Source organism: Miniopterus schreibersii (assembly GCF_964146895.1).
Source record: "Miniopterus schreibersii genome assembly, chromosome: 11".
Classification (NCBI taxonomy): Eukaryota; Metazoa; Chordata; class Mammalia; order Chiroptera; family Miniopteridae; genus Miniopterus; species Miniopterus schreibersii.
The window spans coordinates 10,622,661-10,764,521 of NC_138111.1; the positions used below are offsets into that span (position 1 = coordinate 10,622,661).

The 141,861-nt window shown below is 48.9% G+C and overlaps 3 protein-coding genes across 11 annotated transcripts; 2 read left to right on the forward strand and 1 right to left on the reverse strand.

Annotated features, from left to right (window-relative positions):
• Nucleotides 1–2,017: 2,017 nt before the first annotated feature.
• WHRN (whirlin) lies at nt 2,018–65,579 on the reverse strand. Of its 3 annotated transcripts, none has more exons than XM_081151368.1 (12): nt 64,136–65,579; nt 40,150–40,368; nt 34,220–34,345; nt 21,887–22,089; nt 20,825–20,861; nt 19,414–19,626; nt 18,404–18,613; nt 7,043–7,114; nt 5,243–5,756; nt 3,832–4,010; nt 3,195–3,317; nt 2,018–2,902 (listed from the first exon to the last, which is right to left on the reverse strand). In XM_081151368.1, the coding sequence occupies exons 1-12, from the start codon at nt 64,751–64,753 to the stop codon at nt 2,720–2,722; spliced, it is 2,697 nt and encodes an 898-aa protein (XP_081007494.1). In that variant the 5' UTR covers nt 64,754–65,579; the 3' UTR covers nt 2,018–2,719. The 3 variants fall into 3 exon arrangements, with proteins under 3 accessions (XP_081007494.1, XP_081007493.1, XP_081007495.1); XM_081151367.1 differs by having other exon boundaries at nt 3,832–4,013; XM_081151369.1 differs by lacking the exon at nt 34,220–34,345 and having other exon boundaries at nt 2,024–2,902; nt 3,832–4,013; nt 64,136–64,840.
• A 27,166-nt stretch (nt 65,580–92,745) lies between these two features.
• On the forward strand, nt 92,746–99,965 carry ATP6V1G1 (ATPase H+ transporting V1 subunit G1). The gene is made up of 3 exons (XM_081150971.1): nt 92,746–92,967; nt 96,747–96,847; nt 99,160–99,965. The coding sequence occupies exons 1-3, from the start codon at nt 92,886–92,888 to the stop codon at nt 99,331–99,333; spliced, it is 357 nt and encodes a 118-aa protein (XP_081007097.1). The 5' UTR covers nt 92,746–92,885; the 3' UTR covers nt 99,334–99,965.
• Nucleotides 99,966–103,916: 3,951 nt separating this feature from the next.
• Nucleotides 103,917–126,668, forward strand: TMEM268 (transmembrane protein 268). 7 transcript variants are annotated; one of them, XM_081150958.1, is made up of 10 exons: nt 103,917–104,934; nt 106,171–106,301; nt 110,179–110,361; nt 112,069–112,178; nt 114,179–114,286; nt 115,313–115,462; nt 119,779–119,889; nt 121,724–121,804; nt 122,631–122,819; nt 125,502–126,668. In XM_081150958.1, exons 3-10 carry the CDS (start codon nt 110,259–110,261, stop codon nt 125,679–125,681), a joined length of 1,032 nt encoding a protein of 343 aa, XP_081007084.1. In that variant the 5' UTR covers nt 103,917–104,934; nt 106,171–106,301; nt 110,179–110,258; the 3' UTR covers nt 125,682–126,668. The 7 variants fall into 7 exon arrangements, with proteins under 7 accessions (XP_081007084.1, XP_081007080.1, XP_081007082.1 ...); XM_081150954.1 differs by lacking the exons at nt 103,917–104,934; nt 106,171–106,301 and adding exons at nt 107,515–107,630; nt 108,526–108,632; XM_081150955.1 differs by lacking the exons at nt 103,917–104,934; nt 106,171–106,301 and adding exons at nt 107,714–107,774; nt 108,526–108,632.
• The last annotated feature ends 15,193 nt before the right edge of the window (nt 126,669–141,861 follow it).

The window sequence follows — 141,861 nt, forward strand, 5'->3', positions numbered from 1 at the left end:
AGAGGTTGAGCATTGACCTAAGATCCAGGAGACCGAAGTTTGATTCCTGGTCAGGGCACGTGCCGGGGGTTGCGGGCTTGATCCCCAGTGGGGGGCGTGCAGGGGGCAGCCAATCAGTGACTCTCATCATTGATGTTTCTATCTCTCTCTCCTTCCCTCTCCCTCTTTCTGAAATCAATAAAGATACATTTAAAAAAAAATAAAATTCCATAGCCCCAGAGTCAGGCCTAGTAATTTCAGAAGCAACAGTTCTAGAAACTCACTCTTGTCTTACTTTTTTCAGAGTACAAACTTGGGGCTGTGGGCAGCAGCTGCTGTGGGCTCTCTGTCCCCTGGAAAAAGTGTGGCATTTATAAGATCAGAGAGCCCCTTTCTTCGTTCACCATCATCCTGACTGCAGTTATCTCCCTGGGGCTGACTCTGAGCCTGATACCATGGTCCACACACAGCATCCCAACCTCTGTCACAGTCAAGCAGCAGTATCCCATGCATTGGTTTCCTGTGGCTGCTATTACCACCAGTTCATGGCTTAAAACAACACTAATTTGTTCTCTTACAAAAAGAAGTCAGCAGTCCAAAATCAGACAAGGTGTCACCAGGGCAGGTTCTTTCTGAGGCCTCTGAGGGAGAATCTATTTCCTGGCTTTTTTCAGCTTCCAATGGCCACCTGTATTCCTGGGCTCATGGTCCCTTCTTCCATCTTCAAAGTGCATCACTCCAACTTCTACTTCCATCATCACAACACCTTTTCTTCTTTGGTGTCAAATCTCCCTCTGCCTCCCTTTTTCAAAGACTTTGTGATTAGATTGGGCCACCCAAATAGTCCAGGATAACCTTCCCATCTGAATGCCTGAATCACATCTGCAAAGTCCCTTTGCCATATAAGGTAACAATTCACAGGTTCCAGGAATCTGAATACCTTTAGGGGCCATTATTCAGCCTACCACACCCATTTCCCAGATGGGAAACTGCGCTCAGAAAGGTGTAATCACTTGCCCTTGACCACACAGGATTTAGGAGATCTGGGGCCAGGAGATCTGGGCCTGACAAAGCTCTCCTGCAGTCAGGTAAGGGTTCTTCCTGCAGGGGTGTTAGGACTGGGGAGGGGCTAGGACCTTCAGGGATAGGCTGCTTCAGAGGTCAAGTGGAATCCAGGGTTCTGGTCTCAGGTGATCTCCTTGGCCCTGGGGAGAGGACAGGGGCAGCTAAGAGCAGAAGCTGGTGCTGGTCTCTGGTATCAACTGCCCCTAATCCATTCTGGCAGACTGCTGGATACAGGGCTGGACAAAGCAGAACTTCTCAACCTCTTCTTGCCCCAGAGGAACCCTGGGGATGAAGGAAATGGTCACTGGAGCTGGGGAGCCCCACTCTCCCCTCCTTGCCCTCAATATATTTTTACTTCTAACACCCACTGCCCCTGGCTTCTGGAACAGCGTGTGGCCTGCACAGGTAGAGGGTGAGATATGATTGGGAATTTACTGTCTCCCCCAGGCCCTGTCCAAAGACCGAGGGTGTGAAAGCCCTCTCCCCTGGCTCTGAGTGGTGAGAACTTACACTCTGGTGTCCCCTGTGGGATCAGGCTGCAGCCACCCTCCCAAGACTACACCTGAAATCCCACCCTGCTTGGCTTCCTCCTCTTCCCCTCCTGACCCCCTACTTCTTTACTGCCCCACCCTTTCTTAATGAATCACTTCATACAAGCCCTCATCTCAGAGTCAGTTTCTGGGACCCACCATAAGGTGGGCCACCTCTCTGTTAAAACATCCACGCACATTGTGTACTCTGCCCCATGACATACCTGTGCCTTTTAATCTAAAAGTATTATCTGTAAGTAACCTTCAGGCAGGTGTTCCAAGATGCGGGTGTGGTTCAAGGCCCTTGCACTTCCAATGGGGGGGAAGGGGAGAGGGTGGTGAGGTCCGGTGCTCTGGGTGCCTCCATTTATCCTACCCCCCTTTCCATATTGAGCAATTAAGACCCCAGCCACACAGGCAGGTCACACAGCACACTGGACCCTAACCTTGTTCAGATTTCTTTATTGAAAAATTAAAGTCATAAGCTCTGTATATAAATACACTGACGTCGCTGGTCACCGGCAAGGCCTCTGGGATAGGCTGGGGTGCAGTGGAAAGCTGGGGTATTGGGTCCCCAGGAATGTGCAGAGGGAAATAAATAATAAATACCATGGGGGACAAGGAACTAGGAGGAATGGGGGTATAAATGGGGTGGGGGGTGCTTTATGCTTATTTGTGGCACTAAAGGTCCTGCAAGATGCCCCTCTGGCTGGGGGCCGTGTCCATCAATTTTCATGTGACCTCACTCTAGAGACCAAGGCCGAGGCATCTGGGGATGGGCCAGGTCCTAGCTGGCCAGGGGGCACAGTGCCCCCCCCAGTCAACCCAGAGGAACAGGCCCTGGCAGACCTCAGGTGGACTGCCAGGACACAGGCACTCTCCCCTTCCTCTTCCTGAAACCCACACTTGTAGAGAGTGCCAACTGTGTACCGGGCATGGCACCAGATCCCGACCTGGCCTTCTGTTTGCTTTGCCTGGCTCTCTTCTCCCGCTTCTGGTTCAGTGGGCCAGGAAGGAGTAGGGGGTGTCTTCCTGCTACCCCGGCCATGCAGCCCTGGCCCCACTAGGAGCTTAACAGTGCCAGGGGGGAAGAGGGACCTGGGCCACGGGCTGGACAGCGGTGGGAGGCCCTCAGGCCTCGGCCCCTAGAGCATCACATTGAACTCGGTGACCAGAAAGTCGATGTAGTCACACTCCTTGGTCTTGAAGGCCTCTGCGATGATGCGCGCAGCTTCCCGATGCTCCTTGCCCCTAAGTGTCAGCCCGTTCACTTCCAGGATCACGTGGCCCACCTTGAGCTGCCCACAGTTGTGGGCTGAGCCGCCTCGCTGCAGGGGCAAGACACAGGGCAGAGGCACGTAGGGCATCTGAGGACTGGGCTGGCCTGGCTTTGACCACCCACTGGGTCAGGCCTGACCTTGCCAACTAGGCAGCTACAATCTGGGTGTCCGCTGCCTTGATTAGGAAACTGAGGCTCAGGGACAGCAAAGGCCGTATGAGCCTGGGTCTGCCCTTGGGTGTCAGATCACCTCTGGGGTGGTGAGAAACAACCCTGGGATGCTGGGAAACAACCTTCCAGGGGCAGAGAGAGATAGTCAAGCAGGGCCCCTGGGGAATTACCTGAATTGTGACAATCCTAGGCAGGGGCTGGCGGGTATTGGCGCCACCCTCGATGGCGATGCCCAGGGTGGCCGCGCTTTTCTTCACTCGGACCAGGGTGGATGTGGGCTCCAGGAGTCCAGGCTGCAGATATGAAGGAGACGAATGACAAGGCCTTCTCAGTGGATAGGCCTGGGCACGGCATACCTTTAGGTCAGCCGGGCTCAGATGCCAGCCCATGTTGGGAGCCTCCAGTATGCCAGGCAGTAATCTAAGCACTTGGTGTTCTCAACTCCTAATTGCTACAAAAATCCCTGAGGCTCGGGAAGTTAAGGGGCAGCCCAAGGCTGCCTGGTGGTGGCACCAGGACTTGAATCCAGGCCAGACTGCCTCAGCCACCATGGCATGTCAGAACTGAGCTTTTAGATTTTCAAGACCAACCTTCTGTGCTCAGCTTGTCAGTGTCACAATGAAGGCAAGACTTGAACTGGACCTCCAGCCTGATACCCTTTCCGGTACCCACATCCCTCCAGTGAGGGGCTCTCTCAGTCCCCTGTGGTCACTCATCAAGCTGAACCCTGGTCAGGGACTTCTTGTCCTTCACCTGGGGCCTGCCCTCCCCTCGAGGACCCTCTGTGATCCCCTCTTCCTCACTCACTGGTTTGTTGGCCCCCTCTGTGCTCCTCTCATTCCGAGGTGGCTCCTTGCTGCTTCTGCTCTTGGTGGACGCCATCTGTCTGCCTCGGCCAGGGGCGCTGGCCTCTACCTCGCCGGCATCCACACCACTGTCCTCGCTCAGAGTCTGCCCACTATCCGAGAGCTGTGACAGTGTGGAGGCTGCTGGGAGGGGGGACAGGAGAGTATGATTTATACAGCTGGGGTCAGGGAGGGCTTCCTGGAGGAGGCTCCCCAATTACGTTCTGTGCCTCTTCATCTATAAAATAGGGATAATAACAGTACCAGCCTCAGTACCAAGACTGTTGTGGGGGATTAGGTGAGCTGCTAATATAGGCATCATCCCCAGAACAATGTCCATCCAGCACACAGACAGTGCTGTATAATGCACTGTTAACTCTTATTATCATGTGTGTCAGCTCAGTGCCAGGTCTGGAGCAGCAGTGATCCATCTGACAGCTCGGGTTTCTCACCACCTCCCACCTGCTCTCCGTTAGCTGTCTTCCCTCTCGGAGCCACGGAGCGCGGGGACTCTGCATTCTGCATCCATCCTAGTCTGCCCACTGCACGGCACACAGCAGACACTCAGTACTTGTCCTCTGACCATCTGCCACCTTCCCTGGCCACAGTGGGGCCCCACATATCACTTTAGCCACAAGATGGCAGCAGAATCCAACAAAATGCACCCCACTCAGCTGGGAGGAGATCCAGAGCCTGCCCAGGGCTCAGGCTTCCCAGAGTGAAAGCAGGCTCTGCCGTTCCCTCCACCTCTTCAGCTGGATGCCCCCTGGAAACTCCGGGACTGCAGCCTTGGCCTGTCTTCCTGGGTTCCTGGTAGGTCTATTCTGCACCTGACCCTGCAGCCCCAAGTCAGGAGACCCCCAGGGGCCCACCTTTCCCCCAGTTCCTTCTCTGTACCAAGCCCTGGTGGACAGAGATCACAGAAGCCACCCCTGCCCTCAACAAGCTCAGTCTTATTGGGAAGACTGGTAAGTGAATGCAAGGGGACTGGGGCTGGGCGCTCAGGAGGAGCCAACCCTCACAGCAGCCTGGCGGGGCTGTCACTGTCACCTCCATTCTAGGATGGAAAGGCAGCTCAGAGAGGTACAACAGCCAGCCCACAGTCACACAGTGAATACACACAGAGGCAAAGCCAGGACTCACACTCGAGTCTCTGACTCCCAAATCCCCTCAATGTGGGCTCAGGACCCTGTTGCCCAGCCACCCTGACCCTGAAGGGGGAACACCTGGGCTAGAAGACCCCCTTGCTGGGTGAGCACCTGTTTCCACCTTCACTGTGCTGGTGGGCAGATCAACCCAGAGAGGACGCCCCACCCCCCACAGATCACACAGGAGCACCCGGGCCCAGCCCCCCCATGTCTGCTGGTACTCACTGCGTGTCTGGGGCAGCGCCCTCACTTCATTCACGTCAGGCTCGCTGTCTGGGCGGTGCACCTCCACCATGACAAAGTGCTGGTTTGTGCCTGTCTGGTCTGGGCGCCCAGAGGGGGAAGGTGGTGGGAGGCAGCCCCCAGCAAGCATGGCCTCAGCAGGGGGACTTTTTAGGTGCGGGGGTGACTGGACCCGTGGGAAGGGGCCAATGGGGTGCTGGTTGACCAGGGCCAGGTGGGCATCCAGTGGCCTCTTGGCGCCGGGGTTGGCAGGGGAAACGGAGGCGTAGATGGGGGAGGAGGGTGCATCCTGTGCTGAGGGGGCCTGTGGGGCTGGTGCGGTGCCTGCCGGAGGGCTGCGGTTCTGCGGAGCTGAGAAGACGATGCCCGAGCGGGAAGATGCCGAGGAAGCTGGCTTTTGGTCCTGGCTTCCAGGCTTCCTCGGCTGGGCCAGAGGTGGTGGGGGAGGAGGCGGCTTGTAGCTAGGCAGCCCCTCGGCTGTGGATTTGACATCATCCTGCCAAAAGACCCAACAGGAGTAGAAGGAGTCAGAGCCCATCGTGGCTGGAAGAGCGGAGATCTGACAGCCGAGTGGGCCAGGCCCAGCTGGAATTCCGTCCCAGCTCTATCAGCTCTTGGCCACACTGCCCTGAATAATGCAACACCGAGTGGAAAACTTCTCCCAGCATCTCGGCAGCTGATAAGCATAGGGATCCTGGCTGCGTCTCTGGGGACAGCACTGCTACCTTTGGGAATTGAAGTCCTTGGCATCGGCCAGGGCTTGTCACAGGGAACAAGACATAATTAGAGCTGGGATGCGGAGAATGGAAAAAGAATAAAGGCATTTCTTTGGCTTTTCGTTTTAGGAGATTATGTTAGCTACTAGAGACGGAAGGTGTGACGGAACTGGAGGCAGAGAACGTGGATAGAAGGAGGACAAACACGTGGGCTGGGGTGCTGTGTGGCCCTGGGCAAGGCACAGCACCTCTCTGAGTGCACCTCTGGGCAATGGGGGAAACTGCACTGACCAGCAGAATTGTGGGATGTGAGGAGCAAGCTGTATAATGGGTTAGCAAGGTGCCTGCAACCCAGTAGGTGCTGGGTGACTGGCAGCTATGGATACTGTCATTACTATTCCCCCTCTGCCTGTGCCAATATCCAACACTATAGCTCTACAGCAGCACAGGCACTATTCCAAAGGCTTTACTTAAATTAACTAATTTACCCCTTGCCACAAACTTATGGGTTAGGTACACTCTTCTTATCCCTGACAGACGGGAAAACTGAGGCACTGTGAGGTTAAGTAACTTGCCCGTTAAGTCACACAGTCAGTGGCAGAGGTGGTATTTGAACCCAGGTAGTCTGGTTCTAGAGCCCAAGCCATTCAAAAGTTATTTGGGTCAGAATCACAAAGTGATACTGCCTAGATTACTGATGTGTATACATGGGCATAAAGTCATATTTAACTTCCGTTTCCAGCCCAGTCATATTACCTCTTCAGGGAGCTCTCTCTCCATGCGCTCTATGTTTCAGTATTTGCTGTGACTGTTCAGATAACATATCAAAAGCAACACCAACTGGGCAAACAAACAGCCTGACAGCCCCACCTAAAACGCCAAGAAGGAGCGGTCCTGGTTACGCTAGAGATAGCAGAGGGACACACTGTGCACAGGCCTGCATTTGAGAGCTCACAGCCCCGTCCTCTGTCTCCTCCCAATGGCTCTCACCAAGAAGAGAGCCCCCCGGGTCACAAACAGACCACCGAGGGCAAAACACAAGGAAAGGGCCAGGCAGCCTTTTTACCAGGGATACATCTGGGAGGGTGTTCACATTGCTTTGGACAGCCTGGCCAGTCTCCTCCAGGTCCAGAGTGTTCTAGAAACGGAGAAGAAAACAATGTGAGCAAATAGAAACCAAGAGGGAAAAACCAGTTTCCTCTCTAGACTCCCAAAATCTATGGACCCTATGCCACCTTCACGTGGTTTATGTGACTCCTGATATGCCCCACTCCATTGGAATTTATTTTATGTATTAAAATGAATGTCGATTTCCTTGCTGGTCATTTTGAAATCAGTTTTTCTTTGAGACTTGCTCATTTCCAGGCCTCCCTGGAACAACCTGGAGATGTTTTCGGGTGACTCTGACCTTTACTGGGAAGCTTGGTGCTGCTCAACACGCTCAACACCTCCAAACCCAAGGCTTCTCTCTACTGCTCCCTCACAGGATCCCAGGCAGATGTGCAATGGCAAGACGCAAATAAGAGGTGGATGGGGAAAGTCCCCCTATCTCTTTCTCCCTCTTCTAATTTTAATGGGTTTAATAGTGGGGGCGGGGGGGGGGGGGTTAAGGTTTAAATGGATCTTACTTTGCAAAAATGCCCATTTCCTCCTTCCTTCTCTAACTCACCAGGAGAAGCCTATTGCTATCTCAAGTGACATTGAACTGCAGAAAGGCCATCTCTAGGTCCTTCCTGAGATGTGGAGCAGCGCTCCTCTCTCAATTGGGCTCTCCTGAGGGCTCAGGGGAGCCATTTCTCCACCCCACAGAACCCAGGATGGCAAAGCCTCCACGACCAACACCTAGCTCAAGTCTCAAGTGCAGAAATCAATACTGACTGAGCAGTCTCAATGCTCCAGACTGACAGGGCCTGGGACACAGAGGAGGTGAGACATGACCCCTGCCTTCAGTAGCTTAAAGACAGTGAGGTTGACACAAAGCACAGAGGACTGTGCACAGAGTGAAGAAACACAGGCATATAACACAGTTGGGGAGGGCTTATCAAGGAAGGCTTCCTGGAGGAAGAAGCATGGCTGAAAGCTGAGTCTTGTGGGTAGGCTGGGCAAAGGAGGGAAAGATGGGTGTTTCAAAGGGAAGGTCGTGCATAAAGCAGGAAGGATAGAGGATGTTTGAGAATCTTCCAGCGGTTCCACACGAGTCAAGCACGGAGCTGCTTGGACCTGAAGGCAGTGGGTTGCCATGGAGACATGGTCAAGTTTGCCTTCTGTGAAGTTCCCACACTAGAACAATGCAGGCATACTGGGGCCTCCACATGGCCTGTTCCCCCTGCCTGGAACATTCTTCCCCTCAGCTATCCACAAAGCACGCTCAACTTACTTACCTCTTTCAAGACCTTACTCAAATATGACCTCCTGAAGAGGTCTACCCTCACAACACACCTAAAGTCACAATTCCCATCCCCCTGCCCTGCTTTGTTTTTCTCCTTGGCACTGATCACTATTCTTCACCCAGTGGCCAAGATGTAATCCTTGAAACACAAGTCAGATAATGTCTCTCTCCAGCTCATAACCCTTCAGGCCTTTCCTTCTTACTTAGAGGAAATTCCAAACTCTTCACTCATCCTGCTACTCCTCCAACCAACTGGATGAATGGTCCTGCCTCAGGGCCTTTGCACTCACTCTGCCCAAGGGCTCCGGGTGCACTCCCTCACTTCATTTAGTTCTGACTCAACGAGGCCTTCCTGGATCAGCCCTGTCTAACACAGCACCCCTCCCACACCCCACTCTAACCCCTGACCTTGCTTCGCCTTCCTATATAAGACTTCTCACCACCTGATCTTAGGCTATTAATTTGCTTATTGTTTGTCAGTAGGATAAAAACTCCTAAGAGGCAGGACCTGTAACTACCTGGTCCCTCCTCTGTCCTCAGTGTTGAGGATACTGGCTGCTTGATAAATATTTACTAAACAAATTAATGAATCCACAAACAAACTAAGGAGTAAATGAATCAACCAAACACTGTGGCTGTCACGGGGAGAAGGCTGAAGCAGGCAGAGAATGGAGGGAGGTAGCTACTGCGATCATCATGGGGAGAATTCATAGTGGCTTGGATTAAGGTGAGGGTAGTGGGTGGGGGTGGAAGGCGCCCGACTCCACACCTCCTAGGGCAGAGGCGGCCGGGTCATCCACACTGATCCCCACCTCCAGGGATCCTCCCAAAGCCTTGAGCATTCTGGGTGGTCCAAGGGCACACGATCGTGATCAGGGGCCCATCACGGGAATCGACCGATTTACAAGATGCTCAGTCCTCCTGGCTCTGAGCCTCCCACTCCCAGGGCTCCTCTGGTCCCATGATGCCTCTGGCACAAAGTCAGGCTGGGACAACTGCCCCGTTTACCAACAAAGCTGAGGCTCACATGCAAACCTCAGCCTCCTGACGGGCTCCTGCTCTCTCCAGCCAGGTCTCCCCCATCCCGCCTCACAGAAAACGCTGCCGACAGCCTCAGTGGTTCGAGGATAGGTGGAGATCCCTAGGGAGGTGGACTGATGAGGTTGCTCTCTCACCCACTCACGAGTGACACTGTTCTGGCTTCTCTGCGATCACACCCAGCTCTGCCGCTTACAGATGACCGATGGTGTGCAAATCACTGAATTGCTCTGTGTCTCACTTTCCTTGTCTGTAAAATGGGGTAACAGCAGCTCCTCCCTAATAGGGTTGATGTATTAACACCTAAAAAATGCTCAGAACAGAGCTTGATACAATGTAAAAGGGAAGGCGACTGCTACACACACCAGAAGCCTGACACCTTGCAAATGTGGCTCAGCAATCAAATAAGCTACAGCACAGTGTGCCCTGGCCCCATGTGAACCCCTGACGGAAAGGAAACTGCAGCCCTCCCATACGACCCCTCCAAACTCCAAAATGTAAAGCGTCCAGTGTTCCCTGGAAATAGCCCGGGTGGGCAGCACAGGCCACCCGCAGTGAAGGTGAATGGCAAGGCGGGGTTGGGTACATGCAGTGACTTCCCAAGAGCTGGCAATCACAGTTCTGATCTCAGCAGGAGACACGAAGAGGGTCAGAAGCATGGGAAATGCTTACAGCAAAGACAAGAGGGGCCCTCACCACAGCCTAATGCAGCACTGTCACCTGGCCCCAGAATTCAACTGGCAGCCGCCCTGGGGACTCAGATGACAGTCCTGGTGGGACCCAAGACGGGATTCTGTCCCACTGTGACACATTAGGAGCTTCCAGCAGTTATTTAGTCACTCAACAAGCATTTATCCAGTAGCCTTGACTTATGAGGAAAGCTCATGTCCCCAACCCCAAGCTGAGGACCACACACAGTAGCTGCTGCCAAGCTCTTGTCCAGGATCACTGATGGGGCTGGCAGTTGTAAAAGGGCCCATGAGAGGGGAAAGGAAGGATCCAGAGCCTGACAACACAAGCATGTGTTTGCTGAGCACTACAGGGAGGGCGTGACTTTCTCTTAGCAGGAAGGAGATCCGAGAACTACAAACTGGAGGACCTACTGTGTGCCAGGCCCTCTACTGGGCATTTCGCTTAAATGATCTCATTTGATTCCCAGTGTGAGACAGGCACTATGGTTCTCCCCGGCTCACATCTTTTATACATAAGGTCAGAGAGGGGGGTGACTTGTCCAAGGTCACACAGCCATTTTATAGCAGATCAGGTTTCTAACCCAGGTTAGGGTGACCCCCAAAGCACACACAGTCCTACCGGACCCTAGAATTGGATGGAGCCCTGATACTGTAGGAACTAGAGGGCCCCAGGAGTGACTCTCTCTGGACCAAGAGAAAACAGTCATGGTTGGCCCTTGGCCTCAGCCATTCTCTGCTATTAATGGAATTCTGGAGCCAAGACTGAAGGCAGGGATGGAAGGGGGGAAGGAGAGGGAAGAGCGGGACAAATGGCCAGCCCTGGGAGGGAGACCTGAAATGGAGCAAATGGCAGACGGGTCGGAGCCCAGCCCAGTCAGACTCCATCTGCCAAATCCAGACGCTCAGGAGCCCCGAGTCCCCAAGCCATGTTTCTTGTGCATCTGAAATAGCTGCAGACAGCAGGCTAGGAACCCAGGGGATGCGTCAGCAGAAACACTCGCGGAACAGGCTTCCAGAGCAGGATCAAGGTCAGAGCTCACACAGGGTCGCCTGAGCATCCTGGGCCCCCCCACCCCCAGCTTCTTGGGGTCCCTTTTCTCCTGCACCCACTGAGGCCAGAACCCAGCTGAAGGACTAAACCCAGTGGGATCCTTCACCCATTCCACAGCTGAGGTGCCTGAGGTTCAGCGAGGGAAGGCCACCTGCCCAAGGTCACACAGCAAGGATGGGGCAGGAAGCTGAATCTAAATAAAGTCTGACTGTTACCCAGACTGCTTCCCACAAGGGTCAGGATGCCTTCAGCACCTGCTGCTCCATCTCTTCCACCCTTCAATCTGTGTTGGTTCCAAAAAGTCCCTTCCTTTCAGAGAGAAAAAAATCTCTTTGTGTCTGAGTTGGCCCAACCAAGGCCCGGATATCCCAAGAGTCTGGTTTGGGGACAAAATGAAATGAAGTGATGAGGGGTGATCACCTGTGCCAAAGTCTTCCAGGTGGACTCCTGGTCCTGAAAGTGGAGGTGTGCGTGGCCCAGGTGCCGCCTCAGCAAAGTGAGGTCCTCCTTTCCCTTCCCTCCCCGGCCTTCCCTCCCCTCCAGCCCAATTTCCCGGTCTCCAGGTCTCCTTCCCCTCCTTACGATGGGAGGGCTCTTACATAAAGGTGCTATTTTCAGCCCTTTGTTCTTCTTGCTGCTATACTTTGATGTCAGGACCACAGGCTTCCCCCACGTCTGCCCCAAGATGCACAAGGAGAGGCCCGAAACTGGGTGGCTCTCCCCCTTCTGTATGTGGAAAAGTTGAGCACTGAGTCACAGAGGCGCCTGGAAGGTCACAGGACACAGCAAGAGACAAGGAGGGACACCAGAGAGGGAGGAGTGAGAATAAGAGAGGAACGAGAGGAAGGAGAGAACCTGAGAGAAAAGGCCTGGAAGGGACAGGAAAGGGAAATAGGACAGATGAGAGAAAAGCGGGGCACGGTGGGACAGCCAGAGCTGGAGCTGAGGAGAAGCTTGTCTCCCAGGAAAGATTGGGGGGTGGGGGGGGGGCAGGACAGCTGTGTGAGCCGGGTACAGCTAGAAAGTCCTGGTGTTTCTGGGGTGCAGTGGGGCTGCCCAGAGGGCAGGGGACAGGTCTGAGCGTCCTAAAGGGTCATGGGGCCAGACACTGGGGTGACGGCCATGCTAGGGACACAGAACATCCTGCTCCTAACCTCTTCAAGCACGGAGTGGGGTGGAAGTCTGGAGGCTGGTGGGGAAGGTCAGAGTGGACTGGGACAGAAAAGTCCCTGGGAAGCCTGTGCACGAAGACCTCCAGAGGCGAGGGGTCACGGCCTTGACCCAAGGGAGCCTGTTCAGTGTGGACAGACAGTGCTTCCTTCTGGCCCATTTCATCTCCCTGCCAATGGAGCGTGAGCCAGGGGATTCGGGCAAAATGGAAACTGGCCCCATTTGGGGCAACAGTCTGGGGCATCTGGGTCACTGATAGCCAGCTGCCTGCCACCTTGCCTCTCTAAGTGCCAGGCAAAGGACATTTTCCTATGACAAGGGAGGCGAATGTTTAGAAGGCCGAAACATTAGAAGAGAATCCTGAGTGGCTGGGAGTGCGGTTCCATTTCAGTTTCTGCTCCACATTTGCCGGGCCCCCACGCTGTTCCAGGCCATGGGCTGGCAGTGGGGACACAGACAGGAGAAAGGTGTGGTCCCTGCCCACACCCCACCACCTCTCCCTGCTTACTAGGGGAGACAAACTCTGGAAGAGGCTGAAGCACCGCGACAGGCATTTTAATGGAGGTATGGAAAGCACGTGAGCTCCATGATGTCAGGAATTTGGGCCATGAGAAAGAAATGTTTTAGGTAGTTGTCCATCCACACCATCCACATTGGGGGTTGTTACGCAGCGTGACTGAAGCCGAAGCTCACTCATACACAGTGTTGTTACAGACCAGAACCTGGCGCTTACTTAGTGAACACATGTTATTTTGCAGGTTCAGTCTCTGGAGTAATTTTGCAGCCCTTGTCCGAATGCACAGAGGAGTGGTGGGAATACAGAGTTGCCATTCCTTTCTGTGCCTCTCCTCAAGTATTTCCCAGCATCTCTCTCCCAACAGAGAGAGGAATCTGAGTTAGAGGCGTGGTGGGTTGGGTGGGTCTGCCTTGGTCATACAGATAAACTGAGGCCAACGGTGGGTGAAGGACTTTCCTGAAGGTACACTGCACGGTAGGGACAGAGCAGAGGAAAGCTGTGGGTCTCCCGACACCCAGGATGGGGCCTGGAGCCCTGCATTCCTGCAGGGGGGACTTCTAGGAGGAGGAGTTTCTGTCCTGTGGCTCCAAACACAGGCAGCATGAGGTGTCCAGTCTGCTTTGTGTGTGGAAGGAGGGGGTTCCCAGGAGACACCAAGGCCACAACTAACCAGAGGAGCTGGTGTCTGCAAAGCTCATCACATCTCTTAGCAGCTCAGGCTGCACAACCTCCCAGGCCCTTCTTGGGACTGAACCTGTTCCTGGTTCAAACCCACCCTCGTCTAGTCTCAACGATCAGAGGCATCTTGTTCAAACCAAGTCAGACCATGTCAGCCTGGCTCTAACCTGCCAATGGCGCCCATCTCACTTACAGTCAAAGTCAAGGTCCTCAGCACCATTCTGCCACTGCCCTTCCCTGCTCCAGCCTCACAGCCCCCTGGACTTGGCTCAGACACTCTAGGCTCGCTCCACCTCAGGGGGCACTTGCTGCTCCCTCTGTCTGAAGCGCTCTTCCCGGGGGTGGGCCTGGGCATCCCCCTCACCTCTTCCCACCGGGGGTGGGCCTGGGCATCCCCCTCACCTCTTCCCACCGGGGGTGGGCCTGGGCAGCCCCCTCACCTCTTCCCACCGGGGGTGGGCCTGGGCATCCCCCTCACTTCTTCCCACCGGGGGTGGGCCTGGGCAGTCCCCTCACTTCTTCCCATCGGGGGTGGGCCTGGGCATCCCCCTCACCTCTTCCCGTCTATACTCAGGTGTCACTTCCCGACCACCCCAACCCTCCCCAGACCCCCGCCCGCTTTGTTTCTCCTCAGCACTTCTCACCACTTACACTGTATTTCAGTTATTTATCTCACACCCCGGCGTGGCCCTAGTTCCGCAACAGAAAGGATTTCTTCGTGCTCACTACCGTATTCCAGCGCCCAGAGCTGTGCACGGCACACAGCGAGCACTCAGGCAGCATCGTTAACAGAACAGAAGGAAGAGGAGGGAGGGAGACAGATGGACAGGCAGGCAGACAGATAACGTTAACAAGCAGCTGGTGGGCTCCTCCAGGGAGGCATCACAACCAGACGGCAGGGTTAACAGCAGCAGGCCCGGGGTGGATCCTGACTACCACTCACTGGCTGAGCGACCTTGAGCAAGTCGCTTCTCCTCTCTGAGCTTGTTTTCTATAAAGTGGAATATCAGAGCAGCACTTGGCACTCCTAGTTACTGGGAAGGTCAAAGATATGACTGGAAAGCATTATCCCAGTGCCATCGAGAACTCTAGCAAATGCCAGCTACTGTTAGGAAAGGCCTCAATTATGGGCCAGACTCTGTGCTGAGCACCAGGGATTCAGTGGTGACTCCAGACATAGTCGCTGCCTTCCAGCAGCCTGTGGTCAAGGTGGGTAACTGGCTGGGCTGGTACAGATGATTAGAATATACTGAGAAAAGAGCCATGACAAAGAGAAGTCGAGGGGGCTGGTGGAGCCAGAGGCTAAAAGTCATCCCCATCGAGAGAATCAGGGAAATCTACTCGGAAGAGGTGGCATGTGAGCTGAGGGCCAAAGCACACACAGAAGACGGCCAGGCCATGTAAAGAGGGAAGGAGAACATCCAGACAGACAGAGTTCTGACATATGAAAGGCCAAGAGACCTCTCAACAGCTGCACAGCACAGAGATGACCATTTTCATTTTACATTTCCTAAACCTGAGCTCAGAGAGGTGAAACCACTTCCTGAGGTCACACAACAAGGAAATGGCAGAGCTAGGATTTGAATGGAGGCCGTTTTTACTCCAGAGCCTGAGAAAACCTGGGGAGAGAGTGAGCACCTAGAAGAACCCCAGGTCCCCTCTGGGCCTGAGTGCATATGTAAGGAGGTGCCACAGCCCTCTACCTCAGCCCCAACTAAGGGACTCCCAGAGCCCCACCCGGCCAAATGGACGGTACCTCCATCAGGTCTATAAGCCACAGCAGCCGCTCCTGGGGAGAAAGGATGGGCACAAGGCAAAAAGCAAAATACAGCAAATAAATATTAGGGATGGGATGGGCACAGCAACCCCCACACGTGCATGCATAGACACACGTGCACATGCACACACACGGAGGCGAAATAAACACTATTCTCTTCACTTTGCATGCTTTGGGCAGAGATAACGGAGGGATGGGGAAAAGGCCCTGTTGCTACAACCAGCACTGCTTCATTCTAACTGCCTCCTTGAAGGAAACCAGGGGTCCTCACTGCTCTGCAAAAATGACACTTGTCCTTGAAAAGGGCCTTCAGGAGATGGGCATTCACCTTGGTGCAACCCTGGGACTTTCCAGCAGGTGGCGCCGGGGGGTCATTATTGCCATTTGGCAGATGGAAAAACTGAGGCTTGAGGAAGGGAAGTGACTTGTCCAAGGTCACACCTGCTAATGAAAGGAAGAGCCTGAAGAAGCAGGACCCTGTTCAGAAGACTTGATCAGAGAAGACCTGGATTTTCAGGAGGCCCAAGCCCTGTGGTGATAGAAAAGCTCAGAGTCTGAGAAAAAGAGCCCTGGCTGTGCATGTGAAAGGCCCCTGGGGAGGGATGAAGATTGGAGTGGGGACGGCAAATCCTCACCCAGTGCTTTCCAGAAGCCACCAAGTGTCTGCAAGGACCTGGATGCAAATCCTCAGGATAGTTTTCCCAGTCAGGTTGGGAAAGGACAGAAAGGACAGAGGCTTCACCTGCCCTCGGGCTCTGGGTGGCATCTCTGAGGCACTGAAACTAGTAGGGAGGTGCTCATCACTGAATCCTCCCAACAGCTGGGGAAAGCAGTAGCACCACCCTAATGCCAGAGGGGAAACCAAGGCACTGAGGGGAGAAGTGACCTTTCCACACTGCCTCCCCCGCCTGCACTACTTTCCCTTAGATTCCACCTCTGAGAGCTCACCCGGTCTTGGTTAGTCCTAATCTGACATGGGCGTGCTGATTGGTGGGTCACAGACTCCTGTAGCTATTCACATCTCAGAAGCTTGGGGACCCCTTCCATCTGTCCCCCAAAAATTCCACTCAAAGTCCCATGGCCTTTCTGAAGTCTGCCTTCCCCAGGGTGCCCCAATCTGAAGGGTCTCTCTGGCAGGGCAGAGTCAACTGCTACACCTGTGGCCTAGACTGGCCAGGACAGCACTTCTCAGGGGTGGGAGAGACCCCTGGGCTGGGACAAGGTCACTGCAGGACAAAGCTGAGCTGGGGCTGGGACCCTTGCCCAGAGCTCTTCCCAGGCATAGTAGTCACCTGGACTCTTCCTAGCTCTGCAGCCTAACCTGCCCTCAGGACCTCAGGCCACTTTACCCATGGGAAACTGAGGTCCAGAGAAGCCTAGGTTAAACCTAAATCTTCTGACTCCCAGGCTAGAACACACCCCACCCCACCCACTGAACCTCTGATCCCTGATCCTAAAGGGCCCATCCCGGAATTAGAGCCTGGAGCTCCCCCCCCACCACCACCTCGAGTTTGAGCAGTGACTCATGGCTCCTGTAGCCCTGTGTGGACATCATCGAGGCACATCAGAGAGTGTATACAGAGCCAAACATGCAGCCCCAGGTGGGGGGAAACCTCCTCCCTGCCCCAGAAGTGATCTGCTTGTCCCAAAGCATGACATCACCTCTCCTGCAGCCACATCCAGAGCCTACAGGGAATGCACAGCAGCTTCCTGGGTAAAGGACAAGGGCCCCAGGAAGGGACAAGGACTCCTGGGGATAAAGGTGACTCAGAATGGTAGGGGTAGGAGGCAGAGTAGTAGAAGTTCCCCCAGAAACTCAGGTCCCCAGAGCTTAAAAAACAGCCATGCTGGGAGCTGGGATCTGCAAAGGAAAGGAATGCCCACTGCAGGGCTGCTTCCTGGTGGCTGCACGCCCCTCTGTGCCCACTAACCACCTATGTCTGCAGCCCTGCACATCACTGTGCCCTCGGAGCTCCCGCTCCTGCAACAGGACAACTAACTGTCCCAAGTCTAACTGAGACTCTACCTGTAAGAGCTCCCATTTCGGGGTCTGGGAGTAACAGAGCTTAAGAAACTCGACTATCCCCCGCCTTTCCATGGAGAGTGGTGAGGAATGATCCAGACAGGAAAAGAGAGTATGGAGCCCAGTCAGGTCTCCTAACCTCCCACCGGGCTCCTCTGCTCACCCCTAACAGGGACTGTAATGACTGTTTTTTCCCCATGATGGACAGCAAGGCATTTCCTCTGCCCCTTCCTTGCAAGACCTCCTGGGATTAATTTGCCTCTGAGTACCCTGGGGGCAGAACCATGCCCTGAGATGGACAAGATGCTTTTGGGGAAGAGGGGTGGCGGGCAGGGGGCGGGCGTGTGTGTGTGTGTGTGTGTGTGTGTTAGAGATTGTAGGAGAAAGCCAGGCTGGGCACAGGGCTTCATGAAGAGCGTGTCTTGGGGAAGCCCCAAATCACTACGGCCCCTGCTATGAGTGCACCACTCAGTCTCTCACGGGAGCCTCCCACGGATTATCCTTATTTTTTCTATTTGTCTCATTACCTGTGATTTTTACCTTTCTCCCCCAGCCCAACCCCCCAGACTGTGAGCCCCGTGAGCCAGGGCCATATCTGTTTTCTCCTGGAGCCTGTGCCCGGCACGCAGCAGGCACTGGACTACTATGAGGTTTTTCAGGTGAAGAAACCGAGGCTCAGAAAGGCAGGCAGAGAGGTGGTAAGTGCTGGTGCTAGGATCTGAACCCAATGGATCTCACTCCAAAGCCAGTACAGTTGCCCCTCAGTATCAGGACCCCACATGGATACCAAAGTCCTTGGATGCTCAAGTCCCTTATATGAAATGTATGATATGTGCCTATAATCTGTATTTGCATATAGGCCTCAGCAGAGTAGGCCCACACATCACTTCATTCACATGAATTCAGCCTAGTGCTCGGTGCATGGCAGATTGAAGTATTGCTTTTTGGAACCTAGGATTTTTTTTTTTTTTTCCCAATTTGTTTTCGATCCTTGGTTGAATCCATGGATGTGAAACCCATGGATACGGAGGGCCAACTGTATCTTTACTTCCCCGCTGGCCACTTTGCCAGGGACAGGGCAGGGACACTCACCCTGGCTGAGCTGACGGTGGTGGAGGTGCCATGGCTGCCTGTGGATGAGCCTGTGTCACTGTAGGAGACCATGGAGTAGGTGTCACCGGTCCCAGGGCCAGGGGGCTGCCGCGCCTTCATTGACTCGATCTCCCGCCTCAGCACCAGGTGATCAAAGCGGTCCAGGTCTTGGGGGGAAATGGTACCTCTCACCTCAGAGAGGAGTGAGAACTGGAGAAAGAGACAAGTGGGGCACTCAGCAGGGAGCTCCACCAGCTGGTGGGACAGCCCCCTGCTACTCCAAATGACCTGCATGCAAACTTAACCACTGGCCTCCCCTCCCTAACCCTCAGTGGCTCCCCACTGCCCTCAGAAGAAAGTCTTGGCCTGGATGCTGGGCAGCATCCCCCTCCTCCTCCTCCTCGGCATCTTAGCATGCACGACTGCAGCAACCAGAACACACCAGAAGTCCCTGGCAGTCCCTTCCCCCAACTTCTCTCCAAAGTGCATCGCCCCTGTGAAGTCTTCCCAAATGCAACCACTCCCAGTGGATGTCATCACTTCTCCCTTTGTGCAGCTTCAGAGCCTCAAACTTCCACTAGAGCAGGGTTCTCAAAGCCGGCAGCATGGCAGCTACCTGGGGCCTTGTAAAAGCTGCCAGTGGCCTACGCTTACCCACCGATGTGCAGAGCTGACCAGGCCAGGGTGGGGCCCAGGCATTGCTTTTTAGGAGCAATCCAGATGGTTCCAAATGCGCACTCAGCACCGAAAGCCACTGTGTTAGGGTCTCGATCCCAGGAGACTCTAACTGACTGTCTCCCCAGGAGTCTGTGGGTTTCCCTGGGGCAGGGGGCTGTCCTGGCCACCAGTCTCTGCCCAGGGTTCAGTTTAGGCCTGACTCCTCGTGGGTTCTTAGTAAAGCAGTGGGGGACCAAGGGAGGCAGGGAGGGATGCAGAGCCCTGGAGAGCTGCAGCCAGGCCCCACCAGCCCCCTGCCAGCCTCTGCCTTGCCCAAAGGGGGCGTGGGTCACCTTGGCATGGGTGTTGAGAAGCTCGAACAGTGCCATTACGAGGGCCTCCACGGAGACGCTGCCGCTGCGGTACTCCTCCAGGTAGTAGGCCATGGTGGCGCGCTCCTGCTCGTTCAGCAGGTGCCGCGCCTGCTCCTCCAGCAGCACGCGTGTCTGGTTCCCCAGGCTGCTCAGGGTCACCTGGGAGCCAGCTGGCCCCTTGTAAAATCCCAGCTGAAAGACAGGAAGACAGAGCTGCTCTGCTTGGGAGCCAACTGGCCAGGCCAAGCCAGCGACCACACTGACGAGGGATGAGGTCGGTCCCTCCGTGGTCTGCCCCCCTCAACCCCCGCCCCACAAACCTGCAGGACACACTACCTATGTGTTCTGAGCTTATGTGGCCTCGTGCAGTTGCAAAGCGTTTTATGGCTTACTCAGCACTTTTACGCATGTTATCAGATCCTCATGCGTTCAGAGGGGAACAGTATTATTAAGGTTCCCATTTTATTCTCTAGGTTTTAACATCTCCCTTGGTAAATTGGGGGTGATGGTAACTTTATTTCCAAAATATAGCTTCGATCAGCACACACACACTCCACCGTCTCCCGTCACTGTCTCTACCATCCTCAGCTGTGTCTAAGGCGCCATCGGTCTCCCCTCTGCCTCTTCCTGTCCCCTACACACAGCTGCTGAAATAGTCGCGTAAAAACACAGATCTTCTCTCTCTCCCCGCTGAAGCCCTTCAATGAAGCCCTTCAAGGTATTCCATCATCTTAGGTGAGAAGCTAAATCTCTTAAGTGGCCCACAAAGCCCTGTGTGATCTGGCCACCACCCTCCCTTGTCATCCTGGTCCCAACTCCCCCTTGCTCACTGCACCCCCCCCAGACTCTCCCTTCTTCCAACGAGCCAAGCCCTCCGCCTGCCTCGGGGCTCTGGCTGGGTCAGTGCCCTCTCGCTCCTGCACCAGACTTCAATCTCGCCAACTTCTATCTGACATTCAGTTCACAGCCCAAATATCATGTCACTACTTCAGACAGCCTTTGCCCTGTCTAAATTGGGCGTCTCATCTGTTGTAACACCCAGCATCTTGTCCTCATGGCAGCGAATATCTTTTGTGATTAGATATGTGCGTAGTTTTTTGTTTTTAAGTGTGTCTCCTCCATTGGGGGTGACCTCCTTGAGGGCAGGGGCCTGATCTCTTCTGTTCATGGCCAGTAACCCCAGTGTCCGGAATGGTGTCCGGGGGTGCCCAGAAGCTGGTGGCACTCACAGACATGTGTGGAATGGAAGATGGACAGGCAGACAGTCAGTGGGCTGCCCAAATGAATGAGGTCATGTATGTTAGTCACTCGCACACATGCCAGGTCCAGAGCTCCCCCCCATGGGAGCTTAAAAGAAGCCGAGCATGCCTGTGGACCGAGAGCACCCTACCTTGTCTGTCCCTTCTGTGCTGAGGTCCCCAGGAAACCTATCAAGAAAGACAAGCATGTTCAGCTGCACATATGAGCAGTTCAGTCGGGCACAGGCAAGGAAAGGGTTAATCTGGGGGTGGGGGGGGAGCTTTGAGAGAACCTGGCCTCCTGGGAGCTGGGGTTACTCAAGGGTACATGAACTGCTGGAGACATGGGTGGCTCCTGGCCTCCTGGTCAACCCGCGTGGACAGCAATTCTAAAACCAGGCCAGGGGACTCCTGAGTTGTTTCCATCCCACAGGGCCAGGCAATGCAAGGAGAGGGAGAGTAAGGGGCTACGGACTCGTGGTCTCGGGGTCAGGCCAGTCCTGGGAAGGGGGTATGGGGTGAACTGGAGCACTGGAGATGCAACTCTCAGCTGAAGCTCAGTTCTAGCACATTTTCATTAAAAAAAAAAAAAGTGGGATCAAGCTGCCAGAATTACAGATTTTTAAGCAGCAGCCAGAAATCCAGGTTTTTAAAAATGGGAAAACTGGGATTTTTTAAATATTGGCAACAATTTCTTTAAAAATTACAATACTGTGTGTAGGTGAAAAGGGAGAGAGAGAAAGGAGAGAGATGCTCTGGGGTGTACTTGGCCTAGAGGGACACCACCCAGTCTGAGACTTCTGATGGAAATACGAAGGTGACACATTCCAATATTAGCAATATTCAGCCATTCAGCAACTAAATCTCACTTTGAGACTTCCAAGACCCTTTCACCCAGGTAACTCCTGAGATTCTTATTCAAGATCTGGGAGAGGGGCAGGGTTAAGAGACTTGCCAGAGGTGGCAAACAGAGAACAAGAGAGCTGCATCCCGCAGTTCAGCTTCCCACAGGAAACTGAGGCCCGGAGTGGAGAAGGGGTGTGCCCAAGGTCATGCACGGAGATGAAAGCGCCCCTAATGTTGGGACTCAGGGCTCTGAGAACTGGTGTAGTCTTTACAGGTCAAGACGTGGTGAAGGGGTGAGAGGGGGACATAACTGGCTTTCAGAAATAGCCCTGGGCTCCTGAGGCTCAGAGTAAGCAGTGTGACCTGACCCTGCTGAGCTTGTGGCCGTGTCCCCAATCCGGGAACTGGCGATCCACTTGGTCTCATCCACGGTCGTGCGGGCGTGGGGCAGCCTTCCGACGTCCTTCACCGTGAGGATGAGGTGCTGGGATGACTTGAGCAGCTTGACTGCCTCATCATGCAGGATGTTGAGAAAGCTCCGCCCATTCACCTCCAGAATCTGGTCCCCAACCTGCCAAGACCACAACACAACACAACACAACACAGTCATCTGGGCTGTTTGCAGACACCGACTCGTGCCAGGGGCTTCAGAGCCCTGATCCCATTTCTCCTCCTGGCCAGCCTGCCCACGAGGTCACCGAGGCTCAGAGAGGTTGTGCGGATGCCTGAGGGATACTCAGCAAGGCAATGGCAGAGACACCCTTCCCATTCTGATCCTGAGCCCATGCTCCTGTCACTAGAAAGGGACACCTTCTCTTGACATAGCAGTGGTTTGCGAGGTGGGTAAGGGTCCCCTTATCCAGAAAACAGCAGTCAGTCATCTCAGGAGCTGGGGTGAGGGTGGAATTGGGGTAGAATGAAGCGAGAGGCGTGAAGGCACACTTCCATTATTTCCTTCTGTGCCTCTCCATTGCTGAGAGCTTCACCTCAAGCATGCATTCTTATATTACCTTAAGATGTAAACAACATTTTAATTTACTCCAGAAAACAGGCAGTAAATGAGAAAACCAGCCTCCCGTTAAAGCAATAACATACTGCTTGGGTTCTTACAACAAGCAGGGAGTTTGATTTTGTAATGTAAAAGCACACTTTTTTAATGAAAGGATTAAAACAAAAGCCTAGCCATCCAATAAAAATAAATATGTGACAAAAACAGTAGAGGCTGATGGGAAGATGCTGTGGTGCGAGACGGGCACGTCTGAAAGACTTGCGCCTCGTTTAAACTCGGAGGGTCTGGCCCTGGCTGGTGTGGCTCAGTGGTTAGAGTGTCAGCCAGTGCACGGAAGGGTCACAGGTTTGATTCCCCGTCAAGGGCACATACCTGGGTTGCAGGTTAGATCCCCAGCGTGGGTCGGGGTGCATGTGGGAGGCAATCAATCAACGTGTCTCTCTCACATTGATGTTTCTCTCTCTCTCTCCCTCCCTCCCTCCATCCCTTCCTCCCTTCCACTCTCTCTAAAAATCAATGGAAAAAATATCCTCAGGTGAGGATTGACAAAAAAATAAAATAAACTCAGAGGGCCTGGCGCTCCTCTTCCGGTCACAGATGGGGGGACTGTGGCCCATGGCCGAGGAGGGGCTGCCCAGGGTCACCCACCTTGGCCTTGAAGGGCAGCCTCAGAATGCCAGCGTCCCTGCCTGCTGATGGCTCACGCTCAACCCCCAGGGGATTTTCCCAGCATTTTTCTAAGCGAGATCTAAATCTTAGAAAAGGTGAGCCAAATGGGAATTTGGAAGAAAAGGCGAGAGAAGATGTGATGACGAATCTGACAACCAAAACCCCGGTTCCGTGTCCTGTCTTTAACACCTCTGCTGCAGTCAGGGAGTTTCCAGTAAGGGGGGGTTACAAATTCAGACTCCCCGAGTCCCCTGTGCCCAGCATCGGTGCGCCCAGCCTCCACAACCCCACCCTGCAACACCCTGCACAGCTCGGAGGCGCCAGGCCGTGCTGGGATGCCCGCTCCTGCTGCCTAGTGGGCGTGGGCTCAGTTTTCTGCTGTCATTCATTGGGTTTTTCCATCAGCCTCTCCGCACTGTATCCCCAGGACCCAGCACACAGTAGGAATTCAACAAAAATGCACCAGATGAATGAAAAGCCAGACACCCACTCCCCTCCACTCCTAGTTCCAAGACCGTTTCTGCCGGAGCCCAGGGGGGACCAGCACATTACACCACCTGGAGCCCCACATTTCAAACCGCTGTTGACCAGATGCGGGCTGTGTACCAGGCCCCTGCTGTCCCTTCACACCTTTTCCTCATTTAGCATCCTCAACATCCTGAAGAGTCCGTATCACTGCTCTCCACCTCGCCAGAGAGCAAACGAGGCTCCGAGGGGTTAGTGAACAGCGTGGCCACAGAGCTAGAAGAGGGCAGAGAGGACGCAGATCTAGGTCAGGCTGGCCCCAAGGCCCCGATGCTTCCTCCTACCGGGCTGCTGTCAGGAGCGCTGCCTGGGGACACGCCGCACAGTGTCCCTTCAAATCCAGCATGTCCAAAGCCATGAATCTGCCAGCACTCCCTAGCCCTGCCCACAGCACCCAGATCTGAAAAACCACCCCCATCATGGACCCTGCCTTTATTCCCGAGTAGATCCTTCAGGACGTCCCACCCAATCCTCACCTTCCTCCACCCCTCCGGCCCCCTAACCTGGGGGCCCCTTTCTTCTCACACATGGCTTCTGAGCCAGCATCCCTCCCCCAGGCATTTACATCCAAACTGGCCTCAGACCACGCACCAGGTTAATTTTTCCTCAACTTTTTACTTTCATGACAGACCTCCTTGCTTAAAAACCTCCAATGACCCACCACAGTCCAGGAGGCAGCAAAGCATTAAGGTTAAGGGTTTCAAAGACCATCAGACTGGGGTTCAAATCCTGACTCTGCTACTTCCATGCCGTGTGAGCTCAAGCAAACCCCCCAATAACTATTGTGCGTCCTTAGGTGTTTCCTTGGGTGTAAAAAAGGGGTGCTCGTCCAGGACTGTCCTCCAATTTTCTACAATCATCAGCATCTGTTTCTGCTGCCACCAGCAATATCACAATTCTCTCTCTTTCTGCCTCATTGAGCTCCCTAGTTGAGAACCCCCGGGCTCTGAGAATTTAGGCAGCCCCAGTTGGACTCCTTGGAAAAGGCTTGGTACACAGCAAGTGCTCAATAAGTGCTTATGCATGAAGGTATGGGTTTTGCCATTTCCCACCTTGCCTGGGCAACCCCCTCCCGCCCTCTCTCTCGGAGACTGTTGAGGGTGGAGGGGGAGCTCGCTTCCTGCTGGGCCCACTTACACTCAGGTCATTACCATCCTTGCCTTCCCTCCCTCCTGAGTAGCAGAGGCTCCACCTCTCCCCTCTCTGTCCAGCTGCTCCCACAGCCGGGAGCTCAGGCTGCACTTTTCATGAGCTGAAGTGCTCTGTTTTCCTAAGGATCCCTCTCAACAGCTTTGGCTTTTGTTAAGCGAAGGGAATCAATTTTAATCTTCCCCACATATGTGACTTCATCCCAGTTTAATTAAAGGAAGTAGCATCCAAGAGACTGGACAGGAGTGGGCAGCCTTTTGTGTGCAAGCCTCGCCCTATGGGTCCAGGCCTGGGAAGGGGGGCGGAACAAAGAAAAGGGCAACTGAACCCCATCAGCATCTACCTGGCCCTCCCCCAAGGCTGGAGGGGGAGGGGAAAAGTCCCAAATACTGCCTGGCACATATGCATGCTAAAAAACAGCATTCGCTGTTTTTCTGGAACTCCAGCTTAAATGGGTGTCCTGGATTTTCACTAGCTAAATCTGGCAACCCTGGAGTGGGGGTGTCAGTAACCATGGTGCAATGGTTTTGGGGGTGGGGGCTGAGTTCCAGCCATGGTTACCAAACTTCAGTGAGAGGCCCTGGCCCTGAGCCTGGCGCTGTCCTGTATGCAGTCCCCTGAATGTCCAGCACACCGCCCGCTTCCACCTCATTCTAAGCATTAATGCCTGAGAAATCACAGCTTTGCTGGCGAGTCACACTCCCCCTCGAGCCTAGTAGATAAGTACAGATTTGCGAGAGGCAGCGTGGGGGTCACGTGCGACCCACCTGGGGGACAGGTGTGAAACAGGAGTCATACTCGGGAAACCCCAACGAAATGGGGGTACGTGAGCCCACTTCCTCATTTCTTTCGGGTCCTCTCCTGTCTTTCTTCTTCCTTCGGGGCCTGTTTTAACACCAGCGTTCTAGAGGACGCGGGTCTCGGGGTCCCCACGCAGCCTTCTACAGCATCTGGGTTGGTCTGAGTTACTCCCATTTCTACACGTCCGGTTCTCTCTCATATTCTCTACTTGTTGGAGAGGTTCCTGAGGTCCAGGAGCACTGTCAGAACAGGTGTCTTCATGTTCACTGGCATTTAGAGCCCACAAATTGGTTTCAAAAAAAGCCAGTGTCCCCCTGCTGCTCACAGCAGCCCCGTGGGGCCAGCAGGCTATGAAGTCCCTCCCGACAGAAAGATGCCCCTAGTTCTGAAACCAGGCAACTGAACAAAGTAGCCGTGTGGTCCTGCACAGCTCTCAGTACAGTCCGAGTCTCAGTGTTCCCATCTGTAAAGTGGGCATGACACTACCCACACTCCCTTTTTGTGGCTGTAAGAATCAAATGGGACCACTGGGTACAGAGCCTGACACCACAGAAGAGCTCTCAATAGCTTTTCACTGGCTTCCCTTCCAAATGGAGGGGAGAGGTTGAGATGTCAACTGATTTGCTCAGGGTCACTGGTAAAGCAGGAACTGAACAAGGAGCCAGCACTGCAGCCCACATTTCCACATCCTTCCTCCCACCCCCCACCCGCCACCCTCACCCCAGCATGTGCCTGGCACGCAGGAGGGCTCAGTAACTGGTGAAGGGACAAGAGAGATCGCTGGCCTTCCTCCTCTCCAGTCGCACTTCCATTCCCTTTCACTTCCCCTTTTCCTTTGGTTGGTGTGGCGTGAACTTGGACGTGGTATGTTTAATGGTCTTGATCTGGCTGTTCTCTCCCCCAAACTGAGAGCTCTATGCGTTCATTCATTGAAATGTTACTTTTTCTTACCAATCGAAGCCAGCTTTGAGTTGGATGACATGGATCAATAAGGCAAAAAGTAAAGAGGCAAAATGCTGGGACCACCAGGCCTGCAGATGGGGACACCAAGGCCCAGAAAGCACAGGAACCTGTCTGAGGCCAAAGCCCAGACCCTCAGGAAAATAAGCAAAAAACCCACCCACACCGCCCAGAACTCACTGGGCTCGACAGCCTGGAGAAAGGAGACAGGTGCAAAGAGTGATGGAGTGTCCAATATTGCTCAGCCTGCCATCGGGGCGCCGATGGGAAGGACGTGGAAGGATAAACGAATAAAGGTGGCTTTATTTTATTTGTCACCATGGCCTCCTATTTATCACCAGTGATGGAGGAACGGACGGAGGGCGGACCATGGGAATGCCCTTCATTTCAAGGCAGAGGAAAGACTCCTCCATCATTCACAGCCCATCGAGTGACAGGCTCGGGTTTGGGATGCTCTGAGGAGAGCATGTGGGGACATCAACAAGGGCAGGAGGCTGACTTCCCCTAAAACTGGCCAACCTCGAGAAGGAACCCATTTCCTCTGGGTCTGAGGTGGCATGGGAGCGCTGAGGAGGCCCGTGGAGCCACAGAAAGTGCTCAGCAGGCTTGGGAGTGAGCCCACTCAGTGAAGGATCCCCTCTTACTCCCTGAGACCCGGGGATAATAGTTCTCTCTAAGCCTTCTCTCCCGCAAAACGCAGGAATGAGACCACCAACTGTCACACAGACTGAGTGGCCATCTGGTGTGTGGTTGTGAGCACAGACCCAGGAGGCAGACTCCTGGGTCTAAACCCAGACTCTGCCACTTACTAGTTGTGTGACCTTGGGGAATTTCCTTAACCTCTCTGTGCCTCAGTTACCTTCTCTGGAAAATGAGAATAGCATCAGTGCCTACCTCATAGGTCTCAGGATTAAATGAGTTAACAAACTCTCCACTGTATCCCCAGTACCTAAAACAGTATCTGGCCCATAATAGGTACCTGATGAATACTTTTGAATGGATACCTATAAAGCAGGTAAAACAGTATCTAGCATCCGTAGGTGCTCAATAAATGTTAGTGCACTTTTGAAACACCATGCTCACCCTTAAAGTGACGCCTCAGTCACTCACCAACCAAACCTTGTGAATGTGCCTCCTGAGTCTCTTAAAGCTACTACCCCGCCCCCCCACACACACACCTTTCCACTCGCCTTCCCCCTGGGCCCTGCCTTCAGCATCAACAGACTCACATGTTGACCACACCCATGAGGCACATACTGTCATTCCCATTTTACAGATGAGGACACTGAGGCTGGAGGTGAAGTGACAAGCGCTGGGATTTGGCCTTCGTTCTTCCATCCTGCAAGGCCCCTGCTTGGACCAGTATCAACCCATTTCTTAAGAAAAATCAGCCTATCCTTCTTCCATCTCTTATGTGACCTCTCAGCTCTGGGCTTCCTGCCATGCACACAGTAGGAGCTCTATTCATGCCAGGTAAAAGGAACTGAAAACAAATGAGCCAAAAGGGCCTGTGGGAGGATGGCAATAGCTCTGAGCTCCCTCACCAGCAGTACTCGGGAAAGAAAGCTGCTGACAACCCCGTCTGTGTGCTGAGTGGGGTGACAGGAACCTGTCCTCTCAGGATGAGCACCAGCTGGGCCAGGAGTCTGCAAGGAGCTGGTTCGGGGCCGGCTTCACCACCTCCTCAAGGCTTGATTGAAATAGACTTTGTGGCTTCAAATCAGGACCCCACTGACTGTAGCATTAGCACAATGGAAATTCAAATTCTATTACAGAGTTTTATTGCAATTATAAATCTTTAATAGTCTTCCATGTCAGATATGACATTTCAATGGGCTTTTTTTTTTTTGGCCTGGGGGTGGAGGGTGGGGGTGTAAGGGTGTTTACAGTTGAACAATGCAGCTTTAATGAGACACTAGTTTTCCCCAACAGTTCAGAAGTTAGTAAATCTTGTCTATATACTTTTTAAAGAAGGGATTGCGGTAAAAGCTAGAAGGCTCCTGGAGCAAGCTAGGGTCAAGGGCAGGGTCTGGGTGAGCGCTTCATACAACCCTCTCTAGTTTAGTGCCCTCACTTGGCAGAACCCAATCAGAAAGCCAAGGATGGAGATGGCAAAGCCGATGCATGCCGGCTTCCGCTACAACTCCTGCTGCCTTCTGGTTCCTTCTGACGCCAGCACGCCAGCTTACTCTCTATCCTGGACATGGGCAGCCCTCAATGAAGGCCTGCTCCCACTCCCACGTCATCAATGGAGAAACTGAGGCCCAAAGAGGGGAAAGGACTTGCTCAAGGTTGAGTCAAGGTGAGAGCTTGAGCAGAGAAGCCACTCCTGAGTTCTTCCCACAGGAGAGTCCAGCTTCCAGGTAAACACGTCAGAGCCATTACAAAAGTCAAGCCCAGCAGGAACGACAGCCATCGGGTCCCATACAATTTACCTTTAAACTAAACAAGCACCACACAACGCATGGAGTGGTGTCCTGTTTTACAGGTGAGGGTAGGGAAACTCAGAGAGGTGAAGTTACTTGCCCAAAGACAGCCATATAACCCAGGTAGGATTTGAATCCAGCCCAACTTCTCTTCTGAGCCCCAGACTTATAATTGCCCACTCAACACTTCAGCTCAGATGACTCAGAGCCACTCTAAACCAGCTCTTTCTGTAATAACGGAAATATTCTATATCTGCACTGTCCGATACAGCACCCACTGCTATTTAAGTTTAAAGTAATTAAAATGAAATAAAACGAAAAATTCATTTCCACAGTCACACTAGCTCCACTTCGATAGCGCATGAGATTAGTTGCTGCCATACTGAGCTGGTGCCTCAGAACGAAGCCTGGACCTCCTCCCATCCCTCCTCTAAGCTGTGCTTCTCTAGGGCTTCCGATCTTAGTGTTCAAGACCCAAACTCCCAAACCTTCTGGGTCCATCATCAAGCCCACCGAATTTTATCTTCCCCTCCAAAGGATCTCTATTCACTCCTCTCCGTCTCCACTAATCCACTCTGATCCGGGCCACCAAGACCTCTCACCTGGACCACTGCCATGGCCTCTTCATTTCCGCCCTTGTCACCCCTCCAACACTCTCCTCTGATGCTTAATTTTATGTGCCAACTCATCTGGGCTCAGGGATGCCCAGATAACTGGGAAATTGCTAGTTCTGGCTGTATGTCTGAGGGTGTCTCTGGAAGAGGGGAGCATTTGGATTGGTAGGCCAAATAAAGGTGGCCCTCCCCAATGTGGGCGTCTAAGGGCTTGAACTGCACAAAAGGCACAGGAAGGGGAATCCACACCCTGCCGGTGCTGAGACATCTTCTTTATTAGCCAGCTCCGAGGTTCAGGGCTCGAAGCCCCTCCCCAGGAGTGCAAGGTGGCCACTGTCCCTCTGGGAGAGGCAGCAAGCCCGCCCTCTAAGATGGAGCTCAGCGATCACATGAAAGTTATTATCCCACCTCTTGCTTAAAGAGCCAGGGGATTTTCAAGTCCCCAAAGCAATCAGGGGCTGCTGTGCCATGATTCCTCCCAAGCGGGCTGTGTGGGGCCGGGGCTGGCGTGCCAGTGAGGAACTGGAAGAAAGAGCCTGGGGTTTATTCCATCCCAGAGGGCAACAGGAGACTGCCCTTCACCTTCGCCAGGGAGGCAGGCTCCACAGTGGAAAGTGCTCGGCTGGGTGTTAGAGGAGCCAGGCCAGCGACCCTGACATGTGACCTTGGGCAAAACCAGAAGCCAGGGCCTTGGATCCTGAGCAAGTTACTGCACCTCTCTGAGCCTCAACCGCTTCGTCTATTAAATGGCACTAATGCCCACCATAGGGCCGTGGGGAGGAATAAATATGAGCGTACCTAAAGCATTTAGCACAGCGCTTGATCCATAATAGCTGGTGCATAAAGAGCAACTGCTATCATCGTTATTATTTTTAAGTGCTAGTCAATCTTGGCTGTCCTTAAAGGAACAAACAAGGTTTTATGGCCTTTTCTTTGGTGGGGTTCGAAGCTGTAGGGGAAGGTGCACAGGAATAAGAGAGGTTGAGGAATAAGTGCTGAAGGGGGAGTCAGCCCCTACCGGGAGGGTGGGAGAGTTCCCAGTTCCACCAGACTGCGCCCAGGGAAAATGCTGGGAGGTACCTGACTCCCTCGGAGCAGCTTTTCTTCCCAGCAGTTGACTTGCCCTTTTGCTGGACCCACACGAGCCCTCCAGAGCTAAGCGAACGCTAGGAGCCAGGCACAAGGCAGTACTTTCTCCCCAGGAAAGCTCTGCAGAGCAGCAAGGAGCCCTGTTTACAAATAGAGCCTGTTCTTGGCTCCACCACCCACACAGCCGAGCCCCTTTATTCCACTTCAATATGCCTAATTCTACTGAAAATGCATTGGCAATAAACAGAATTAATCGGCCCTGGGTGCCGGAGTGAGCGTAGGCAGGCGTTTGCATGTCCCAGGGGCCCTGGAGGGGAAAGTAAAATAGTGGCAGCGAATACAAAGTGCTTTACTGTGGTGGACACTGAAGATGGAAAGGACTTGACGGAAGGCAGGCATTTTATGAGCAAATAAAGCCTCTGACAGCCTGCAACTGAGAAGCAACTGACGTGACCGGAAGACTCGTATGGAATACTTTTCCTCTGCCTTGTTTCAAAATGGGAATCGCCTTACTGTCGCTGTTCCTATGATTATAAAAGTAATACTCGCTCAGTTCGGACACTGTACAAGGACATAAAGAAGAGGGGGAATCGTCCATAATCTCGGCGTGGCCAGATCACCACTGTTGACATTTGCACAGAGCTCGGTGTAGCTGTTTCTCTGCGCATTTTTACATCCGAATTCCTTACGGATGAGGGCCTGTTAGACATGCGATTTTGTAGCCTGTGCTTCCCACTTAGTAACAGACCATGGGCATCCCTGCGACATGCACAGTCCTCAGCGAGAACCTAGCACGTCCTCTCTCCTGCACACCCCCTCCCCCTCTTCCCTAACATGGATTCGACCAGAACGTTTTCATCACAGGCAAAGTATGGACCCATTCGTGGGTTTCTGGACACTGAGGACACTGCTTATGCCATCACACAACATCCTCTCTAGGAGGGACCGGGGAAAACTGCTCTCAGGCCTCAGGAAGAGGAACAACCAGACTTCTCAAGCACAGCTGGTTTATTTTCATCTTACAAGTGTCTCTCCCCTGCTTCCCTCTTTGTGTTGGCTGCCAGGCAGCTCAGGGTCAGATCTGCGTCCTGCCTGTAGCTGGATTTGCAGCCCACATAGCAAGTGCTCAGGAAGGACTCTCACCCCAGCTTTATCTCTCTCTGGTCCCATTTTTCTTCCTCCCAAATTTCTCACTCTTTAAAAAAAAAAAGAATCTTTACTCTCTATTTTGAAACTACCTTCAGTCTGTTTTGTGTGTAGTTTTGGAGGAAAATAAATGGAATTAAAACCGCATACAAGCTAAATGCAACATGGTGCGCTAGACTGGACTGTATCCTAGAACAGAAAAAAGGCATTAGTGGGAAAACTGTGAATGAAGTCTGTAGTCGGTTTAGCAGTATGTATTAATAATGTTAGCTTCTGAGACTTGACAAATGCACCCTGCTTATATAAGGTGTTGATATCAGGGGAAGCTAGATGAAGGAAAAAGGGGAACAGTCTTTGCAACTTTTCAGTAAATCTAAAATTATTCCAACATAACAAATTTATTAAACACAAACTGCATACAGAATACTAGGAGACTGTTTCCTCTTGGAGTCCCAACAAGGTATCATCCTAACTAGCTGAGAGCATAGCAAGCCCTCAGACCCAGGGCACTTCAGAACCAACTAGACCCAGCCAACCTCTGTGGAGCACCTACTACCCACCCAGCTGGCCTGGCTACGGGCACAGTTCTAAAACCAAGCAAAAGCAGCAAGCTGGGATTTGAACCCAATCTTCCTGGCTCCAATTGCAGAGCTCTGATTTCTGAATGGGAATCCCGGCTTTCCCTTTACTAGCTGTGCAACTCTCTGCGTCTCAGACACTGTGCCTGGAAAATGGGCTAACAAAAGACGGTATTTCATTGGGGTGTTGGGAGGCTTAAAGCACTTGGGAAATAACAGACTGTCTCAGTCAGTCCCAGCTGTATAACAAAGCAACTGGGTAGCTAAGAAGCAACAGACATTTATTTCTCTTGGAGGCTGCAAGTCCAAGATCAGCGTGCCAGCCTGGTTGGGTTCTGGTGAGAATTCTCTTCCACAATGCACACTATAAACTTCTCCTATGTCCTCACATAGTGGAAAGAGGGCTAGAGAGTTCTCTGGGGTCCCTTTTACAAGGGCACTAATCCCATTCACGAGGCTCTACCCTCATGACCTGAGCACCTCCCAAAGGCCCCACCTCCTAACACCATCACATGAACTGGGGGTTAGAGTTGACATATACGAATTTGGGGGGAACATAAAATTCAGTCCATAACTTAGACACTCAATAAATTTAACCTTTATTATTGATGGTAGTGTTAGTCCATTCCTCCTTTCATCTTTTCAGTAATCCTGAGAAAGACATGTTCTTTTTTATGATTCCCTGGGGGAAAGGAAGGGAAAGCTCAGAGGTGAGGGATTCTCCAAGGTCACACAGCTATTAAAGCAAAAGCAGAAAGCTGGGATTTGAACCCAATTTTCTTGGCTCCAAACACAGAGCTCTTCCCACTACACCGTATTTCCTAAGAGAACCTGTCAGAGGCCCTCTCTCTGCACCACTCCAGCCGTACACCACAGCATGGCTCGGGAGGATGCCCTGAACACCACTCTCACCCTCCATGACCTTCTTCTTGCACCTGTGTAGAGGATCAGGTTCCCCCACATTGGTGGGGCATTCAGGTCCTTTGTTACAAAGACAAGTCTCATCTCGTGCTGCGTTCCACGGCCTCACACGTGGAATCAAGGCTGCTGGGCTCATATCCTGCTCTGCGTCCCATCAGCTGTGTGACCTTGGGTGAGTCTGTTTAACCTCTCTATGCCTCAGTTTCCCCAGCTGGAAAATGTGGGTAATAATGATCTGCCCCACAGGACAGCATGAAGGCTCAATGAGAGGATACCTGTGAAGTCAATTATGAATGCTGGGCACACAGTTAACCTTCTTTAAGACGTGAGTTAATAATATTACTTCAATAATAGCTGTTTGCCCTGGATCAAATGCCAGCCCTGAAGCTGCCCTAGTACAACCCCAGCTCGCAGCTCTCTCTCTTCTTCCCTCTCCAAGCAATATAATGAATCCTGAAGTCAGGGCCATCACAGTCCCTCAGCAGTGTTTGCAAAACAGCAGCCACGAAGAGCTTGGGCTGGCCTGATGCCCAGCGCCACGTAGGAAGGCACCCTGCACTGAGGACAGCTGGGAGAACTCGGGGCGTGGGAGACGGGGGCACGGCTCCTGCTGCTCCTGCTGAGCTGTGAATGGGAGGCGAGCAGCCAGCAAAGGGCTCCGGCTGGGACCGGTCCTTAAGGCGGGCACTGACTGCTCTGCTGGAGGTCTGGCTGAAATCAGCCTCAAAGAGCTCCATGCACAGGTGGTTCCCTCCCTCACCCCACGCATGCAGCCCAGGCCCCGTCCCCTCCATGGGAGTCAGGAGCCTCTCACCTTGAGCCCGCTGCTTTCTGCTTCAGAGCCCGGATCTACGCCGGTGACATAAATGCCGAGGCCGTACTCTGCTCCCCCGCGGATGGTGAGGCCCAGGGACCGGCCGTCCCCCAGCACCAGGTTCACCTGCCCGAGGGATAGGAGACAGCATTGGAGGGCCTGAAGGGCGCCATGAACTTTGGGGGGGCAGCCGGCTGCAGGGTCACTCCTAAACCCTGAAGGGCACACTGATTCAGGTCTGAATTCCCTGGAACATTCCAGTTTCTGCCAGGCTCTGCCTCTGACTCACTGAGTGACCTTGGGGAAGTCCCTCTTCTTTCCTGGGCTGCAGTTACAAGAACAGGAAAAGGGAGGCACCGAAGGAGATGCCCTCTAGGGTGCCCTGATGCTCATCCTAGAGTTCAACACTTCAGTGTCACCCGTTCTCCATACCATGGGGCCACCGACTCTCTCTGCCTTGGCCGGCTGCCCTTCAACACACACTTCTGTCAGGGCGCACCTGCTCGGGCCCTGGGTCTCCACCCAGACTCCCTCGCCTTCCAGCCTCCCTCCTCAGGGTCAGAATGGAAATATGACCTGGGAATCCTGAAGGCTGAGGGGTCAGCCAGGGCAAGGGGAGCGCAAAGGCTCTGAACCTGGACAGCACAGCCCCCTGGGGTGACTGCAGGATTCTGTTTGTACCGGGCACAGCAGGGAGGGAGAGGGAGAGATAAGATTAGCCTAAGTGGGGGCTGTGAGCCAGGCCAAGAAGCCTGGGCTTTAAACAGGGGAGACAGAGGCTCAGATTGGGATTTTAGGAAGACTACTGGGGAGGGGAATAGCAGAGAGGGCCACTTTCTGGAGATCCTTCAGGAGAGGGTATGCACCTAAAGACAGAGGTGGGCTGAGAGAGGCAGGACTCAGACCAGTGAGGCAGGCTGAGGACAGAGCAGGCAGGTCCTATCTAGAACCCTCATCCTGCTCAGTAGAACAAACTCCCTTTCCCATACTGTGCCTTCAGGGCCTGGAACAAGCTAAACTCCAACCTTGCTCTCCGGTGACTTGGGGTCTGTCTGTTCTCCTTTCCCCCACCTGGCCCCACCCCCACCTGGCCCGTCCAACTCCAGGACATGAAGGTTCTGGGGGAGATCCCAGAGGAGCCCGGGAACACACAGATGGCAGCAGTCATCTGTAGCAGTCCCCCTGAATATTAAGGATGGAAACACACCTCCCGGCCCCCACCTCCCCATAAACCCTTTCCAGGGACTAAACCAAGTCTTTGTCGCAGAACTGGAATAAGAGTCCATCAACCACAGAGTAATTTGCCCCAATCACTTGCTGATAATTAAACGGCGCATGGTAGGAAACAAAATTCACAGATGGGAAAGGACACTAAGGAGAGCAGCCTTGCGCCATGAAAACAACACGGCTCCCGCCAAGAATATGAATGGAGTAATAATAACTCACAGAATTAACTGGCCACTACATGTATTCTCTAAATCCCAGCCACTTCACATGCGCTAATTACCTCATTTAACCCTCTCCTCCTCTACGGCTTTATTCTTATTACCCCCATTTTCCAGATGAGAAAACTGAGATCAGAAGGATGAAAAGATGTGGCCAAGGTCACAGGGCCAACAGCTAGCAGAGGCCAGGCCTTTAACCAGAGCATCGTGCTGACTCCCGAAGACCTGAGTTCAAATCTTGCTTCTGCCTTTTAATGCTGAGCAACCATGGGGCAAGGCCCATCACTTCTCTGACCTTCACTTTCCCCATCAGTGAAATTCTTGCATGCAACCTACAAGGAGCAGGCCCTGACATCCCCCTTCCTGTCTTGCCCTAGAGCCCCGGCCAGGAGATGACGTCAATAAGCGTTTTGGGGCAAAAAGATATGAAAGGTACCTAGCGCCCAGTTGGCATTCGATAAATGATGGTTGTCACTGGAATTAATTACTATGTCCCAGGCACTGTGCTCTGTGCGTAAGCACAATTATTAATCCTTGAAACAGCCCCACACGGCTGCCGTGACCATCCCCAAATCAAGGAGAGGGAAGCTTAAATGGCTCACCCAAGGTTAAGTGACTCTCTCAAGGTCACAGACAGGAAGTTCTAAAACCAGGTATGATATTGTGACTTATAACAAGAAATATATATATATGGCCTTCATCCCCATTCCTAGCACTGAGCTCCTGAAACCCTTGTAAATTCCTAAGTGATAAGAGCAGTGGAAGCATCTTTTGTTCTAATGAGGGGACTCTGGGTGGGCTCCTGGGTGGCTCCTTCAGGGGGCCTGGCCACCAGAAAGATCAAGCTATGATGATTAGAAGTGTGGAGTTTTCAGCCCCAACACAATTCTCCAAAGAAAGGAGAGGGGCTGGAAATAGAGTTAATAATTGATCATGCCTACGTGAGGAAGCCTCCATAAAATCCTAATAGTATGGGGTTCAGAGAGTTTCTGGGTTGGTGGACACATGAAGGTAAAGGAAGAGAGGCTGATCTGGAGAGAGCATGGGAGCTCTGCTCCCCTCCCCACATACCTTGCCCTGAGCATCTCTTCCATCTGGATGTTCATCTGTATCCTTCATCATGTCCTTTTATAACAAACTGATAAACAGTAAGTGAACTGCTTCCCTGAGTTCTCTGAGTTGCTCTAGCAGATTAATGGAACCCAAGGAGGGGGTCATGAGAACCTCCCAGTTATATCCTCTGTAATTCTGCAAAGAACAGTGTGTCTTATCAAACAGGACTTAGAGTCAAACCCAGCAAACGTTTACTGAGCCTCTGGCATGTACCGGCCAGTCGGCAAGGTGTTTTATCTTCATTCATTCATTCATTCATTCATTCATTCCACACTTACTGAGCGCCTATGCTGTGCCAGGCACTGATCCAGGCACTAAGGTGTACCAGGGCACAGAACCAAGATCCTTACTGCCATAGAGCTTACACAGTGGTGGGGAGAATAGGCCTTATCACTGTCTCCATTTTACAGAGGATGAGATCGAAGCTCAGAGAGGTTATATAACTTGTACAAGGTCACACAGCTAGTAAGTGGCAGAGCCAGGATTTGAACCTAGGCAGCCTGGCTCCTGTGTCTTATCCTTCTCTCTGCCACACTGACACTGTCCCATTTAACCCCCAACAGCAATTCTGTCCTGGTTTATTGCAGCTATAGAGGCTGAGCATTAGCACAGGATGGACGCTGGAACGAGCCACTCGGCACCCTGCCCCAGTCGCCTCTGAGGACATGACAGCATCTTGAGAGCAGACAGGTCTGATTCACAGAGAAATATATATGTTCTTCCTTCTCTGTGCCTTCCTGCCACCTCATGGGTGGTGCTCACACTTCAGTGTGGAGTAGAGCATCACCAGAAGGGCTGCAAAATCAGAACCAACTTCAGAGGATAGCTGGGGAGTGGGGGGTTCAAGGGGAATTTTGTTACATGTGTGACTTCTACGTCACTATTGCCCTGAGAACTCATTTCCCTAGACAGTGCGTCTCCACTGGGGCTGTGTTAGGATTTTTGAAGTTTGGCGTGGGGAGTCCATCCGGTAGTCTGGTCACAGCTATTTGAATATTAGAAGATGAGGGCAGGCCACTAGACAGAAGAGAATCAGGCCCAGGAAGCCAGAGTGAGGGCTTCGGAGACATTTCCCCATGACCCTTCCCAAGGGGGAAATGGGGGGGGGGGGGGTTCCATGCTGTTCCAGCAAGAGGAGAGGAGAAAGGGGAGTGGGGGGCAGGGAGAAGCTTCAGTCTGGAGCTGTAAGATCTGTAAAGGCCTCCCTGATATGGTCTAAGGTATTTTTTGCCTTCTGAGGTATGTGGGCCCTCCCAGGAACACAATTCTCTTAGCCTCTGCCTTCTGCATTCTTATATGTCCCTCCAAGGCTCCCAGAGGTCACCTTATCTCCTCCCAACCCTCCCATTCACTCAATTCCAGGGAAACGATCCTTCTCTCTAAACCTCGAAGATGCCATGCTTGTTCCCACCTCAGGGCCTTTGCACATGCTGTCCTTGCTGCCTGTGATTTTCAGCCCTCAGATGGTACATGGTGGCTTTTTCTTCCTTTCTAGGCCTCAGCTCAGGGGTCATCTCCTCGGAGAGGCCCTCCCTGACCACCTCACCCGAAGCAGTGCCTCCCTCCCTGTCGCTCTCTAGTGCCTCTCCTGATTTTACTTCTTCCATCAGTCTTTACCACGTTAATGATCTTGCTCACTTAGGTTCATTTCTGGATTACTGTCTCACTCCTCCCATGACCTCCGAACTCAATGGAAGCTTCCCCAGAACAGGGTCTCACCTTTTTTGTCCCGATCTCTATTCCCACTTCCCATAACAGCATCAAGCACACTAGCTCACTAAGTTCAGGGAGCCTCGCTGAATGGGTCCCAGCTGCCGAGTGCGCTCTGAGTCTCGAGTCCCTCATCTGTAAAATGTGGATAAAGACACCTTCGCTACAGGGCGGCCTGAGAATCAGTAAGATGCTGTAAGCACAGAGCCCAGCACTCAGCCAGCTCTCCACCAGCAATAATTCCTATGCTGCCCAACCCTGGAAGGTCGGCCTTGGAAATGAGTCAAGGCCACAGGCACTGCTGCTTTTTCAAGACTGCCACTGAGCAAGGTCATCTGCGGGGCGAGGGGTACAAACCTCCACCCAGCCCTGCCTACCCTGAAGAAGCCCAGGCGGATCCAGTGGTGCCTACCAACTGGCTACCCCGCTGCCTCTCGCCTGGCACAGAGCTGCTGCCATCTCTGCCTCGCCCTGCATATCCACGTTTGAGCACGAAGAACACAGAACACATTAAATAAATGTCACGGTCTGATCAACAGGGAAGGAAAGCTGAGACATTCTCCAGGGGAAAGGCGCTTAGCCCAGAGCCCCAAGCTCTGTGGCCTCCAGGCTCTTGGTGTCAAAGTCCTTTGAAAGACCGGAGAGCTGCCTGCAGGAATGAGTTCTTAGTCCCAGGAGTGACCAGGGGGCACAAAAGCAAACAGCCCCTAGAGTGAAATTTAAGACATCAGGGGGACCATCTCTCAGTCCCTTTCACAGTATTTTAAAAAACAGTCGTGTCTGGGGAGAGGAGGGCTCTGTAGGGGACATCTGTTGATGCCCCGTCCCTCTTCTTCAGGTTACAACATCTCACGGTGCACTGGACAACACCTCCTGCCCCACCAGCTACAGTCTTGCTGGTTCTGCCAATCAAAGTACCAGCCCTCCCGCCAGCCAATCAGGTGACCTCCCTGGAATAGGACTTGGAGGGAAGGATGCAGAGAACTGAAGGAGAGGAGGTCCTTTTCTTTGGGAGGCTGCACCCTCAGTTTGTCGGCTTCAATTCTGGGACTGCCACACCCTGCCAGTAAATTATTCTTTTGTGGAGGTGACCAGGACCAGTTTCTGTTCCTTACAACCCGAGACCAGCACTGCAAAAGGTTCCCTACAGAGCATGAAGTCCTGGCAGCTGAGTGTGGCTAAGCGCCTGGGTCTGGACCGCTGACAAGTTCAACCATTTATAGTTTCAAGAGACGCTCTGGGCTTTCTCTCTTCCCCTTTCTACTCCAGGGACGAGATGAGGACCCGGCGTGGCCCAGCTTCGGTCATCAGAAGGGGCAACCTCCTAGAGGATGGTAGTGGAGGGCAGCTGGGTCTGAGAATAAGATGAGGAACAGGGCTGCCCACCAGCCCGCACTGTCCCCTCTACTCTGCCATGGCAGGGGGAGATAACTGATCTCATTTAAATCACAGTCTTTGGACTCTTTGCACAGGTCAAGAAGAAAGAACAGAGCCCCGAAAGGCCCAAGCCCCGTCTTCCAGCCTCTAAGAAGCTTCCCTGTTCTGGGTTTGGAAAGAAGAGTGAGGTGTCAGGGGCCAGCCTCCCTGCCAGCCTCCCTGCCAGCCTCCCTGCCAGCCCTCTGCCTGCCGAGGCCGAGGCCGAGGCCGAGGCGGGCGGCTCACCTTTTTCTCATCGCCGCCCTGCAGAAGGTGCAGGCTGCTCCGCCGGTCCCCCTCGCGCTGCCTCAGGGCGCTGCCGGGGGGCTGGGGCAGGCTGGAGGGCGGAGAGATGCTGCGGCCCTGCGGGTCCACCCAGGTGTAGATGTGGTTGGTGACGTATCCCCCGGGGATGCGCCCCGTCGAGTACACCGACAGCACCAGCTTCTTGGAGCCCTTGAGAGCCTAGAGAGAGGGGGGCACAGGGTTAGCAGGGTGGGGGCAGTGAGGGGCACCCCCCCGTTTCTCATTCTCGGAGGACAAGGCCAGTTCCTGAATCCCTTTCTGGCCCTCAGTTTTGTTCTATGGGAACAAGGACACCTATCCCACCCTTATCCTTAAGTGGTCCAAACACAAGAAATATGGTCTCTTAGCAGACCTGAGCAGAAAAGAGCTAACAGAGCAGGCCTGCGCCTGCATCAGGAGGAAGGCCCGCTTGGCCGGCACCTGGGCACTTGCATTCCAAGTGTTCCCATCAGTCCCTACCTGACAAGGGCTCACTGTACCCAGGCTGCTGGTGTAATCATGTGGTTTATGCCAGTCACTTACTTCCCTTCTGGAGATCTGGAATGTGGGTACAGGCAGAGGGTGCCTATGTGACCAGCCCCCAGTAAACACCCTTGGCATGAGTCTCTCATGAGCGCCTCTGGCAGACAGCATTTCATAGCTGTTGCCACAGTTCCGTGCTGGGGGAACGAAGCTCGTCCCCGTGACGGCACAGAGAGGGGACTGGAAAGCTTGCGCCTGGTTTCCTGCAGCCTCTGCGCGCACTCCTGTCCCCTGTGCTCACTTTGCTGTGCATCCCTGCACTGTGATAAATCTCAGCCACAAGTACAACTGTATGCTGGACCTGCGAGTCCTTCTAGTGCTGCAGAACCCGGAGCAGTCTTGGCGACCCCGATAAAATACCAGACAAGAGAGTCAAGAGATAAAAATACTGATAATAACAATAGCTTAACATTGACAAAGGGCTATATGTGTCAGGCAGTCTGCGTCTGGCAGGCCTTATCTCCTGAAATCCTCAAGGAATCCAATCTTGTGGGGAAGGAGATCCCATTATCCAAGTGAAGAAATGGAGGGACATCGCCTGTCCACACAGCTAGTAAGTTCTTTCCCACAGTGACTAATCTTGAGTGTAGATACCACCTTTATTCTATATTCTCTAGTCTGGAGATGCACTAACCACAAGGGAAGGGAAGCCCAGACCCTGTGGCCTGGGTGGAAGCTGAGAGGGGCCATGCTGCTTTCTCGAGATGCACCTGTAGCTGAAACAACGCAGTTCCCACCACCCCCAGAAAGTCATTCAGCACCAGGATTAACAGCAACCCCCCCCCCCCCAAATTGGGGACCATTTGAGTAAATGATGGTCCCTACACATGTGAAAGTTCATGCTGCCATTAAAATCACATTTTAAAATCATTACAAAACTCTGTGATGCCAAGGATACGTGATCTATTTTAATGTTAAGTGGGGTCAAAAGGAAATAAATCATGTCTCACAGTATGGTGTCAGTTCCGGTAGAAGAAAACGCACACGGGGGAAAAACAAAACAAAACTGAGGGGTGATGTGCTGAGAAGCCCGCAGCGCTTCTCGCCGGGTGGCAGGATTATGGGTGATTATATTTTGTTCTTCCTGTTTCTCAATATTTCCCAAATGTTCCAGAATGAGGGTACACTGCTTTCAGAAAACAACACTATGTCTAAAAGGGGGAGGGGAGCCCTCAGCTGTCTGGTCCCTCCCAGCTTGCCTGAATCCGGAGCATGCATCATTCTATGGACTCCCCAATACTCTTGAGGCGGCGCTTTCAAGGACAGGGGGGACCCCTGGCTGGCCGGGCCTGGAGGGGGACACTCCGACATCCAAACCTCTCCTGGAGGAGGAGTGAGCAGGGCGGCGCCAGGTCCCTCAACTGCACAGCTAACTGCGAGTCCCCAGTCGGGGACTAATGAGAGGATGGCGGCGCTCCAAAATTCTGCTTTAAAAAAGATTTCTGAGAATATGAGCAGGGAAAGATTTTGTGTTCTTTTAGCATTCCCTGGGACTCCCCTGACAGAACGGCTGAGAAAATCAAAATCTGTTCAAATTTGAGATGCAGGATGGAGGAGGCCGGAGACCCGGGGGGTCCCGCTGGAGCAAAGTGGGAAGCGGGTCTCAGGGCACAGGGGCACCAGCAGCCGCCTCTGAGGCCACCAGCCCTCCGCACGTCTTCCTGCCCCTTCTTCCCTGCCCACTGCTCCCTCCTCCGTGAGGACACCTCTGGCTGCTCAGTGCTGTTCCCACTGGCCTGCCTCTTCTCTGCTTCCTACCTGGACAGCGAGTCTGAGCCCCATCACTCATCTGGTGAGGGCTGACTGAGGGCCTACTGTGTGCCAGGCCTGGAGAGAACACAGTGCGCATATCCTTGTGGCCCTTAATAGCCTGGTGAGAGACGAGGCTTCCCCTGGCACACAGCAGGTCCTCAGAAAAGTCTGGTTGACCTGACTGGGTGAGAAAGTACATAAATGATCCCAAAAGAAACCCCAACATCCGGAGGCATCACCGCGCAGCCCCCTCAGGCATCTGGCCTGGAAGGCTGCTCTAGAATTAGGAACGGGGCGTGCAGGCGGAAGGAACACAGACTGCAGATTCAGGCGGAACTGGGTGAACTGGCTTCTGTCACTTGTTAGTGCAGAGTCCTTGGGCCAGCCACCCCTTCTCTCAAAGCAGCGCATGTGAAAGGAGGACAACTCCCACTTCCCAGGGCCCTGTGGATGAAACGAGACCACGGGAGAGGTCCAGAGCCTGCGCACACAGTAGGAGCTGAGCAGGTGGCAGAGCCACTCCCGGCTCTTCCCTGGCCTGTCTGCATCGGGAGGGAAACCAGGTGTAGAAGACCTTTGTCCCAGGAGTTAAAGAGGGAGGCGGTGAAAGATTGTAACCGATGCGCAGAGCATGATTTGTATTCTGTATCGCTGGCAATAGTGGAATTCTCTTGGTCAGTTCTATAAATAGGCAGGCAACGACCTTGAGAACGAGAAGAGGTTAATGCCTTTTATGAGAACACCACAGAGGGCTGGCGCCGGAGAGGGCCTGGGAGGTCACCACCGAGTCTCCCACGTGCTGCCCCCCCCCCAGTATTTTACAGATGGGGACCCTGGAAACCCGAAGTGGGAAGGACACAGAAGGTACAGTGATGAGAGGCACAGCCAAGGACACAGGAGGTCAGCCCTGGGCCAGTCCTTCCCCTCTGCACCTCAGTTTCCCCATCACAAGCCTATGGGATAAGAAAATCGGATGTTCACTCAGACTTGGACCTTCCAGACCCTGCTGTAGGGCTTGGGGGGTAATGTGGGCTTTCCGTGGGCCTTGAAGAGCAAGCATCCCATCACCCACTGCCACCTTCTTTATCTTCCTGGGAAAAAGGAAGAAAACGAGATCCTAGGACAGGCTCTCAGAAGGCCGCGGGGGGACTCCATGCCCCCTAAATCGTGTGTGTCACACAGGGAAAGCGAGGAGGTGGGGGATGGTCCAAGAAGTCAGTTTATACCTTTTGATTGCCCGCTTGTCTCCGTATTTGCAAACAACCATTTGCTTATTTTAAAGGGTGACACTGAACGGAGAAGACAATTCCTAAAAAGAGCTGACTAATGCATTCTCCCCGATAACCCTTCCAGCTTTCCATGCCCACTCCCATGGCCACCTTGATCCCTGCGGCTCAGGCCATCTGGGGACCATGCAGTCCTCGCTCACGGTCAGGTGCACCAGGCCATTTGTTTTCAGGACTTGAGGCTTCTCTCACCAGACGGAGCCTCCGCAGCAAGCAGCCTGGAGGCAGCAGGGCAACTAGAGAGAACCCTGGCTGACACACTGCAGCTCAGGCATGTCCCCATTGAGCCACTGGTTTGCGAGGTGACCTGAGGCAATAGCTTCCTCTCCCTGGGACTTGGTTTTGCCAACTGGCGGGACTCAATAGTTGCTGAGGTCCTGCCCCAAGTTAAACTTCAGTGTCTTCTGGTTTGCGGTTGCATTTAGAAGGAAAGGCTTTACTGTCCTGCATGGTGGTCACTGTCATAGTAGCAAAGAGATCAGGGGCTTTGTCACGTGCAGGGACAGACCCCAGGCATGCCTGAGGGCTGCACCTGGAGACCCTCCCCAGTCTCCCCCATTTAGGGAGTGAGCTCTCAGAACTGCTGGCTGGGCTGCTACAAGGTCTTTCAACCAGATCTTGAGCCTGGGGGCTCTGAGGTTCCATTTCAATCAGGAGGGGCCAAGAGGGTTTAAGGAAAAACAGAAGGGCAGATGGAGCATGTCAGGTGTGGCAGGACGCACACCCCAACGAGGCACAGCCATCGGCAATGGAGGACCCTTTAAGGGACCCGAGGGCCGGGGAGATGCCCTCCAATGGGATTATGCTGAGGGGCCCTGCTCTTTGCAAGCAGCTGCCACCCACCTCACAGCAACTTGCACACTCTCCCTGTGCATGTTGGTGACTTCCTGTCACCCGTGCCCCCTCCGGATGTGGTGACCTGCAACAGCATCCCGTCTCCTGAATCCATTGCTTATTAGCAGTGCCGCCTCACGCAAGTTTCTGTTTCTCTCCTGTAAGACGAAGATCATAATTCCTCTCTCTCTTCAGGTAGAGAAGCCGTATTAGCCCAGTGCCTCTCATTTAAGAATTCAATGAGCTGTGGCTAAAAAGAAAAAACATGAGCTCCAGGGAGAAGCCACGGCAGGCAGAGCAGTCATCAGAGCACTGTGCTCTTGTGCTTTTGTCATGTGTTTACCGGTGAAACTCGACCTAGGGACTTGCGGGCATGCCACCAAGTCAGAGCAGAGCAATCCCCACCTACCCGGCAGATGGCATGGCTAAGACACTATCCATCACCAGATGACTACTCAGGCAGAGCATTATGATTACGAAATGTAAATTAAATGCATATGTCTTGGAACTTAACAACTTGCTACTTGGATTAATGCTCTCAGGGGGCAAATCTGCCTTACTCAGCTCCTCAGAGCTAACTCTGAATCCCAGAAATCACAGACCAGGTTGACATGATCCTCTGCTTAGCAGAGGACTGAGAACTAGACTGGAGAGGGCCACCGTGTAAGGGGACTAGAGGGTGTGTGTTAACCCATATGTTCAAAAACATGCACCCAAGTGCAAGCACAAAGTGGACCACAGGGTTGTGAGATGACCAGACTACTGTTCTGAGGGGCATGTGCAAAAAAAGTGTTCTGGAAAAGTCCCGATTAAGGACACTATGGTGAGTCATCCAGCTTATCTCAGGGCACAGACCTAGAGGAGCAAGCTTTTCTCTCCCTGGAAACACAGATGCTCAACCTTAGGAAGGGGAGCTGGTGTGAGACCCAAGTTAGTGACTGGGAAGAGAGGAAAGAATGACACATGCCCGCTCTTCCTGCCTTGCTTCACTTGGGGGCTTTGGGTCCAGACACACTGGACACCAATCCTGGCTCTGCTGTTTACTTGCTGTGTGACACAGAACAAATAATCTAATCTCTCTATGCCTATTTCTGCAATTAAAATGCAGCTGCTGTGCATTATTTACAAGAGCCAAGATATGGAAGCAACCTAGGTGTCCATCAATAGATAAATGGATAAAGAAGAAGTGACACATATATCCATTGAAATATTACTTGGCCATAAAAAAAAAAAAAAAGAAATCTTGTCATTTGCGACAACATGGATGGACCTAGAGAGTATTATGCTAAGCAAAATATGTCAGACAAAGACAAATACCATATGATTTCCCTTGTATGTGGAATCTAAAAATAAATAAATAAACAAAAAAGCAAACCAGAAACAAACACATAGATACAGAGAACAAACTAATGGTTGCCAAATGGGAGGAGTATTGTATGGATGGGCAAAAAGGGGATTAAGAAGTACAAATTGCCAGTATAAGAACAGTCGTGGGGATGTAAAGTACAACATAGGGAATACAGTCAATAATCCTGTAATAACTATGCACGGTGCCAATGTGTATAGACTTACTGTAGCGATCACTTCACAATGTATATAAATATCTGATTATGTTGTACACCTGAAATTAATATTGTATGTCAACTCTAACTGAAAAAACATTTTTTTTTTCATGCAACTGCTATGAGGATGATTAAGATCAAGTAAACTGCCTATATACTCCCTGGCACATAGTAGGTACTAAATGCCTGTGAATTCCTTTCCTGAGTCTGCCAGCTCCTTCTCCCAAGCACAAGCACTAGAGATTCTCTAAACCTCTAATCCACACAGACACAAACGCATGGACAACTCTAGCTTCTCTCTCCCAACTTTCCTCATCTTCATAAACACCCTTTTCTTTAGTCCGTATTTCCTCATATCTGCCCTACCTGTGACATTCAGCCCCTCTCCCACCACCTCCAGGAAGCCTTCCTAGATTGTGACCAACTCTCCTTCTCCACGAGCACCCAACACACTTACATGTTTTCACTGCCATCTGTACTACAGGCTCTGCATCAATGTCACGCATCCCGTCTCTAAGACTACAAGGTCCTCGAGGCATTTGCATGCTGTTTTCTATATAACCTCTCCCTGCTCCTTCTCATTCATTCAACAAGATAGTTACTGAGCTTTCTATATGCCAGGCAGCGCCCAGGAATCTGTCCAGATGAAGCCGCAGAAAGAGCAGTGCACTAGCCCAGGGCTCGCCGTCCCATGCTAGGTCACCACCCCATGCTTCCCCACACTGATGTGAACATACACACCTCAGACACACGTGGAATTTGGAGAGAGAACCAGAAAAGGGAGTGGTTACAGGCTACAGCTCTGGAGCCAGGCTGCAGGGATTCGCATCCCAGCTCTGCCCCCTGCCAACCCAACGCAACCTTAGGCACATTACCTAACCAGTCTGTGCCCCAGTTTCCTAGGGATAAGATGGAGAATAGTGTCGCTATCTCACAGGGAGGCTGCGAGGATTAAGTTGGTTACTAAACATTAAATGTTTAGGGCCAGAACATAGGTAAGAGCTACAGGGGTTGGGTATTATCATTACTGAGAACCCAGAGTGGGAGCCCCAACCCGCCATCCACGGGAACCACTGCCACGTTCTGGCACTTGTCCTTCTTCATTTGTTCTGAGAATGTACATATACGAAGTTATTGTTGTCTGATGTTTACAGAAATGGACTCAGACTTAACATTTTCATCGCTTTTTTTTTTCCAGCTGAAAAATGTATTTTGAGGATCTTTTCTCACCAGTTCAACAACATTAAGCTCATTTCTTTCTGTATCACATCACAGCCCCTGGCAGAGATGAACCGCCACTGAATTCCCACTGCCCTTCTGCTGGACATCGAGGCTGTTCCTCGTTTTCCCAGCACAAACAGAGCGTCTCGGAGCACACGTGCACCTAATTCTCTAGATCAGTGAATTTCAGCCTTTTTCATCCATGGCACACATAAACCAATCACCAAAATTCTGTGGCACACCAAAAATATATATATTTTTGCTGATCTGACAAAAATAGGTATAGTTTTGATTAATTCACACTCGACGGCTATTGTTGTGTTGGCTGTTGTGATTTTTTTTTTTAACCCTCACCTAAGGGTATTTTTTCCATTGCTTTTTCGGAGAGTGGAAGGGGGAGAGAGAGAGAAACATCAATGTGAGAGACACATCGATTGGTTGCCTCCCGAACGCACAGGGCCAGGGGCCAGGGATCAAGCCTGCAACTGAGGTACACGCCCTTGTCTGGAATCGAACCCGGGACCCTTCAGTCCATGGGCTGATGCTCTAACCACTGAGCCAAACCGGTTAGGGCGGCTGTTGTCATTTTTTATTTGACAGTCTAAGGGAAAAGAAGTCAGTGCCCCTGACTAAATAGCCAGATATTGCATGCTTTAAAAATTCTTGCTACACACCAGTTGAAAACCGCAGCTCGAGATCAGAGAAAGGTGGGATTCCTGAGGCGGTGGGCAGCGGGCAGCGGGCAGCGGGCAGCGGGCAGTGTGCGTTTGTTCATATGCAGCCATGGCCCTCCCTGTTGTAGTTCCTACAGCCACCTGAAGGGGGCAGCACTGTGCCACCTGGGACTATAGGAGGCCTGAATTCCCCCAACTAGAGGCTGTGGGTGGGGCTTTCCAATAACTTTTTCCCAAAGCAGAGTTGCTCTGGGGCAGGTATACACCCCCTTCATGCTTTCTTCCACAAGCTCCAGAAATATCCCAGTTTAGGCAAATCTTCGCTCTATATTCCGACTTCATCTAGGGACTAAAGTGCTGCAAAGCACCAAAATAAAAAGGGGTCTTAGGGTGAGGACCCCCTGAGAGTTTTTCAGTGGAAGGGATACTCACTAGAAAGCCATTCCAAACGAATTTCCACCTCTTCCCAGCTATGAGACTTAAGACAAGTTACTTAAGTCATCTGGGCCTCCTCAGCTGTCTCACCTGTTAAATGGGTGCTACTAATGCCTACTCTTACGGAATTGTCATGCTGAGGAGGACTGGTTCAACAATTTGCACAAAGCATCTTGCACTGGGCATGGCACATTGTAAATGACGGTTAATATTATTGGTAAGAGCAATACAACAGTGACGACACATGGTTTATTCTTCCCATAAAGGGAAGGACAGGTGGTTGGTGTGAAGTTTCTGTGCAAGGTCACAAAGAGGATGACAAGAGGCAGGGCTTGGACTCTCCAAACTTGTGCCAGCGGTTCAAGGAGATTCAGATAACACAAGGCCAACCCTAAATCTTGGGCTCACAAGATGGGCAAGGAGAGGGTCTGAAGAGGGATGTGGGACTGTAAACAAACAAAAACCTCTGGACTCTTGAACTCTGAGCTGGTGTCATGTGGAGCTCCATGGGCTGGAAAGACCCTCCTCATCCAGCCCCACTTTTTTTTAAATAAAAATTGTTAACGTTGACATTATTACAGACTTCCCCCACCCCCCCTTTGCCCACCTCCATCTCCCCCCACCTCCCCCTCTTTTGGCCTTCACCACACTGTTGTCTGAGTCTATGGGATCTGCATATATGTTCTTCAGCTAATCTTTTCATCAGTCCCACTTTGGGGGAAGACAGAAATTAGTGATGTAGACTCTCTGTCCCAGTGGCATATTTTAACGTCATGAGAAAGTAAAGCCCTAGTTAATCCTTTGTCTTCAGAGCTCCTTCCTTCTGCACCACATTTTTGTCTGTGTTAATTACCTTTTAGAGGGACCACAAATTGCAACAGCTTTCAGCCTCCAGAATCAGTCTCTGCAAGGCAGCCAGAGTGTCCTTCTAAAATGCAAGTGGGCCTTGTCCCCTCCCTGCCCCATTGCTTCTGATGTCAAATGCAGACTTCTCAAAGTGCATCTCAGCCTACACAGCTTGCCCTGCCGCCAGGCCGGCCTCATCTCCTGCCCGTCACCCGGCCTTTCTTACAGTACCAAGTGCTCCGAGCTATTTGCATGCACTGCACCCTGTCCCTGAAAGAACACATCTCAACATACTTACACAAGGATTATTTTATTTACATCTTTCTCAGTAGACAGAGACGGCAGAGCATTCTTCTGATTTGGTAACAGATGTATCAATTATTAGGAGATCATGGATGATTCCACATAAAATGAGAGACAATGAAGAAATGCAATTGAAATAGCCTTCCTCCTGAAATTCACTGCCTTCCACAGGATGCCAATGAAGAATTTTACCTCTTCTGAAGTACCAAAGGGTCTCTAGCAGAATCTAATAATGTATTGATTTCCCTTTTTGCCTTGGTTGCTAAGAAGCTCACAGTTCCATTGAAACATAAATTAATTATAAACATATTAACAATAGATAAATAGAATATGTAGAGCTTAAAGGGGGTGTTAAATCATACCAATCACAAAGGAGATGCTCAATAAAACAATTGCCAAGTGGATGAATGAATGCTAAAGTGCATCTCACGGATTAGACACCTTGTACCAGGAGCTGGAGGTAGAGACACTTTTCCGATGCTTGGGCAACAACTCTGCTTTCTCACTCTACCTCTCACCCTTCACTCCCCAGAAATCCTTTGCCGCTGTTAACTTTGCTGTAAGAACACGTCATTTATAAACATTTCCTTAAACAAAAGTCCACAAATTGTTAGTCTCTATGCTTCTGGAATGTTGACACAAGCAGGTAGTGGTGTGGTAAGAACTCAATATATCCCAAAGTACCACTCTTTGTGGTCACCTCACTTCCTTGAGCTGCTGCACCCCAAGGAATATCGACTGGACTGCAGAGCAGCTGTGTGAGCCCATTCAAAGCCCCCTCCCCGAAATGCAGCTCAGCAGAGGATCGTGAAACAACACGCAGCAAAGGTGAACGGAAGCAGGTGATGAAATTGAGGAAATGTGAGTGCACAGGGAAAAAGGCCGGGGAGGTGGCGGAGAAATGACAACTAGTTAGGAAGGTGGCAGATCAGGATCTTCTCTTCCTCGTTTCAGTTTCCTTCAATGCTGCTTAAATTTGCCTTTAATTTGGCCCTTCCAATGTCAATTTTTAAAAAATCAACTGTTCATTTCCTCTGCTCTCTTTCCTTTATGAGCTTGACCTTCTCCAAAGGCTCCGCGTGAAGAGACGGAGGGAAACGTTTGCCCGCTGCTGGCCGCGCCAGGCTTCCCGAGGCTGGCTCGGGGACCTGACATTTGAAAGCCCCCGCTCTGCAGCCTCTGTGCTCCTAACCGTCTCCGTGAGTCAAGGCCGCGCTTACAGGAAAAACAAGGAGGATCCCAGCGAGGGGGAAATGCTGTCCTCGGGGATAACGCCAAGAGGAATTTGCAAGGTAGCGATGGAGTGACCATCCTTCTGCAAAGCAACACACAAGGTGAGCACAAAGCAAATTCCAGAAAGATATTGATCCCTTTTTAGCGCAATTCTTCAATTACCCACTGAGCTTGGCTTTCAGTCTCTTATAATTTAAGTAAGTTTCTTTACAAATGTTCTAAATGTCGTCTCTCCTTTTCTTCCTTTCTTTGGAGAAAAGCGAACAAGATTCTAGGAGTCATGAATATAATCATGCAAGATGAGCTTCAATGGGTTTGCGATGGAGTGTTTCGCTGGCTGGAATCAATGTCTGCAGCGCAAACATCCATCAGGAAAATCGGTGCCTATCAGCATCGTCTTCTCTGCTCCGCGTGGATACACGGGCACGGTGTTTCTCCCCACCGACCCTACAGTCCTGTCCCTTGTCACCTCCTGGGCCTTCTCAGCTAACAAGGGGATAGGCCTGCAGGTTAACTCACCCTCAGGCTGAAGAATCCAAATTCAAGGTGCACGAATCAACTGTCTCTTAAAAGATTGATATTTTGGATGACAGGGAAATGTAAGACTCGTGACGGAATGGGCGAAGGACATCAATAGGTTATACACCAAAAATAAGTGAATCTGTTATAGATATCATATACATGATTACACATGTTACAATGATGTCTATAATATACAATATTATATATGCTATAAATTTTATACAGCATATGTAGGTCTACACAGCTATACAAACCTGTAAAGGAGTTCTACTTCCCTATTTAAATTAGACAAATTAAAACAGGATTTTTTTTGTCTATCAGATTGGCAAAAATGTAAAAGAAATACAACATCCAGTGTTGCCAAGGCTGGGGAAAAATGAGGCATCTCATCCACTGCTAATGTTGGTAGGAGGACTGTAATAAACAAACTTTTTCCCCAAGAGCAATTTGGCAACGTTTACCAAAGCCTTAAAAACCCCGTCTCTCCCCTGAGCCAATGGCACCTGGCGAGAGACAGCCCAAGGACTGATTAGAGACGAGCTTAAAGATCTGCGCGCAAGGATGTTTCAGGCAGCAATATGCATACTGTTAAAAAAACAAGCACTTCAGGAAGACGAAATGAGTTCAAGAAATTGTGTACCTTTTTGGATGACATATTACGCAACCATTAAAAGTCACGTTCTAGGAACATTTATTAACGTGGGAAGGTAGCTGTGATACACGGCTTGGTGAGAGAAGCAGGCTCCACATCTATGTTCAGAATGGCCGAGAAAATTCCCAGCACAAACGTACACCCACAGGCACCCGGGGAATTGAAAGATAGCAGTCAAATTGTCCAACAGTGATTATGTCTGCGTGGAGGAGATTATCAGTGATTTTAGGTTTTCTTCCTTTGTGTTTTTCTGGGGTTTCTAAATTTTCTAAGTTGAACTGATTATATCTTAGTCATTAAAACACACACACACACACACGTACGTGCATGCACACACACATTTTATTTTAAAAGTCCAGGCTGCCTCCTCTACTCCTCATGGTTCCTACGAACCAGACAAAATGGCCCTTTATCTGTCCGGTCTGTGAAGGGTTGACAACCACCGGCCTTTTACAGGAGGCCCAGGAGATCCTGTCCTCCTCCTGTCCCCGAGGCAGACGGCGTGGACAGATTGAGAGACTCCACCGTCCAATGACACGATTTCATAAGTACGGGTCTATCCTAATGGGGGGAGATGAGGTCACAGTTATCTACTTAGCGAATTTGCACAGACAACAGACAAAATAAAATCCTGACAAAGGTCAGGGCGTGATGAGAGAGATGAAAGAGAGGAAAAAGGAAAACAAGGCAAAGCGCGCCCAGGGCCGTTCCGCACCTAAAGCCTAGTCGATAAAATGCACGGAGCCTGCCCGGGAAGGCGGGGGCGGCCGCGGCCTCGGCCTCGGCTCTCTCTCAGTGGCTCTTCTCATCAAGTGGCTGCAGAACCATTTCCAAGGGAAAAAAATCAAGGAAGACAGTGGGTTTACTGAAGGCCGGCTCTGCCAGCACCTCGCTGGGCTGCACAGCCAGCTCCTCGGCGAGAAGCCGTCGAGAGCAGCGGCAACGAGAGCACGGTTAGGAGGCAGGGAGCCCTGGGTACAGATCTGATCCTGCCACCCCCACATGTGTGCCGGTGGCTGGTCACTGCCCTTCCCCATGCTCGGTTTCCACTTCCTCTCCCGGGGGCGGGGGGGAGACTCGGTGGGGGAGTCACAAGAAGCCCTCGCGGAGCTCCGGGTGGCACACAGAAGACCCTCCCCGGTGGCCGTATTTGTTAGTGTGCCCAGCGTCAGAAGCTTGTAAGCATCTTGTATGTTGTGCATTTTAGAACCAGGAACAGCACCGTCCGGTAGGAAAACAGGCCCCAACACGGTGGTTTGAACACAGTGGTAATTATTCAATGTTCAGATTAACAGATGCGCCCAGGGCTTCAACACATGACCTGTGTGGCCGTTGGTGTTCCCATTTTAGAGATGAGGAAATTAAGTAACTTGCCTGTCACATGACCGCTCTTCTCTTTACAATTTTATTGAAGAGGAATCTGAGAACGAGAGACGTTAAGAAGCTTGTTCAAGGTCCCACAGGTGCCAAGGGGCAGAGAAGGCTTCTCGAACCCAGAGCGTCTGGCTCCAGGGCCCGGCCTCTAGCATTGTGGGATGTTACCTCTCTCTGGTGATGGGGTGATGGACACATTCCCTCAAGTCAGCAAAACCTCTGCCACTTTCCATTTTTCTGACAACAGGCAAGTGACAAACTCTTTGCAATTCTGTGAAATGAAGTGGTAAAAGCGGCACCTCCCTCAAACCCGGTAGGGCTGGGGTGAGGCTTTAATGAGCGTACGCATAGAGAGCACTGAAAACAGCGTCTGCCTCATCGCAAGCCCTCAGTTCCAAGGTTATTACCATCCAGGGAGCAGCCCAAGAAAGTACGAGGACGTATATTATCTGTGTCATGAAAGGGGTGAGGCCGGCCACCAGGTTGAGGGGGCCGAGGGGGAGCAGAGAAGGCTTCCGGCTGTCCCCGTCGCGGGTACAAGGGAATGTCTGCTGGGAGGCTGCACTGGGGCCAGGCCCACCGGGCTGTAGGCATCTACAGGTGGAGAGAAATAAAGCCCATTTCAGAGGAGGCTGTGTTGCTTGTCTGGTCAAGTGTGGACAGAAAAGGACCATCAGTGGGTAAACAGGGATCAGATCATGGGCAGCCTGACCATCAGGTTAAGGGGCTCAGCCTCTGCCCCCCAGGCGCCCAGCTCCAGTGCCAGGCACCAGGCAGGGCATGGTTTGATCACACACAAATTTAGGAAGTCAGCCCTGCCTCCACGATGTTGAGTGCACCGGTGAGCAGAGGAGCAAGACGGGAGACAGAGAGACAGTGAGGAGGGCCGACAGTGGGGAAGACGGGAGTGTGGTCTGAGAAGTGCTGGGGGGACGTCAGGCTTCAAGCCTGGAAGGTCGAGCCTCGCCAAATCCCCGGTAGGGAGACCGCCAAGAGGAGCAGGCCAAGGATGCCAACCTGGGAAACGTCCATGGCTGGAGGTTGAAAGGAGAGGTGCCACCAGAGGGTCAGCCTCGAGCCAGGGCTTCCAAGGCAAATAAAGTTCGTTCCTGATACTGGACAACAGTTGAAAATAGAAATTAAAAACAAAATAAAGACACCAAAAGGAGGCCCAGATCCTGTTCAGAGATAAAACAGCTAGAAGATAGGTGACGATGGGCACTTGGGGCGGAAGGGATTTGAGGGCCATCTGTACGCTGACCTTCCCAGCAGAGGATTGGGAGGACTCTTGGAAGCGTGAGAAGGTTCAGGAGAGTTGGGAGAAATCTGGGAAAGGCTTGGAGCCCCTGAGAAGAAAGGAGGGAGGCAACAGGAGAGGAATGCAGAACAGGATAAAGGTCAGGCTGGGTCCAGACACAACAGGGGACGCCACACCCCTCCTCCCCAGGGACTTCACGGGGAAGCTTCCCTACATGGGAGGGGGATTTCTGAAAGCGACCTCTTTTCTTTTCTTTATCAGAAACCTCTTAATGAATCCTAGAACATCATTTCCAGTGTGATTACAGGGCTTTTTTAAGTGCCGGTGCCCATGTTGTCAAATCACCATTTCCACCTGCATTAATTGCTTTGATGGGTTCTGGAAACAGCCTCCTCCTCTCTCTTGTCATCAGAGCCCCTGGGGAGCCCATCAGGGAAGGACGCTGGAAACAAGGTTGGGGATGCGTGGGGAGGACAGTGCTGTCACACACTGGCCTCTAGGCCATGCATCTGTCTTGCCTCCCCACATTTTTAAGGACGGTAAGGACACACAATTCCATCCCACCGCTGGACTTGATTACTGCTGTGAAACGAAAACGCAGATACTAAAATCCAGATAGGAAACCTTTTTAAAGAAACTCTGTCTACATGGGAATATCAACTACATTAGGTAAATGACTCTGCAATTCAAACGGCTGTGACGGATCACGGTCCCAGTATTTTCTTCCAATGGCACTTATTTTTTTCAACTAAGCAGACACAACAGAAGACTTTCAAAGCCAAGCGAAGGCAGTTGGTAACACTTTCATTACAGTGCTTGCAGCGGGACCAACGTGGCCACAGTTTTTTAAACTTTGGATGTGCAGCAGCAACAAGGACTATTTGCGAGGACCACAAGGCAGGTTCGAGGATGGAGAGTCACACCGAGAGAAAAGGAGCTGCTCAAGGTCAGGGCCAAGTACACTTGCAGATGAACCTAGGTCCATCTCCAAAAGCATCTCTAACCTCTTGGGTACAGACCTCCCTTCCCTTGATTTCCCAATAGGTCAGCTGACCCTGCACATCTGGACTCGTGTTCCAAAACAGCCAAGGGTCCAGTCTATGTGGATACATGGGGGAGGGGGAGCGATCCTAAAGGAAGGCAGTGCTTCCCAGACCTCAGTGTGGTTAAGACTTGCCAGGGGTCCTGTTAATTTTCAGTTAAGCTGCATTTGTGAATCACCCCCTCCAAGGCCCCAACACCTAGGCCTTTGATGTCACTTCACTATGCTCCTCCCCTGTAGCCTGCGGCTTTGGAATCCGGTAGGGAGGACATCTGGGGACTAGTTTATGGAGGCTGATACACCGCTTTGCATTCAAAGTGGGGAGGGTGCTGATATTCCAAAAACTCAGGTAGAGAGGAAACATAACTACGGAACTGGCTGCCAGCCGACGCAAAGCCACAGCCAATTCAGCAGACGGAGCACAAATTCTCTAAGGGGGAAGGAGGCAAGGGGGCTGGGGCTGGGAACGAAGGAGAAATAAACCCTGTGTGTGCGTAGAGAGAAAGCAGCCTTCAACACAGAGTGCTTAGCAGGGACTTGGCCTTCACCTGAAACGCTGCGGTCTCTTGAAACCTGAACAGTGTTGCTGTTGATGCATTTAAAAACAAAAAGCCAGAAGATTTACCTCGCCCCAAATTGGCTCACTGATTGCTACAGAATGCATAAATGATGCTATTTTGGAACCACAGGCACAGTTGGGCTTTGTAAATAACCTGGAAATATGGCTGTAAAATTAACAGCAAAGTGACACATGAAATAACCAAAGGGGTCTTGTAGGGTGGAGCTGAGCCACAGAGGATGAAAAAAGCTGTAGCCCACCAGGCCCAGACAACAGGTCACATTTTTTCCCAACAATTCTTTTTAGTTATTGGTTGATTTTAGAGAGAGAGGAAGGGAGAAAGAAATATCTATTTGTTGTTCCACTTATTTATGCATTCATTGGTTGATTCTTGTAAGTGCCCTGGCCAGGGATTGAACCTGCAACCTTGGTGTATCTGGTCGATGCTCTATAGACCACATTTTTTTAAAGGCCTTTCACTAAAACACAGCTGGCCCTTGAACAACATGAGGTTAGGGACAGTGGTACCTGCGCAGTCAAAAATCCAAGTGTACCTTAAGTTGGCCTCTGCATACTCGGATTCCCAGCCACCAGCTAACCCTGGAACAATGTGTGTTTGAACTGTGTGGGTCAACTGAAGAAATACATGTATAAGTGGACCTGGGAGGTTCAAACCACGTTGTTCAAGAGTCAACTGTAGTAGCAGAGGGTTTCCTAGTTACCAAATTGTTTACACCTATTACCATCATTTGATCACCACAGCCATCCCAGGAAAGAGGCAGGTGGGAGGCGGCTATGCCCATTTCACAGTTCCAAAGACTGAGTTCAGAGATGTCCTGTGATGAGCCCACAGCCACACAGCCAGCTTCATGGTAAAGCATGTACTCGATCCTATGTCTTTCCTCAATTTTCCTATCCGGCACCCACTATGTTGCAACACATGGACTTTCTTCAGAAATCACACTCAGGAACCAAGGCATCCTGAACTCACCAGCACTGCACTGGAGCAAGATCATTCCATTCATTCAGCAAGTATTTATTTAGTTATTAGAGTACCTACCATGTGCTAGGCACTATGGAAGTACAGGGGTGTGTCAGTGAGCAATGCAGAACAGATCTCTGTTCTCAGAGCTTACTCGTAGCGGGGGAGGCAGATGACAAACATAGTGAACCTTCCTAGGAAACTGAAGGAGGGCAAGGGGATGGGGGAATGGAGGGGTGGGGTGGGGTGGGAGTGAAGGGTGCTGCTTTGAAGAGGGAGGCAGGGCTGTGGAGGTATGCAGACATCACAGCACTTAAAACACTGGATGACCTGTGGCCATTAGTGGGTCCAAGTACCTCTCCTCCCTGCCCCCCATCCCCTACATGGCTTCCCAAGGGCAAGGGCCTGTACCGTGGGAAGTGCTGCTCAGACAAATGGTTCTGCATGACCACGAGCTGGCTAACACATGCCACTTTCCCTTGATGTGTGAGCATCCGACTCCCCACTTAGTAAACCGAAGCCTTTGGATAGTTCTTAAAAGGCCCCGAAATGTCAGGCACAAATAGTGATGCCTGCCTGCCTGCCTGCCTTCCAGCAGGGGGTTGTCATTGTCTTCCTGGAGGCTGGCTACAAAACCTTAGGGCTGGGTTCCCACAGGGAGGTAAGGCAGAAGGGCCACCTAGTTCCTAATCCCAATTGTGCACCTGGGCTAGTCAATGTTACCTCCTTGAGCATGACCCTCCTCACCTTCCTGCCTCCCCACCCAGGGAAAAAGCACCAGGCACATAGTAGGCACTCACTAACATCAGCCTCCTCTCTTCCCAGTAGAGTTCCAGTAAAGCAAAGTTCAAACACGAGTTCATTTGCTCCCGGTGCTGCCTCCTGCAGCTGGCACTGGGGGTGCGCGGGAAACAAGTGGACAGTCTGACCTCTGCTCCTTGCACCCTTTCCACCTGCCGTGCTCTCAAAGTAAAATGGGAACGTCTGCAGCACAGGAATCTAAACGCAGCCCCAGCCCTGGAGCACAATTAGAAGCCCATGGGGGCTCCGTGTTAATATCAGCTTCTTGCTTGGGGGTGGGGGGGGTTACAAAAAGGATCGGTTTTGCAAGATTTGTATTTCAGCCTCCAGCTACCTCCAGCCATGAACTGCCGTCCCTTCTCCTCAGTGTCTGATCCTGGCCCGGCACCAGTCTGGGGTCCCTGAGCAGTGGACTCCCAGGTCATCAAAGAACCTTGCTGGAAAGCCAGCTGGAGTGTAACCCCCATGGACGCAGGTCAGAGGGGGGATTATGACTCAGAGGAGGTGCACGTGTGCTGTGAGCATCAGCAAACAGGCACGAGAGGGGCTGTGTGCACTCGACGGGCACGTATGGACTGTGATGGGTGTGGCTGAAGGCAGGCGGAGGTGGGAAGCAATAACACTCGAAATCCAACTGGTAGGGGGTTAAAGGATCATGCTTATTTTTGCAGCTCCATCCAAATGATGACCCCATGGCAGGTAATAAATAACACTGCGTTTGTGGGAAGAAGGGGGAGGGGGTGACAGAAAAACCAGAAGCTAGCGCTGGAATCATTATTTTTTTCATGCCCATCTTTAAGTCAGGAGGCAGGAATATTCTACTATAAAAATATCAATTCTTAAACAATAAAGGCATTCTCTTCCACCCTACAGAATGCTTCTCTGACCTGAACAGGAAATAACCAACTAAAAGCATTTTTGTCCTACACAGGCACCAGCCTTTTCTAAAACCTTGAGGATCAGCCTGAGCCAAACAGATAAGGCAAATTTAAGGAAATGGACCCTCTCAATGTACTGTGTCACACTCTGGATCCAGCACCCAACATCTTCAAGAAAGGGTTTATTAATAGTAAGCTTTCAACCTGTCACTGCTGGCAGGACCCACAGGACCCAAGACAGAGTGCAGAGCCAGAGGAAAAGTCCATGCATGCCCATGAGCCTATTACCCATGGTTTCCAGAGCGGAATGCAGGAATGGCACCAGGGGGAGGAGCTGCATTTCAGATACAAAGTTGGAAGCGGTTAATAATGTGTAATGGCTTCCGCTAACCATGTACAATGGGAAGATGACAAATGTGTCATTTAGAGCATGCTGGACCAGATACAAAGACATATTAATATGGAGAGATTCTTCCCGGGTTATTATGCAAAAGAAGGGAGGGTAATGATAACTCTTAATTAAGTGAAAGGGCCAGCCACTGTTTCAAATTCTAATATGCTCCTTGGATGTACCCAGGGGGATGCAGAGACTGTAATGAAGCTGTTTAATTTTTATCAAGATGAAACACACACAAACATACGCATATCCCAGCAGCACCTGGATACCCTCTCCCTGTGCTGCTTACCTGCTACCTGCAGAATGAGGGACTCAGAAAGCAAGTGGGTAAGTGAATTTGACTTTGAGTGCTCCCAGGGAGGTACATGCATAATCTTATTATCATTTTCTCATTTACTTTGGAATGGCATCAGGGTTGGTGTTCTTGGGTCGAGGGACCGAAGTCAAGTTCTCATCAGTACAGTGTGTAACCCATCAATTTCCTGACTTAGTAGGAAGCGACACAGAGTGCCAAGATCCTCCTCTCCCAGGCCTTAGCCAACTTTCTTTACTCTGCCTTAAACGAAAGCAATTCCAAAAGAACATGAAAACATCGCATTAGACATTCTAAATGCCTTCTGTGTCACACTTATGGAGCAAATCACCAACTGTCCCAGCTGGAAGGGGCCTTGGGCAGCCTCTGGCCCACCCTCCCTAGGACACAGAGAGGGTCAGTGACCGGCCCAAGGTCACGCAGCGTGTGCGGCAGAGTCCAATGCAGCATCCCTGATCCGTGGACTCCTTGGCCAATTTATCAAGCATTTTTGGCTGAAAGCCTCTGAAAGATCTCCTTTTTTATTATTATTAGCTTGGCTCCTGTTCATTTGAGATAGATTTTTCAAAAATCAAACGTTTCAACATAATTACAAATAGTAACTGGCTTGCCTTATCTGCACCTGTCACTGCTGATTTAGCAAATGGGCTTCAAGAGAGAGATGGGAGCCCCATTGGACACAGGATAAAATCCTACTGAACTGCTCTGGGTAACAATAGATGCTCAACTTGTCAGAGAGAGCAGTGGAAAACACTGTGTATTTCAGTCCTCTGTTCACCAGGAGGAGCTGACCCTCTCTGACTCATAAACTCTTAAAAGTTATTTTTCTTTTTATTATACATACACAATTAATCTCTCCTTTGGGAAGCTCAGAGGATCTTTTCTCCCCTCTTTCTACCAGCAGGAGAAAAACAAAGATTTTAAGATGGAAAACACAACTCCTTAATAGCTAAAACATGGAAATAACCTAAGTATCTATTGACAGATGAGTGGAGAAAGTAACTGTGATAAATATGTATATAACAATGGAATATTAGTCAGCCATAAAAAAAGAAGGAAATTCCATCATTTGTGACAACATGGATGAACCTGGACAACACTGTGCTAAGTTAAATAAGCCAGATACAGAAAAACAAATACTGCATGATCTCACTTATATGTGGAATCTAAAAATGTCAAACTCATGGAAGCAGAGAATAGAATAGTGGTTGCCAGGGGCCAGGGGGTGGGGGAAATGGGGAGATGTTGGCCAAAGGGTACAAACTTTCAGTTATAAGATGAATAAGTTCTAATGCACAGTTAACTAATGACAATAGCTAACAATTCTATAGTGTATACTTGGAAATTTGCTAAGAGAGTACATCTTAAGTGTTCTTAGCACAAAAATAAAATAACTATGCAAGGTGATGGATATGTAAGTTAGCTTGATTATGGTAATCACTTTACGATGTATAGGTATATCAAATCCTCACATTGTACACCTTAAATATATACAATTTTTATTTTTCTGGTATACCCAATAAAGCTGGGGAAAGAAGCAAAATAAACAAACACGCAGTCAGCCCTCCATATCCACAGATATGGAGCCCAAAGATAAGAAAACAAACTCAGAGAGACCAAAGGGATAGTTACCAGAAGGGTAGGGGTGGGAAGTGGATGAAATAGGTGAGGGGGAATATAGTCAATAATATTGTAATACGTTTGCTAGATGATTACTAGAATTAGGGAGGTGATCACATTGTATACCAACTTTCTGTGGGTATACAGGGGAAAGTCATATAAGATTGTATACCAACTATACTTAAATTAAAAAAAAATTTTTTTAAAGATTGACTAACAGACTTGAGCATCCTCAGATTTTGGTATATGTTGGAGGTCCTAGTACCAATCCCCCGTGGATATAGAAGACAACCAAAAAAAAGAAAATTGAAGAAGAAAACCCATCTTCTACTAAATGCACTATGGTGTCCTGGAGCATAAAAAAGATTTAAGCAGAAAATCCTGTGACATTTGAATGAAGTCTGAAGTCCAGTGAACAGGAAGGTGCCTTCACCATAAACCCTGACCTGGTGGCCTCCTGCCCTGCAGCTTACAGAGAGGGGCTGGAGTGCAAGTCCTGGTTAGGGGCAGTCTGTACCTCGTAGAGAGAAGCCAGGCTTTCCGTGAAGGGACTGAATGCCCTTAATTCTGTGGAAATGTGTCAAGAGCTCCAGGTGTTCTTCTAAACTGTCCCTGGAACTGCCCGCCCATCCTGCAACCCCGAGGCGGAGGCGCTCACAGAGGCCACAGAGACAGGTTCCGCCTCCTCCGTTTTAAATTCCACCCACGGAAAGTCTGTTCCCCTTTCTCCCTGGAGTTAAGGTGACACAAAGCAGCAGTCATTTTGCCTGTTGCTTCTGGAGGGTCCACCTGGGTACATTCCAGGCAGGTTATATGTCTGCGCGGGCAGGAAGGGGGGCACCCCTGAGACAGGAGCTCATTCTGCCTTAGCAGGTGCCTCCCAGGAAAAATGACAGGAACCAAGGGGCTGCGCGGCTCCCGCAGGCTCCCACCCAAGGACAGTTCTGCTCCTATCAACGTCTCCCTCTGGCAAGAATTAGTTCTGGGGTTTCAAAAACTATGCCACAGAGAGTTTAGGTTTTACTCTGGAAGCAACTAGAGTAAACAAAGGAGGCGAGGCCTGCTGCTGCTGTGAGGCAGAGTAGCAGCACCTTGGCGTACAGTCTGGGAGGTTCAGACAGAAGGTGCAGGGTGTAATCCACGAAATGCAGGAGGGCCGAACTGAAACTCAGCCAAGCAGCTCCAGCCTTATAGGCATGGCTGAGCCTGGGTGTCAATGAAAGGGGCAGTCTGTGTTTTTAATGTCCAGGTTACCTGAGGCCTTCCCAAAGTCTATCACCTTGTGATGATTAAGTTACTCAGGTCTTTTTTTTAATTCCCACTAAAATTGAATCCATATTTATAAATGACCATTTGGATCAAGTCTCTTTCCAGCATAAATTTATCATCTGGGAACTCCAGACCTTTTAAGGCCAAAGGCTAATGGATTATTTCTTTATAAATATATGGAATGTCAGCTTAAGGGAAAAGATTAATGTGGGGGGAGGAGACCGAGGGGAGGACGGATGCATGGAAATCCACAAGGAGCTTTGTCTACAGCACCCACACCCCCAATATAAACCGATCAGCCTTTTGCCAGAAGCAGCAAGTAAGTTTCCAAAATCCTCAGGGGCCTCCCCAAGGGGCAGATGGGTTGGGAAGCAAATAAGGGAAGGTCAAGGTCAGAGATGAGATGGTCATGTCCCAGGTGAATGAAAACTCGGTCACTGAACAGCACACAGGAAGCAGCCCTGGCCCTCCGCTGCCTAAGTGTTTCCCAGCAGCCAGCAGGCCCTTGGCTAGAGTTCAAAACACCTGCGCTGAGGAAGACCAGAGGCAGGGGCAAGGGACAGCGTGGTGAGAAGGTGGGTCACAGGCCAGCCCAAACTCCTAGGAAACATTGTCCCTGCAAAAGCAGAGTGTGTCACCGTTCCTTTTCCCCAAAACTCTTCACTTCTTGCACACACAGGTGTGTGTGCATGGGGGGGGGGGGGGAGTGACTGCAGGGCATCCTTGAATCCACACATACACCAACACTATCTCATACTCCAACTGGTTTTCAAAAGCCCTGGGAATGAGATTAGCAAACACTCGCATTCCTTTAAACAGCATGATTAACCCTAGGAGCTTGTCATAAGGTTGTATTTCCCAGTTAACAAACACAAAAGGTACAACTACAGTTCTCTTAAGGGAGTGGGGGATATGTCTTTGATATTCAGGCAGGGGCTTCATTTTCAACAAGGTTAGAGACTCTTATCTGGTCCTGGTGCCCCATTTTCAAGTGGACAACTAGAGGTTCTGATGGACAAATGACTTGTCCTGGAATACACATGCTGGTCCACAAACAGCAGGCTCAGGCCAGAGCTCTGCAGATCACCAGGACAGCCTCCTCGGGGCCACTTGGAGCTAAGGAAACTTTCTTTCAGGGCGGGGCAAAAGCCTACAGAATGAGAAGACACCCACTGATGACCCCTCATATCCAGTGGAGACCTTATCTCTTTTAATGCAGGTGCTTCTGTAGAAAAAGTGACAGGAAAAGAACCCACAACCCATTCCACACTTTGTGATCAGACATTTACCCAAGTATTTGATAAGGTCTGTAGTGTCCCATTGTCATCCCCCCAACCCCGCCCCCAACACACACAAGCCTTCATGCCCAAGAAAGGCAGGGTCCAGATCTGCTTTGCCCGTCACTATATCCCAGTGCCTGGCATCTACTTGCTCAATAAACTAGATGTTCCCCTTTTAAAGAAACATGTTTAAGAAAAACGGAGCCCAGAAAAGTCAAGTGATTTGCCTAAGGACACACAGCATGGAGCTACTGTCACCACGAGCAGCGGCGCCAGTCTGCCCTGAACTCATTTCCAAACCAGAACCCTACCTTGACGGCCTCAGCGTGGGTCACCCGGGACAGGGATTTGTCGTTGACACGCAGAATCTGGTCCCCGACTCTCAGCCCTTCCTTCTCAGCCAGAGAGCCTGGCTCCACCAGCGACACATAGATGCCCACGCCATGCTCCGAGCCCCCGCGGATGCTGAAGCCCAAGCCCTCGTGGGGCTTGGCGCGCCGCAGGCTCACCAGGCGCACCTCCCCCGGCCCCGCGCCGTCGGGGCCGCCCCAGGCGGGGAGCCTGTAGGGGGCGGTGGCGGGCAGGTAGAGGCCCTCGGCGGTGTACTGGTCGAAGAGCAGCTGGTCCGAGCGCGGGATGACCAGACGCAGCATGGGCAGCAGGCGCCGCTTGACCGGGCTGTCCAGCAGCACGCGCAGGGTGCTCACCAGGTCGAAGACATTGCGGCGCGCGTGGTACGCGTTCAGGCAGTGCGTGAACTGCTCCCGCTCCGCCTCGCTCAGCAGCGCGGTCAGCGCCTGGTGCAGCTGCCGCACGTTCGCAGACAGCAGTCGCAGCCCCGAGGTCCCTCCGCCGCCCGCCCGGGCCGCCGAGCCCAGCGAGACGGTGGAGGACGAGCTCACCGACAGGCCGTCCAGCTGCGCGTTCATCTCCCCGCCAAGGCCGGGCAGGCTCGGGGCGCGCGGTGGGACAGCTGCTGCGCTCGCCGGCACGGGTGCGACAGCTGGATCCCGGGAGCGCGGAGGTCGCAGCTGGAGTCTGGGTTTGGGGGCGGGGCGGAGGGCACGAAGACGGCGCGTGGAGTCCGGGTTTGGGGGTGCAGAAACAGTGTCTGAATCCTGGGGGGATCGAGGAGACCGCTGCCAGAGTCCCAGGCGCGCGTAGACGGAGCGGTTCGAAAAACTGGAGTCCGCGGGGCGCAGAGACGGCGGCGGGAGTCCGGAGGACACGGAGACCGCGACCGGAATCCCGGCGAGGCGGAGACGGCGACGAGATCCTGGGTGACAAGGTGTTGGCGGCTGGAGCCGGGAGGTCGCGGAGACTGCGGCTGGAGTCCGGGGCGGGGCGGGGGTGGGGGAGCAAAGAGCAATTACATTCTGCAGGACACCGAGACGACGTGTGGCTGGAGTGGGGGGCGCAGCAAAGCGGACCGCCCCGTCACACCACGCCCGGGGCTCCCCCAGCCAGGCCGCCCGTTCTTCTCGGGCTGGGGGACCCCAAAATCATAAGTTGGGATGGAGGTGCTCTAGTCCCAGAGCCCCCCCGAATCGCAGCCGGTGGAGCCGCGCGGGCGTCCGGCAGGGGGTGCGGGGCATGTCCGGGGCAGCCCCGGGATGCAGCAGCCCGGGGACCCCCGCACCCCTGCACCGCCCGGGCACAGACGGAGCCGCGTGGCCGCGACCCCGGACTTTGCGAACTGTCGAGCGCCCAGGGCCGATCTTCCAGCGAGTTCCGACGCCGCCGCCGTCGCCAGCCCGGCCTTGGCCCCGCCCCCTGCCCCTCCCCCTCCCCACCTCCCTCTCCCCGCGGGCTTTTCAGGAAATGACGTCCCGCCTTGCGCCGGGCGGTTGCCTGGAGACGGGGTGAAACAGTCCAGCTCCTGCGAGGAGAGGGGTGAAAGTGGGGGTAGGGGTGGGAGGAGCTCCGGGGGGCACTCTGAGCCCCCTCCACTTTTCCAGCTGGGAGTGAGGAGTGAACCTCAAAACTGCTCCTCCGCGATCGAGGCATGTGCACCAGGATCGCTTTGGAGCAATTAGCCAGCTAGTTCACAATTGCGGCGGAAAATAGCCAACTTTTCTCTCTAAAATACCAAATGCATCAGGCTCAGTTTTCTACCCTAAAACGTTGGGCTCCCCTCTTGCACACACTGACATACAAGTTCAGTTGTTTATATGGACGACTGTTGGACACCTACTGGATTCAAAAGATATATACAAGCATATATTTGTGCCTGCGGGAGCCAACTCCTCTGCAGGAATGGATCAGACTGGACCCCTGCCCAGTCTCCAGTAGGCAAGATAGCAGGTTTTGGAAATATAAAGGGCGCACAACACCTCCCCCCCCCCCACACACACACACACAATGTCAATGTTCAGGTTGTGATCTTGTCAACATTGGGGTAAACGGGGTGAAGGGTAATGGAATGTCTATGTATTATTTCTTACAACTGCATGTAAATATACAATTATCTCAAAACAATTTTAAATATATATGAAATGAGTTGGGGAAAAATATTCTATGCCTTCCCATCCCATAACAAAATAGAAAGATACTTTAAGGTGTGGCATATAGTTTCTCACCTCCCATCCCACTCCCCTAAACACAATCTAAGTGAAAGCCTGTGCTTTTACCCAAAGGTAACTTTCTAAGGAGCCAGGAGTGCCTCCCCGCCCGCCCCCCACATACCTCACACACCTCTCCAACCCCAACTCCCTCTCCTAAGCTATTTTCCTATGGAAAGCTGTATTTTCCCTAAAAACATTCTGGAATTGCCATTGCAGAACCATCTGACTTCTGTGTGGGGAAGGAGAGATGGAGTGCCACTGGAAAAAGTAGGTTTGAGGTTGGCCCAGAAGGATGCAGCATCGTCCTTTCATTCATTCATTCACTCATTTCATCACTCTTCATTCAACATTTTACAGGCACCAAGATTCTGTGCTGGATCGTGTGCTGGGCGTTGGAGACCCCAATTAAGAAGGTATAATTTCTGACCTCAAGGAGGTTACAGTCTAGCAGGGGAGAAAGACCACACAAATAAATAAAGTTAAAAACCACTATGATAAGTGTTGTAATGCCTGAGAGAGCCCAGGTTTAGGGGAAGAGAAAGTGGTAAGGACTTTAGGAATCAAAGAAGTGACATCTGGCCCGGCTGGGTGTGGCTCAGCGGTTGAGCGTCTACCTAGGATCCAGGCAATCAAGGTTCGATTCCTGGTCAGGGCACATGCCCAGTTGCGGGCCTGATCAGTGACTCTCTCATCATTGATGTTTCTATCTCTCTCTCTCTCCCTCTTCTTTCCTCTCTCTGAAATCAATAAAGATATATTTAAAAAAAGAAAAAAAAAAAAAAAGAAGTGACATCTGAATGGAGGCCTCCAAGGGGAAAGGGCTTTCTTTTTTACACAACGGGAAACCACGGAAGGATTTTCAACACTGTTAGCTTAGTGCTTTCCCAAAACTGAGGGTAGGAATTGAAGGTATATTATTGCCCCCAAATCCTCAGTTCTCTTCCTCACTTCCCTAAAACAGACCCAGGTTAAATTAAAGCCCAGTGAGCATATTTGACAAGATGTCTTAAATAGCCAATTAGGCTACCTTTAGACATCTGTCTTTCAGCTCTAAGCTTAGCAGTTAATAATGTGTATCTTTCTTCCTCCTTCTTAACTGCTGTTGAAGCCTTCAGTGCAACCTGCAAAAGATATTTAAGAAAAAATCAATCTCCCCACCTCCAAAATATATTAACGGCACACCTCAAAATGCCATCCAGTGGGGCTTAATTGCATGCAGTTCAGGATTACTGCAAATGTATTTCATGCTTAGCTTTCACTTAGTTTGTGTTCTAATTATAATTACTGTGATTGGCTTGATAAATGCATCCAGGAGCTGAGATCCCCATTCCCAATATTTTATTCTGTGCAAAAGATGTTTTCGAGAAGGTATTTTGCTTTAGGCAGCAGAAACTCCCTTGCACAGGGGTCTTAGTAGAAAAAGAAACACTTTCCTGTGCAGACATCAGAGACCATCTGGAGTGCCCTGCTATTGTTTCATTTCATAGAGCCAATTTGGGAGGGTGGACAAGTACAAGAACATGGAAAAAAGACTCGGGGTTTCTTCCATCCATCTTGTATAACCACCTTCGGATCAGTTTGCAGTGTGTCCCCTCGATGAGAGGTAGCGTGTAACCGTGCTCAAACCTCAAGAATCCTATTTCATGTCTGAAGATGTGCTTGTGGTTCAGAAATAAGCTCTTGGAAATCCAAGATGCCTGGGCTCCTGAGGGCTGCGCTGTCTCGGTCGTGGGGCCCTGCTGCAAGAGCAGACCTGGCCTTGGTTGCATACTGCCCTCTCCAGGAGGAAAATACTATTCTCCCGTGCATGCTGCAGGCTTCCCTTGCTGTCTTCGCCAAAGCCACTTCTATTAGTTCATAACTGTTCCCCAGCTCTGGCAAATCAATGCCCTTCTCCTATGAATATCCCTGGAAAAGTTCAAACACCCTGCAACAGTTGAAAAGACAGAGTGCTCTGTGGTGAGCTGGATTTTTGCTCGTTTGTTTATTATGTGTTTGTTTTCATCAAGAAACAACATATCGAGGTGCACTCCGGATAGCAGGCAAAAAAGCACTATTCCACTCTCAGAACATCGCTTATCTAGTCGAATGACACACAGCAGTGGCTTCCCTTCTCATCTGTAAAATGGACTTCCTCCACCTCCCACCTCCCCCGAGGCAGCTGCAAGGGCCAGGTCCTTTGCAGTAAATGAAAGCGCTCTGCGACTCAGAGGGTGTTGTACAGTTGTTCATTCTTTCCTTTGGTATGGCAACCTTAAAAAGGCTTTTTCTATCCCATAGCCATTTGGAGCTTCCCCCCTTCCCTCTTATGTACTGTGACTATCCTTAGAAGGCAATAGAGATTAATTTAATTTGAGATGTATCTCCCCTGGGACATATAAAAAAGTATAGTTAATGTTTACTGAGTGCCAGACACTGTTTTAAACACTTGCATTTTAACTCACTGCATCCTTCCAACTACTTTGTAAAGAGAGATACCACCACCACTTCCACCACCATCACCATCATAATCATCCTGGAAAAACAGCCAGGAGACTGAGACATGGGGACTTAACGACCCCCAAGGTTACAGGATAGTTAATCAAAGAGCTGGGATTTTTTAACCCCGGCAGTCTGGCTCCAGAGTTCTTACTCAGCCACGATGCTGTGCAGCCTCCCAAATGCTTAGTTCAAATGCTGAAAGGTCCCAGAGGGAATGGTATAAAGACCACATTTTCTTGAAAGTTGGGCTGGGAATGCCTGAGGTTAAAAATCATTAGCCTCCCACTAATGACTCCTGCTTGGTAAACTGACAGTTTGTGGTGGGGAGAAATGAGCAGGGATTTAACAAGGGAGGCGGCTCAAAGTTATCTGATGTAGGGTGTCGTGGGGAAGCATTTCCAGCTCTGATCCTTAGAGAAAGCAGATTAGCAACTGGAGTTATCATTTCTGCTCCGGGACCACAGCTTGTCTCTTCCCTGCAATGCCGGTGGGGATGGTATCAGCAGAGAAAATGGAAATGTTCACCTCTGCGACTGGTAGATGATGCAGAAAACATTGATGAAAGTGCAGAGAGATAAGAGAGAGGCGAGGGAAAGAGAAAGCACAAAAACATCGGAAGAGGGGATACAGGTGTCTATCTTGGCCTCGGTGGAATCTCGAGTTTGTCTCTGGTCACGGAGAATCACATCATGTTTGTGCCAGAAGGGCATTGGAGCAGAGCTGATCTCCTGGTTCAAATTCCATCTCTGATATTCGCTACCTGTGTGGCCTTGGGCAAGTCATGGAGGGCTTTTGCGCCAGAGTGCCCTTACCTATAAAATGGGGACAGCGACACTGTCATCAGCATTATTAGGAGTATTGATTGAGCTCGTGTATGCAAGGTGCTTATCAGTTGGCCTGGCATGAGCCAGGCTCTCCCACAATGCTTAGCATCGATGCTGGTCAAAGCTCTTCCCACCTGGGAGGCCCCCAAGAGCAGGGCCAGAGCTCCTTTATCTCTGTGTCCAGTCCTCTGCCCCAGGACGGCCGCATAGTGTGTGCTCAGTAATTATTTGTTGAACAAATCTTCAGTTTCCTCTCTCTCCCATTGTGTTACAGACAGGACAACCCAGGGCCAGAGAAGGTCACTGTCTTGTCCACAGTCCCACTGGGAACCAGTGAGACCTGTCCCAGGCTGTCTCATTAGTAGCATCAAGGAAAATGTATAGAGCTAAGCACTTTATAGTCATTGATTCTTTTAATCCTCACAACCATCCCATGAAACGGATACATATTACCCCCACTTTACATATGAGGAAACAGTGTCTGGACTGTGAGGTGGTTCCCCAGAGTCTGTACTGTTAACCACCCACATTACTAACCCACTATACACTCTCATTGTATCTTGTATTAAGACAGATGGGAATGAAGCTGACTTCTCTCACACAGCTTTGGGGGAAAGAGCAAACTGTAACAATTGCTAAAACAAATATCAGGGAGCCAATGTGTGGTCTGGAAAGAGAGCAGTGGAAGTGACCTTATCAGGCCGGCTGTGTTGTAATCCGATTGCCAGGAAGTCTGGAAGAGCTATTTTAATCAGGGGATTACATATTGGTTACACTGGAACACTCCACACACACACACATCACCTTGGATCACATTAGAGAAGCTCCCAGTGAAAATATCCTCGCGGTGCACACATCAGCGCGGTTAATGGGGCGCCCATTCATGCTTTCACTCCCTCCGATCATGCCATCATTCATCATTCACACTTTCCGTAGCTCCTCCTTCGTCTGCCAGGGGATGTTCTGGGGATTCAGCAGGAACAAGATGACTGTGGTTCCTGCCCTCCTGGAGCCAACAGTCGGGAGCTATTCTGTTGTGTGTATCAAATGTGCTAATGGGTGGCTGATGGGAGCACCCTGATCTCTGATGTGAGGGTCCCAGCCAAGGCTCCTCAGCTGGCATCTCCATCTCTGAGCCCCACTCCCCACTCCTTTAGGCATCACAGTAAAGTGATCAATACTGCAGACTTGGTTAAATAACTCCTGGGTATGTAAACCTGGAGGAATTGTGTCACTTCTCTGAGCCTCAGTTTCTTCATTCATTAAAAAAAAAAAGAGAGAGAGCTGTAAAATGGGCTATAAAAAAGGAATGGTTGGAAGGCTAATAAAAGGAACGCATATAAAGCACATAGCACTGTCCCTGGGACGAGGGCTGCTCTGGCTGCTGTAAGAATTGCTTTGAGAAATAACTCCTTAGCTTTGCTTATCTGTGTAGACTCTGTAAAACCTTTTGTTTTAAAAGTGAGGTGCTTGAATTTCTGATTAATTTCCCCATTTGCTCACTGATTCTCAAGGAAGCTTTTTGTTTTGTTTTGTTTTGTTTTTGTTTTTAACTTTAGTTTTCAGGGGATTCTGAAGAATGCTGTTCTCAGGACTTGTATCTGCTGGCGAAGTCCTTTCTCTCCAGCCTCAGTCTTCCCACCTGTACAATGAGGGCCCTGGAGGCAATGATCTGTAGGCCTTTCAGCTCTGAGAATTATGTATTGGTTTCTATGGCAGGCGAGGAGGGAAGGGAGGGGAAGACAAAGATGAGCGGAGGCACAAAGCATTTTCTGGGTGTTCTGGGCAAATTGAGATTTAGAATTCTGCCCCTGGCTCCAGGTTTGACTGATGGCTCTTCCTCTGACTGGTTTGAGGCTTTTAATGTCTCTTTGCCTCCCGGTTTCAAATAGCAGCTAATGGTCCTAGCTGCCTTTCAGCAGGTTTTAGGATTTTGCCTTTGCCTTTGACCATTTTCAAAGACATTCAGCAGACATTGTTATTACATTTATGGGGCCAGTGCCCAGTGTGCCCAAATGCTTGGCAAATTGTGTCAAAGAATCTATAACTGTTACAGAAGAATGCTTGCTCTCTGAAGTCTTCTTTATTCCCTGGAAATTTAATATTCTCATTGACCTTCCCTGAAGGTAAGAGTAAATGGAGTTTGAACATCCTAGAGTTGAAACTAGATTTAGAGTGTGTGTGTTTTTTAAAGTCAGGTGGAACCTAAAGATCATAGTCATTTATTCATTCAACAAACAGGTATCAAAGGCCTACTATGTGCCAGTCACTGTGTGGGGACCTAAAGAGCTGAATTCTAGTCCCTGTTCTCATGTCTCCCCGCTAGTTGGGAATATCATATGAAGAATAATACTGACTACGTGTTGAAACAGAGTGTATTAGTTATTGATTGCTGTGTAACAAATTACTACAAACCTGATGGCTTAACCAACACACATTTATTATCTCACAGTTTCCATGGGTAAGGAGTCCCAGCCCGGTTTAGCCGGCTCCTCTGCTCAGTATCTCACAAGACTACAATCAAGGTGTTGGCAGGACTGTGTTTTCATTTGAAGGCTTCACTAGGGAAGGATCCATTTCTAAGCTCATTCAGTTAGTGGCAGAGTTTATCTGTTGTGACATAGCGACTGGAAGCCTCACATTCTTGCTGGCTCTTGGCTGGGGGCCTCTCTCTGATCCTAGAAGCTGCTCACAGTTTTATGCTGTGTGGCTCACATGTGACGAAGCCAGCAAGGGAGTCTCTCTCTGCAGTCTGCTCAAATGGAGCCGTATAGCACAAAGCAATCTTAGAAGGGCCATCTTATCATCTTAGCCATATAAGAAAGCTTATCAAGCGAGTACTAGTCCATCGCCTTTGCCATACACTGTTGGTTAGAAGCAAGTCACTGGTTCTGCCCAAACTGAAGGGGAGGGGATTATACAAGGATGTGACTCCTTGCAGGGGTCACTTTAGGGTGTGTCTGTCACATAGAAGATAAAGTATAGCAAGTGCCCACAGGAGGAAGTCCCTGATTCTTTCAGGTGAAGTCAAAAAAGGCTTGCTGAAAGAAGGGACATTTGAAGGGTGACACTTGAAGGATGAGTAGGGGTTCACCAGGTGGACCAGATGGGAAGGACCATCTAGGCAAAAGGAACAACAAGAACGAAGACATGGAGGCAGGGAAGAGTGTGAATTGTTCAGGGAACAGCAAGGAACGTCTGCATTGTTGGATTCAGCAGGTATGTGGCCAGAGACTTAGCTGGAGAGGAGGTGGGCAGGGGCAAATCGTGACAGACATGGAAGGCTGGGCTAAGCAATTCTGAGTATTCTAAAAGCAACAGAGGCACCAATTTGCAGGTGTGGATTGTGATTCTTCCTGGAGGAGCATCAGGCATCTTCTCTAACAGCTCTCAACGATTTATAGATGCGCTTGCACTCCATAAAGTATCCTCCGTGACGGTGGCACTCTTTCAAGAGTGTAATAGACAACACGCCTTGCTCAAAATATGTCTGAGCCTCCACCATATACCAAACCCTAGACAGTTTATGTTGGAAGGGATTTTCAAAATTCACACAGGCCACTGGCTGCCTTTTCTCCTCAGTTTTTGATGCAGCTTGGCAATGTGTGGCACGCATCAGAGCCAGAGGGACTTGGGTTCAAATTCTGGTTCTGTCACTTACCAGCTGGTAAGACCTTGAGCGAGTGACTACAGTGAAGATCAAATGCAATTATATATGCTGAGCACTCAACTGGCATATAGTGTATCAGTTTGCTCAGGCTGCTGTAACAGAGTACCACCGACTGGGTGGCTTAAGCAACTGAAATTTATTTTCTCACAGTTCTGAAGGCTGGAAGTCTGAGATCAAGGTTTCAGCAGGGTTGATTTCTTCTGAGGCCTCTCTGCTTGGCTTGTAGACGGCCGTCTTCTCCCTGTGTCTTCACATGGTCTTTCTTCTGTTTCTGTATGCATGTCTCTGCATGCAAATTTCCTTTTCTTATGAAGACACAAGTCATAGTGGATTAAGGCTCACCCTAAAGATCTTATTTTAACTTAATTACCACTTAAAAGACCTTATCTCCAATTATGGTTACATTCTAAGGGACTGGGGTTAAGAATTCAATATATGAATTTTGTGGGGGACACAATTCAGCCCATAATAGTATAGTCTCAACTAATGTTAGATACTTCTCCCTTCACCTCCAGTTGGTGAGTGTCCTATGTCCCAATTCTAGGCATGATTTCTCAGCCTCTTTTATTCTAGCCATTCCACGAGAACTAGTTTGTCCCATCAATAACCTTCCAGAAGGACGTGCACTCGCTCCTTGCTCTGTAAATAACAATAACAGTAACGATGGTCATGATGCCATGCCAACACCATTGAAATATGCCTAACGAATCAGCTGAATGGCCCTTCTTTAATTTAATCAGATGGCAGTAATTTTCTGGAACACACCATTACACGGGAGCACTATGATCTCCAGGGCTTTTGATGCCTAATTAAAAGTCACTGTAGCAAGAAGGGTATTGCAGTTACATCTCAGAATCACACTGTTCTGACGTTGGAGAAGGAGGAGATGAGTTCTTACTGAACTGTGAGGAGGTTGGGCAGAGTGGCCCCAGAAGACTGTGGGGGCCTCTGCTGGTCACAGGGAGAAGGCGTTGTGCCTCTGCTCTTGCCGGTCGGAAAAAGCCAAGGTCGTTCCTCTTTCCTTACAGGTGATGGCTCAGAAAGGCCTGACCATGGGCAAGACGGTCATTGGCCAAAGAATTTCAGGGATAGGTGATCCATTTTCATGTTAATTCATTCACTGGCACCTTCTTATGGAACATTTATTAGGTTTATTAGGTGCTGCTGATGGTAGTCATATTAATAAAAATTAACTGGCATTTATAACTATCTCTAAAGTATGGGTTCTTAACTCGGGGCTCTTGCTTCAGTGCATTGGTGAAGTCCCTGGAATTGTGCACAACATTTTGTGCATGCTTGTACCAATGTTTTATTTTTTAAAATTCTGTGGTCCCTGGCCCAGAAATACTGACTTCCCTATTCTAAATAATACTTGAGTTTGTGTCCTGAGAGCTTACTATGTATCAAGTACACTGTGCTCCTTACTTCATTTAACACTCATGCCAACTCCCCCAGGTCTCTGTATCATCCCATTTAATAGGTAAGAAAACTGAGGCTGGGAGGCAAAGTCTTTAAGAGGCAGAGCCTGGATTTCACCCATTTATACAACAAACATTTATTAAATCCACACTAAGAGCCACACATTATCCTAAGAACTGGGGGATGCAGTGGAACTTACATTCTAGGTAGATTTGAATACTCTACTGAGATTACAACCACTCAATTAAAACATGCTGTTATACTATTTTACTTTTATTAATAGGATAATATGTAATAGCTTCAGTTGCCACAGTGATGCTTCATAACCACAACATTTCAGTGGCATATGACAATAAACACTTATTTGGGGGTCAGCTGGGGGGTTCTGCTGATCCGAGCCTGCTTGGCTGATCTTGGCTAGGCTCCCACACGTGCCTGTGGCCGCAGGCAGATGGGCTGGAGAAGTGCTGGCTGTGCGGCCTCAGCTGGGACACCTCTTCTCCACTCCTTGTGGTCCCTCACCCTCCTGTAGGCTCACTGGGCCTGGCTCTATGCTGGAGGCAACAGTCCAAGAGGGTGAGAGCAGAACCACTCTTGATGCCTAAGCTCAGACCTGAAACTCTGATCATTCTGTCACACTCCGTTGGGAAAGCAAGTCGCTACTTGTCGATTGTTGCCTCCCACAAGGGCCCCAACCGGGGCGGGGAATGATCCAGCAACCCAGGTACATGCCTTTGACCAGAAATCGTACCAGCAACTCTTAGGTGCTCGGGCCAACGCTCTAACCACTGAGCCACACCAGCCAGGACCACAGATTATTTTTGAGTTTCCCTACTATCAGAAAAAAACTATAGAAATACAACTGCTGAAAAACAAGGCATTTTTTTTTCAGTCTTAAAAAATAAGAAATGTATTTTTAAAAGTACAAAGCATTAACATTGTCTAATACAAAACCATAATAAATATACCTAAAACACTGTGTCTGATGTTAGTCACTCTGTGCCAAAGAACCAGAAATAGAAATGTTCAGAAAAATTAAAGGGGAGATAAAATAAAATTACCTAAGAAATAAAGACTACCATAAAAAAATCTTTCATGGTAGAAAAATACAGTGAGTGAAAATAAAACAAATATTTATTACACTTTATGAGTTTATGATTTAGGTGAACATATCCTATTAGAACTGAGAACTTGAAAGGTATAGTTTTAAGACTCTTTTTTTACCAGAGATTGAACATGTTGTTCTTTGTTATTGTTGTTCATGTTTTTTCCTTTTTATTGAATTTATTGGGGGTAATACTGGTTAACAAAATTATACAGGTTTCAGGTGCACAATTCCACAACACATCATCTGTACACTGTATTGTATGTGTTCACCACCCCAAGCCAAATCTCCTTCCATCACAAAAGGTATATACTTTTTTTAAGGCTGTTATTGATATATTTTGCCAATTCACCCAACAAAAAAAACCCTGTACAAGTACAGCCTTCCATCAGCGGTGCATACGAGTGCCTGTTACTCACCCTTCCCGAACATTCTGCTAAACCCTGGGGAATTTATTATTTTTCTTCTTTTCCAATGTGAAAAGTAAAAAATGGCTTTATTAGTTTCCTAGGGTTGTTCTTACAAAAAACCAACAACGAAAAAGGCTATGTGGCTGAAAATAATGAAAATTTATTGTCTCACAGTTCTGGAGGCTAATGGCCAAAATCAAGGTGTCAGCAGGGCCACACTCCCTCTGAAATCTGCAGGAAACTCTGCCTCCTGTTTCTAGCTTCTGGTGACTTGCTGGCAGTCTTAAGTGTTCCCGGGTTTGCAACTGCATAACTCCAGCCTCTGCCCTCATCATCACAGGGCTTTCTCCCTATGTCTCTGTCTTACATGGCCATCTTATTATAAGGGCACCAGTCATATTGGATTAGGGACCCATCCTACTCCAGTATGACCTCATCTTAACTAACTACACCTATTTCCAAATATGATCACATTCAGAAATACTGGGGAGTAGGATTTAAACATACCCCCCTTTTTTGAAGTGGGGGGACACCACTCAACCCATAACAATGGTATTATATACTTTAATTTTTGTTTTTTGATTACTGGTAAAATTGGGCATTTCCCCATATGTACCTTAGGCCATTTTTCTAAAGGGGCATTTGACTTTTCCTTGTTTATTTATAAAACTCCATATAATAAAAATAAAACTCCAGGCTTTCCTCCTTTACTCAATTTCAAACGAGCATTATCTGCCCAGACTTTGGGGTGTTTGTAAAATTGCTAGTGTGTGTAGGCCACCCTGGGCGCAGCCCTCTGCCCGTGGCACAGTGAGAAAACCCTCTCCTGATAGCCCAGCTGTGATGTCCATGGCTTCTGTATTAGTCAAGATAGGCTAAATTGGGCCACATCAAAGAATGACCCGAGAAATCTTGGCAACTCACAGCACAAAAGTTTGTTTCTTGCTCAGCCCATATATCTACCTCATGGCCTAATCTAACCCTAATTATCTCCCAAAGGCTCCACCTCCAAATATCATCTCTTTGGGGTTTAGGGTTTCAACATATGAGTTTTGGGGAAAGAAACATTCAATCCATAGCAATGGCAAAACCAAAGGGAACTACTTGCAAAGGTGCCCCAGCATTAAAATCCTGTCAATCAACCAGCTCCGAGTTCCCACCCTACTCTGCCTGTGGGCTTCATGGAGCTAATGCCTATTTAAAGCTGAGGAGCAAGTGTAATGAGGATGTTCATATAGTAATGCCCATCTCTCCCTCACCAGGACATTTCCCAATACTGGTGGATATGCAGGATGCCCACTGCCACCATCCAAACGCTGATGGGCAGAGCCGTCAAAAAGAGAGCAGGGCCGAGTGTCCTTCCCTCCCTGGGAGCATGCCCTGGGAGGGAGAAGGGGAGGGAGGAAAGAAGAGGAAGGAGGAACAGAGTCCCTGGCTTATTAGCGCCCTGGCTGGCGGGCCCTCGCCCTCCCAACCCCTCCATCCCGCTCATTAACCAGGGCTCCCGAAAGCTAGGCTGCCCAGCATATGGTATCATCGTTTAAATCCCATCCCATCTCCCTCCTGACTCTCAGGCCAAAATACCCATTTGACGGTTCAGAATAATCGCCTTAGTCCCCAGTCTCCTAGACTGGCGGGGCCTGGCTGCCCTGTGGCCAGGGGAGACGTGGTGTACCCCTCACTCCTTGGGGGCAACTCAGGCTCTCAGGCACTCAGCCCAGCACAGCCCCTTCACCCAGCACCGCCTTTCCTGTCACACACTCCCTTTCCGTCAGGGGCATAACCACTGTCCTGGTGGCCCAGGCTAAAGACTCTGCGTCTTCTACTAATTCATTCCCATACTTCCTGAGCACCTATTTTGGGCCAAGCTTTGTGTCCTTTAGCTCTGGGGTAGATCACCTGTACCTAAGTGCCTGTATAGTGCCAAGTATGGAAAAAACTCTAAAAAATTCTTGTTAGGTGGACAGATGGGTGGCTAGAAGGATGGCTGGTGGGTGGACAGACGGATAAATGAATGGATGAGCAGAGGAAGGGAGAGAGGGAGGGGTGGGTGGCATGGTGAAAGCTGTCAGGCATGTCTCTCAGTGTCCTGTACGCGTTCCCCATGATTACTCGGGGCTGAACTTGACCCCGCACAGCCTCCACCCTCACCAGGTGTCCCCAGCCTAGCTAACCTGACTATCCCAAACTCCTGGCCTCAGAAATTGGTTTCAGTCAAGGACGGGTAACAGAAGCCAGATCACAGTCCTGGGGGCTTTCTGGTTGGGCGCCAGGGTAGACAACCTCTCTTCCCCGGGTGCTCAGCTGCTAGGATGCTTATTTAAGGACAGGGAGAGAGCCTGGCTGCAGGGTGGGAAGATGAGAGGCGGGACCAGGGAGAAAGAAGAGAGAAGTAGGAGGAGGAGCGAAGAGGGAAAGGGGAAGGAAGACACGCTTGGGGACATAATTGAAGGCCCCAGTGAGGGGCGCCAGTAGAACTCTGGACTTCCCGGTACATGAACCAACGAATTTTGCTTCTCTGACTTAAGACAGCATGAGCTGTGTTTGTTTTACTTGTAACCAAGAGAATCTTGTCAGTGCAGAGGGAGGGAATGGATAAATGAGTGAATGCATGGTTGAAAGAATGAATGAGCTCCATAAATACCAAACTCATCAATGTTGTTTCCTCCCTTGAGAGCTAGACATGCAAATATAAGGATTTAATTAGACGTTCCTGGTTTCTACTGGGGCCTATCTGATTGCTTCTATTTTGCCCAGTGTTGATTTTAACTCTTGAAGTGTAACTGAAAAGTGGGAGGGAGAAGACGGCCCACTAAAATGAATGAGTTTCTGAGGCAGGCATCCAGCTCTGACTGCGGAGTCCAGTCCTTAGGAGTTATTATGAAAGGACTGAAGCTAAAATGAATAACATTTAAAATTCCCCCACGGGCTTCTTCCCCACCCTCCCAGCTCCATTCAAGCCAGCGTAGTGGGAGTAAGTGGGCATGCAAATCTAACCACACATACAAATCCTCCCTGCTCCCCTCCTCCCACCTTCCAGAACTTTCTCTCCAACCAGAACTTTTTAGGAGCTCCTCAATGATTGACAACAAGCACGGCCTGGTCCATGGAGCCACCAACTGGCTGCCACCCCTTCTGGGAAATGGTCTAAAACGTTGTCCACCTCTGGACAGGAAAAAACAATGAATAATCGTAGCTAACAGTGACTGAGAGCTCACTTGGAGCGATGTACTAAGTACTTCGCATACCTCACCTTGTTTAATTCATACAACTGCTCTCTCATCTCCATTTTACAAACAGAGGAAACCAAAGGGAAATAAAATGACTTTCCCAAGGATATGCAGATAGTCGAGGTCAAAACCAGTAGGTGAGCCCAGGTTTGACTCCAAAGTTCTAAATCTTAACCCCTATGCAATGCAACTTTCTAGCCCTAAGCATATCTTACCATGAGTTCCAAGACAAGGATGTCTTGTCTGACATCCTCTATTGAACTGCAGCCCTCTGAGAGTAGATTATCTTAGAACTTTTCTTAATAGCCATTGAATAAAAGGATTAATGCAGGCCCAAAATTAGGGCCCTAGATTTAAGTGCAGACATGCTCCCTGAACATCCTGGATTCTTTTATAGTCCATCAACCCTCACACCCCCTTCAGGACCAGACTTAGCCCTTTTTAGTGTGTCAGTACTTGTGAAAAGTATGTTTGTGATAATCTTGCTTTCAGAGATTTAAAAAAAAAAAAAAAAGACAGCCCTGATCAGAGTGGCTCAGTTGGTTGACTGTCATCCCATGCACCAAAAGGTCACCAATTTGATTCCTGGTCAGGGCACGTGCCCAGGTTGCAAGCTCCATCCCCATAGGGGACATGAAGGAGTCACCTGATCGATGTTTCTCTCTCTCTCCCTTTCCCTTCCTCTCTCTCTAAAATCAATAAAAACATATTTTTTAATTAAAAAAAAAGCCAATGCTAGTTTGCTAATGGAACTCTAAGTGCCATTATGAGAAACCAACGTACCAGGTGGTCACTGCTGATTGGAGCATAAGAACTTTAGTTCTTAATGACAATAAAACTACTTTTCTTAAGAGAAAGCAGGATGAGTGGGCTCCTGCTTCTTAAGAGAGTGTTGGTGGCATTAATAAGCCCCTAAGTCACAAGTTTCTGCACCTCTTGGGCGGGACAGAATAGTGGAGAACAGACCCTACTTCTGATGAGTGAAGTAGATGGGAAGGGAGGGGCCTTAGAAGAAGATTGAAATGTGGACTTTGTCTGAGGCTGCCATGGAGCACATCCTGCTTGTTCGTGTGACACATTGTGACCCTGCCTCAAACAGCTGGCTTTCCCCAGGCCTCCAGGAGGATCCCATCAGATGTCTGGTCTGTGAAGGGTGACGGCCATCGAATCTGATGCCAACCACATCAAACTAAGGGAAGATGTCTGAAGGCCAGGAGTTGGGGGTAAAGGGGCTAGGGCCACTGTTTCCTGCGTTCCAAGTGCATGTCCCAAATATATTTCTTTCCTTCTTTAAAGAGATGAGTTCTCTATCCCATTTGCCCTATGGTTAGCCTAGGAAGGATTAGAATAAGGTCTTTCTTTCCTGCCTGGAATTCCTCTAGCTAACTCTGAGACCGACCTCCAGACTCATATGAATTAAACTTTGGTTTGCTCTTCTGAAGATTCTTGTTACATTAATTTAGGGAGCATAACAAATCTAGATTGAAATATGTTTGCTGCAAATGCTAATTTGCTCGACGAGAATATCAATTAGATCTCTGAAACATAGAAATTATGGCTTTTAAAGATCTCAAAGGTCATTCTTAGCTTGCACCAAAGAGGATGAGTGGTTATCTGCTGCAAGGGTCTGGGATAGAGTATAAAGGTCCAAATATTAAATACCAATGAAGTGTCAGGCCCTGTGCTTGGGACTGAGAATTCAGGAGTTTCCCAGATCCCAGAAACCCATCCATAGACCCAGATGATGATGACAATAATGATAACAACAATGATAGCTTCTACACTATGAGCAATTATTGTTATGAAATACAAGTGGAAAAGTCTTGTAATTTGTGGTGTATCATTTAAAGGACCAAGAAGGCATTGCCTCAGTAGTGGAGAAAAGTAACTAGCCTAAATGCTGCTCTGGTCATGCCAACAAAATTTAAAAGGCAGCTTTGAAAGGATCAAACTGCTTCCAAGTAACTGAACCGCATGCCAGTAAAACAGCTCAAAAATAGGTTTTAAAAATATTTAACTATGACCTGGCCAGATAGGATGTTTAAATGGGTGGGCTAAATGTGTGAAAAGTTAAAGAGATATACCTTTTATTATTTCTGGTTATAAGGGTACTAAATTAAAGGGTGCCTATTCAAACATATTCGTTTGTTTGTTTGTTTAATACAACAAGGTCCAGCGCACAGCCCCTGCGCCCCAGGGGATTCTGAGTCACCTCATTCCATACCGCTTCCTCCAGATGCAAAGCCCACCTGGGCTCTCGGGAATATGGGAACAAATCAATCTGTAAATGCCCAGGCCAGCTCAGGGCTGGGAATAATTGCCAGTGCATGTCTGAGCGAGAGCCTGCGGGCGCGGGAAGGCAGGCCTGCCCTCCTTGAGGTAACAGGGGCTCGGAACCAGACGGAGGCCCGCAGCCCGCAGCCCGCGGCCCGCAGCGCCCTCTCTCCTGTGCCTGCGCAGCAGTCTTTCACTCCTGCCTTTAGATAAGGCACCTGGCGCTGAATCGGTCATGAAGCATAACCAAAACCACGACATCTGAGCCCGCGCTCCAACTCGTCCTCGAGGGCGGAGGAGCGTCGCTTTGAATTCTAGATCTCATTTAGGGGACGGCAGAGTGAGCGCCTCGCCGCATTTTTTCAATGCACAAGTGAACTTGATACAGTCAGAGCTATTAAAGCAAAACTAAACAAAACAGCCCCGCCATCGGGCTTCTGGGAGTGGGAGGGGGCTTTCTATTCCAAGTGGGGAGGAGTCGGCAGAGGCCAGACGGCTGCTCTCAGGAATTATGCAAAGGACCCCTGGCCGTGTTGCTCAACCGTAGGGTGATGGCCTGTGCACCGAGGGGTCTCGGGTTCAATTCCTGGTCAAGGGCATGTGCCCGGGTTGCAGGTGGATTCCAGGCCCAGGTTGGTTGGGGCACGTGCCGGGGGCGACCAATCCATGTGCCTCTCTCGCACTAATGTTTCTCTCTCTCTCTTTCTCTCTCTCTCTCTCTCTCTCTCTCGCTCTCCTTCCCTTCCTCTCTCTCTAAAAATCAATGAAAACAATATCCTTGGGTGAGGATTACCAACAACAGCTACAGAAACCTTCTGAGGTCCCTTCCTGGTCTGGTGGTCACTGTATAACAGGGGTGCTAAGTTCACTCTTAGAACACTGGTGCTGGTGTTATATGTGAGAGGTTGGGGTGGAGAGGGATCTCTGCACTGTCCCCTGTCCTGATGAGCTCAGCATTTCTCAAACACCAGACTCTACATGTAGAACAAAGCTTTAATCGCTATGTAAAAAATATTTGTTAGGACTGAGAAAAGAGGCTGCTGCTGCAGACATCTGCTGGATGGAGCGTGCACTTAATGGAAATCTGAATTTTGTGAACTACAAATCTGATACAAAACATACCAAGCTTTCATTCTGTGTGCAAGATCTGAAGCAATGCAGATTCTCCTAAACTGAAAAACAAAAAAGCATCATGAAAAACTGGAAAGGGGCTGGGATAAATTGTATCCTGAGTTTACACTATTGATTCGTGGCTAAGACTCTTAAGCAGGTATACTAAGTAAAGTACCATTTTCCTTGGTCAGAATCTGTCTTGAGTCATGCAAGGTCTTCAGGAACCATGGCTCTTGCCTTGATTGCAATGTTACGAGGTAAGAAGCAAAGGGCAACATCAAGGCAGCTCCAATGAAATGTTGAGCATTTTCTGGAGCGTGGGAGAGCTTGGTCTCCAGAGAAGCTTGGTCCAATGGCAATATAATGTAAACTACATAGGTCATTTAAAAATTTCTAGCCATATTAAAGTATGTAGAAAGCAACAAGTGAAATTCATTATAATACTATAATTAACCCAATATAGCCATAATGTTATTTCAACATGTAATCAGTAGAAAAAATGATTTTTTAAGATATTTTACATTCTTTCTGACTAAATTTTCAAAATCCTGTGTGTATTTTATAATTACAGCACTTTTCAATTCAGAATGGCCACATGTCAAGTGCCCAATAGCTACATGTAGCCAGTGGCTACTGTATTGGACAGCTCAGGGCTGGCATATCTGAGGGGCATGGTCAGAGCACTACAGAGGCTTACTTGGTGGGGGCATAGTTGTAGGGGGTGGGTCGTTCCAGGTAGTAGTGTGATAACTGCCTCCTTTAACGAGGCTCTAAGATGTTCTCCCCTCTGGCAGCCACCTACCAGAATCACCGCTTCTTTTATCTTATCATTTGAAGTCTTTTAATCTTTTCCCATGGCCTGTTCCAAACTCCAGTGTTCAAAGGTATCCTCTCACACAAGACTGAGGACCACCAAATAAATGTTGGATCAACCACTAGTGAATTAACTATTTTTTAAGATAAACTCCCCATCTATACAATGGTGATAGGCAGGCATCCAAGAAGATAAATGAGACAGCCAATGTAAGTGGTATAAATTGCTATTTGTTATGGATGGTTAAAATTATATCCCTGAGCTATATTGCTATGTGTATGTCTGTGCATAATTTTATATTTCACCTTACCTTCAAAGCAGGTACTTGAACTTAAAGCAACTAAAAACAAACCTAAACAAATAAACCAAAAAATCTCAAATGAACTTCATGTATGTGTTCACCCTCCAACAAACCAAATCCAAATATATTTTAAAAGTTTAACTGAAAATTGAACCAATCTCCCTCAAAAAACACCACCAACAACATGATAAACCAAACAAAAAACCCATTGAGTCATTTCTAACTAGTCTGGCATTTTGGGGGTCCCTCCTCTTTGCTGCTTCACCCCAGTCACAGGGCCCAGTCCAGGTTCTCTACACATCACAGGGCTCGACTAAGGCATGAAAATCCAAAGCATGTGGCTCTAGGGGAGGCATGGAGGCATCAGCCAAATAATCATTATTATTTTCTTCTGACATGAATGCAAATGCAATGAAGCGCGTGTTTATTTTACAGAATGTGCGAAAGGGCATCATTTCAGAGGCGCTTCTAAGCTGCCAGAACAGGGCAGCCTGTCCCCAATCAATTACCACAACGTGTGCAGGTACCCTGATTGAGAATTTGCTTAAAGGAAATTGCACGGAGTGAGAATCCATTCACCTTGTCCTGCTCAGAATCAGATTATTTCCTCCCATTTGAATGATAGGTTATTATTATGTACCTGGGAAAGATAGGAGGCTACTGAATGTGGGCGCTGTGTAATTACTTCACTCAATGCAATTTAATGAAGAGCCCCCAGAATAGCTATGCTCCATCTCCTTTGCTTAAACAGCCAACGGCATGTCCAAGTGCTAAGTTCTCGAAGCACAGTCTGCTGTGCTCCAGCGAAAATGTCCATGGGCTTTGGAGTGGGGTATACCTGGTTCATATCTGTGTTTTCCCATCAGTTTTCCCATCAATTATAACTGTGGCTGCCCAACAAGATATAAAATGAGGTCATATCAGTCACTTCTTGGCACATAGAAGGTGTTTAATAAATACTTCCCTTTTCCAGCTGCCAAGCCAGAATTCCTTTCCCAAGCTGATCTTTCTAGTAACTGCTGGGCGTTTTCCAGCTGGCACAGGAGATGGTAAAGTTGTGGACCCTCTACAAGTCGTGACCAACTTTATCACACAAGCCCAGAAAGGCTTCCCACAGGCTGGCTGGTAGCCAACAGTCCAACCACCACCAAACTAGAGGCTCTTCTGCTCTTGTCCCTGAATTAATGGTAAGATACTATCAGCTCCTAAGACTGTAACGTTAGACTGTTCCTTGAGGCAGGGAGATCAATCAGAAAATAATGAGGAATTAATGGGAGCTGCATGTGAAGATGTGTGTGTATTACTGATTAACTCCTTGGGATAAGAATTGTTGAAGTGGGATAGTTGGTCAGCAGAGCCTGCACATTTAAAAGACTTTCAGAACATATTGTAAAAAGGAGCTCAGGAATATTCCACCAGCAGTGGATGAAGTGCTCCTTCCTCGAAACCTCATTAAAGCAAAGTATTGCCATGTTGTATGTTTACTGATATGAAACATGAAATGGTATAACGTTTAATTTATAAGGCTTTGTTGGACGATCTTTCTATATGTTTACTGGCCTTTTGTGTTTATTTTTTTTTAATTCATGTTTTTAGCCTAATGTTTTGGGGAGGTTAAGATTTTTCCTTATTGGTTTATAAAAGATGATTGCAATATAGATATTTGACCTTTAAGGTTTATTATTCTGCTTTTCAAAATTGTCTGAAAAGTAAATTTCCTTTTTTTATTGTAACGAAACTAATTCCAGCCAACATCTTTTTTTCTAGGCAACCACCACCCAGCTGCTCTGAACCGCCCCCCCCCCCCCCCCCCCCCCGTATCTCAGCTGCCAGCTATCTGCACACGCATCCTCCATCCAGGAATGCAAATTCCAGAAGCCGAGAGTGCCAAAGGCAAGCCTGAGACGAGTGGGCCAAGGCTGATCATGAATTCCTGCTCTCTGTGTGAGCCATTCCTCAGTTATTCAAAAACCCATTCGAGGTTTTCCTCCAGTGATAATAAGCACACGGTTCTCAGTTTGGAGTCTGTCACCAGCCAAATGAGAGTGATATTTCCACTCAGGATCTTGTTAGTGGCTCTGGAAATGATGCCTCTCAGAGAACCCTGGAAGCCCAGGGCAACAGAAGTGTGTGCGCTGAATGTGCTCGAAGCAGCTGGAAACGAGATCTGCTGCCCTTGAGGACCTGCTGGGTCTGGACTCCGCTGCGCCCAGAGATCCTGGCTTCAGAAGCTCTTCTGTGCCTTTGAAGCGGGGACAGCCTCCTGCAATGAACATTTGCAGTGTGGGCGGGGGCTGCCGGGAAAGCAGCAGGAGCAGCACACTGGGGCGGCTCAGATCTTGGTCGGATCTCCAACACCTGCTGCTTCAGAATTTCCAGGAGAAATTTCTGAAAGTCCAGGTTCCCGTTTCCATGCCCTGCAAGACTGAGTCAGTAGGTCTAGGGTACGCAATCCGGATATTGACTGAGAAAGCTCTCGATTCTCAAGGGCAGCCGTGTTGGAGAACCATAGGTATACGATATCCAGAGGCCAGGGTCCTTCTCCTTCCCCTCACTGGGGCCTCTCCTCCTGGCCTCTGAGGCCCTCCCTGGAGCCCTCTGCCTCTGTGGACGCCCAGAGTTACCTGTGTGCCATCAGAGGCTCTTGGGAGCAGCAGTAAAAACCACTGATGTGCAACCCTGTAACTTTCCACTTAAGGATACCAACCAAGAACCAGAGAGGCCAAATGGGTTTCCCAAGATCACACAGCAAGTCCAGGGTTTAACCAGGCTGCAAACCAGGGAGACTGAACTGTGAAAATGCCCCCGCGTCCTGGCCTTGCACCCTCTGAATGGAGGACAGGACCCTCCATCCAGCTCACTCAGCCTCCCATGCCAGACTCTCTATTCTGTAAGGGGGAAGGGCTGCCCACTAAGGGGGGGCAGGGGTTTCTTTGAATTCCCCTACGTACAAGCTTTCAGCTATGCAGAGGCTGCTTGGTATTTCACAGGTAGCTCTCGGGCTCCAGCACCTGTAAGTAAACTTCCTTTCCCTCTCCCAGGGTGGGGTGACCTGGATGGTTGGGTACCCACTCTCCCTGCCCCAGCATTCCATATATCCACACAACCACTCACTCAGGCCAGAGTGTCGGCAACGGTGAGTGGAGCCCACAGACCACTGTTCAGAGGGTGGGGCTGAGTCACCATGAGAGACTCTTTCCAGATTGTGCTGGGAGAGAGAATAATAACTCCCTCTGGACTGGCCTCTTAAAAATAGAACACATGACCTCTACACACCCATGGGAGGAGCAGCTCCGGGAAGTGGGGGCCCTGGGTGCTTCGCCCAGTTAGGTTACAATTCACTGTAGGATGCTGGTCCTGGTTTGCCCAGGGGTAATTGGAGAGTGTTGTCCCAGGCCTTTTTTTTTTTTTTTTCTGCAAGCAGATGAACACTTACCAAGCAACTGCTATGTACCAAGCATGGCTAAGGGTTTACATATGGATTATTTATAAGTTCACCACCTTTTAGGAGAGGCACTCATTTCCAATTTATAGATGATGAAACTAAAGCTCTGGCAGGTGGTGACTCAAGCCTGGTGGGGTCTGTACTTGAGTCTGGGTCTGTCTCCCTCTGAAGGCCATGTTTCTTCCTCTTCAACTCTTGGATGGACCCTGGGAAAGAAGTCCTTATGGCCTCCACCTAGGCGTCAAGACAAGCAGGGCGGAGCAGCGGGTTGAGAAAGACCAGGCCATTTAGTATGGGGTTTCCAAGTCTTTTGGGAGCTGCAGAACCTTTCAGGTTTCAATATAAACCAAAAACACATCCTACCCCAAACTTATATACACATTTATACAAAATGTTTCAGGGGTTCATGGAATCCCTGACACCTAGCCATAGGCTCCTGGTAAAGAATTCTTGATCAATGGGCTCTACTTAAGTCTATGAAACACAATTCTTTCAAATTCTCTCCCCTCCTCATAACCCCCATATTTTCACCAACACTTGTTATTTTCTGTGTTTTTAAAATAGTAGCCATCCTAATGAGTATGAGGTGGTAAAATTAATTTTAATAAGACATTTTATTTAGCCCAATATTACAAGTCTTCTTGTAATCAATAAAAATTATTGATGTTTTACTTTTGTGGGATTACAACTCCTTTGAAATCTGCTATGTGTTTTATATTTAGAGCACATTTTAATCAGGACTAGCCACTCTTTAACTTCTCAATAGCCACCTGTGGCTAGTGTTCCCATATTGGACAGTCCAACTCTAGAGCCTTTAACTCAGTGTGATGTTCTGTATCCCTTGGTGGGGATTTCTGTTTGGGTCTCTTCTCCACTCATGGCCAAGCTCCAGGAGAACAAGGAATGTCACATAACAGCAGCTGGCTGAAGGTTGGCACAATAAGCACTTTTTTTGAAATTTATCTTTATTGCTGAAAGTGTTACAGAAACAATAAGCATCTTTAAATGAATGAAAGAATTAATGAAAAAGGTAACTGTTAATATCCCTGCTCATGACTTTGTTCAGATTCATTTGGAGTTGATTTCTAGGAATCATTTGCAATGCTTTGTTTCCTTGATCAGCTTTCCAGACATGCTCCTTAGCTCCCAGGAAAGCAGAGAAATAAATGTTACCCACGCAGACCCTGGATCTGGATCTGTGAAGAGGTTGAAAAAACAAGTAAATGCTATTGTAAGGAAAGGAAAATATCCATCCTTTATTCTACTTAGGTTCTTGGCTGGGCTTCTGTAAGAAAAGATAACTTAAGAGAAAAGCATCCAAATTTATTTAAGGTAAGTCCTATGTGACATGGGCACCTTCATAAGGAAAGGAACACCCAAAGAAGTGATTAAACCTGAGTGTTTTTATGGTAGGTTTGATGAAGTGTGGAAAGTCATGGGAAAATGTGACAGGACAAAAGGGCAACTGCTTCACCCTCATTTTCTACTCATTGTGGGGCATCTCCCCAGTATCCCCCAGTTCTGACAACAAACACCCACTCTGATCATCAGAAAGTCCAAACCAGTCTGGAAATTTCCGAGAACAAATTGTCTAATGTTTCTCTACACAATAAACCTCTGAAATGCTGTGAGGAGAAAAAAAATCTGGAATTTGAAGATATTTAGGTGCTTTGAGGAAGCTGGCTGTTAGAGGAACCCTGATGTGAGGCTTTTGTTAAGTGGAGGACCAGATTTGTAAATCAAACCATTACCCCCCAGCCAGATAAAAACTGCAGCTTCTGTTTCCTGGCACTTACCACGGACGAGAAACTGTGCAAGGGCCTCACATCCATTCTCTCTTTTCATAACAGCTTTACTGTGACATAATTAAAATACTTGTGGATGGAAAAAAGAACCATATACTAAACCTGAGGAGCTCAGGAGAGGCCTGAATGGCAGCCTTACAAACTCAAAGGGCTAAAGTAACCACATAGGATGGTCTGAAATTAAAACTTTCCAACTAAAAAAGAGTCATGGCGGGTAGTCATGTGTTAGGCCAATATCTTCCTTGACAAAGGTGGATCTTTACCCTAACTGAGCCTGTCTATAGTCTTTCTGCATCTACCGATAACATACCTTTGGAATGCCAGGGTAATTTCCTTTATCCAATCCCAAAGATTCCCACCCCCACCCTAATCTATCACCAATAAATTTCATGTAACCCCCTTATGCCTTCCCTTTTGACTATGATGTATAAAATAAGTAGGAAAACTGCCATTTTCCAGAGTATCTTCTCAGTCTGTTGAGATTTTGTTTCCTGGCAATTGTCAGTTTGGCGCAAATAAACTCATACAAACTCTTACAGGTTTGGTTGTTTCTTACATCAACGTACTGTACCAGTCACCTTTTTAAAGCACATAATTTGGTGTTTTAAGTATATTCATAAGGTTGTGCAACCGTCACCACGATCTAATTACTGAACATTTCCCTGATCCCCAAAAGAAACCCCATATGAGTTAACAGTCACTCCTCATTCCCTGTCCCTGCAGCCCCTGGTTAGTAAAAAATCTCACTTGTATCTCTAAATATTTGCCTATTCTAGACATTTTATATAAATGAAACTGTACAATATGTGGTCTTTTGTGTCTGGCTTCCTTCACTTAGCATAATGCTACCGAGGTCCCTCCATATTGCAGCACGTGTCAGTAGCTTATTCCTTCTTACAACCCACTGTATGGATATGCCACCTTTTATTTATCCACTTACCAGTTGACAGGCATTTGGGGTGTTTCCACTTCTCTGCTACCATTATCTCTTTTTTTTTCTGTGTACTACAGTATTAGTGATGCTTCTTTTTTCTGCATTTTTAATTTTTATTTTTCAATTAGTTTACTTTCAGTATTATTTTGTATTGGTTCTAGGTGTAACAGCATAGCATATAATCATATCCTTTACAAAGTATCCCGCCCCAGATATTTCCGGTACCCACCAGACACCATACATGCTTATCACAATATTATTGACTATATTCCCTATGCTTACAGCCCCATGATTATTTTTTAACTGCCAATCTGTATTTCTTAATCCTTTCACCTTTCACTCAGTTCCCAACCCCCCTCGCCCCTGACAATCACCAGTGTGTTCCCTGTGTCTATGAATCTCTTTCAATTTTGTTGTTTATTTTGTTCTTTAGATTCCACATATAAGTGAGATCATATACCATTATCTCTCTTTTTTTTAAATCCTCAACGGAGGATGTTTTTTCCATTGCTCTTCCGAGAGAGTGGAAGAGAAGGAGGGAGGGAGGGAGATTGGTTGCCTCTCCCCCAAGCACCCCAACAGGAGCTGGGGATGGAGCCTTCAACCGAGGTACGAACCGAACCTGGGCCCCTTCAGCTCTTGGGCCAATGCTCTAACCACTGAACCAAACCAGCTAGGGCCATTATGTCTTTTAATCCACATCTCACCCTTGAAAGTATATATTACTCTCCATTGATTTAGTAAATTATGTTTTCTTAGAACACACAAAATGACAAATCATCTCAAGAAACCACTGACTGGGCTTAAAAATCCCAGAGACCAGTCAAGTGCTGATTCTTATATCAAAAAAGGATAGTGCAACCAAATAGAAACTTCATTTCTTCAATATGAACTTTTTTTTATCAAATAATCTTAGGATCAAAGCTTCAGGTCTGTTGACCACAGAGACAGAGTTTTGGTCAGAATAGCGATAAAGTCTAGGCCTCAGTTGTGTTTCAGCTACAGGCCCAGGAAAGTGGGGAAGCCAGACAAGTGATGAAGCAACCTCTTATCTGACATCAGGACCAGATGCACTGATCAACTATCCTCTACACTAGCACCCATGAATCAGTAGAGACCACAACCCTGACCACAACACTAACTCCCTTAGTCACCATGATTAATGATTTTTCCTTTTATAACCCATCCTCTGGAAGCCATCCAAAGGCCAGGTCTTTGAGCATTAGCTAACCTGTGAGTCTTGGCATGGGCCATTCCCAAGTAAACCCTTACTTTCTTTGCTGCAAGCTCCTGCTTTGATGCCCCTGGGCAAATGGACGCCTTTAGTTAGGTAACAACATGGGTTCTGGGTTTTAGTCTCCTTTCCAACCCTAACCTCAATCAAGGAAAATGTCCTGAGCCACGAATCCAGTTCCTCGAGTGTAGAGGTATTTCTGTGAAGAAAAGTTCTGGCATTCTTATGTTCTTGGCAGGTGGAGGACCCTAAAAGTCCATCTGGTCCTTTCCACAGCCCACAAGGTTGTAGAAGAGCACCGTGGGCCAGATGTTCCACTCTGCAGACCCGGGGGCTAATAGGGGTGTGACTCTGGGCAAGTTACTTAACCTCTCTGAGCCTCAGTTTGGCCTTAACAACACTACTTCAAAGTTTAGGCCAGTGCCTGTCACATTGTAAATCAACCATTTCCTGCCTATGCCCCTATTCTTCGTAGGTGATGGCTCTGTGCCAAGTTGCCCCCCCCAACCCATGCATGCTGGTCCCTATCCTCTTATCACCATAGGTTCTCCCCCCCCCCCTTTCCTGGCTAACTTCTCATTCTTCTGATTTCACTTCAAATGCCACTTCCTCGGGAGGCCTTCACAGACAGGCCACATCCCCCTCTCCTTAGCCCTTCTTAAAGCACCCTGAGTTTTTCCTTCGTTACTTATCACAGTCTGTAATTTTAATCGGGTTTCCGTCCATAAACTGTGCGCCCACCTCGTCCGCCTTGCTCTGCTGTGTCCTCTGCATCGGCCAACGGTGCTCTAGGACCCCAGCAGGCGTCCGTGAATCACCTACAGAAACGGTTCACTCCCTTCCCGAGCTCAGGTTCAGAAAAGGGAAATGTTCTCAAACACACAGCAGATCCGTGGCAGACCTGAGCCCAAGCCTCCCTCCCTTTTTCCAATCCAGACACTTTCCAGTGCCTGCCTAGAATTTTCCTAATCTGCCTCCTAATACATTTGGGTCCCAAGGAAAGTTCCAGAAAGGGGGAGAATAAAGCAGTATGCAGAGCAGGGTAAAGTGACTCGGTCCCTCGCACTGGGCCTTAACGTCGGCATACCACGAGGGGGGATTAAGGCAATAGTTACGCGGCGAGGCGGCGACGACCACGGAAGCAGTTCCCGGAGCGACACAATGGAAAGAGGGTGGGGCTACGGGACTCCCCGAAAAGACCAATCCTGCGCCGGCGCAGCACAGACGCTACGCCCTTCCCTCCTCCGCCCCGCCCCTTACCTCCCAGTCACGGGACCTCAACGGCAGTCAGCTGACCAGGCGCCGAGGCGGTCACGTGACGGAGGGCGGGGCGCCGGCGCAGGGCGCAGGCGCAGATCTTGGGCAGTTGGGTCAGCTGACCTGTGGGGCGACCAAGGGGAGTTAGGCCGCTGGCCTCGGCTTTGGAGTCACGGTCGCCATGGCCAGTCAGTCGCAGGGCATCCAGCAGCTGCTGCAGGCCGAGAAGCGGGCCGCCGAGAAGGTGTCCGAGGCCCGCAAGCGTGAGTTTGGGGTGGGGCGGCCAGGCGCGGGGCGAGGCCCAGGAACGCGGCCAGGCCGCGGGAGGTGGGAGGTGGATGAGGCCCGGAACGCGGCCGGGCGGAGGGGTGGTTACAGTCGCGGCTGCTGTGTGTTCCGAAGCTCCGAGTCCGAGGCTCTGGAAGGCTTGTAGGTGGGCTGGAAATTGCGTTGTGGGGTAATAGATCGGGCTTGGAGACGACAGTGGGTCGGCGTCCTTCTTGGTGTCTGGAGGCGTGTGAAATGGGTTATCCAAGCGGAGTTCATTGTCTTTCCCCGTCCCACTTGGCTGCTGTGGGCGCTCCGTCTCAGCGAAGGGAGCCACCATCTACACAGTAGCTCAGTCTAGAAACAGAGTCCTCTTTGCCACATCTCCCTCGTTCGTCACCTTTAGTCAGTCGTCATGGTTTATGTATCTGTTGATTTTTACCCCGTCCGTACCGCCAGCATCTCAGTCCAGGTCATCAAGTTCACTGAGGCTGCTATAGTAGGCTAATTCGTTGAGTCCTTAAATAATTTTCAAAATGCGAATACTAGGTGCCAAGCGCGGTGCCCGATGTATCTATGGCCTCCACCTTCGTGGTATTTAGAGTCCCACTGAAGGAAGCAGATACAGCCTAGGTTAACTGCAGGTGAGGTGAGGGCGCTGAGAGTTGAGAAATGCGAGGTTGCTAAAGAATTGAACAGGTAGACCTAATCTAGACTGGTGAGTGGAAGAAGTTTTCTCACCTGCAGTCCATTCTCACTGCAGCTAGTCACTTCTTTAAAATGCAAACATGGCTTTTCCACCACCCTTTACAGCCAACAGACGTTTAGTGCCTGCAGAATAAAGCCCAAATTCCTTAGTAGGGTGTTGGAGGCATTTTTGGGTCAGTCTCTTGCTTTCTTGCCTAATATCACAGGTACTCTTCTCCAGACTGTTGAACCACTGTGGCACCTCAGAAAGCACCTTTGTTGATTTCTTTGCAAACTTTTTTGCATAGCTGTTTGCTCTAATTGCAAGAGGTTTTCCCCTGGTTTCCTCGATTTGTTCTCTAACCCTTAATCTTCCTTCAGATCTCAACATTGAGGGAGCAGTTCTTCTCAACAGCTTTCCCTGAGTTGACCTTCTCCCCTCAGACTAGCCTAGGAGTCCTTTCCAGGTGCTTATTTCTGTCATCACAGTGCAATAACCTGTGTCTTCATAAGGCTCAGTCACTTGACTGAATTTCTTTTATTTTTTAAAATATATCTTTATTCAGAGAGAGGAAAGGAAAGGGAGAGAGAGATAGAAACTTCAATGATGAGTCAGTCATTGATCGGCTGCCTCCTGCACGCCCCCTACTGGGGATGGAGCCGAAACCAGGCATGTGCCCCCACTGGGAATCGAACCCTGATCACCTGGATCCTAGGTTGACGCCCAACCGCTGAGCCACGCCCTGCTGGGCACTTGACTAAATTTCTGAAGATCAGGGACTGTGTCTAATTTATGTATTCAGTTTCCCATCTGGTGAGAGAGATTTCTATCCCTATTTTACAGGTGGGAAAAATGAGGCTCAGAGAGAAATGATTTGACCATATCCTGGGAGGCAGCATAGCTGAGGTTTAGAGGCCTCCATTCTTGTGCAAGGAGAAAATACCAAGCAATATTCATCTTAGTAATTTCTTTGGTGTTTCTCCTAGCGTAAAACTTACACTCTTACCCCCCAAGTACATGGCTTTTGTACTTTCAATTAGGGGTGGTGCGCGATACTCTATGCTTTATAGGAAAAGTTTTCTTTGAGGGAGCTGGAGATGAGAACAAGCCTTTCAGTCTTGCTCTGGTGACTGGAAAGTTCTGTGTTATTCACAGAATATTTCTGATTGTGTTCTTGATACAGTATTTCCAGAATGACTTCCCACAGTTAGTCCCGTGATGGCTCATCAGTAACAAGTTGTGTCTGTTGGGAAGCATGTGAGAATATTTGGGGGAAGTGCAGGAACAAATACTTGGAATATGGTAAGAATAATTCTGAGTGCCTTGGAGAAATGGGTCATGTCTTAGATCTTTCTTTATCTCATCAAACCTGGTGCCGGTGTTTGCGTATCTAATAGCTACATCGTTACTGAATGAATTTGTTTTAAAGGAATTTATGGCTAATATACATCTCAGAATTTGTAATAACTAGGAACGGAAGTATTGAGAACTACAGTTTGAAAAAATTATTGCCTTTATTGATCTGTAATTATAATTGACTAGCCCAGTTAGGAATTGGGAAGAGGCAAGACATGATATGATAAAATGGTCCAACCCCAAAATTTGCCATGAAATCATTGCTTTGAACCATTTTACATATATATATATATATATATATATATATATATATATATATAGTGTTATGGTTTATTTCATTGGAGTGAAACGTAACATTCACTCCCATAAGTAAGACCCACGAAAAACAAGATTGAAAAGAAACATAATTTCCTGTTCAAATATTTATTTTTAGTTTTCAGAGAAGCCTATCAAAATTGAACGTTGAAGATATTTGCTGATAATTAGAGAACGTATTATGTGATTAAGTCAGGGAGCCATGGGAGTTGGGAGTGATCAGGAGAGTGGTACTGTGAAATGATGTGGAGCTACTGCACAATGTTTGGGCCATAAATGTTATTTGTAGATTGTTGGTTTGGAAAAGATCTTTGTCTTTGAAATAGGGCTTTGAATATAGCTAATGAGGAGGATAGCATGTAGAGCACTGGGGTAGAAGTTGGTTTGAGGGGAGGACAGCAGTAGGCCCTAAATCGTACTGAAGTAAATATGCAAAAATAGTCTTTGGGTGCTTAGAGAAAGAGAGATCTGTTGATTGTTTCACACTTTCCTCATGGAGTGTTGATGTCATGGGGTCAGTGGAGTCCAAGATTCTTCAGGAGGTGGAAAGTTTAATTTCATTCATTCACGTGAGTTGAGTGGGATTTGGGCAATTGATATACAATGATGTATAATAAAGCTTAGTTTTAGGTGGAGGATGTTTTTTGCTCTGAATTAAATAAATGTTCAGATTGATCTCCTAGGACCTTTTTTTTCTTCCTGTTTGGGCATTGGTTGGTCTTGGGGTCTGTTTCTCTACAGGCTCTGATAGAACCTAGATAATTTTTCTAGCTGTGCATTAAATTAGTCTCGTCTAGAAACCAGACCACCTGTTTCTCCTCACCTCTTAGGCTCTGTACAAGTCTTACTGTCCCGTGCTCTCCATTCAGGATTTCTTCCTGATACCACTTTCATTACTTAGATCCTTGTACACAGACATGGCTTTTAGTTTCCAATATGACATCATCTGTTTCATTTAGATTTTCAGTTGCTGTCCCTTGGGAGCATATTAGTCTCCTTGTTAAACTTCCAATCACAGCTCCACTTGTAATCAGCACCGTAATTAGGTGTTTACTTCTTGGGAAGAGGAAGAGTTCCTTAGATGACTAATTTCACCCATTTGATGTTGGTTCTTAGTAGGTGACATTGGGAGAATATTCTTACACATTCCAAAATGTTTTTCCATCATTTTTATAGTCTGTAGTTATGGAAGGCAGTCCTTTGTATCTAGTCACTTTTTAGTTAAATAAAGCCTATAGGAGGCAGGAACCTATATTACTAGTTAGCTCTGAATTCCCTCTCTCCCATGTGCATATCTTTTGGGACTGTATCTTAAAATATTTTTCATTGTTTACGTTAGAATTTACCACCTCAGTCTCTGCTTCCTCTTCTTGTCTTTTAACCACTTCCTGATGTACCTCGTTCTTTTGAAAACAGGAAAGAACCGGAGGCTGAAGCAGGCCAAAGAGGAGGCTCAGGCTGAAATTGAACAGTACCGCCTGCAGAGGGAGAAGGAGTTCAAGGCCAAGGAAGCTGCGGTGGGCCCTGTTTATTTTCATTACTGCTTTAGTTTCTTGAGGCTTCCCTCTCCTCCCCTTTCCTCCAGGCTCTCAAAATACCTGGCATAACTTGGTAATTCTCATTCTGGTTGAATTTTAAAATTTTGGTTATTGTATGTTTTATTGGATACTCAGGCTGAATTTCTTAGGGTGATCAATTTTTAACTAACATTGGGTCCTAGTCTTCAGTTATTCAGTCATTTAACAAGTATGTTAACATGTACCAGGTCCTTTGTCAGATGCTAGAGGGTGAGCTGTGAACAGAAATAGATATGGTCCTTGCCCTCATGGAGCTTAGCTTACAGGCTGGTGGTCAAGGAAACTCAATGAAATGCAAGTCATGCAGACCTACAGCTGTGAAAAGTGTGGTTCTAGAGATACACAAATCACATGGAGCACCACTTTAGTGTAAAGACATATACCAGCCGTATAGGCTAGATGACCATGCATAAGATGCATACAATAATAGTACAAAAACACATTGCAGAGAGTACAAAGGAAGCAAGGAAAATTCTGGAAAGGGGAAAGGATGGAGAAGGGCTTCATAGAGAAAAGAAACTCTTTCAGGACTCTTTTATATAGGTAACAGAAAACAATTCAAACTGGTTTAAACAAAATGGAATTAGTTAAAAACCCAGATGAAAGCTAACTTGATTTTGATCCAGAAGCTTAGTGATCTGAGAACTCTGTTTTCATCTCTCAATTCTGCCTTTGACTTTGTGGGCTTCATTCTCAATTTCTACATTGTGGCCTCTGCTAGTTCCAGGCACACATCCCTCCTTAGCAGTAAGTAGCAAAAATTTCATTCATCTTTGCATTGGGCAATGACAGTGTTATTAAAACTTAAAATGTTTCTCTGACTCTTAAACTGGGGCAGATTGGTGCTGTAAATTGTCAGACTGCCCACAGTCAGTATAGAAATACTCGTCAGAGCAGCCATCTCATCGTGTTTGTACGTCTCTGCTGCAGTTGTTTATAGAGGCAGTATCAATTTTGTGCTATAAGCAAGAGCTCTCAGTTTTTCTAACAGTGTTCCATTGTAACTTCTACAGTTTTGAGTAGTGGGGCTTGGCATAGTATATGTTCATAAAGTAGAGCTAGTGGGTATTTTTTCCCCTGAGTAGGGGTTATGGACTTTTAAATAATAGGACTTAGCAACTTCTGTTCAAGATGGTGGTGTAGGTAAACACAGTACTCTCATCCTCCCACAACTACAACTAAACTACAGAACAACCATCATTCAGAACCACCTGAAATCTAGCTGAACAGAAGTCCTACAACTAAGGATATAAAACAGAAGCCATGTGGAGCCTGGTAGGGGGGACAGAGACATGGAACGGACTGGTCCCACACCCACATGTGGTAGATAAAAATTAGGAGGGATTTCTCAGCAGAGGTTCCCCCTGAGGTGTGAGGGGGTCCCAGCCCCACACCAGGTTTCCGCAGCCTAAGGTTCCAATGCTGGGAATAGAAGTCCCCATAACTTCTGGCTGTGAAGACCAACGGGGATGGTGGCTGAGTGAGACGGAGGGCTTCTGGAGTCCCAGGCAGTTCCCTTTTTTTTTATAAATTAATTTTAGAGAGAGGAAGGAAGAAGGAGAGAGAAACATCAGTTGGTTGCCTCCCATACACGCCCTGACCAGGGATGGAGCCCTCCACCTTTCGGTGTGCAGGACAACACTCCAACCAGCAGCCACAGCGGCCAGGGCCCAGGCAGGTCCTCTTAGAGGGCCTGCGCATGGGCTTACTCAGACTCACTCCCTCTGAGCTCCAGCACTGTGGCAGCGTCTCAAAAGGCCGCAGGGATATGGGGAGGACCTGAAGTGTTGAGCATCAGGGCGAGAGCTGGAGGGGCAGCTTTCTTCCAGACAGAAGTGCTGGCAGAGGCCATTGTTTCTTCTCTGAGACCTTCCCCCACAGAGCCTTCAGGTGGGTACCACATCTGAGTCTTCCTCAATCTAGCTCACACTGTAGCCCTGCCCTGGCGATACCATGAGACCCTGCCCCACCCACCTTGTGGGCCCACCCAAACTGTTTCCAGTGGCTTTTCCATACTAATGGCCTGTCTTGGCTCACACTTCAGGCTTCCCTAATCAAACAAGCAGCATCTGGCATGCCCCCTACCTGCATGCTCTTCAGTCATGAGGTTCCATTGCCTAGTACTGATTGTTTATATCCATTGATGAGACTGGGTTTCTCCAAAAGTATGAAAGTTGTGTACCAAGTGTTGTTCCTGGCTAACCAGAGCATCATCCTGACATCCCTTATGTGTCATTACTCCCTGATTTCAGGCTCTGGGATCCCATGGCAGTTGCAGCACTGAGGTGGAGAAGGAAACCCAAGAGAAGATGACCATCCTCCAGACCTACTTCCGGCAGAACAGGGATGAAGTCCTGGACAACCTCTTGTCCTTTGTCTGTGACATCCGACCAGAAATCCATGAAAACTACCGCATAAATGGATAAGGGGAGAAGAGAGAAGCGCCTGTTCCATGGGTTGCCATTTTAGATGCCTCCATGGAATAAGAAGCTTTTGCAAAGCTTGAGTTATATTCTTGTGAAAAGGCATTAAATTATTTCTGGATATTGTATAGTAGGTCCTTTTCCTTTTGGGAGAATAGCAAATCTAGTTTCTTTGTACAAACTTAGAACTCACCCAAAGATTTCATCTTTTTACCTCATATTTCTTAGAAATTTAAAGGGTATACATTGTCTGTTTTTCTATGCCTTTTAGCTCAAGCAACATATATACAACAATATTGACTTTTTCTTTCTTAGATGTAGTAAGAAACACTTTTTTTTTTTTTTTTAAGAAAGAAAGGGATCAAATGTATTTTTTTTCCCTAAAGCTTTCTTGAAGGTCAGGGGCTTTATCTATGAAAAAGTAGTAAATAGTTGTTTGTAACCTGTGAAAAGCAGCAGCCAGCCTTAAACTTGTCCTTTGTGGCTAAGAGTTAGAACAATGAATACTAGTCTAATTGTTTGGGCTGCTGTTAGTATCTCTTAATCAAAATTACTAGGTAGAATTCAGGAACTTGTTACATGTTATTACTTGGTGTACTGATAATCATTTAAAAGTAAAGAGTCTTTGTCATGCATTTTTCCTTTCTGGTTCATCATTTTTGATAATGCATAGTGTACTTTGACCCAGTTGTTTTGCAGAATTTCACTGAGGAAATTAAATTAGCATGTGTATCACACACACATTCCCACACATACTTAGAAAGTAGTCTTGGTCTGCATCTTAGCAGGAAGGAAAGAGTCACTTATGATTTCACCCATCAGCTGTTTTGAAGAACAGCAACTAGTAAGTCAGCATTTGCCTTTTCTGCAGAGCACCGTGTACTGGGGCAGCCTTGCGCAGTTAGCAAGCATATTTCTTTCTGGGTAGGGTAAATCATAAGTGGAATACCTACCGGAACGTCACACTAGCGCTTCCAAGTTAAATGCCCATCGCCCTCTATTAGCTGAAAGTGTTGGGCTGCAAAATTATTTCTGGTAGGTAGAAACAGTTGAAAGAGAACATTGTGTGATTTCCTTGCTTGTTCTGAAACAGTACAAGGGAATTAGATGACCTTTAAAAAAACCTTTATTTTCTATGACTCAGGATTGGTTGATAGGGGGTCACTTCTGTCTCCAGTTACTGTTCCTTTTTTAGTGGAATTACTCAAAAGAGTTTTCTATACAAGCTTCTCTGTTTTTTTACTGTCAAAGTGCTATGATTAGCACTTGCCACTCCATTGAAATTGCTTGTCAGGATCAGCAATAATAACGTTCCTACTTGATCTCCAGTACTGCCTGATGGGGTTGACTGTTCCTTGGACCACTTTCTTAGCATCTGCAGCAATGTGGTACCTTGCTTTTCAGTCTCTTACTGGTTCCTCCTGTTTTCCCAAGGATTTGTTCTTGGACTTAACACTGATGTCCTTGCTGAGAGACCATCTACATTTTCTGGCTTTAAATACCATCTATATTGAAGACCCAAATTTATATTTTCAACTTCTCTTTCCTGAACTCGAGAATTCTCAAATCACTTATTTGATATTTTGATTTGGATATCTAATAAGCATCTCCATCTTAACGTATCCCAAACCATACCTAGTTTTGTTAGGGATTTACTCTTGGTATCGCTAAGTGTAGCAACTCCAAGCCTCAGCCTACTGCAACTGCAGATTTCCTAAACTGGAGTGTCACAGGGAAACAATACCTTCATTCACTGGTTTACCCAGTATCTTTAACCTGGTTGCCACCAGTATTGCATCATGGATTAATCAAGTTGGATTTATTTATATAACTGCTTGACTTTCAGCCAACCAGCCAAATGTTGCTAGTCACAGAACCAACAGAGGGAATTATTTCAAAAGTGTGATCTAGGGTTGGTTGAGAGGACAATATAAGATCTGAAAAGCAAGAGCTTGTGATCTAGAAGAGGGAAACCCAAGTGGTTTGAAAAATGAATGTAAAGTGAGTGCGTGGAGAAACACAGCTGGGAAGGAAAGGGGAGAGGTGCAGGAGTGGTTGATGGAGGAAGTGGTTTGAGAGAGGTGATAACATGTTTAAATGCTGGTGGGGAAGGGAATAGAGCGAGACTGGAGTGGGGTGTTCTGGGTGGAGTGAGATCCAGGGCACAAGTGGTGGGGTTAGTTCTACAGTTGTCAACCTTGATTGTACCCAGGCGAAAAGGGTGCTCAGGTCCCTCCCAGACCAGCTGAATCAGTCTCTGGGAATGGGGCCAAGACTAGGATATTTTAAAAGCTACCTTGGAGAGGGGCTTCTGTGTGGCCTGAGGAGGAATTAGCATCTGTTAGGTTCTTTGACAACTAAGACCGGTATGTTGGTTCTGAAAGGGAATGAATTCCAAGATATACATGCAGAACTGGGTGTGATTTATTACCACTGAGCAGCAAAAAGGGATACACAATTGCCTATACTCTGTGCAGAATACCTGGATGATGTAAACGGGTATTAGTGACCACCTCGGAAGAGGCGGTCTGGGCTACGCTTTATCCTCCGCAGGGATGTTCAGCAGTGTCCCTGCCCTCCACCCACTAGGTGCCAGTAGTACCCCTTCAGTTGTGACAACCAAAAATGTCTCCAGATATTGTCGATGTCCTGGGGGCCTAAACCGCCCCAGTTGAGAACCACTGTTCTACAGCAACAACAGCTGTTAAAAATAAAGTACCACACATAATTCCTGAAACATTCCAGGTGCTCAGCAAGTGTTTCCTAATTTTCTAAAATTTGTTCTTTTCTCAATCTAATCATCCTTGGTTACAAGTTTTCAAGTCTTCAATAATAGCTCAGGATAGGATACACTCTGAAATCTCAGAGGCTGAATACAGTGGAGGTTTATTTCTTTCAGTGTTCTGTACGAGTTGGGCGGCTCCGGGGCAGCTGTCCTCTGTGCGGTGACTCAGTGATTCAGATTATTTCCACTTCGTGGCTCTACCGTCTTAGCACATGGGTTTCCACAGCTGCAGAGGCAGGAGAAGAAAAGTTGACAAATGTGCATCAGCCCTCATATGCACATTTCTGAAATGACACAAAACTTGTTCTCAGCCCACTGACCAGCATGGGTCATGTGATCTAACCTGTTTAGGAGGCTAAGAAATTGGAGAGGTGAGAAAATATCTACTACAATTGCGAACAGTAGCTTTCTCTGTGCCAGCTAATGTTCTAAGAACTTTTGCATTTATATTAACTAAGCCTCATAGCAATTTTATATTATAGGATATGAGGCAGAGAGGTTAAAGAACCAGCCTACAGATGCATTAGAGTAAAGATTCGGACTGGCAGGCAGACTTAGTATCTGCTTAACCGCTGTGCCATATGCTCAGTACTGAGTGTATTGTACACCTTTTATGTATCTCACCCATGTGATTCCTTTAATCTCCCAGGTCCTAGATTGCTTGCTCCTCTGGCAATTTCATGTCCTGTAAACCTCTCTAGATAGAGATGCCCCCAATATTGCTCATTACAAGCACAGAAACTGACCATTCCACTTGGTGCCATTGCGCAGACCTACTCAAGTTCTTGAAAGGAGGCATAAAACAGCCAGACATTGTGTGTAACATTTTACGTAAGTTCCCTGAAGATTTACCACTTCCATTTTCTGGGCAGAAAAAAACCCTTGAGGTTCTGAAATGTGAAGCAACATGTCAGGCTGTGCAGCGAATCTCTGCACACTTCTAGTGAGGCCTATTATCTGCCAGGCACTTCATGCAAACCTCCAACAGCCCTGCAGTATGATCCCATTTCCATGGATGGGAAAGCTGAGGCCCAGAGGCGCTTATGGAAGGTCAAAGTCTGCAAGCAAGAACTTGACAGCTGGAATTGAGTCCATCAGATCTGCCTGAAGGCTGGTGGACTTTGGTGGGTGGGGCACTGTTGGCACATTTGTGAGAAGAGTGATAGAATGATGATGGTTCCAGAAGTCAAGGGAAGCCTTTTGGTTGGAAGGAGCTGTTTTGATGACTCTTGCATGCCCCATGTTTTTCACCTTTTAGAAAATGTTTTCTTTCCTTCAAGCACAATCTGGCAGGTCACAAGAGAGTTTTTCTCCTGTCAACTCATCTCACATCATCTCAGTGGCTCTGAAATGATGGACAAACCTGCACAGGCAGGCAGGTCAAGTCTTGCCCCCTCTATTCCCACCCCTTCCCCTACAAGCAAGCAGTTCTTAAGAGGCGGGAGAGGCAGCTTCTTTACTGAAAGATTTGGCTAGTGGTTGGGGAGAGGAAGCGTCAGACCATGTCAACATCTATCTTCTCTGGCTTTTAAAAAATCTGAAATGACACTGACCAGCTCCTGAGTCAAGTGTGAATTCAAGGCCATAACTCAGTGTTTGGGTGGATGATTAATGGGGATTGGTGGGCTTGGAGGGCCAGGGAACAGACAATGTCCCGTCTTCCCTTTTCTACTAGAAAGCTTACAAAGGGAAGAGTGGCAGCATTCTAGGAAGGAAGGCAGCAGTTGAAGATACGATTAGGAGAGAAGCTAGACTGGTTGTCTGAAAGTATGATGGGGTCGTCTACTATTGTCTTACAGTGTTTTTAAAGATGAAAAGACTCAAGTGTCTAGCTCGCTAGTTAAAAGCCTGATTACCTTTTAATTGCCCTTCTCTCCCAACCAGGTGTGAGTATTCCCTCTTCAGACCCTGCCCCATCTTACTCCCTTTGTACCTGTGGCTCTTGTCTTTCTGCACATAGTGTGGAAGTAGATCCTTGATATTTCAGGGAGGTTGCTGGCCTCACCAACAGGAATTTGGAGTATTTCTTCTTGTTTTGACCCAGTTTTCTCACAAACAGCATGTGGCTTGTCTTACTCCCTGCACATACTTAACAAGGAGAGCTGTGCACTTAGTCCCAAATTCTTATGTGTGTATCTCAGGGTACTCTGTGTAACGTGACTTTCAGGATTTGGTATCAATTTAATGCAGCCATTAGCAATGGAACATTCTATGGGACATGCTTTTGGAAAACAATTTTAAGAGTTCTAATTAGTCGTAAAGGCTGGATTTGAACCCAGGTCTGTCTGACTTCCCAGCCTGAACTTCTATAGGATTTTGTTCAATTTGTTCAGGCCATGGAAACATTCTTTTTTTAAAAAAAATTTATATTTTTATTGAATTGAGAGAGAGAGAGGAAGGGAGAAGGAAAGAGAGAGAAACATCGATGAGAGAGAAACGTCGATCGGCTGCCCCCTGCACGCCCCATCTTGGGGAACGAGTCTGCAACCTGGGCCTGTGCCCTGACCAGGAATCAAACTGGCAACCTCCTGGTGCATGGGTCGACACTCAACCACTGAGCCACAGCGGCCGGGAAACATTTCAAGCAATATGTTTCTAAAAGAGTTAGAAAGTCAGTGAATCTATAACTGGCAGACCCGTTCTGAAAAAGAAGAGCTAATTTTTCAACTTTGCTTTTCATTTACTCATCCAGAGGTTCTGAGGCTCTCCCCTGCCCCATCGGCTACCACGCTTGAAGTTTCTGCCAGGCTGGGAAGAATTTCATTTCTTCTTACTTCATCCAGGTTGCCAGATAGCTGGCAGATGGCCCTCAAACACAGGTCTGTAACCCTTATAAACACAACAGGACAGATGGTGCAACTGCTGAGTAAGGGTGGTTCCGGCTGGGGTTTGTGGTTCAGTCACGCGTTGCTTAATGACGGGGATACATTCTGAGAAATTTGTCATTAGGTGATTTCTTTGTATAGCCTACTAGACACCTAGGCTCCATTCTACTCTTTTAGGACCACCCTCATGTATGCAGTTATGGGGTGCATGGCTATTTCAATTTATCTGTAGTTGAGGCCCTGATTTCATTCATAGCTATTTATTCACTAATTCAAATGCATGTAACAAATACTGAGGGCAGGGTGTCGGAGGACAGCTACGAGCATGGGCAGAAAACAGCCCTCTGTCTCATAGGTTTATTCTCTTTTTGGGAACTGGGACATCAAACAATGACCATACCATGTGCTAGGTGTGACTGTATGTTAAGCAAGGGTAACTATGAGAATGGGGGACTGGCCTGGGCCTGGGACAGGAAAGGGATCCCAGAAGGGTTCTTTGAGCCGAGACCTAGGAGTGTGGCTATAGGTGATGTGGTGGGAATGGAGTTTGGGGCTATCTTCCAGATGACAAGGGATGGCAACCACTGAGAACTAGAAGTGAAAGAGAACATGGGTTGGGGGAGAAACTGAGAGATGTCCTGTGTTCTTGGAGCTTAGGGTTTTTAGGGCATGGGGACAGTGGGTAAAGATTAGGATAGGGTAGACTGGGGGTGGGAAGGGACTTGGGCCCACCACATAGAGCCTTGTGAACCCATGGAAGTAGCTTTACTGATGTCTGCTTTCCAGAAGACTTTACTAGGTATTACTCACCTTTTACTGGATCTCATTTACCTTCCTCCATTCTATATGGAGCCCCCAAAACAAGCCAGGCCTTTCCACTGAGCCACACCAGCCAGGAAACATTTCAAGCAATATGTTTCTACATATTGGCAACCACCGAAAGCCTTGTGAATCCATAGAAGTAGCTTTACTGAAGTCTTTTAAGTAGCTTTACTGAATTATTCACTAATTCAAATGCATGTAACAAATGCTGAGGGCAGGGTGCTAGGGGACAGCTACAGGCTGTCCCGTGACTGTGCTGTTGTTCAGAGATGCAAAAGGCATGATGCCTTGCTGCCCGTCTAGCAGCTCACTTTTACCGAGTCCTTTCTGCTACACACACCATCATCTCATTTAAATCTGCCAGTGTCTCAGTTCTGGGGTGCTCTTTTCCTTCTCTTACAAATGAAGAAACTGAAGCTCAGAGAGGTGAACCGACCTGTGCAAGTTCACATGCCAGTAAGGAGCAGAGCCTGGTCAGCCGGTTCCAAAGGCCCATGTCTTCTGTGCCTTCCCAGCCAAGGAAACGGATGTGTCAACATGTAAGTCCATGCTGGCGGGACAAGCAGTGAGATCGCAGATCAGAGGCAGCCTGGCAGGGAGAATGGGGTCAGGCTTCATGGAGGAGGCAGGCCTTGCTGGAGAGGCAGGATTTGGGTAGATGGGGATGAGGCCACACGTGTCAAAGGGTCCCTTTCTGTATCCTCTCAGCAGTCAGCAAAGCTCCAACATCCCACAGGTCTCTTGCTTCCATCCCCCCAAAGTGGTGTTTTAGGAAATTAGGCAAACTAAATAGGGGCCTGCTGTGTCTTGCTCAGTGCTGCCCAGTACACTGCCTGGCACTTGGCAGGCACCCAGTGTCAAGCTTCACTTGCCTGGTGAATGAGGGCGCCCGGGCAGCATCTGCTGCTTAGTTCCTCAATCACTGCTCGCTGCCGCAAACACTCTGCCTGTGACTCCTGTGGAGCATGCTGTCAGCTAAGTCCTGTGGTCTGAGAGGCCCCAGCAACTTGGCAGTATCTGTTGAAATAAAAAATGCACCCCCACTCTGACTCAGCTGTAGACATGCAGGCCGTGGCATGTATGCAATCACTGTGACTATGACCATTCCAGCAAGGCCTGTGAGCAAGAGTGGGAACCACCTACATGTCCAGCGGGGGAGGGGGGCAGAATAGAATAGGCTCCCTTTTGTATGAACACACATGTGTGTGCATCTGTCCGTCTGTGCTCTATGGGAAAATAAATGTTAGTGCTTTCCTAGGGGAGGGGGCGCTTTCCACTGGAGACCCCCCTGAAATCCTGAGTGATGGTGGGGCGTTGCAGCCAAAGTCTGGTGAGCGGCTATTAGGTTTCTGGCAGTTGTCAACACACAGATCATCTCATTAAAGCACAATCGGTGACATAGCATAATCTGCTTTTTACAGAAAACTAAGGCACAGAGACTTGAATAGTTTTCCGAAGATGATCTTAAAAGCAGAGACGTGCCTTAGGGCTCAGGTAGTCTGGTCCCCAAACCGACGATCTTAATAATACAGTACACACAAAATTTTTCTATAAAAACAAGTCCCTGAGAAATTTCTGATCCCAAATCCTGCCTCATCCACCGGGTCCCGTGACTGTGTCAGGTGTGGGCTGGACCTCAGAGGCAGGCAGCCGCTCCGACGACTGGCAGACAGAGCCTCGGAGAGGGGCGGGAACCCGCCCCGGGCCCCCCCCCCATCGCTGCACGTGGTCGCGAGCGCGGAGGCGCTTCCTGGCGCCGGGGGAGGGAGCCCGGCCGATGAAAGGCGGCGCCCCGCCTGGCTCCGCGGCGCGGGGCGAAGGCTCCCCTCGGCCCCAGGGCCGGCCGGGCCGCGGCCCCCGCGGGTGGGGTGAGCGCGCGGGGCCGCCGGGGGCGGGGCGGGGCGCGGGCGGCGGGGCGGTGGCGCGGCGCGGCGGGGCGGGGCGGCGGCGCGGAGGGGCGGGGGCGCCGCGGACCTTCAGCGTCCCCGGGCGGAGGCGGCGGCGGCGCGGCGGTGAGTGTGCGCGGCCCGGGGCGTCCCGCGTCCGCGCGCGGGCTCGTGGGGCGCGAGCCCAGATTTGAGCGGCGCGGGCCCGGTGCCGACCGCCCGGTGCCTCTTCCCGGCCCGGACGCATTCGGGCCCCTTCCTCCGCGTCTCGCGCGCGGGAGCCACCGCGGCCCCTGGGAGCGGGTGGCCTGTGGGGGTGATTGCTCCGGTGAGGGACACCCCGGAGGCAGCAGACGCCGCGCAGGGCTTGGGGGCAGTGCCAGGGGCGGGACCCAGCTGCGCCGGGCCGAGGCCAGGCTAGGTGGGTCATCCCCGGCCCGAAGGAGCCCGGTTCCGTTCTGGCCCCGACCTCGATTGTCCCCTTGACCTTGGATAGTTCACTTTCATTTTTGGGTCTTAATTTGCTCATCTATAAAATGGAGGACTTGGACCCATTGTTTCTCAAGGCTTTTTCACCCCAAAACTTCCGAGACAGGCTTCTTAGGGCTTCTTGTTGGGACTTTACACTTTAGCAAAAACAAAACCTGACTAGTGAAAACTGGGATTTTTCTTCCCCAACCCCCTACTTCTCCTGCCCCCCCCCCCCCCCCCTTCCCCAAGCCTCAGTGAGGCATCTGGTTCCTGGGGAGGGAGGCTGGGCACTCAATATTTGCAGAGATGGAGACCTTTGCTCAGCAGGACTTCAGGACATCTGCCTTTGGAAGGACTTGCCACCTAGCTAAAAAGGATGGATAACTGAAGTTCTGGTTAAATGCAGAGTCAGCAGAGGCAACTAAGGAAACCTGGAGAAGCTGGGGAGTGGATGACCAGTTCGTTGCAGGAGCCCCAGGACTGTGCTCACTCCCTGGCTCTGCCTCCACCCAGGTGTTTGTCTCTTCCTCCCTTGTTCCCCATAGAACTGGTGCAGCCCTGGGTGGGATCCCGAGCTCAGCACACTGATAGGTAATGGGTCAGTGTCTGCCCTTGGCCAGTCTTGCCAACACCCCTCCTGCCCTTTGCAGCCTCTAGGTTGGACAATGGGCTGTGGGTGAGTGCAGAGGCTGCCTGGATGAGATCCATCCTGGCCGCTGGTCTGTACCTCTCCCCTTCTTGGCAGGCCCTCTCTAACCTCCATCTTTGCCAAGCCCTTCCACCACCCCAAGGTGCTGCCCACTCCCTCTGACTGCCTTGTTTGGTCATAGTCTGTTTCTTATCCGTCTTTCTCTGAGTTTGTCTTTCCCATCAGGTGGTGATCCCCAGGAGGGAGGGCTAAAGAGGGACTGAAGAATTTTATTTCTGGTTTTATAGTGGAGAAAGCATGGTGCCTGGCCCTGTTTCTTAGGGAATATCTCTGGAGTAAAAATAACAACAGCTATATTCCTTCAGTGATTCCTGCTTGCCCAGCCCTGCTTTGAGTGATTTACCTGGATGGATCCTTTAAGCCTCACAATAACTGAGTTACTGTTATTATCTCCATTTACATGTACAAACTAGGCAGAGAGAAGTTTAACTGACTTGTTCCAGTCACACAGGTGGGAAGTGGCAGCACTGTTTAGGTTACTTTTAGCCATTGCACTGAACAGCCTTCAATGGAAAATGGATCTAAGGACTATATTTTCCTGGTGGCCTAGGAGGTGAGCAGATGTGGCAGGAAAGGGCTTCAGTGATTGCCAGGTGCAGGGTAGACATCCTTGGGTGGTTGTTGCTTTCTGCCTCTTGGGGGTACAAGATAAGGGGAAGGAAGGGGTGATACCACTGACTGGCAAATGTTCAACAACGTTTGGGAGTACCTGCTAGTGGGCTGGGCCTTGCGCTAGGTGAGGGGGCGATGGTCCCTGCTCTCCCAGAGTACAGCATCTCAGGTGCAGACTAGAATCTGTTGTTAGATCACACCTGGGAAAATGCAATCTCCATCGACCCACTACTTTATCTTTTTAAAGGTGTTGTAAGGAGTAGCTGGGTATTTTTATTCTTCATAGTTATCACTTGTTAAAATTTATCTTTCCTACTATCCTGAATTTCTTTCTCATTTGTCTTTTGCAATGTCTCTGGGAAACTATTTGAGATCCTTTGTATAAACAAGTCTCCCCATGATGAATGTACCTGTCCTGCCCTTAGTAAGGGAATGGAAACCCCACATGCCTGGGAGTAGGGCCCTGGGAGCTCCTGGGTTCCATGTGGGCCCCTGGCTCTGTCTGAGCTGGAAAAGACCCAAGACCAGAAGGGAAGCTCTCAGTCGAGGTCTGGAAGGCTTTTAGTTCCTCCTCATTCCCTCTGAGAACGTTCCTTCACATGACCAGAAAGACCAAAGTCGGTGGAAAGACTCCAGTTGGCTCTCCCTGGCCTTGTGGTGACTTTGGCCTGGGAGAGTCTGGGAAGCCCAGCCTGCTCAGGTCCAGGCCTGAAGTTCTTTCTTTGCTGTTTTCTGAAGGCAAGTGAAGCTGAGCTGGCTGTTCCAGAATGAACCATAGCCCTGAGAAGGGGAAGTAGCTACCCAGCTGGTTCTCTGCTATGGCCTGTGAACCTCAGATGGGCCCTGGTGGGGCGGCTGGCCCCTTGCCCACTTCTGGCTGGAGTGCCCTGCCTGTGGGGAGCCCTCCTGGCTGGGGGCAAGGTAAGGTCATGACCTTGAATTCCTTTCCCTGCTACTCCCCCCAGGATCCTGAGTTGGAGGGAGGGGAGTGGAGGGGCACAGAAGTGCCTTTAGATAAGGGTGGGCATTTTGGGATTTGTTTCCAGGCCAGTGTCTGTCACTTCTACCCATTCTTTCTGTCACCACCTCCTTCGATCACCCTCTGCTTGGATTCCTGCTGTAGCTTCCTAGCTGATCATGTCTCCATCTTGCCTCTTCTATCCATTCTCTATGTGGCACCCAAAGAAATCTTTATTTATTTACTTTTTAAGATTTTTCTTTTAATATGCCATGAGATATCTTGATTGTATGTTTTCCAAAGTACTTCTGCCACATCTCCCAACCCTTCCAAAAGATTTCGTCAGTGCAGTGAAAGATGCTGGATTCTAGTTCTGTCTACCTTCTCTTTTCGAAAGCAACTTAATGGTCATACATTCTTATCTAATAAGGAAAAACATTTAAAAATACCAGAAAACCAGTTTTGAAACATTTGCGTTCATTTTGAACTGAATCAGGATTTTGTGGGTTTTAAAAAAGGAAGCAGTTTGAACTCACGACTTGGCACTGAGCATGTTTCTGCTGAGGGAAGGAACGAGAGAGGGAGTGTGAGTGCTGCGTTTCTCCATGGGCCTGAAGTGTTAATTCCACACAGGGATGCAGCAAAAGCAAACATGCAGTGGTGGTTTTAAAGCTGTTACTGCAGTATAACAAGGAAGATAACAGTAATTAGACACCTGCCTTTCCCCAAAACCAAAAAAATGTAAACAGGAAAGTAACTGCCTGTACTTGTAGAGCTTCTCAAATCATGTCAGGAGGGCCTCACATTCAATCATGAAGAGATTTTAAAATAGCAGTAATTATTTTCACTTTAAGAAAAGGTCCCCCTTCTCCCCTCCCCCACCCCAAGTATTTGACATGAAAGAATGGGCTTTCTTGGCATTAATTTTATGCTTATTTGAAGCAGCAACAGTAACCATCAATTATTTGGCATTTCTGTTTATAGTTGTTCCAAATTTTTTTTCAGTTTCATAAAGCCATTATCCAGTGTTGCCATGAAATGGAGACTGTAGATTCTAGGGAGCAAAGATTCTTTCAGAAACCAGTGTTAAGTCAAAGGAATATTAAGTGAGGCATTACACTCAATTTCTGGCTCTAGTACAGAGAAGAGTGAAACCTAGGAAGTTCCTGATGTGTTGTTTTTTATTTTATTTTTTTATTGAGTTTAGAGAGAGGAGGAGAAGGGAGAGGGAGAGAGAGAAACATCAATTGGCTGCCTCCTGCATGCCCCCTACTGGGGATCAAGCCCGCAACCTAGGCCTGTGCCCTGACCTGGAACTGAACCAGGGACCTTTTGGTGCACGGGATGATGCTCAACCAACTGAGCCACACCAGCCAGGGCAAGTTACCTACTGTTTTATACGAGACAGAGACCTGTAAAAGCTGATTTTCGGTTGTCTGTTTTACACACTGTAGATCTGCAGCATCTGCTAATTGAAGCAGACATGTACTGTATTTATCCCTGTCCTAGATCTGGGCTCATTTCTGCCTCCTGGGCGCTTTCCTGTCAACTCCAGTTTTTCTTCTGTAGGGATTTGAGGACAGCCAGCTGTCCCTCTTTGCAATGAGGAGTTTCTGGCTCATACAAAGTAGTAGTTACCGCCCAGCCAGGTGAAGCTTCTGTGCTTTCAGAGCTCCGCAACGGCCAGGTCCTCACAGTTCTCCGGATTGACAACACTTGTGCACCCATCGCCTTTGATCTGGGAGCCGCAGAGGAGCAGCTGCAGACCTGGGGCATTCAGGTGAGTGCTGATTTTTTTAAGTCCTTCCCGTTTTTCCTTACATCCATCTACCCATGTGTCTCTCCATCGATCTCATCCAGGTATTCACAAAATATTTGTTAAACACTTATCATATGCTTGATATGGTAAGGGGAGAAGGAAGATGCATTAGAACCCTCTCTCCCCTATTATTTCACTTAACAGATGTGCGTTTTGGAAGCCCGCTCTGTGCCAGGCACTTAGCCGGACGCTAAACACTGCAGAGGTGAACAGGCTCCAGTGCCAGTACTTACGCTGCTGCCAGAACCCAGTGGGGAGATGGACATATGTGGGATGAAACAGTATGATATTAATGTTTGAGGCATGGAGACCTTCACAGGAGAAAATGAGAAACCTGCCTGGGGCATGAGCAGTGGTTATGAAAGCCTCACAGAGGAGCAGACACTTGATCTTGAGCAGATACTTGGTCCTACTTTACTCAAGTGACGAGTAATTTGACGAAAAATAGGAGTTTGCTGGGTAGACAGAGGGAAGAGCATTTTAGGAGAGGAAAGGTTTCATGGATTCACTCGCTGATAATGCAGTACCGTGGAGACAGTGATTCGAGGCCTAGGCGTCACAGATCCATAGATCTGGATGCAGATCTAGCTCTCCTCACTGCCTGTGTGCCTTGAGGCGGGTGACTTAACCTCTCTGGGCCACAGTGCCATCATCCTGAGGGCACTATTAATACCTATTACATAGGGTTTTTGTGAAGGTTAAGTGAAATAATGCCTGAGGAACACGTGCACTGTCTCTGGCACATAGTAGATACTCAATAAATAGTAACTGTTGCTCTTGTCATTCAGAACCCACAGCTGCGGGTTCCTTTCCCAACATGATTTTCTTCCCCTTGCCCTGAACTTCCCAGGGAGGACCAGTGATGGAGGGGAAGACCACTGCTAATTTTACCCTGCAGATTTTAGAGTTTGCTTCTTTAAACTGCTTGCATTATTGTTTCCAACAACATTTTATCACCACTAAAGGGAAACTTTCCAAATTGATAGTGCTAAGCTCACATTAGCACAACAGCTGGCTTATCTTCCATGTTTCCTTCCAGCCTTCATTTAGAACATTTTTCTTAAACAGTTATCTTTAGATGGAGTTTTCTTCACCCAGGAACGGTTTACACACTGTTCTGCTGTTTCCCTAAATAGCACCTTTCATGGTTAAATTCTGTTTTCTTAAGCAGTCCACTTTTGTCGGGCCTTTTGCACTATGGTGGTTTTCTTTGGGCAGGAAGATGTGAGTTTGAGTACTTTGGGCTGTATTAATAGTTGCTGATATTGCAGTATTGACATTTGCGCTTGTGCATCAAGTGTTCACCATGGAACCAGCACTGGGCCAGTATACACATACTTAGATACACATATCTACCCAAGGAAGACAAAACCAACGGGTAGGCAGAACAATGGCCCCCAAAGATGTCCAAATGATATGTGTATACATAGTATACATATACTTACTGTATAATGCATATTTAAGTATTATCTTATTTAATATGCTCACCGCCCCTACAAGGTGGGAACTCTTACTATCTTTGTTTTATAGAGGAAGAGTCTGAGGCTCAGAGAAGTGGAGTTACTTTCTTCAGGTCACACAGCACATGAGTGGCAGGGCTAAGGTTTGGACCCAGGGCGGGCTGACTCCCAGGCCTGTGCCTTAACCATTAGGCTATCCTGGGTCTGCCATGAGGTACTTGAGCTGCAGGGCTCCCTCTGTGGAATGTCCTCCTGGCTCTCAAGCTGTCGCATCTCACCCATGATGCCTGATCTTCCCTGAGTAGGGAGCTGTGCCCTGTGACTGCCATCAGTGCTCTGAGCTCCTCTTTCTGCCTTCTGGTCCAGCCCAGAGTGTGCCGTATGGATTCCCCTTCCACATGATAGTCATGTGAACTGGCAGTGACATACTAGCTGGCAGGAAGGAGGTGGGGTAGCTTTCTCTGAGGCTGATTGATCTCTTTCCCTTGGGTGGCCAAGCAGGTCCCAGTTGACCAGTACAGGAGTTTGGCTGAGAGTGCCCTCTTGGAGCCCCAAGTGAGAAGATACATCATCTACAACTCCAGGCCCATGCGGCTGGCCTTCGCTGTGGTGAGGAGGGAGATGGGCCCCACCTGCCCTGCTATAGCCCGCTGTGGCACTGCTGGATTCAGCTTCCTGTGCCAAGCCTGTTGGTATGGGTAAGGGGTTAGGGGGCTGGTGGCCCAGCTGCCTGGCAGAGGGCAGTACACATGGACCTGGATTATGGTGGGGAGTTGTGCCCGGGTTCCCATGAAAAGGATGGGAGGCAGGGTTTACTGAACGCAGAGCTTGGGATTGGGGATCTCCAGACGCACCACTGAGGCTCTGGACTCAGTGTCTGGCTTTGATCAAGACTTTCCTCATCTCTGGGACTTGGTTTCCTAATTCGTTCAACACATGGGTCCATTTTAGCTCTAAGCGTGTACACACACGTATGTATACAGATACATATAAATATACATATATATCTATATGTACATACACACATGCATACATATATATGATAGAGCCAATATTTGAACGCAGGCAGTCTGGTTCAACCACTCTTAACCACTGTGACTCGTTGCTCCTCTGTGGATAAATGGTCAGATAGCACTCCCAACCCCTGCGTCCCACTTCTCCGGAAGGGAAAGGGACAGCAACTGGCTTTTATTAGTTTCCTAATAAGTGCTAGGCTATTACATATGTTATCTTATTAATTCCTATATCAATCAATCCTGTGAAAATCATCCCCATTTTACAGATGAGGAAGCAGGCTCAGAGAGTTGTTATGACCTGTCCAGGCCACATACCTATTGAAGGATCAATGTGGGTTTATGACTCAAATTTCTCTCCCTCCCAAGCCCCCTGCCCTTTTCTGTTTTGTTTAAAATCAGGGCAAGCAGGCATTTGGAGTAACTTATTTTAACCCCATTTTCTTACCTTCACTTTTAAAGGAACAAAGGCTCATTCTCACAGGCCCCCATCAGTCTTATAGGCCCTGTGAGCTCTGTGAATCCAAGGAGGTGTCATAAGTGTCCAAGGGTGTCCCCTGAGTGGGCTGCTTCCCCTGAGGACTGGCGTTCCTGACATTGCTCTTGTTCCTGCCCCCTGCAGGTTTTCTATGTGGTGGTGTGGGCCAACATCTACTCCACCAGCCAGATGTTTGCCCTGGGGAACCACTGGGTGGGCGTGCTGCTCGTGACCCTGGCGGCGTTGAGCCTGACCGTGACTCTCATGCTCATCTTCGAGAGGCACCAGAGGAAGGTGAGATGTCCAGAGACCCCAGCCACGCTCCCTCCAGAAGGGCTGTGCAGGCAGGAGGATCCCAAGTCAGAGTTTTCTCTTTTACCCGCTTCAACGAATTGCTCCAACCTTGACATTCATGCTGGCCCATGTACCCAGTGACTAAAAGAAATGAAATCACGTGTGTGATTAAATCCTCTCTGTCTTTCCTATCTAATCCCCGTGGGTTGTGTTTCTGGAAGCAAGCTGTGTTTTGAGAGAGTCTGGGAGGCGAGAGGAGGGCACTAAGAGCCAATATTTGTATGGCACTTGGAGATTACCAGTCCTTTCACACACGTCCCCCTGGATGCTCAGAGAGCTCTGAGCGGGGAGGGGCTTACTGAGTACAGGGTGCCTGAGGCTGAGGGTTGAGGGAGGTGAGTGGGTGCTGGCTCTGAGCTCTGTTGCTCAGGTCTCATTTAACTCCAGCTACTTCGGGGCAGTGAGTGGGTAGTCAGAGAGTTAGGTGACTTGGCCCGATCCCGCTGTGAGTGGCAAAGCCTGAGCCCTCTGATTCCCGGCTTCATTCACAAGGGAGATTGATACCTCCCAGCTTATGTGTGGTTCACTAATTGTATTCTGCTGCTTTGACATCTGTCTTTTGTTACTTATTGAACACTTCATATGCGGTTGATCGTCTATTAAATGCTTTATGTACATTAACTCAGTAAACCCATCCAATAAATCTCTGGGTAGAGTCTTTTACACTCATTTTACAGATGAGGAACCCGAGGCTCCTTGGAGTAGTCCAAGGTCATGCTGGTAATTAATGGCAGAGCTGGAATTGGAGGCCAGGACACTTAGATTCCGAGCCATGCTAGTTAATTCCCAACTCTCTTGGTATCGCATGGATGCTGTAGCAGATCACCATAAACATAACTTAAAACAACACACTTATTATCTTCCAGTTCTGCAGTTTAGAAGTTTGACATGGCAGGGCTGCATCCCCTCTGGAGCCTCCAGGGGAGACTGTTTCCTTGCCTTTTCCTGGAGCCACCTGCATTCCTTGGCACATGTTCCCTTCCTCCATCTGCAGAGCCACCAGTGGCAGGTTGAGTCCTTCTTACATCTTTGACTCTGAGTTTTCTGCCCCCCTCTTCCACTTTTAAGGCCCCCTGTGGTTACCCTGGACCACCCGGATAACCTGGGACAATCTCCTTACTTTAAGGCCAGCTAATTAACAACATTAATTCCATCTACAACCTTTATTCCCCTTTGCCATGTAACGTAACATGCTCATAGGTTCTAGGGTGTAGGACTTAGGCATTTTTTGGGGGGTGTGTGCATCGTTCGGCCTCCCACACCTCTGCCATCTTTTCAGTGTTAGGAAACTCCCCCAGCACCTGGCGTGGAGCTGGGCTTTGAGACCTTTAGCAAACACTCTGCTCTCGCCTGACTCCTGGGAAGAGGGTGGGGGGTTGGGAAACGTGGCCGGGGTTCCGGGTATGAGTTTCATTTTGTGCCTGTGCACACAGGGATACATAGGAACTTTATGGCTTAATCATCCTGAAAATATCTTTGTTTGCCTTTGCAATGAAGAGGCTGACAAAGTAATGCTTCCTTGTTCCTTGGGCTCTGGGGAAGCTTGCATGGCCCTTGTGCTTGGCCTATAAAAATAAATTGAACTGGCTGTTCCTGCAGCAAGAAGCTTCTCTTGGGGAGGGGGGAAAAGCAAAGGATGTTCTGCTTTAGCGGGAGCAAGCAAAATAGTGGCACCTGGCGAGTGCTTCAGAGGGTGCAGATGTAATTAATGCAGTTCAGGCAATGCCTACTGTGGCTCTCTGCCCCCTTCCCCCCTTCCTTCCTTGTTCAGGTGGTATTTATGAAGCCCCTGCAAGTACCAGGTAATGTGGCAGGCACAGGACACAGAGATGAACAAGACCTTGTGTGTTTACCCATAGGTGCAGCGTGGAGGCCCCAGGCACGCAGTGGCACTCCTATCATCGCTGTTTGCTCATTCAGGGACCCCCCCCCCCCAGGGCCCTTTCGTTCCTAGTAATGACTACCATTTAATGAGCACCTACTATGTGTTCTGTCTTTTGAACCTGATATCTATGCCTAACAACAGCCCGACAAGGAGGCAGGATACCTAAATCATGTGCTAGCTCTGCAACCTGGGTAGGTTATTACTTAACATCTCAGGGCCTTAGTTTCTCATCTGTAAAGTGGGATAATAAATATAGCAAACACTTTTCACCCCCTAGATTGTTTGGAGAATTAAATGACTTAATACATGCCAAGTGCTTATAATCGTACCTGCTATAAAGCAAATGTTCAGTAAGTGTTAAGTGTTGTAATTATTGACTCTGTTGGCCAGTGGAGGAAAAAAGCTCAGAGATGTTAAGTAACCACTTTGTGGTCACAGCCTTCTCAGGTCTCGCCTCAGCTCAAGGACTTCTTCCTCCTTGTTACTCAGGACCATGCATATCTCCTTTCTGACCACTGTCACTCTTAACTACTGCTGGCCTACCTGCATCATGTAGCATCCTTGAGAGCCTCAGCACTTTGCATACACTGCCTTGTTTTCCCTTGTTTAGGGCATTAACAGCCTTTCTCAAAGTTGAGAGTTTTGTGAAGACAGGCAGGAACCCTGCTGCTTATGCCCCACAGAGTAAAGCACGTTGCCAGGGCGTGCGGGAAGGGCCTAAAAATATTTGTTTGTGGTCATTGTGGCACAGTGGAAAACACTGTGTATTCTTAGTTTTTTTAATTTAATTTTTTCTATCACCATTTATCCCTCTTTGCCCTCTTCCTCCACTCTCCCACCCCTGCATGAGTTCTCTCTCTTTTTTTTCTTTTTTGCCCAATCCCTCTGCGCCCCCCCCACCCCATCCGAGCTGTCTACCTGCTTTCTACCTGTGAGTCTGTCTCTCTTTATATGAGTGAAACCATGGAAAACACTGTTTTCAATTCAGTGTCATCATTGTGATGATATCATTGCCTGACATGCCTTGAGTGTTTATCCTTCCAAGTGTTCTATGTGGCCAAACCCATTTCATCTTTATTATAATCCTTATTATAACAGAGTGTTAGTATCTCCAGTTTGGAGATGAGGGGATAGAGGCAGAGAGAGAGTAATTTGTCCAACATCAGGCAGGTATTGAGAGGTGCAGTCAGGATTTGAACTCTCGGTGATGCAGGTTTCTGAAAGGCTGAACAACCCTTGCAGGCTTTGTAGGCAAAACAAAATATAATCATCTCTTGATTTTCTAATAGTAGCATTCCTAGAAAATTCACTGTGTTTTAAACCTGTTTGAAAACAAACCCGCTTTAGGTTTATATATAACATGGAGTTAGGTTGGCCAGCTGGAGAATTGTAAGTTGAATTTTCACCTGCATTCTCACCCAGGGGACATTTTTAGTCCAGGTTGGCCGGGAGACAGTTCTATGTGTGGGGCTGTCTCTCATGGGACATGCATGGCCTTCAGTGGAAGGCACACGTCTAGGATCCCTGGTCCTCATGCCTAAGTGCCAGCTTTGCCCATCCCATCCCTACAACAATAGAAAGGGTCTTCTCACCCCCCCCCCCCCCCCAGCTCCCTACAGGGGTTCTGATCTTTTGGGAACCTTTGTCCTTGGTTGAGCTCCTTTCTAATTGCATCTGAAAGCCCTTGGTGGGGGGTCTGTTCCTCAAACCAGCACTTTGGGCCCTGACACCCTTCTTCTTTCTCCCTGGCCTGCTTAGCATCTCCTTTGTCAACTAAATCTATCATGTCATTGGTTTGGGTGGGAAAAGGAGACAAAGTCCCAGAGCTGCTCCCCCACCCTGCCCTCACTGGGGGCCTGGCACTGTGCTAGATACTTTGGAAAGTAAGTGCCTTATAGACAGAGTAGGTGCTTTATTACATAATAAATGCTCAACTCCCCTCTCTATCCCCCTTAACCCCCATACATCCCTCCCCCTCCCCCTCCCTCCCCTTCCCTCCCCCCTCTGCCTCCCCCCCTTAGATACCTATGGCACCTGTGTTTCAGCCACTGGCTTCAGTGCCTCACACACAGACTTAGTGAAATCTCACCACGTTCCTAGGAGGCAGAGACATTCTCTATCCTTGCTCTGCAACTCAAGAAAGCAAGACTCAGGGAAGTGGCAGAGCTGGGCTTCAACTGGGTGCTGTGTGACACTTTGAAGTGATTGTCTCAGCAGCTCCACAATCCCATTGCGTAGGGGAGGAAATGGATGTGTCCTGAAGAAAAGGATTGTCCCACGATGCCTAGCAGTGGGTAGTGTGTGGCCATTGCCGGGCGAGGGCTCCCCGAAGCGTGGAGGTCTGGCCACAGGGCTGGCGTTTGTCTTACAGGCCAACACCAACACGGACCTAAGGCTGGCGGCTGCCAACAGAGCCCTGCTGCGCCACCGGGTGCTGCTGGGGGTGACGGACACAGTGGAAGGCTGCCAGAGCGTGATTCAGGTACCGTGTCTGAGCGACCTCTCCCCGAGGGCCCGCTTTTGGGCCAGGCTGACGGGGAGTGGTGGCCGCATGTTCTCCCAGCCTGCACAGTGTCCCCAGAGTCTGCTAATGAGACAGTGTGGGCAGCCCTTCCCTTCCTCCCTGCTTCAGTGTTCCTTCCTGGAGACCCTTTGGGTGGCGACCAGCAGCTAGAACCTCCATAGGGCAGGGCTGGAAGGGAAGCTCCGAGACTGTCCAAGTCTCACTCCTCATTCGGCTTTTACTTAGCAAATAGATGGGGCCTCCTCTGTGCCAAGCGCTGCGGGGCCCATGCTAGGCCCATGCAAGGCCCCCCGGGAGAGGCAGGTCAGGTCCTGAAGGCATTGTCCGCCTGGCTCAGTTGTTTTCTTTGCCCCAAGGACAGTGGGGAGATCTCAAGTGACTACTATGAGGTCACACAGTGTACAGGGTTGGACGGGTGGCTGAGACCTGGGGAAAATCTCCTTGTGCACATCACCTGTTCTTCCTACAAATATTTACCAGAACCTAGTAAGGGCCAGGCACTGCTCTAGATACTGGGGCTATAGCAGAGAACAGACACACTCAGATCCCTGTGTTTAGGGAGCCCAACACACCTGACATGGTGTGGAGTGTAAGGGGATCTTGATCTACACCAGAGGCTTAACTTGGTGGCATCATAAGATGCCTGGCAGTTCACGTGTGACATAGAGATGGAGAGTTCCTTCAATTGGGGGGTCCTTTCAGTCTCATTTGTCTCCAAATCCTCTTTATGGATTGGCACATAGGGATGGCTTGGCAAGTGTTAGTTGAAGGCATACAGGGATGGATGATGCACGAATGGACACATTTTAAAAATAATTAGGTTCTTTCCATTTCAAAGTAGTATCTTGGGATGAGGTGATACAATATCTTTAAAATCATCTGGATGGGGTGGGGTGGGGATGGAGGTGTCTGAGGTGAGTAATAGGTAGGAGTAGAGATGAAACAAAAGTAGCCATGAAGTGATAAACTGTTGAACCAAGATGATGGGTTGCTGGAAGTTAATGACATTATTTGCTCTACTTTTGTATATGTTTGGAAAATTTCATAATAAAAAGTAAAAAAATTAATTAAAAAAATTGTTCCCTTGGGGATGAGACAATGGGAGAGATTAATTGGCAAGAGGGATGTGACCTTGGGCCTCATGGGTCAGTCCCTAGGAAGAGGGAAGTCTGGGATCCAGAGGAAATGGTCAGTGGAAGTGTGGCAGGTGTGGACCTGACAAAATGATGTGATGTGTGAACATGGAGGATTTCAGCCTGGCCAAGTTTAATCTGGCTTTCTGGGGACTGTTGAGGTAGTGGAGGAAGGGGAGGTGATGGGTGAGGTGGGGAATTCTTCCCCTGCTCCCGTCCCAGCTGGTTACCTCTCACCTGGCTGTGGGCAGTGGGGTGACAGCTCTAAAGGGCCTCACTCAGTTGCATGTTGGGTTCCACACAGAAGGGCCCCTGTTCCCTGAAGATGAGGTGGTAGCCCTGGACAGATACATGATGTCCAGGGTGGGTTGGAGTCTCTCAGGTGTTTGGTGACTTGTGGGAGATGGGGCTGCAGCCATTTGAACAGGTGTGCACTCAGAGCCACTTTTCTGTCATTGACACAAAGGAGATACACTCATGAGTGGGGACTCTGGGAGAGAGCAGAATGGCATGTGCCTACCAGAGACCAGGATAAATCCAGTGGTCCTCAGAAGGGCGGGCCCCCGGTAGGGAGGCAGGAGAGAGATCATCTCAGGGACAGAGAGTTCAAGGTCAGGCTGTCTTTGAGCCTCAGGGCTCATAGCTGCTTCTCTCCCCAGCTCTGGTTTGTCTACTTTGACCTGGAGAATTGTATGCAGTTTTTGTCTGAACATGTTCAAGAAATGAAGGCCAGCCAAGAGGTAAGATGCCTTAAATGAACAGCAGACAGACAAAATAAACCAGGAAATGTCTAAGGAAAAGTAACTTAGAAGAAAGAGCTCCTATGTCAAGTCAGTGGTTGCTTTGCCTAGGGAATGAAATCTTCCTAACTAGTCTCATTTTAACTAATATCCTTTTTAACTATTGGCACGTTCCACATTTCCTGTAGTGAGCACATATTTATTTATAATAGTTCATAGTAATAATAGTAAAGATCCCGGTAGAGGAAAGTACTATGCATTTAGACGGCCTTCACTTATTCAAAATACCTGCCTACCATTTATGAAGATCAGGGAACTCTGCTCTGAGTCCACAGATGAGGAAACTGAGGCTCTGAGAAGTCCTGTCACTACACTTGGGTGGTCATGGAGCTGGTTGGTGACACCCGGTTTGAGGCCTAGCCCTCCAGTCTCCGAGTCCTGGGCTCCTCTTCTGGGATCAGCCTTTTCCTGGGTCGTGTAGTGGGTCCTGAAGTCAGGACTGTGGGTTAGCCCAGATCCTGGCACGTTAGCTCCTGTGTGGCTTCGGGTGAGGGCTTTGAGCCACGTGTAAGTAAAGATATCCACATCCCAGGCTGCTCTGAGGAGCAGATGAGAGCACGGAAGGAAAGTGCTTTAGAAACTATTAAGGTTGTACTTTTGTGGGGAGTGACCTGGCCTCTCCAAGGTGGCTCAGGTCCACCTCCTCCCAGGGTCAGCGTCTAAGTCTGTAGAAGGTCCATCCGTCCTCTGTGGGGCAGTGCCCTGGCCTCCCACATGCCACCCCACTTAGGACACTACCTGAGCCCCCTCTGTGTTTCCTTTGCAGTCCTTGCTGAGAAGCAGGTTGAGCCAGCTCTGTGTGGTCATGGAGACTGGGGTGAGCCCCACCGGGATGGTGGAGGAGGCTGAGAACCTGCTGGAGGACGCTCCTCTCCTGCCCAGCGGCCCTCAACCCACACAGAGGCCACTCGTGCAGACTGAGCTTTACCAGCTCGTTCCTGAGGCTGAGCCAGAGGTAACGGGCACCGGGCCAGTCAGGGCCGCCTTGTCTCGGGGACATTTGCATAGAGTCTGTGTGGGGGCCTCAAGTTGTAAATTTGGGGAACATGGCTTTACTGGGTTGGTAAAGACCATACAGATCTGGCCTACTAGTTTTCAATATTTTTCCCCTCACCCCAGCACTTTAGAAAATAGTTCATAGGAGTTATTTGCTACTCACTGGTTTTTTTGCCCCCTTTTTAAATATCTTAGATATTCTTTTTGGTAGTTCCACTGCATGTGCAGTTGTGTTGATGGCTCATAGATTGCCTAAATCTTTTTGTCAATCTGTCTGTCTGCTTGAATTGCAGTTAGGTATTTCAGCCTTATATTCATCCCTGTCGAGATGAACCTTGTGTCCATTCCTGCAGCCCCAGAGCTCTGTTGGGCCTGCTAAGCTATCTGTTAGGTTTGACCAGGTGCTGGTAGACCAGAAATCTGATAATGTGTTTGCAGCTTGTGCTACTTCTCACTGTGAGGACAGACCTGCTGTCTGGGAGTCATGCTGCGAGGGGTGACCTTGCATGGTGACCTCAGGCCTGGCGTGGTGCAGGAAAGCACTTGCATTTTCTTGTAAGCCAACAGATTTGGGGATTAAAAGTCCAAACCAGCCCAGACTTTCCCTTTTGCTCTGGCAGGGAGCGGGGGCCTGCAAGTAGAACTATTATAAGAGAAAATGATAAATATATTCATCTCTTTACTTGAATCCCATGGACTTTTTTTTTTTTTTTTTTTTAAAGAGCACAAAAGGAGGATAAGGTCACTTCCTCGATTGTGGCTGCACATCTGCGAAATAGCCTATTACATATGATGGGTCTTTTAAATTATTTTTCCGAATTCATTCAAATCAATAGTAATACAATTTCCTGCCATGAATATCAAATCTCAGTGTGTGTGCACATGTTTTTAAAGTAGCTGCCCTTATCACTTAGCAAGGAAAATATATAACCAAGGCCCAAGTCTCAGCATGGGCCAGATCTTCGTATTTCAGTAGGAAGCCTGTGCCTGTGAAAGGCAGAGAAGTAGTTATAATGACCTCTTACGTTTTAACAGCTTTTTGTCTCATTGTGCATAAAATTTTTCAGCATACCTTCTGAGATATGGATTAGTTTTTCTTCTTCTCTGATGGATGAAATAGCTTCTGAGAAGTCAGCTGACACGCCCAAGGTCACAGAGCAGGAGAGAATGTTGCAAGGCCAAGGGCAGAAGCCAGCCCTGCGAATTCTAAGTAGGCCAATTTTCTTGGCCCAGTTCTTTGCTTCTTTGGTTATTGATTTTTAGAGCAAACGAGCGTAGAGGACCAACCTGAGTTAGTAAGTGGTAGGCTAGTTGAAGTTTCCAGTATTTTCTAGCACAAAGGAAACACAGATGCTACAGAGCTAGGTGGGAGTTTGCTTTTTGAATAATGATGATGGTGATGATATTGATGACATTTATTGAGCACTAGGCACTAGGCTTTCTATCCATTAGTTCCTCATTCCAGCCCATCCAGAGAGATGCTCTGATTTCCTCCCTTTCACTGATGAAGAGATCTGCTTAGCAAGGTAGAGTGACATGCTCAGGGTCCGTCACAGGGTGGCTGATGAAATTTCCACTTGGCTTTTTGATTTTCAGGCCTGTTCTTAATCACTAACTCTGTCTACATAAATAGCCTGCTGCAGCCACACCGTACTTTATTACGTTCAGACTGGACACAAGTGCGTATCATGAAAGCCCTTCGATGCCACATGTCAGGAAGCATTTTCCAGAGAATCCCAATGGCCAGACTAGTGAGCAGAACTTTAGAGACCAATGTGTAAATAAGAAGAGGTGTGAATCCAGTTTTTAAAATTCTTTTTTAAATTCCTTTTGACTGTTTAATTTTTTTCATTGCAGTAAAATACACATAATGCAAAATTTACCACCTTAACCATTTTTAGGTGTCCGATTAAGTGGCAAAAGTACATTCGTCTTGTGTAGCCATCACCACTGTCCATCTCCAGAACTTTCCCATCTTCCCAAACTGAAACTCCAAACCCATTAAACACCAACTCCCACTCCCTCTCCCCCTCCCCCTCCCCCAGCCCCTGGAAACCACTGTGTTTTCTGTCTATGAATTTACTGCTCTAGGTGCCTCATATTAGTGGAATCATACCATATTTGTGGTTTTGAGATAAATCCAGTTTTTATAAGCAGATTCTTAATATAGTAGGAGCACTTGTCTAAGCAAGCCAGCAGGTACCTGGTATGAACTGAAGAGTCATGCCATCCTAGGGGTATTCCGTTCCCGCCCTCCCCCACTCACTAGTGATTTTATTCAAGTGTGTTTCCTTGACTTCATGCATTTTACAGGCTCACAGACCTTGGAAACTGGTAACAGTGTGTGCATGTGCGATTGGTTGGGCTAAATCAATGCTAAATTCTCTAGCAGTTTGGGGCTCCATATTTTTGTGTGTGCATATTATTATCACCTATCAGCAGTTAGGCCCCACAGTGTCAGTTGCAGAGCTGGATTTATGTGAAATAGCCTAAGGCCAGACCAGACCAGGCATCTTCCAAGAGCCCCAGACAAGGGCCTGGTGAGCATCACTGCTGGCCCAGGGGTGTGCGAACTGCTTGGCTTCCCCATGTGCATTAGCTGCCTCTCGGTGGCCTCACTCTACTTCCCTGCCTTTTCCAGGAGATGGCCCAGCAGCTGCTGGCAGTGTTTGGCGGCTACTATATCCGGCTCCTGGTGACCTCCCAGCTCCCCCAGGCAGCGGGGACACGACACATAGACTCTCCAAGGGTTCCGTGCCCCTGCCAACTCATAGAAGCCCACATCCTGGGCACAGGGTGCTGTCCATTCCTGGCCAGGTGACCTAGGGATGAAGGTATTCATCTTCCTCCAAGACTGAAGTTGGGAAGTTAGGGAGGCCTCAGGAACCCAAGGTGGCTGATGGCAAGCCCTAGGCGAGGAAAGAAGCATCTGGGGCACTCTGAGGGTATCAGTCACGTCAGTAGCTGGATGTTGTGCTCACTCCAGGACCCTACACAAAAATGGCTGTTGACATTTCATGATGACCCCAGGCCTTTTCAGAAGCTGCGATGGTTGCCGAGCTGGTCCCAGCTACAAGCTACTCTCCATGCTGCTTGGAACTGTGGGCCTGGATGGAAGGATCACTCTGCCATCTGGTTCATTGTCTGGCAGCCCAGCAAATGTGAAGATGACCAGACTGGGCCAGACGTGTCCAAAGTTTGACCTCAGATGGTGTTCCCATCTGAAACCCCTCGTGTCAGTTGGGGAAACGGAGGCTCTGGGAGGATGCTGCTCCATGTGGCATTGCCTTGGGTCTCTACAAAGACAAGACCGCCTCTTCCCAAGCTGAAAAAAAGAAGTAAAGTCTCAGAATGTTCTCCTTTGTAAAGTTTTCTTCTGTATTTAAGGAGAAACTGATACCTGTGCTTGTTGTCCGCTGGTACACAGGCTTCCAGGAGACAGGAAAGAAACAAATAGCACATAACTGTTAACAGGACTATTTGGAGGAGACCCATTTTGTCTGATTTGGGGACTTATTTTGTTCAAAGGCATGTGTGCCTGTGGTTGTACTGCAGATGTAGAGCAGTCCCATTTCCTGACTCTGTCAGTGTCCTGGAGTGAAGCATCATCTGTCACTTGTGGAGTTCCATGAAGAGCTCAGAGGCTTCCAGGTTCTCTGCTCCTGAATAAGTTTGAAGACTCATTATTCCATAGACCCAAAGCCAGGAGCTCTAGTCTGGTATTGAAAGACTCCCCAGTCCCAGGATCTGGCCTTCATCTGTAATTTGGCCTCATCTCCCACAAAATAAAAAGGTTTATAAATTGAAACCTTTTACTGGACTGACTTGCGTATTCTTTAATATCTGTAGGGCTCTTATGCATGCTTCAAAACCCAGCTTTACTTATCCCACCTTTAGGAAGCTTTCCAACACAGCTGGTCTTGCTACTGTCTGCCTCCTTTAAATTCTTGATGTAGCTGCTGCCTTTACTGATGTTTTATTTTGCTGATTCTGTTTTCCTGTGCAGATGCCTCTTTTTCTAGCTAGACTGTAAGCTTCTCAAGGAAAAAGACTGCACCTTTTGTGCATGGCCTGGTTCTGCTATGGAGTAATTGCTTTGTCATCTCCATAGTAGCTTTTGCAAATTGCTCTCTAAACTCAGTTGAATGTTGAGGTTGGCACAGAGTTGGGTTCTGGTCCTGAACTGCCACTTCTAGCTGTGTAATTTTTGGCTGGTCCTCAGTTTGCCCATCTATATAAAGGGTAGATTGGATGACTCTTCCGAAGCCAGAGTTCTGGGAATTTCGTTTTTTCGGCTCCATATAGCCCTTGCCTGTCTGTCTTTTATGCCTTTATATATGTGTAGAAAGGTTCTATAGCTCCACATGGCTGAGGTGTCCCAGACCTGATGCATTGGACAGCACTGGCCTAGCTAGCAGGAGACCTGGACTCTCATCGCAGATCTGCTGCTTCCTAGCAGCGTGACCTTGGCTAGGTCACCTAACCTCCCCGAGTGTCAGTTTACTCCTTTATAAATGGATCTGGTGAACATGAAATGTGGCCGACTTGCCATGTGGAAGGTGAGTCTGACTATTGCTTTCTCTGGGCCACAGAGGAGCAATCATGAGTGGAGACCAGCCCTTGGAAATGGCTGTTTTAGGCATTTCTCTTTAGCCTACTCTTAGGGCATCTTTGCTCAATGACAGTTATTCATGAAGGTGATCACCATCTTTGTTGCCTGCCACAGAGGAAATGTGGGCTGTGACGTGATCAGAAGCCCATAGTTGTCACCCAAGCATAAAATCCTGGTAAGTATAATGACAGAATAAAAGTGTGTGGTAAATGACAAAAAGCAGTTTTCCCATTTTGGGGCTTAAAGGGCCCTGCGTGTTTCCTGCCTTCCCTCTCTTCTGTTTCTGATGGCCTCACCTGCTGGGGGGGCATCCAGCTGTGCCCATGAGGTACCGCCTCCACCTCTGTCTTGCCTACCTCACAGGGTTGCTGTGAAGATCAGATTCCACAGCGAACATGCACCCCGAGCTTGAAGACCCTGTGTTCACGGCAGCCGTGGCGGGAGGGTGGGGCAGTGTCCGAGGTGGGCTCTTGGATTCTAGAGTCACATTGATTCCAATCCCGGTACTGCCTCTTAGGAGCAGCGGCGGGTCTCCTAGGCCCCACTCTTAGGTCTCACTCCTCCTGCGTGGAGTGGGGTAAGGCGACTACCCGGGAGGTTACTGTGAAGATGAAATGATGCGCCAGAAGGCAGGGGCTTGCAGCTTTGAGTTGCAAGCTTGCATAAGAGCTGATAAATTGTTGCTATGTTTCTCAAATCTCTCACTCTGTCTTGCACAGGGCAGGTACCCGATGTATATTTTTGTTGATGTAGTAGGTCATTAGCAGTTTATGTTTATTTTGTCTGCATCAGACCTCAGTTACTCCAGCACCGTGGGCTGTATTTATGTGAATTAAGATGCTAGTCAAATCTTTCCTAAGCTCAGTACCGGGAGACAGTACAGCAGGGAGATTAAGAGTAAGCTGGTGACTTTGGGTCAGATGCTTACCCTCTCTGTTCCCCTTGTACCTCCCTTCCCTCTGTTAAGGGGTGTGCGATCGTAGGTGATGTGTGTGAAGCACAAGGCACAGTGAGGGCTCCATCGATGACGGCTCTTAAGCTGCCGCACGCTGCCTTCTCCGTGTCTGCTCGTGCGAGGTTTCACCTGGGTTGCACGTGTCTGCGTCCTTCCTGATTTTCGTTGGTTGGTTCTGTCGGTGACCAAGCTAGGAAAATCTCCAACTGTGAGTGTCGATTTTGTTTCTCCTTTTACTGACAAGTTGTTTTTTTTTAATTACATAGTTTAAAAAAACTGAGATGTAATTAACATACCATAAAAGTCATCATTTTAAAGTGTAAAATTCAGTAGTTAGTATATTCGTAAGATTGCACAGCCATCGACACTATTTAATTCTAGAATATTTTCATCACCTGCCCTCACCCCCCAAAATACCCTACCCATTAGCAGTCATTCCCCATTCGTCCCTCTCCCTAGCCCCTGACAACACTAATCTGTTTTCCATCTCTATAGAGTTCCCTATTCTGGACATTGCATATAAATGGAATTATACAGTAGGTAGCGGTCTGTATCTGGCTTTTTTCACGTAACATAATGTTTTTAAGATTTACCCATGTTGTAGCACATATTAGTACTCTCTTCCTTTTCAGTGGCTGAATAATATTCCATTTCACAGTTACACCACATTTGGTTTATCCATTCATCAGTTGAGTTGTTTCTACTTTTTGGCTATTATAAGTATTGCTGCTATGAATAATTGTATACAAGTTTTTGTGTGAACATATATTTTAATTCGCTTCTGACAAATTTTGCTCTGGTTTTACATGCATACAGATTTAGAATTGTTAAAGCTTCCTGATTGGTTCGCCCTATTACCCCTCTCTTTATATTAGATTGTTGCCTTAAAATTTACTTTGTTGGACACATTAGCTTTCTTTCAAATAGTCATCACATAATATATCTTTGTCTACCCTTTTACTTTCAGCGTATCTATCCTTATATGTGAGGTGCCCCTCTTGTGGGTACATGAGATTTAAAAAAAATTCAGAAAATTCAGTCTGGAGTTATTTGCTACGCTGTGTCTAATGTATTTACTGATACATTAGATAGATTATATGCACCATTTTACTATTTACTTTCTATTAATTCTCTTTGTTCAATTCCCTTTTTTTTTTTTTTTGCCTGCTTTTGCATTAAGGTTCCCCCCTCCCCGCCCCCGGATTCAAGTCTCAGTTCTGCCATTTACTATTATTAACCTTAAGAGATTAAATGCTCTGTCTCAGTTTCCTAATTTGTAAAACCAGGGTAGTAATGGTACTAACCTTGTTGGATTGTTAGGCTAAGTAAGTTGATACTATAAAGCACTTAAAAGAGTAAGCAGCATACCAGGCTTGATAGATTGCTGTTATTATCAGAATTACTCATACTCCTTCCTTCAGATTGCAGCCAGGATGGCCTTTCCTTTATAGATATCAATTTTAGTTTGCAGTACTATGGCATAAGACATCATCTTTTAAAAATTCTTTCTGAGATGGGGGCGGGAACAGGGAGTGCTAATTTGATGAGTTGTCTTAACTCACCATGTTCATACCGCAGAAATCAGGAATCTGGCAATGTTATTTTGGTGCTTAAAATTCACTTGCGGCTCCCCAGTACCTTCAGGATAGAGTGCACCTCCCTTCCCTGGGTATTGGGCTCTCACTGCTCTGCCCCCTCACCTCCCACCACACTCTGGCTCAGGTTTCACTTCAGTGATTCCAAAAAACATCAAAGTTCACTATTCTCATACCTCCCCCAAGCCGTGCCTCTGTTTCCCATCTTCGCTTATTTAGTTCCCTCCTTCTGGAGTACCATCCCCCCTCCTTTTTGCTTGGCCAATTCCCTTCCAACCTTCAGAAAACTCAAGCACCATCTCTTCCAGGAAGCCTTCCCTGAATCCCCAAGTTGGTTGCAAAATGCTTCTCATCTTTTTGCTCCCAAATTTGTTCTGTTGCGATGAAGTGATCTGCTTCTGTGCCTGGCTCCCTGGCTAAAGAGGGCCCTCGGGGTCTCCTGGGTGTCACTCGTGTTTGCATGGTCTCCTGCGTGTCACTCGTGTTTGCATGCTCTGTGTCCTAGCAGACAGCTCTGTGGATCTGCGCTGTGCGTTGCTCACGGATACCATGTGCAGTGTGTCACTCTGGGGCTGCTGCTTACAGAGTTTTTGCACAACCTGCCCCACCATTCACTATGGTCCTGAGCACTGAATGGAGTCACACAGTAGGTGAGCAGAATTGTGCCCACAAAGCTTAGACATGCATCCCAGCATATACTTACAGGCGCCCGTTACACTAACCGGCCTCTCCTAGACGCTTCCTTGTTAGGTTGGTTAGGAGGGGCTGAAATGTTTAGAATGATAAAACCACGGTTCTTTTTAAGATACTTGGTTCTAATTGCTCCAGATCCAAGGGAATCTCAGAAGTGGGCTGGGGGTGAGGAAAAGAGGGACACAGTTCTATGATGCAACCAAAGACTTTAATTGGAGGCAGCTCCTCCCCCAGTGGCCTTTTCAGGAGCTGAAGGGACTCTTGCTGGCGGCACAGGGATGGCTCAGACGTCTTCTCCTCCTTGGGGGAGTTTCCGAGTCAGTCTTCATGGCCCCTGTTCGCCTCCCTCTTCCCCCTGGAGTCACCGCAGCAGCCTGCAGCCTGGGGCTGCTTGCTGACTAGCAGAATGCTCAGGGTCTCCTGTGGTTATATGCCTTCGTCACCATGTTGCCGGACTGTTGTGCATGTCTCTTTTGACTACTATTTTTGTGAGCACTTGGGTTGAGATCTGAAAGAGTGAAGGACAAGGCTTTGAATTACACACAAGCAGTCTTGGTCGCATCCCATTTGGCGCTCATTCATACCATGGCTTAATAAAGTTCTGCTTGCTCAAGCCAAGAATACCTCCAATCTGGGAAGCACTCGAGATCTTAGAGTTTACTGGTTGCGTCGGCCCAGCCTCGCCGGTCCTGACAGTGCACATACCCAGTTTCCATCTGTTGAGTGCTTTGTGTGGGGTCATATTCTAGGCACTTATATACATTGCCCCATTTACCCTCCCAACAACCTGAAAAATAGGGAGCATGGTACTGTCTTCATTTTGTAGAGGAAAATGCTGAAGCTCAGAGAGGTCCAGCGACAGGCTCCAGCTCAGTAGGTGGCTGAGGCAGAATTCAAGCAGGTATGTCCTACTAAAGGCAGTGATCTATTTGTTTGTTTGTTTGTTTAATCTTCTCCTGAGGATATTTTTCCCCCCATTGATTTTTTTAGAGAGAGTAGAAGAGAAGGGGCAGGAGGAGAGAGAGAGAAACATCGATGTGAAAGAGACACATTGATGGATTGCCTCCTGCACACACCCCAACCAGGCCGGGGATCAAACCTGCAACCTAGGTACGTGCCCTTGACTAGGAATCGAACCTGCGACCCTTAGGTGCATGGCAGACGCTCTAACCACGGAGCAACACAAGCCAGGGCTAAAGCCAGTGATCTTTAATATCTAATTAATATAGTCTTTAGGCTGTGTTGTTACAGGTTTGGGTAATTACTCCCCTTCCACACCCCCAAAAGCCTGAAAGAAATCTGAGGGTGTCCTAGCAGAAGGTGGCTGGGGAGACTCCAGTGTTCTTCCCAGGTACCACACAGCCATGTCTGGAACCTACCAAAGGTCCGTGGATGACGCTCTTGGGATCCTCGTGGACTGTAGGGGTGAACAGTGGAAGGAGGCCCCTCGCCGGCCGGGCAGCAACAACAGAAGATCTTTGATGCCATGTTTTGGTGGGCTGTGGGGAGAGGAGAGGGCGCTGGGGCGGGGCTGGCTCTGCAGCCCCAATCTCCACAGCCCATTGTTATTTAAGCAGTGGGTCATACTGGCCAGCCTCTCCTAAGGTATCGCCCCTCCCTCTCCCACACCTCCTGCAGCTCCCTGTGGCCAGCAGGCCAGGCTCACCTGCGTGGGTCTCCCTCTGGCCAGTCCTTCTGCCCAGAGTTCTCTTACCCAAGAAGGGGCTTGGAGCCTCCACTCAGATGGTTTACCTGCAGAGGCGTCTTGTTTCTGCAGACCTGGAGGTGGGCGCAATTCTTTTGCTGTTTCCTCAATGAACATAAGACTGGCTGGAAAATGCCAGCAGAGCCCAGCACGCACACGCAGCAGCCCCCCCCAGGTAAGCCTGTGTTTAGAAGTCAGATTTACCTTCTGCTTTCTAGGTGTCTGCTCTTGGGCTGATTCTGTAATCTCTGTGAGCCTCATGTCCGATCTGGAAAATGGGAATAATGGTACCCACCTTGGAACAGATGGTTAACTGTAGGCAAAGCGGCTGCTGTGATGGCAGGTGCCCACAGCTGCTGGCTCAGTGCTCATTCTCTGCGTTCCCTTTCCTTCGTATAGCTTGTTGGCTCCCATCTATTCTGGCCGGGCCCCCGTCCCCTGGGAGCATGATGCTGTAGCTCTCTTGCTCGTTCAAATCCTGGCTCTGCACTAACTTGCTGTGTGGCTTTGGGTTAGTCCATGCCTGTCTCTGGGCCTAGGCTCCCACCTGTAACAGGTGGTGGTTGGGCTGCATCATCTCTCCACAGATCCCTCCATCTCTGATGATGCAAGCTTCCTAGGCTGTACGTCCTTACATTAACCTCCTTTCTCTCTCCCGGGCCCCTGCCATTGCCTGCTTTCCTTCCCCTTTCCCATGGCCAAATTCACAATCTAATCCAGCCTTCATCCGCTCCTCACTGCTCTCCCCTGTGTTCCAGCTGCTTTGCATGGGCTCCACCTTCAGGCTTGCTTCAAGGTCAGCTGTTCTAGAGAGGCCTCTGGCCTGTGCACCCTCCTTAATTCATTCTATTTAAACCCTCCTTCTCCCAGGGCTCCCTCTTCCCTTCCCCACCTGTTTCTTCTCCATAGTTGTTGTGTTTGGGAATGAGATGGTTTGTTCAGCATTTGTTTATTTGGGCACCATGTAAAGGATATGGCAGTGGACATGGGGGAGAGATTCTCGCTCACGGAGGCAGGGATGTGTCCAGTTCACGGCTGAACCCCGGCACTGGGCACGGGGCTTTGCACAGAGGAGGTGCCCTCTCAGCATCGTGCCAGTAAACACGAGCCTTCTGACTGCTGGACAACGAATGCCCAGTATTATCCCCATTCTCCGTTCTACGAATGGGTGTCTTGCTCCCTGACCATAGAAATGGATAGAAACATCCTGATTCTGGACTTACCTCGTTTTCTCGGTAACAAGGGAAGAGAAACAGCCAAGGTGTGAAGGACACTGACAATCGTTGAGCATCCTGGACAGGTTCTTTGAAATCTATCAGCTCATTTAACTTTCAGCTTTACTCTACTAGGCAGGACTTTGTCCCATTTTTCAGGTGACGGAACTGAGCTTCAGGTAGGTGACTTTGCCAGGTCTTGCAGCAAGAGGGGCAGTGGGGATTTTAATGTAGTTCTGTCTGGTGCAAGAGCCCGTGCTGTCTACAGCCTCACCCTGCTGTAGGCGATGCCAGAGGAAGAGATGTTCAGAGCCACCTTCTCCTCTGTGAGTTTGGTGGCAGCTGGTTTGCTGCCTTCCTTTTTTAAAAAAAATGTGTTTTCTGGCGGCAGCTGGTTTTCAAATGTAAAGGCTCCTCCTGAGGCTTGGCGGAGCAATGAAGAGCATACATTTTTTACTTAGATGGAGATGGGATGACTCTGGCTGGACCTTGCTGTGTAATTTAGAGCAATTTAACCTCCTTGAACCTCAGTCTTCCTAACTGTAAAATGGGGATGGTAAAACCTCCCCCAGAATGGTTTTGTGAGGCTTGGGTGACATAAAGATATGCTTAGCACGGTGTCTGGCACACACTAAATGCTCAGTAATGCGAATGACGGTGACGTAGGAGAGATGCTGGCTGGGGCGGGGTGTTTCTTGCACCGCCAGTGCCCTCCTCAAGATGGAACCAGGAGCCAAAGAAAAGGGTCCTGGGTTGTCTGTCCCACAGCACTTGGCTCAGAACAAGAAAGAATATGGTCAAACAGGAAGGCTTCTGGAGCTAGAGGAGCCCTTAGGGGTCATTTATTTAGGCAGGTGGGAGACCGGGCCGAGAGAGAAACAGTGGGGTCAAGGTAAGCTAGAAGCAATGTCTGCTTTCTGTAGCAAAGCGAAAAGATGTCCAGGAGCGATGGAGACGGCATCCCTTTAGTCCAGGACAAATACCCCCTCCTGCTCTCAGGTCTGACCTTTGAGCCTCACTTGCCGCTGGCGCAGCAGAGAGGCTGTCTGTGATGTCACAGAGCCTGGGAACTGGGAACTGAGCACAGAGTGTTTATTAGGTATCTTGGTCAAGGTGACACAGCTGCTGATTGGCAGAAAGGACGATGGACCAGAGGCTGAGTATTTTAAAGGTACAGGGTTGATGTTGTCAAAGTGTTTTACAAATGGGTTGTAGCACTTTGGCTCCCTCTCCTCTAGGGAGGAAATGCTGGTGCCATGTGGTTAGGTGGGCTCACTCTCCCCACCCCAGGCAGCTGACCTGCAGCCTTGGTTGTGTCTGCACCCTGATCCCCTTGGTGAGGGAATAGTCACAGGTTTTGAGAAGCAGGACAAAGACATCTTTGCGGGCCATTGTTCTGTCTACCGCAGTCCTTAAATACTTGCATCAAGAAAATAAATGAAATAAATCCCCAATTCCAAAAGCTAGAAAAAGAACATCAAAATAAAAGAATATACAAGAAAAAAGTACCAAGGATTAAACACTGAAATCACTGAGTATAAAAAAAGCAGTGGGTCTAATTGATTAATCAAAATCTTTTACAAAAAACAGAGTGGAAATACTATGTTACTTAATCAGGAAAAAGGGAGAAAACATGAATATATAAAATTAGAACAGATAAGGGAAAATAACCATTGAGAGAACAGATTTTTAAAATCTTGAGAGTACTTTATATACCTGTATGCAAGTACATTTGAAAAACTAGATGAAGTGTATGATAATTTCCTAGGGAAATACAATTTATCAAAAGGAATGCATTAGAGACAGGAAACTATCAATTTCTATCAGAGAAATAGAGAAATTCATCAAGAAACTACCCCCCACAAAAGACAGCAGACCCAGATGGTGTCACAGGGGAATCCGACCAAACTTTCACAGGCCAGATAGTTCCAATGCTACATAAATTTCCAGAGCATAGACAATGAAAGAAAGCTTCCAAGTTCTTTTTATGAATTTTTTTATGATGCGAGTTTATAATGTGGATAACTAAGTCTGATAAAGACAATGCAAAAAAGAAAATTACAGTGATAGCACCTATTGATGCCAAATTCTTAAGTATTAGTGAACTGAATCAAACTTCATCTTATGAAAAGAATACATTATGAGCAGGTGGACTTGATTTGTGGAATGGAAAGTTGGTTAAATATGAGGAGAGATTCTCCCCCCCCCCCCCCCCCCGTAGATGCTGGAAAAACAGAAGGATTGATGGATATTTTTCTTAATATGATCTCTCTATCTTAATCTCTTTGTCTTAAAATGAGCTTCTTCCTTAATGGGCAAACACTAGAGGTATTTCTTTAAAAATAACGAAAAAGCAGATACCCACTATCTCCACTATTTAACATTGAATGGGTGGTATTAGCCATTGTAAACAGACATGATCAATCAGAGCTATGAAAGTTAGAAAAGGAAGAAGCTAAAGTATCTCTCCTTGCAGATGGTATAGTAGTATTCCTGGTAAGCCACAAGGGAATCGATGACAAAACTAGCCCAAACAGTAACATAATTCAGAAGGGAAGCAAAACATAAAACACCAGTTAACTCAGTAGTGTTAGTACACAAGCAGTAACTAGTCACAGTAATAACAATAGAGGAAAACCCCCATTTACAATGGCAACAGAAAAGATAAAGTACTTAGGAGTAAATTTAATAGAACATTTGCAAAATTCATACGAAGAACATTTAAAAAGAGCCCTGAAAGATGAAAAGTAGGTTTGGACAAACAAAAAGCCATTTGTAGTGGGAGGAGTCAACACCACAGAGGCGTCAGATTAAAGGGGAGTAAGGAGACACGACTGCTCCATGCAGTCCATGGCCTTGGAGTAGATCCCGGACAGACCGCGCACAAAAGTAGCTGTAAGACGTTTGGGGACAGCTGATGGAATTTGAATAGTACTGTACCAATGTTGAAGTTCCTGTTTTTGATAACTGTCCTGTAGTTATGTAAGAATACCCGTGTTCTTAGAAAAGGCACGCTGAGTTTAGGGGTAAAGGGCACACTGTGTGCAGCTCTCTCTCAAATAGTTTAGGAGCAAGTTCCAGGGAGAGAGCAGGAATGGGGAGGCAAATGCCCCAGGAGAGGTGAGAGCTGGGTAACTCTGGGTAAAAGAATAGCAGCTCTTTGTACCATTCTTGCAACTTTTCTCTAAGTTTGAAATTATCTTAAAATTCAAGAAAAAGCTATCCAAAAAGTTCAGAAATTTTAAGTTAGTTAGATGTTAGGTTAGCATATTTAAAAACGGTGAGACATTTTGGAAGAAATCCTCCCTGTAAGGGGGCAGGGAAAAGAGGGACACAGTCCTGTTGTGCAACCAAGGACTTTAATTGGAGGCAGCTCCTCCTCCCCCAGTGGCCTTTTCTGGAGTTGAAGGTACTCTTGCTGGCGGCACAGGGATGGCTCAGATGTCTTCTCCTCCTTGGGGGAGTTTCCGAATCAGTCTTCATGGCCCCTGTTCGCCTCCCTCTTCCTCTTGGAGTCACTGCAGCAGCTGTGCAGTCTCGGAGACCTGCGTGGGGTCCCCACCTAGAACTTTCAGGGTCTCCCAATGAAGCAGGACTGGAATGGCCACTGAGTCTGGGAATAGCGGTCTAGGTTTCTCTTGGAAAAAACTCTTTGAGTTGCATCTGTATTCATATATGAAAGGAAAAATGAAATAATTATGCTGAGTGAAGCCTTGGCATTGGGACTACCTGGACTGTCCTGGTTGCCTCCATCCCCGATCTTTGTCTGATTTGGAAGTACTGTGTGAGGCACGAGCACTGCAGCCAGGGACTCAGAAGTCACTTGTGATAGGGACAAGACCACTCCCCCTGGGATTCCTGGTGTCAGGGCCCCAGCCTTCTGCAGTGGGTTCTATACTGTACTCCGTGGGTGTGTTCAGCGACGGCATGGGGCCTCGCTAAGTGCAGGGCACTGGAAAGTGGGAGAATTAGGCCTATCCTGGTTCTGACAATGATGCCACTCCCTGGTGGACTTTCGGAAGTTCCTTCCCCCTGTGGGCCTCAGACTCCCCTATACAATGAGATGTGGTTTTCAAACTGGGTTCCATGGAGCCCTTTGGGGAGTGCAGAGGGGAGAAGGAAGGGGGGTAGCTTCTGGGGCTCCTGGTCTCCCACCCTCCATTCAAGTAAAGCAGGACCCCTTTGATCTTTGATAGTAATTGGACTTTGTGTGAGATTTTGTGTGCAAGGACAGTTTAGCTCTTATGAGAATTCTGGAGTGACCGGGCTGGTTGATCCTGAGCCCAACAAATGGCCTCACAGGGTGGTTGTGAGCTACGTGAAATCACCCGGGCACAGCGTTGGTGCCCAGCTGTGCTTCATTTTCCTGGACTGTGCCCACTGTCCAGGGCTGGGCTTCCGTCCTTCCACGACCCAGAGACATTTCAACGCCATTGAGCTTATGGACTACGCCCAGTTCCTAAGCATGTTCTGGCATTGTTGACTTGCCACGCGCCGGGCTGCATTTGGGGAAACAAAACTGATATGGGCCCTGCCGTCCTGAAACTCACTGTCTAGTGCCTGAAGCAGACATTAAGCCAATAATCACACAAAAACACAAATATGACAATGCCACATATAGGACTTCGCAGGGCACGAGGGGTGTGTGTTCTTTCCTCCGAGACCTGTTCTCCAGCTAATTCCTAGCTCAGAAGATCATGCAGGCAGGTCTTACGCCCTTGGCCCCTCTCCAGCATGTTCTAGAATATGATGGAGCCCTTGCTGGTTTGGCTCAGTGGTTAGAGCGTTGACCCACAGACTGAAGGGTCCCGGGTTTTATTCCAGCCAAGGGCATGTACCTCAGTTGCAGGCTTGATTCCCAGCCCCGGTCAGGACGCATGCAGGAGGCAACCGATCGATGTGTCTCTCTCTCACATCGATGGTTCTCTCTCTCTGTCTCTTCTACTTTCCATGAAAAGCAATGGAAAAAATATCCTCGGGTGAGGAATAAAAAAAAATAATAATATGATGGGAGTGATCCATCTCTCCTGTCGCCCCACTTAACTTAGCTCAGATGTCAGTGGGGTTTGGTCCTCAGGACAAGGCCCCCTCCCCCAGAGGTTCCTGGTTAGTGTTAGATCCTAGTTGGGGACTCACCCTCAAAATCGCTGCTGCTGGTCGAGGTCTCTTTTTCTGGATTGACCAGGGGTGGTCCCAAAGGCAAGAGGGAGGATCCTTTAGAATTTTGTAGGTCAAGCTCACTCTTCTGCAAACCTGGCAATGACAACTCCATGTGGTCATTTGGGGAGGCGCAGAGGAGATAATGGAGGAGAAGGCATCCTGCCTGCTCTGAAGCAGTGTACAGGGGCCATTGCTGGTTATTTATGGGATGGGGATACCCCAATCTACCTCCTCTCTAGTCTTCCACTTGCCTCCATTGTATGCAGGTGCTGGATTCAAAATATACATTCTTTTTAAAATATAAAGTTTACTCTTTTCCTGTTTATAAATGTAATGCATATCTATCATAGAAAAGCTAGGGAATAGTGAAGACTATGAGGTAGGAAAAAATGCCCCAAACACCCTTCCCCTCAGATATTATCACAGTTCCAGTTTTTTCCTATGCATATTTTATACAGTCTCATACATTAGGAATGCATTTTACTTGATACATTATATCATAAACACTTCTCTATGTCACTCAATTTTAAGAATTAGTGGTTGTATAATATTTTATTTTAAGGATAATTCAGGTTTCTTTAACTAATCTTCTCTTGTTGGGTGTTTAAACTTTACAAATTTCACTACAATACTGTTGTGATGAACATTGTTGTATATAAGGCTTTGCTTTTATATGCTTCTAGATTCCTGAAAGTATAACAGCTTTGTCAGCAGACTGAGCTTTATTCTGCAGTAGGATAAATGGTTCTGTCACTTATTAGCTGCCGTTGAACTGTCCCATCTCTCAGCTGGACTGTGCCAGATGCCTCACTAGCCCTGACCCCCACTCCCCACCATGTGCCTCTCAGTCGTAGCTTTGCCTGAACTTGACAATGAAGCTTCTTTTTTTTCAGTCTGAAATTGTTGATTGTGACCCCCCAGTCTTGCCCACTATGACCTTTACCCTGGATCATCAAGAAGGTCATTACAAACTTCCCCCTTGCTCTCTTCCATTATACGTGCAACCTTGGGAGCTATGTGTCCCAGAAGCCTTGGCTAAAGACTTAACATAAAAAAATACACTTCCGTTTTGTAAACCATTGAGATTTCAAGACTTATTTGTTTTAACAGCAGAGCCTATCCTATCCTGGCCAATACCCATATGGAGTTTCCATTTGTTGACTTTGGTGAGTGGCTACTTAGTGCAGCCCCTGTACTACGTGCTTAAATATATTATCTCATTTAATCCTCCCAGTGACCCTGGGAAGTAATAATACATTATGAATATGCTCATTTTGCAGGTGAGGACACAGAGGCTCAACATGAGAGGTTAAGTGACTGGCCTGATTCTGTGGCAGAGCCAATTAGAACCAGTCAGAGCCCCAAAGGCAGGGATTTTCACCAATATGTAACCTTTAAGAAAGTGCTTCTAAAATTATAATGTACATTCAGATTTACCTGGAGGTTATGTTAAAATGCAGGTTCTGATTCAGTAGGTCTGGAGCAGGGTCTGAAAGTACAGTTCTAACAAGTTCCCAGCTGATGTGATATTGCTGATCCATGGATCACACTTAAAGTGTCAAGATTTTTAAGCTCTATTGTTCATTGGTTGGGTACATGGCCACCCAATTCCCACCTTATTTTAGGTAGGAATTATCCCTCAGAAGCTAAAAGAAATCTGAGGGTCTCTCAGCGGGAGGGGGGTGAGCAAGGTGAGGTCTCGAGAGGCTAGGCACCTGGTCTGGCACCTACCAGTCTGCTGCTCTTGGGTTTGACTGGAGAATGTGGAGTCATCGGTGGTGGAGGTCTCCTCACAGTCTCTGCAGCACGAGCAGAAGAACTTTGAGGCCAGATTTCGATGGGCCGCTATAGCAGAAGAAGTAGTGAGGGCCATGAGTTGTGGGGGTCTGAATTCCAGATGCCCATTGGAGATTTACTGTGATGAGAAGCCTATTGGGTCAACCTCTCCCAAAGTATAATAGCCTTCCCCTCTCCCAAACCTTCAGTAGCTCCCCATGGCCAGCAGTTCCCCGTGTGCCTAGACTGCCCTCTCTTAAGGCATTCTCCCAATTCTTATATAATTTTCTCACCCATGGAAAGGAGTCGAAGCCTCTACTGCACCAGCTTTGTCTGCAGGGCTGCTTTGTTGGATCAGCCAATCTTGAATTTGAGCCAGTTCCCCGGGCAGGGCTGTTCCCTAAATAAACATAAAGCCGGCTGAAAAACTTGAGTCCTTTACCTGTGCTCATAGTCCAGATAGGACTCACTCCAACAGAATCCCAGCTCATGCAGAGATGCACATAAGCATGCTCAGCCTTCAGGCAGAGCTGAGCTCTACCCCTATTTCTAGGTGCCTGTTCTTGGGTAAATTCCTTAACCTTCTTGAACCTCACTTTCTCTTTTTTTTGGTCTTGTTTGTTTTGTTTTGTTAATCCTCACTAGAGGATATTTTTTCCATTGCTTATAGAGAGAGTGGAAGGGGGTAGAAGGAGAGAGAGAGGAGAGAGGGAGAGAGAAACATCAGTGTGAGAGAGCCACATCAACTGGTTGCTTCCCACATGCAACCCAACCCGGGGTGGGGAGCCTGCAACCCAGGTACATGCCCTTGACCAGGAATCGAACCTGTGACCCTTTGATGTGCGCAGCGACATTGAGCCTCAGTTTTATTGTGGTGCCTGCTTTACAGAAGTAAAGGTTTAAATATATGAAAAGTGATCCCTGTGGTGCTAGGTCCACAGTAAGTGCCAGTCAGTGGTCATCTCGTTTCCCTTCATGTGGCTCCCAATGATTCCAGCTAGCCTAGGTCCCATGAGAACGTGGATAGAGGCACAGTCTTGTAGGTTTAGGTCCTGGTTCTGACACTAACTTGCTATATGGCTTTAGGTAAATCCATACTTGTCTCTGTCTCAGACGCCTCATCACTAATAAGAGGAAGTTAGGCTGGATAGTCTTTTCAAGGATCTTTCTAGTTCTGATGGTCCAGAATTATAAAGCCTTGTTTTAGTCCTGAACTCCTTTCTCTGTGTACCCTTCTTTGTCCTAAACTCCTTTCTCTGTCTCTGGACTTCCTGTTCTCACTCCCCTTTCT

What these genes read in the sequence shown, in the direction of transcription:
- WHRN (XM_081151367.1), bottom strand. Translation starts at nt 64,753, where the DNA reads ATGAACGCGCAGCTGGACGGCCTGTCGGTGAGCTCGTCCTCCACCGTC. An exon ending in AGGGCGGCGATGAGAAAAAG is followed by an intron (nt 34,346 to 40,149) that starts GTGAGCCGCCCG and finishes TCCCTCGGGCAG; the next exon opens with GTGAACCTGGTGCTGGGGGA. An exon ending in GGCGCTGCCCCAGACACGCA is followed by an intron (nt 4,014 to 5,242) that starts GTGAGTACCAGC and finishes CCCCCCTCCCAG; the next exon opens with CAGCCTCCACACTGTCACAG.
- ATP6V1G1 (XM_081150971.1), top strand. Translation starts at nt 92,886, where the DNA reads ATGGCCAGTCAGTCGCAGGGCATCCAGCAGCTGCTGCAGGCCGAGAAG. An exon ending in GGTGTCCGAGGCCCGCAAGC is followed by an intron (nt 92,968 to 96,746) that starts GTGAGTTTGGGG and finishes TTTTGAAAACAG; the next exon opens with GAAAGAACCGGAGGCTGAAG. An exon ending in TCAAGGCCAAGGAAGCTGCG is followed by an intron (nt 96,848 to 99,159) that starts GTGGGCCCTGTT and finishes CCCTGATTTCAG; the next exon opens with GCTCTGGGATCCCATGGCAG.
- TMEM268 (XM_081150953.1), top strand. Translation starts at nt 110,259, where the DNA reads ATGGCCTGTGAACCTCAGATGGGCCCTGGTGGGGCGGCTGGCCCCTTG. An exon ending in TGCAGACCTGGGGCATTCAG is followed by an intron (nt 112,179 to 114,178) that starts GTGAGTGCTGAT and finishes GTGGCCAAGCAG; the next exon opens with GTCCCAGTTGACCAGTACAG. An exon ending in TCGAGAGGCACCAGAGGAAG is followed by an intron (nt 115,463 to 119,778) that starts GTGAGATGTCCA and finishes TTTGTCTTACAG; the next exon opens with GCCAACACCAACACGGACCT.